The 141291-nt window shown below is 48.2% G+C and overlaps 5 protein-coding genes across 6 annotated transcripts in view; 2 read left to right on the top strand and 3 right to left on the bottom strand.

Moving 5' to 3' along the window:
* The window catches only part of LOC118087252 (NTPase KAP family P-loop domain-containing protein 1-like), a 4700-nt gene extending 2304 nt beyond the window's left edge, over positions 1-2396 (bottom strand). Inside the window, exons 1-4 of the mRNA XM_035119723.3 lie at positions 2304-2396; positions 1512-1594; positions 170-298; positions 1-18 (exon numbers count right to left, since the gene is read on the bottom strand). The exon at positions 1-18 is cut by the window's left edge and continues 2304 nt beyond it. Coding sequence (XP_034975614.3) covers positions 1-18; positions 170-298; positions 1512-1554 — 190 coding nt within the window. The 5' untranslated portion in view covers positions 1555-1594; positions 2304-2396. The remainder of the gene's footprint in view (positions 19-169; positions 299-1511; positions 1595-2303) is intronic.
* Positions 2397-26550: 24154 nt separating this feature from the next.
* On the bottom strand, positions 26551-38208 carry LOC118086179 (NTPase KAP family P-loop domain-containing protein 1-like). Of its 2 annotated transcripts, XM_088672694.1 has the most exons (4): positions 36131-38208; positions 35033-35115; positions 31002-31160; positions 26551-28428 (listed from the first exon to the last, which is right to left on the bottom strand). In XM_088672694.1, exons 2-4 carry the CDS (start codon positions 35073-35075, stop codon positions 26933-26935), a joined length of 1698 nt encoding a protein of 565 aa, XP_088528820.1. In that variant the 5' UTR covers positions 35076-35115; positions 36131-38208; the 3' UTR covers positions 26551-26932. The 2 variants fall into 2 exon arrangements, with proteins under 2 accessions (XP_088528820.1, XP_034973397.3); XM_035117506.3 differs by lacking the exon at positions 36131-38208 and having other exon boundaries at positions 35033-35474.
* Positions 38209-45621: 7413 nt separating this feature from the next.
* On the top strand, positions 45622-83222 carry EHD2 (EH domain containing 2). Its single transcript, XM_035118042.3, has 5 exons — positions 45622-46871; positions 56137-56234; positions 68620-69032; positions 75992-76156; positions 77075-83222. Exons 1-5 carry the CDS (start codon positions 46474-46476, stop codon positions 77609-77611), a joined length of 1611 nt encoding a protein of 536 aa, XP_034973933.1. The 5' UTR covers positions 45622-46473; the 3' UTR covers positions 77612-83222.
* Positions 83223-93548: 10326 nt separating this feature from the next.
* NOP53 (NOP53 ribosome biogenesis factor) lies at positions 93549-116112 on the top strand. The gene is made up of 13 exons (XM_035119867.3): positions 93549-93798; positions 96574-96638; positions 96842-96926; positions 98387-98589; positions 101291-101361; positions 101453-101548; positions 102332-102436; positions 104321-104518; positions 109537-109712; positions 110346-110412; positions 113440-113516; positions 114794-114850; positions 116033-116112. The coding sequence occupies exons 1-13, from the start codon at positions 93557-93559 to the stop codon at positions 116037-116039; spliced, it is 1449 nt and encodes a 482-aa protein (XP_034975758.3). The 5' UTR covers positions 93549-93556; the 3' UTR covers positions 116040-116112.
* A 9335-nt stretch (positions 116113-125447) lies between these two features.
* LOC118087175 (gap junction delta-2 protein-like) lies at positions 125448-140545 on the bottom strand. Its single transcript, XM_035119581.3, has 3 exons — positions 140099-140545; positions 132126-132582; positions 125448-126454 (listed from the first exon to the last, which is right to left on the bottom strand). Exons 1-3 carry the CDS (start codon positions 140167-140169, stop codon positions 126092-126094), a joined length of 891 nt encoding a protein of 296 aa, XP_034975472.2. The 5' UTR covers positions 140170-140545; the 3' UTR covers positions 125448-126091.
* Between the last annotated feature and the right edge of the window lie 746 nt (positions 140546-141291).

Below are 141291 nucleotides of genomic sequence, written 5' to 3'. Positions count from 1 at the left end.
CCTCCGTGGGCATGTGGTCTGTAAAAGAAAACAGAAGCACACCATTTATATTAATCTGTACCCATTATTACTTAATATTGATTTCTCCTGGCCCCAGTTAATTCCACACTCCTCACATCTTGTCTCCTTATCTGGGCTTTCTTTTCTCATGGGAATTGGTGGTACTTACTTTCAATTTCATCTAAGAGTCTTCTTTTGTTTCTTCCCCATGGTGCGTAAAATCCCACTGTCACTGGCGGGTCAATCTCTTGTAGAGTCTTTGCTAGGGCTTTGCAGTAAAGGGCTTGGTGGGTTTCAACTGTGCAATCACAATCCATTTTGCAGGAAAGAAAGCAAAAAGTTACCGTATTATTTTTAAAAATCCAGGTGGATAGTAGCTGCAGTTGGCACCTCCTATTGTAACCACAGGCATGAAATAAAGAGGCATGCCACAGAAGAAGTTAAAGGCAGGCTTGGGTGACAAGGGTTTTGCCTTTCAGCAAGCCCAAATTGTTGCACCCACATGAATGACAAGATTCTGAGAAGTGTGCTGCAGTAGCACAGGCTCAAACCATGTTGGCAAGAGGCAATCCCACCTCATACAACGCCTACCCATCCAATGCACTGAAGCTCAGTGACTAAACCCAAACTGAGTAGTTTTCTACACCCTCTGACTGACCCAAATGACCATGCTGTGGACACCAGTAAGCACTGTGAGATGCACGTCAGGTGGAACCATAACCAATGTGGGCCCTTAGATGGCCTAACATAAGGCCGGAAAGCTCCAGATGTCAAGTCCACCATGGCCTGTATATCCTTGCTGCCCAAACCCAAAGTGCCAGCAGTAGATGCAGCAACAGTGCAAAAGGATTGTGCGCCAAACCAGGTTACATCCATCCCCAGCCATGTCAAGGCAAGATTTTTAACAGCCCCAAACTGCTATTTAATGAGGAGCTTCTCATCATGTTGATGAAACAGTGGATTTGCAGGAGGCAGAAGACTGACTTAATGTCACACTTACCCATGAAACAACAACTGGGCAACAACAGTGAACCACGTTGATTGTGCTATCAAAGCAAAAGTAGCAATCTGAACAAAGGTGATCAGAGATCACCTGCCCCTTATGCTGGGACCACTGCTGAATGAGCTGGGGGTTGAACCTTCAGGGGCCATGGGGAAGATGTAGCACTGACTGGCTTAAGCATGGAACTAAAGCACCCTGACTACAGCCTCATCCCACCACTGCTGTCACAGGTGATTTGTCTTTCCTGCACAAGGCTTCCTCAGAGGCGCACGTACCATAAAGATCTGAAGAAGCCAGGAGGGAGGTGGGATGGGCTTAAATAGCCCCCTGCTCTGCTTAGCTCACTCTGTGCCAACATGCAATAGCACAGTAGTTTGTGGGTAAAGGCATGTCATGGCCCATTCCTTTGTGGCCAGTGAGCCACAAAGGCCCACTGCTACCAGAACCCTGCGGACCGAGCGGCTGAGAGGGGAAAGTGCAGAATACTGATTTAGTAATAATGATGCACCTTCATGGTCTCTCATCAGTGCTTGGTGCTCTGGATCATTCATCTTTGTGGCAAAGCGTCTCAACTTCAGCAGCTGCTCAACTCTGTCAAAAAAGAAATACATAGAATAAATACATTTTTGGGCAGGACACTAGCTTAAAAGAAGGGTAAGTGGTGGTGGGCCGTACTGCTTAAATCACACTAGGATGCTGGCAGTTCCCACCATACCTAGATGTCTTCCCATTCATCTCCAGGCTCAGTTAAAAGGTGCTGGTTAAAGCTAGGATACTTAAGCATTATCTGTACAGCTCAGTGGGTAAGAGCATGGTGCCAAGCTAGCAGGCTTGATCCCTGTACGGGACAGCTACATATTCCTGCTATTGCAGGGGGTTGGACTAGATGATCCTCAAGGTCCCTTCCAACTCTACAATTCTACGATTCTATTATCTCTTTGGCATTTATGATCCTGACTGCCCCCTGTGGGTCAGTGGGTGAGGTGCAGCTGGGAACAAGTAGCACCCTGGTAATGCAGCACCCAGATCAGCCATTCCTAATCTGTGTCCTTCCAGATGTTTTGTAGTACAACTCCCTTTAGCCACAGACAAGATGCTCATGCTGGATAGAAATCCTTGGATATGGTCTGAAGATCCACGAGGCTAAAGCCAAGCTAGACAACGTAGGAATTCTCATGGCTTGGGACTGTGCTGTATTCCCTGATCCATAACATTTATGCATGTGCATAAATCATCTCTAGATAAGTAAGCTAATCCCACCCTCTCTTCTTTTTTTGCCTTTAAAAAGAATGCACCTTACCTGGAAAAAAACCAACACGAGCATGGACTTGTTTGGATCCTTCAGCTGAAGGCTTGCCACAGATTTAGTGGAGCATGAATAACCCCAGACACTGACTCTTGGCTCTGAATCTCGCAGGCTATATATTAAATGGGATGTGGCTAACCGTGACACAATATGAGCAAGGGCTTTCAACATAATGAAAGGAAACTCGGATTACACCAGCTTGCTTGGTTAGAAGTTTGCTTGGCTGTAGTTTCACAGAAAGTAAACAATTATCAGTTCATAAAAAGCCAGTAATTTATTGTTGTCACCATAGGTCTTAATAAAAGTAACCACCACACACAAATGAAAGAGATTTCATAGGATAGTTCATGTAACATTAGTAATATCTTGGGAAGGTGTAGCTTTTCTTCGCACAAGCAAAATAAGCTACTTTTTCAGTAATCACCCTATTATTTGTGGGAAAATCAAGGTATTTGTTTCTTTATTTGCCCAGTGGCAGACCAATGAGAAAGTGACTTGGGGACTTGGATTTTGGTTGCTTGAAAACAGAATAGAAAATGAGGCTTATGTTCAACCTCTTCAAACCTACAAATACAGCACCTCTGAGCAGAGGGAACCTTCCTCAACAGACTACTGCAATGTGCTGTTTGTGGGGCTACCTTTTGAAGACTGTTTGGAAACTGCTGTTAGTGCAGCTAGATTGCTGCTAACTAGCACCTTGCACTGAGAAACTGTTGCCCCCTTGTTCAAGAACTGCACTGGTTTCCCCGAGTGCAGTTCAGAGCTGATGTTTCCCTTCAAAGCTCTACATGGCTTGGGAACCGCCTTGTAGGAATGTCTTCCCCTCGTACTAAACTGCCCTTGTCTTGTGATCCTCTTTGGAGGCCTTCCTCCAGGTGTCCTCACCAACTGAAGGAGGGGTCTGACTCTGACCACAATGGAGAAGAACTAATATGTGGGTGCCACCCCATTTATTGAACACTTTCTCATCTTTGGAGTGTGGCATGAAGGACTCTTGACTTTTAATACAGTACTCAGTTCGGTCTCTGGTTTATACAGCTGCTATTGATTATTCTATTAGCATTTTGTTAATATGTTATTAGTGAATAGGAATTTCACCCTGAATTAGGAGAGTCACTCATCACTTGAATTGACAGGAAGCAGGTGCATGAGTTTATTGCTCATACTAAAATGAAGGAACAAGCTATTGCGCAGCTAACCACACTAGAGGTAGTGATCTTGGCAGCCAGGGAAAGGAACAAATGCATTGTTTTTGTCCTTTATAACTGGTAATCCTTCCTCCTTAGCATTTTCCTCGAGGTGGGGATATGAGTCTTTTCCAAGGAACTCTTAGGTCTGAAAAGATGACACTGACCTCATGAGTTCTACTCTGTCCTCTAAGGAAAGGGTCTGTTTTATTGGCTAAGTGTTAATGATATAATGAGTCAAATTTCACTCATGAAGACTTGGCACAATAATGAAATTCCAATGCTGAGAATGTGTGTGTAAGAATTCCCAGCAGAGCTGTTTAGAGTGGTAAACCGGCTGGTCCAGATTGGTGTGGTATCATTAACAGTCAATAGCCTGCTGGGAGAGACCGGTGAATCACTTTCAGGGTAAAATACCTAAACCCATGCTGAACTTGATGCCACAATGGGTTCAGGTTTATTGAAAGTCTCTGGAGCATCAGGGAATTACAGGTGTGAGCAGGATCCTTGCACAGTGAGGCCGTAGCTACCACATTGAAGAGACAGTGGGGTCTTCCTAGCATCCAGAGGTTTTTGAGAACTACTGTCCACTCTCTAATATTCCTTTCCTCAGCAAGTTGATCAAGAGGATGGTGGCTGCCCAGCCGCAGGTATGCCTGTAGGAAGTTGATTATCTAGCTCCATCCCAGTCTGGTTTCAGACCTGGTTCTGGCAGCAAATCAGTCTTGGTCACTCTGACTGATGACCTCTCTTGGGAGAGAGAGAGAAAGGGAATGCAACCCTGAAGGCACTGTACTGCAATGGTTTCATACCTACCTGCAGGGTCAGTACCAGGAACTAGTACTAGGCGATTGTTGCTTGGCTCCATGGTTTTTGGACTGTGGGGTCCCGCCAGGGTCCATTCTGTCTCCTTGCAATTTAATATCTATATGAAACCATTGGGAGCAGTTGTCTGGGGATTTGGAGTGTGGTGTCAACTGTATGCTGAAGGCAGGCAGCTCTTATCTCCCCATTCCATCAGAAGAAGGCAGGGATGAACTGGATGGGAGCCAGTAAAATGAGGCTGAATCCTGATGAGACGGAAGAGATTTGGGTGAATGGTTCTCCTATCCAGGAACTAGGTACACATCCTGCTCTGCAAAGGATTACACTTCCTTGAAGGGCCAGGTTTGTAAATTGTCTCAGGAGCCCTTAAAGCTAGGAGTGGTTTACATAGAAGTCTTAAAGATTGTCATGAACTGGCTGGATGCAGAGGAGTGGTGAGAGGCACCAGCTGGGGAACGCCCAAGTGAACCCCCAAAGGAAGAAGGCTCAGAGCTTGGGGCGGGGTGACGATTAGAGCGAGAAGAGGGAGCAGGCTGGAAGGAGTACCTGTTGGAACCTGGAGAGGTAACAGGATTTAGTGAGCAGGAAGAGTCTGTGGCAGAGAGCAGTTCTGAAGCAGAGGCTGGAGAGAAGAAGGGACCAAGAGGCAGAGATGAATCAGACTGGGGAAGGAGCAAGGGGGCCTCCCCCCTTGCTGCAACCAGCTCCCCTCCTCCCTGGTCTCCCAAAACCAGAAGAGGTATGAAGAGGGAGGAGCAAAGGCAGACAAGGTGTCAGAGTCTCAGATTGCTTGGGAAGGACCTGAGGGAGCAGGAGACTTACCGTAATTGAGCTGTGGGAAGGCGGTGATCGTCAGCCCTCACAACTGCCTCATTGGGGCAAGATTTACTGGGAAGAATTGCTGTACTCACTGGGCCTGGCCTCCTGAGCTGTTTTGTTTCTTTGAATAAAGAGAGTTAGCTTCACTGACACTGTGTGAGTTAATTGCTGAACTGCTCCTGACAACCACTCTGAGAAGTATCAATAAAATATATGTAATAAAACCATTGAACTAAGCTCCAAGAGAATAAAAAAAAATTGTGGACCGCTGCATCTCCCCACCACTGGCCTACTTAGTGCAAGATGGTTCTTGAGTAGGCCTGTGGGGACAGTGCAAGAGGTGGTAACATCTCAGCTGGACCACTGGGAGCTGATGGGCAGCTCTGCCTTCCCCACTTTTTTTTGCTGTAATTCACCCTGGAAATACTTGCATTGAAGGGTGGCATATAAAGTATAGGAACAAACAACTCCTTCCTATGAAATTCTAATTCTAGTTAAGTCACTGTGGCTGTTCCCTCTGCCTTTCATCCCACCTCACTCCCACATTTGCTGGCACTGGGGTGGTCAGTTGCCCACCCAGCTGCATACTACTCACTCCCTTCGTCACAGGTCTTGTTGGTCTCCAGGAGCAGAGAGGAAGGAGCCAAATGAGGCAGCTGTGGCTCAGGCAAGCTATTACGCATTTTTCTTGACTCATCCTGGCAAAGAACCCTGTAAGGCAGTCTGATAATTATCTACTTATTTCATAACAACAGTAGCGTTTCAGTGTTCAAAGCACTCCGTTTATTGCCTTGGTTCTTCCTTAGGACTGACCAATATCTGTCTATTATTTATTGAATACTGAAATTGTATGGGGTTATGGAAGTTGTGGTACAACATCTGGAGGGCCACAGGTTCTCTATTCCTATTCTAAACCGGATCCCACGTAAGATGGACTGTGTTCTTTAGCTAACAATCATTAGGTGACACTATACAATTTGGCTGCGATTGACTGTTTCACCCTCCATACACCACCTAAATCTAATAACCAGCTTTGGTGATGTAGACATCTGTTCTCCTCTTTACAACTACTTTCTGCCTAAAGGAGACGTGTTTCATTTAAGGCAGGGATGAGGTGCCTGTGGCCCTGTTTTTGAATGACAGCTCCCATCATCCTAGACCATTCATTGTGCTGCCTGTGGACTATTGGGGGTTGGGAGTCTAACAGCATCTGGGGGGGCACAGCTTCCCCAAACCTGGCTTAATACATGAGACCGATCTGGGTAACAGCAAGGCTTAACGTTTTCAAATATGGCGGTCAGCCACTGTTGCTTTTATGCCAGGTATAAGCTGCTACCTGATCTAATCTGCAATCTCTATCTTCAAATTGCGTCTATATCCAGACCTCAAGAGTTCAACATTCAGCCTAGTTGTTTCTGGGGTGGGGGCGGGTGGGTCTGATCCCTTCCAACTCTGCTTTGTGTACCATCAACCCTGATGAAGAGTTTTGCAGAACTCAAAACCTCGCACATCATTTTGCAACATTTTTGACGGTCCCAATTACGTTATTGCTCAACGGCCTAAAAATTTTTTTGGGGGGGGGATGGGTATTAAAGTTTAAAATCTATTGTTTGTTTTTTGTTTTGATTCAGAAAGCAGAGTTCTGGGATATATACAGTCTCTTTGCTAAGGTTGCTACCATCTGATATGAGGCAGATATGGTGGGGGTGGGTACTGATTTGAAACAGTTAACTCTCCGTTTGCGGGGTTGGGGCACTATTTTGAATGATGTAAAGTTTTAAAGGAAATTTATTTTCCTTTAATTTCCTAAGGAAATTTCCTTTAATTTGTTAAGGAAATCAGCCCTGAGTGCTCACTGGAAGAACAGATCCTGAAGCTGAGGCTCCAATACTTTGGTCACCTCATGAGAAGAGAAGACTCCATGGAAAAGACCCTGATGCTGGGAAAGATGGAGGGCACAAGGAGAAGGGGACGACAGAGGACGAGATGGTTGGACAGTGTTCTCGAAGCTACGAACATGAGTTTGACTAAACTGCAGGGGGCAGTGGAAGTCAGGAGTGCCTGGCATGCTCTGGTCCATGGGGTCACAAAGAGTCGGACACGACTGAACAACAACAAAAGTTTTAAATGCTATAAAAAGGGAGAAACGGGTGTGCTTGTACTTACAAGAAACCCACCATAAGAGGCCCACCGATTGTTTGCTTAAACATCAAGGGCACAGTGTGCAATTCACCTCTCCAAGTTCATCGAAATCACTAGGAGGCATGGGGCTCCAGCAGATGATGGCAGTTGTCTCATATTTGTTAAAGAATATGTGCTTCAATTTACAACCCTAATTCAGGTCAACAGCCATTTGACAACCTTTAAGATGGGATAAATGTTGATATTGGGTGAATTGAAAGTGACAGGAGACTCCTGTGTGCATTAGAAAAGGAAGTGCATCCTGGGATGTTTGGGATCTACTACTGGACACGGGTGGCGCTGTGGGTTAAACGAAAGAGCCTAGGCCTTGCTGATCAGAAGGTTGGCGGTTCGAATCTCTGCAACGGGGTGAGCTCCCATTGTTCAGTCCCAGCTTCTGCCAACCCTAGCAGTTCAAAAACATGCAGTGCAAGTAGATAAATAGATACCGCTCCGGCGGGAAGGTAAACGGCGTTTCCGTGTGCTGCTCTGGTTCACCAGAAGCGGTTTAGTCATGCTGGCCACATGACCCAGAAGCTGTATGGCAGCTCCCTCGACCAGTAAAGCGAGATGAGCGCCGCAACACCAGAGTCGTCCGCAACTGGACCTAATGGTCAGGGGTACCTTTACCTTTACCTTTACTGGGCTTAAGGGACGTGGGTGGCGCTGTGGTGTAAACCACTGAGCCTTCACTTGCCGATTGGAAGGTCGGCGGTTCGAATCCCCATGACAGGGTGAGCTCCCATTGCTTGGTCCCAGCTCCTGCCCAACTAGCAGTTTGAAAGCATGTCAAAGTGCAGGTAGATAAATAGGTACTGCTCCGGCGGAAAGGTAAACGGCGTTTCCGTGTGCTGCTCTGGTTTCGCCAGAAGCGGCTTAGTCATGCTGGCCACATGACCCGGAAGCTCTCTGCGGACAAATGCCGGCTCTCTCAGCCAGTAAAGCGAGATGAGTGCCGCAACCCCAGAGTCGTTTGCGACTGGACTTAACTGTCAGGGGTCCTTTACCTTTTACTGAGCTTACAGGTAAACATTTTGAGGAACATGCTTTAGTGGGCACCTGGCGCCACCTACAGCATGGAGAGCATAATGACACATTTTTCTCTCCTGGGCATGCTGTTCACACAAGAATCTATTTTATACTGATTTTCTCCAGTCTGGTGTCGAGGGTGGAAATAGCAGAGAGGGGTCCAAGGAGGCATCTGACCACGCCATGCTTAAAGCACTGCTGTGGAGAGATGATTCACACCCCACACCCCACATAGACTTTGTTAACTAAATGAGTTCATTGTGAAAGAAAATATATACAGAGGCTTTATTTAAACTTTACATAGGGGATAATATGCACCTGCATTTTAAGCATCTTATTGGCCAGCTTTTATTAGCACCATGGCTTGTAATAGCTGGATACTGAAATTTATTTGAAATTTACTGTATTTTCCCCAGTATAAGACGCTCCCATGCAAAAGACGCCCCCATGTATAAGATGCCCCCTACTTTTGGGATAGAAATTTAATGAATAATTGGAATAAATAGAAACACAAATATCAGCCAAACTTTGCAAAGAGGAACCAAGACAATAAAGAAATGCTTTGAACTCTGAAATACTATTACTATTAAAGAATGATGCATAAAGATACATTTTTATTGACACAAGAGTTTTATATAAGCTACTCTGAGGATTGCCTGAAAAGTGTTAATAAAAACCTTAAATAAATCAATGAAAGATAAAAATGAAAGATAAAAATGCAGAATAATAGCAACAATACAATCTCAAGAAACAGATAGCAGCATAACAATAAAAGATAAAATAAGTTAAATATTAAAGTAGACCAGATCTTTCCAAACTGTGTGTCACGACACGTGAGTGTGTTGGCTGCAGTGTGTAGGTGTGTTGTGTGAATGCTCTCCACGTTCCTCCTGGGGCTGGAAAGGGGTTAGTTTAACCCAGGCTTCCCCAAACTAAGACCTACGGGCCGGATGCAGCCTGCAAGGCTCATTTATGCTGCTGCTGCCTGCTCTCACCGGCACGGCACGGCTGCCCACTTCCAGGTCACTGGAGCATAGGAAATAGCTTGTGTGCATGCGCAAGCGTGATTTCCAGCACACTTCCGGGCCGGAGGAGGCCCATGTGCACAAACTATTTCCAGTGCACACGCGACCCGGAAGTGCGCTGGAAATTGCATGTGCGCACACTCCGGCCCACAGTGCAATTGGCACTGGTGGCACTGGCCCTCGGCAAGGTCAGTTTGGGGACCCCTGCTTTAACCTCTAGTTTGCTAGTAAAACTGAACTAATGTGTTGTGAAATGATGCATGTCTAAAAAGCGTGTCATCAAGCTGAAAAGTTCGGAAAGCTCTGAAGTAGACTCCTGGAGGCCGGGAGTCCAAAACCATATAGAGCAGGCATCCCCAAACTGCGGCCCTCCAGATGTTTTGGCCTACAACTCCCATGATCCCTAGCTAACAGGACCAGTGGTTGGGGAAGATGGGAATTGTAGTCCAAAACATCTGGAGGGCCGAAGTTTGGGGATGCCTAATCTAGAGGGCCACAGGTTCAAAGCCTAATGCTTTCAGAAATAGCTATCCACCTCTGCTGCTTTCCTCAAGATCTTAGTTATGACCTAATACCTGACCTAGTCAGCAGTCTCCACCTTCACACCGAGTCTATATGCAGACCTCTAGAAGTCAACATCCAACCTGTTTTTGGGTGGGTTTCTTCTCCCTTCCAATTCTGCTTTGAGTCTGTTCTGTAAGATACAGAGCAAAAGGTGCTTTTGGGAAGAAATGCTAAGAGAGCCGACAGCGTCCTAACTGGCAAACCAGGATTGTTCCAAAGTTGTTAAATGTTTCTACCAAATGGCAAACTAGTATTAGTTGAGGTTACGTTTGCGGTTCGTGGATATTGCTGGTTTTCAGGTAATTTAGTGTTTTGTTCCGGTACTCTTTTGAGTACAGGAAGCCCACAACTTATGCACATTTATTTTGTGTATATTCAGCTTTATGGTGTGGCAAAAAATAAATGAATTAAAAGGCGAGTGGAAAGAGGGCAGGGTTCTGGGGGGAAAATGGCTTTGGTAATCCCACAATACGTGATTTTGGCTTTATTTGTGAACATTGGTAATCCCCTAGTAATTGTGGAGTTACAGTACCCGTATATTCCGGTATATAAGACGACTGGGCATATAAGACGACTCCCAACTTTTCCAGTTAAATATAGAGTTTGGGATATACTGGCCGTATAGGAAATATGACCTGGCGTATAAGACGACCCCCAATTTTTGAGAAGATTTACCTGGGTTAAAAAGTAGTCTTATACGCAGGAATATACAGTAATTATAAATGGCAAAGATAATCAAATCGCTTAGCTCAGCCTAGTGCCATCTAGATACAACTTCCACCAGTCTGTCTAGCACAGCTGAGGAGGACTATCTTGGCTGCTAAGCATATTTGATTTGTTTTCAAATCAAATCAAAAAATTTTATTGCATTAGCCGGTTGGCCATAGCACATAACACATAAAACATTTTTTTTTAAAAAAATCCTAGCATGTGATATAAACATGCGATATAAAACAGAATTTGGTAAAAACTAGGATGCATCATGTGTGTTTTGTCCATTGGAGAATGTTTAGTGAAATCTGCATCTAGAGAAAATTAGCCTGTCGAGAGAGCTCTGAGTTTCAGGGCCTGCAAGATATAGATGGCCACTCCGCGGGTAACCCTGGGGTAAGCGTCCACCAATAGAAATTTCATGCGGTCATCTTCCAAGGTGATAAGCGAAGGAATTAGTATGAGGAGCCTTGGTCTTATTGCGTCGTATAGGGGGCAGTGAAAGAAAAAATGGATAAAATCCTCTATCTTTCCCTTGTTGCACGGGCAGAGTCGGAGATCGGGGGGAGTGTTGGAAAATATACCCTGTAAAAATGCTGTGGGAATGGAATGGAAGCGGGCAAGTGTGAAGGCCCTTCTTTGTGAAGGGTTCATCAGGTCGCTCAAATAGTGAGCCATAGTTCTTACTGCCTTCACTCGAGGATACCACGTGGATAGGTTGGCCACATTAGATAGGGCCAGGTCCAGCGCTTCGTCCCTATCTAGAATCCATTTACGGATTTTATCAGTGTCCCAAGCGATCAGAGCGGAGAAAGCTGGGAGGGAATAACGTTCACAGATGGCCTCCATGCCTTTTGACCAAATGCGGCTGCCAGTAAAGGCTTAGAAAGGCTTGTTTGGCAAGAAGCAAGTTGGGAGCTTCTGCAAGAGATTTATAATAAGTGATTATCCTGATGTGAGCTCTTGCCACAATAGATGGCAGTCCCAGTTCCATTCTTAATTGGGCGGGGATGGTCCCGTTGGGGAGACCCAAGATCTTTCTTACCAGGAGGTTTTGCAGGGTCTCCAGGTATTGGAGTGCTTTCAAATTTCCCCTATCTACTGTACTAGTCTCCCAATAAGTGCAAAATGTTTTCAAACTGTTGGGATTTTGATTTCTTGTTGTGACACTGTTCTCAATGGATGGTGACTTGTTTCTTCCTCTGTTGTTCTGCTGTTCAGGCCCCGTAGCAACTCAAATGGCCTTTTCAAAGAGAAATCCAAACTGACCAGGAAATTTGCCAAATATCTCCCACTTTGCTGTGATCTGGGACCTGGTGGCCAAGAAGTTTCTGAAAAGATCTGGATCTCCATCCAGTTTTTTTAGATCATTCTTAATCTTATCCAGTGCCGTCTCATTGTCACTGTAAATCTCCAGTAATGTTTTGTCATCTCCCTCTGCTTCCCTCCATAGTTGGCTTCCTTCTTTTCTATCTGCTTCCTCCTTCTGGTTTTCCTCAAGCTTTCTTTGCTGTCTGGCATCTTTCTCACATTGCAAGATCCAGCTCAGGCGGCAAGACCAGCAGTTGGAAAGGACAACCCAGTCTATCAGTTCTTCAGTGCTGATTGTTTCCACATATTTCCAAGGAGCCTCCAATTCCAATCCCAAGATGGTCAGGACTGTGTTCACCACCCTCTTCAGTTGTGCAGAATTCCCTGGGATGTATTCGTTATTCATCAAGTGCTTACAGATAATTAACTTTTCGCTACGGCTGGAGTCTTCTAAGCCTACCACTGTGATCCTGGTGTTGTTTTCTTCGCAAGAGCATGCAGGATAATCCACCTTCAGAATCTCATTGACCAGCCTTAATTTGTTCTTGGGAGTCATATGTGGCAGGGAGAAGGGCAAGGACACAATTCGGTCTAAGTACAAGTAGCCATTCGTGTGTTTGTTTTGTCTTTGAATACATTCCACAAGGATGCTTGGATCAGCAGCCAAGATGGAGATAAATGGGGCATCCTTGTTGGAAAGAAGTATGTTTATGGCATCCAGAACATCCACCACTTTGTCCTGAGTGCACCTGTCCAAATTGATGATCTTCAGGACCACCAGGATCATAGAATCATAGAGTTGGAAGAGACCACAAGGGCCATCCAGTCCAACCCCCTGCCAAGCAGGAAACACCATCAAAGCATTCTTGACATATGGCAGTCAAGCCTCTGCTTAAAGACCTCCAAAGAAGGAGACGGACTTTGGACATGCCTGCTTAAGACACCAATAAACACTGAGAGATGCATGTCAGGTCGCGTTCGGAGGATTTATGAGCTGTGACGCACTTTAAATTGGAGCAGCGACCTGAAGCTAAGTTCAGCTATAGGGCAAGGAGATCCATTAATTTACCAAGAGTTCATGGTTGGATGTTTGGGTCTCCTGCCTGAAAAAGCTGTAAATTCTATAAAGATAAATAAATCGTAAATCTTCATGGCTATGAGAGAAAATGAAAGTGATTTGAGCCTTTTAAGATGGCGCTGCTACTCCGTCGCAACAGGGAGCTCCACTAAGAAGATTTATGGGGAGGCTGGACTGATTAACTCACACAGGAGAAAGAACATCTGTGAAACTTCGTTTGACATTTATCTCAGCAGCTGGAACAATCGGATGAAAGTGGAAAACATCTAGGTGACTGTAAGGGGAAGATTTGGAATATTATGAGCTTGGAGGACGATTTGAACTTTAGAAATAAGACGGCAGTGGACAGTTGCGAGGAATTCCCAATTTCTTGAAGCATGGGAACCCAAAAATAAATTATTTAGATGATTTGGCATAACATTCGGTTTGATTGATATATATATGTGTATAATTTGAAATATTGAAATGTGATATAATTGGTTTTAATTGGAAAATTAATAAAAATATTTTAAAAAAAAAAAGAGAGATGCATGTCAGGTGGAACTATAACCAATGACCTAACGTAGGACTGGAAAGCTCCAAATGTCAAGTCCGCCATATATCCTCGCTACCGAAACCCAAATTGCTAGCAGTAGATTCACTGCAAAAAAGAAAGTGTACCAAACCAAACCAGGACACATCCATCCTCAGTAGGGTGATGACTTTTTTACAACCTCATTTCCCTGTATCATAATTTGATGAGCTTTCATTAAAGATTAGATAAAATCTTACTTTCAAAGAAATTTGATTAAAAAAAACCTCACGCACAAAATGATTTAAAAATTTTATTTATCAGTTTTTTGACCATTTTTTAAGTCACTGTAAGCAGATATAAAATTGAACCCAAGCTTTAGAGTCACAGCGTCTATACTGTTACTGCAGCTAAAAAAAGCTTCATTGTGTGTTTGATGACCCTATATAATGTTGTATTATCCTGTAGGTTCTTTTCCCTGCATGTCTGGCAGGGTCTGCTGGGTGAGTTTTGAGGTCCCAAAAAGGGGCTTTTACCTTGTGCAGGTGTGATATTTGTATACCCTATGTTGCTAAGAACACTCCTCATTGTGGAATGTGGTGTTGTGTCCAAATTTGATACAAAATATATATAGAAAAAAACCCAAGATCATGGCCACTGGTCCCATCACCTCCTGGCAAATAGAAGGGGAAGAAATGGAGGCAGTGAGAGATTTTACTTTCTTGGGCTCCTTGATCACTGCAGATGGTGACAGCAGTCACAAAATTAAAAGACGCCAGCTTCTTGGGAGAAAAGCAATGACAAACCTAGACAGCATCTTTAAAAGCAGAGACATCACCTTGCCTACAAAGGTCCGTATAGTTAAAGCTATGGTTTCCCCAGTAGTGATGTATGGAAGTGAGAGCTGGACCATAAAGAAGGCTGATCACCGAAGAATTTATGCTTTTGAATTATGGTGCTGGAGGAGACTCTTGAGAGTCCCATGGACTGCAAGAAGATCAAACCTATCCATTCTGAAGGAAATCAGCCCTGAGTGCTCACTGGAAGGACAGATCGTGAAGCTGAGGTTCCAATACTTTGGCCACCTCATGAGAAGAGAAGAATCCTTGGAAAAGACCTTGATGTTGGGAAAGATGGAGGGCACTAGGAGAAGGGGACGACAGAGGACGAGATGGTTGGACAGTGTTTTCGAAGCTACGAACATGAGTTTGACCAAACTGCGGGAGGCAGTGGAAGACAGGAGTGCCTGGCGTGCTCTGGTCTATGGGGTCACGAAGAGTCGGACACGACTAAACGACTAAACAACAACATATATAGAATTGATAATACAATTTTATGAAATGGTAAAACGGCATGCAAAAATTTTTAAAACGGTTTGTGCGTAACCTTTTTAAATATTTCAGTGGAATATACCTCATTTTAGTCATTAATAGGCAAATGTTCATCCATTTGTGCTACAGGAAATAATTTTTGAGGGAAAAAATATATGAAAAAGTCATCACCCTAATCCCCAGCCATGTGAAATATCTGTAATATCCCCTAACTACTATTTAATGAGGAACTGCCCATCATGGTGACAAAACAGTGGACTGGTAGAAGGCTGACAATGACACATTTACCCATTAAAGCACCTGGGCTGCAACAGTAAACCATGACATTTCTGTTATCAATGGAAGAGAAGCAAACTCAACAAAGGTGATCAAAGAGGGCACTGTTGACCACTTTTGCACAGACAGCATAAAGATCAGAAGATGCCAAGAGCGGAACGGAATGGGCAAATATGGCCCCCTGCCCAGTTCTACCCATTCTGCACCAAAATGCAGTAGGACAATTTGTAGGCAAAGGCACCCATTCCTGGAGTGATTGGAAAGGGCCATCACTGCTAGAGCCCTCTGGGTCTGGCAGCTGAAAGAGAAAGCTGATGCCATAATAATGGCACACCTGGATGGTCCCTCATCAGTGCTTGGTGCTCTGGATCACTCATCTTTGTGGCTGGCGAACAAAAAAATTCATAGAATCATAGAGTTGGAAGAGACCACAAGGGCCATCCAGTCCAACCCCCTGCCAAGCAGGAAACACCATCAAAGCATTCCTTACATATGGCCGTCAAGCCTCTGCTTAAAGACCTCCAAAGAAGGAGACTCCACCACACTCCTCAGCAGCAAATTCCACTGTTGAACAGTTCTTAAAGTCAGAAAGTTCTTCCTAATGTTTAGGTGGAATCTTCTTTCTTGTAGTTTGAATCCATTGCTCCGTGTCTGCTTCTCTGGAGCAGCAGAAAACAACCTTTCTCCCTCCTCTATATGACATCCTTTTATATATTTGAACATGGCAATCTTAACACCCCTTAACCTTCTTTTCTCTAGGCTAAACATACCCAGCTCCCTAAGCCGTTCATCATAAGGCATTGTTTCCAGGCCTTTGACCATTTTGGTTGCCCTCCTCTGGACACGTTCCAGCTTGTCCGTATCCTTCTTGAACTGTGGTGCCCAGAACTGGACACAGTACTCCAGGTGAGGTCTGACCAGAGCAGAATACAGTGGTACTACCGGTATTACTTCCCTTGATCTAGATGCTATACTCCTATTGATGCAGCCCAGAATTGCATTGGCTTTTTTAGCTGCTGCATCACACTGTTGACTCATGTCAAGTTTGTGGTCTACCAAGATTCCTAGATCCTTTTCACATGTATTTCTCTCAAGCCAGGTGTCACCCATTCTATATTTGCGCCTTTCATTTTTTTTTTTGCCCAAGTGTAGTACTTTACACTTCTTCCTGTTAAAATTCATCTTGTTTGTTTTTGCCCAGTTGTCTAATCTGTTAAGGTCATTTTGAAGTGTGATCCTGTCCTCTAGGTATTAGCCACCCCTCCCAATTTGGTGTCATCTGCAAACTTGATCAGGATGCCCTCAAGCCCATCATCCAAGTGAGTGTCTTTGGTTGGGAACTGATTTGCTTGGAAGGCTACTTTGAAGATAGTGTGGAAAGTGGTGGGCTGTACACATGGGGAGCAGCTCGGCTTGCTTGGATATTTTGGATGTAACTTTGATATTTTTGTTATAGTTTTGAAGAAAGTTCTGCAAGTAAAATTTTGAATAATCACTTATGGGTCTGGACAATGCTTCTTTCCAAAAGGAACAGTTTTCATGCATCCAGTTGCTTCAAATTGCGCAATATTAATATTTGCAATGAGAAGTACTTCCTTGATCAGGAGCTGAACATGCCGGCTACAGGAGTCACAATGGGAACTAAAAGAAGAAGAAACAAAATCAACAATGGTGAGATGGGTCCAGGATTTGGGACATAATATCGTAATAGAGCAATGGGAAAAACTTTGGCGAGTAGAAATGAAATTTACGGCCTGCTACAGTTTGCGGGGAAATATTCTCAAAATGATGTACAGATGGCACCAAACCCCGGAAAAGCTGGCTAAAATGTATAAAAATAGATCCCCCATATGTTGGAGATGCGAGAAAGAAAATGGAACGTACATGCATATATGGTGGTCCTGCATAGAGGTTGGTGTATTTTGGAATGACATATATGAAGAATTAAAGAAATTACTAAAATGTACATTCAAGAAAAGACCAGAGACATTTTTACTAAGCATAATTCCAAAGGAAATAGGAAGATCTGAGAAAATATTGCTCAGGTATGGAACAGTTGCAGGCAGAATACTGATAGCAAGAAATTTGAAAAACAAAACAATACCCAATATAATGGACTGGCTGTCTTTAATGGTAGAATACATGCAACTGGCAAAAACAACAGGTAGAATAAGAGGTCAGATGAAACAAGTAGTCAATAGGGAATGGAGAGCATTTAAAGAATATTTGAAAAACAATAACATAAAAGAAACTCCATTGGCAGAACTAGACTGTACCTTGTAAAATAAATTGTTAAATATAGGATTAAAGGATGGAAATATGTAACGTATATACAAACTGTGTGAAAATATTAAGAAAAAAGATAAAATACAGCAAGTTTAATTGGAAGTTTTTTCTTTTAGATTTTGATAAACAGAGTATAATTTCGAAAACTATAGAACAATGTGTTTTTATTACAGGTAGGTAGCCGTGTTGGTCTGAGTCGAAGCAAAATAAAAAAATTCCTTCAGTAGCACGTTAAAGACCAACTAAGTCTATATTTTGGTATGAGCTTTCGTGTGCATGCACACTTCTTCAGATACACAATGTGTTTTTATGTTTGTCTTTAGATTTGTGTTATTATGAGGCAAATTTTATGTAGGTAGATGTGTAATATGTATATATGTAGTGTGTCTGTTGTATAAATTTTAAACAATAAAGATATATTCCCCCCCCCCAAAAGAAAGTAATCAATGTTGAAGAGAATGCAGAAATGGTTAAACTTTCACATATACATAAACATACTTCATCTAGGTGCTGGCAGGGGTGTGGGAACAGAGGCAGCTATAGGCACTTGTGGTGGAAAATTTTGGGGAGCAAGTGTTTAATGAGATAAGAAAAATTACTCAACAGCATATCAGGAAGTCTCCAGAGCTTGCGTTATCAAATCTGTATTTAAATGAGAATCAGGACTTGGTGGATAAATCACAAATGGAATTTCTCTTAGTGGCAACAGTGTGGTTATAATCACGTTCTGGAAGGACTTAAAAGGTGTGAACTTGAATACCTGGCAAAAGGAGCAAAGCACAAAGATACCTTTGCAGGAGAATGACGGAGCTTTATTTCATTTACAAATTCTCTAGAAAACCAAAGACCAGTTCCGAAAGTTTATAAGAGCTCACCACCCACTCAATAAGGACACCTTTTACAAATGCTTAATGTTATAAGTTGTGGTGTATGTATGGGAATGCAAGTATTTTTGGAACTACATTTTTTTTTTTGGAAATACATGAAAATGAAGATGAAATGCCCCAGCATTTAAGAATTGCACTGCTTGTAGCCTGTTCCCAAGTTCAGTTCAGAGCTGGTGTTTACCTTTAAATCTCTACCTCACTTGTGACTTGAGTACTTCTATATCTTCCCCCAACTAAGTGTCCACACCCCATGATGGTCTTGCAAGGCCTTCCTCCAGGTATCTTCTCCAGCTAAGGGAAGGTGGCTACAGTGGTGTAGGATGGGGCCCGCGGGGGGGGGGGGGGTTCCGCCCCAGGTGTCATCGCTGGGTTGTTGTTGTCTTTTTGAAAAATGGCAATGGGTTATATGAGTCGGTGGCATTTTTTACTGCCAGGTTATTTCAGAGAAGCAATCAAAATGAATGCCTAACAGCAACAAACTATATTGCTGGAATCAATCAAGAGCAAAGGCATAGCTGGGGGGTGCGGGGGGGACCCTGAGTGCCACACTGGGGGGGGGGCATCATTTACCGCAGGGCCTGCAGAGTGCCTGAGCCAGCGTCTCTCCTGAGAGTGATGCGGCTTGCATCCACCTACCGCCTCTCCCTCAGCCACCCTACAGCTGGTTGGGGGAGCAGTGGTGAGGCTCGATGCAGTGCGCCCTGCCCCAGCTTGGCCCGCCCAATGGGTGGCTTGCCCCACCCCTGGGCAGAGGGCGCATGCGACGTTCTGGGTGCCTGAGCGGCTAGCTCAGTCACTGGGTGGCTAACTACAATAGAAAAGGTCTTATCTGTTGAATCCTATTCCTCAAAAGACTCGCCCAGTTCTGATGACTCCATCGTTTGAGAGTGGGTTGAAAAGCTTTCAATATATGCTTTAATTTTAGTATTTATTTTTGTATCTGGCTTGTTGTTTAGTCCTTTAGTCGTGTCCGACTCTTCGTGACCCCATGGACCAGAGCACGCCAGGCACTCCTGTCTTCCACAGCCTCCCGCAGTTTGCTCAAACTCATGTTCGTAGCTTCGAGAACACTGTCCAACCATCCAGGGCCGTCTTAAACATATCCGGCGCCGTGGTGCGAAGATCCCTCCGGCGCCCCCCCGCCAAAAAAATTCCCTGAGGCTCTCCTATCTGGGTGCTTCCTTCCTTCTTTCTCCCTTTCCGTCTTCTCTCCCTCTTTCTTTTTCTTTCCTTCTTTATTCCCTTCCTTATTTCCTACTCTTCTTTCTCTCCCCTCTTTCCTTCCTTCCTCTCTCCCTCCCACTCCCTCTTTCCTTCCTTCCTTCCTTCCTTCCTTCCTTCCTTCCTTCCTTCCTTCCTTCCTTCCTTCCTTCCTCCCTCCCTCCCCTCCCCTCCCCTCCCCTCCCCTCCCCTCCCTCTCCCTCTCCTCAGAAACATAGGATGCTGCTTTATACTTCTGGCCCTTAAACCCTGGAACCAGGAGAGCAGCTCCAGTGAGTCAACCTCAGCCAGTCCCTTTGGTGAAGGGTGGTGGCTCACTGGCAGAACATCTGTCCTGCATGCAGAAGGACCCCAGCATCTCCAGGTACCAGTAGCTCTGCAAAGCTCCTGCATGAAACCCTAGCAAGCCTCCACCACCCAGTGCAGTTACCAAAAATCATTTTTCAATAAATTGTACAATAATTGTACATTTGAATATCTACTTGCCATTATTCTGACTATGTTTCTGCTTTCACAGCTAGTTATTACTTACATTATTACAAAAAACAGTAATAATTGAATGCAGTGACAATAATTTATGATAATAAAGAGTGGACACATAGTCCTACAGATACAACTGGCCCTTTGAGGGTGACCAAACTGCTGATGCGGCCCCCGATGAATTTGAGTTTGACACCCCTGATCTAGAAGGACAACTCTGACCTCTGCTGCCTTGCGGGATATCTTTGGGAGAAAAGAAGGCTAAGGTGTAAACTTTACACAAATTCGGAGTTGGGTCTCTGAGAAGGTTGGATGCAGTTGCATAAGAAGGGGGGTGCGGTGGGTTTTGACTGCCCCGGGTGTCATCACTGAGGGGGGTGACTGCGGGGCCTGGCCTGCAGCGCACCAGAACCACACATCTCTCCTGGGGAGTGATGCAGTGGCTCGGGCACTTGCAGACTCTGCTCTGCCCGAAACAGCAATGTGGGGCTTGCGGACTCCGTGGCAGTTCCACACAGTGTGCTCTGCTCCAGCTTGCCCTGCTCCCAGGTGCAAGGCATTTGTGCCGCCCCAGGCACCCAAGGAGCTAGCTACGGTGCTGGTTGGATGGCACCTTGTACGCCTTCTTACTGCAACCCAGCTGGTGCTTTCCTTTCCTTTGGACCCCATCGGTGAGACTGAGAGGGTAGTCTTGTTGTCTGGGCATCCCAGGACTTCCAGACACACTGCCCAGACTTGTGCCCTGGGAAGGTCACTTCAGTGCTGCTAGCGGAGCGGTTTGACTTCACCCAGTGGTGGACCTTGTGGTCTCAAATTCCAGGGGTACCCTACAGGTGAAACTCGGGAAATTAGAATATCGTCGAAAAGTGCATTTATTTCAGTAATGCAACTTATTATTATTTTTTTATTTTTTATTTTTACAAATGCTTTCTTTTGGAAATTCCACAGTAATAAAACAAATAATTACAATAATATAAAAATAAACAAAAATAAATATCGCTATTACATTTCATTAATTACATTCCATTCCATTCCATTTAGAATTGACCCGCCTAATGACAAATAATTACAATTACAACAAATAAAGGCTTGGCATATCTTGCTTTGCATGTCATGCATCTATCTCTTTTATTGGTTTCACCTTTTAAGTTGCATTACTGAAATAAATGCACTTTTCGACGATATTCTAATTTTCCGAGTTTCACCTGTATGTGATGCCAACATTATGTAGGCTTACCTCCACCTTTCTCCTTCCATTCTACATCATAGTTGCAGTGCCCCTTGCAGAGCCTCCAAGGCTCCACGCCCAGTGTGACAAAACCAGCCGCGCTGCCCTAAATCTGCCTCTGCTTCACCCACAGAGGCACACTCCATTGTCTCTCAAGACAGATGGATGCCAACAGCACAAATTAAGGAACATGCTATTGCACAGCATTTGAGAAAGTGATCTTGGCAGCCAGGGACTGTATACACCCTGTATAGTTGGTACTCCTCTCTGGCATAATCCTTCGGGGAGAGGAGTAGGCTTTTCTCAGGAAATCTTACAACTGAAAAGTTGGCACATACCTAACCAATTCCGCCTTGCTTCTAAGGAAAAGCCCTGCCTTCTTGGCAAGGTGTAAATGCTGCTAGTGAGCCCAATAGCTGGTGCTTCACTGGGGCTATTTCAAGAAGCTCAGTGGGTGTGTAGTAGGCAGGAAGATGCAAAGTAGGCAGTTATTGTTTTGAAGTGTCAATATCAGTAGTTCCCAACCTTCTTTTGGCTGTGCCCTACCTAAGCATCTCTGAAATCCTGATCCCCCCACTCCTGGTACAGTATATAATTTAGGAAGCCTAAAAGGCCATGAACTGTTAATAACTCATTCTTGAATCTTCCCGCTTAAAAAGCAAATCCCCCCCGTGGTGTGTGTGCCCCACGTTGGGAACCACAGGTCTATATGAAAGCATTGGTTGTGTAGCAGCCAATGCTTCCATTTCCTTCTGACTTCTGGGATTATTAGAAAATTTTGACCTTTTAATTCTTGATCCAAGTGCAGTTTTTCTCTTGGATAGCTCTGTCGGTAGAGCATAATAATAATAATAAAATAATAATAATAATAATAATATATTATTATTATTATTATTATTATTAATACCCTGCCCATCTGGCTGGGTTTCCCCAGCCACTCTGGGTGGCTTCCAACAGAACAATAAAATAATCGATTAAAGATTAAAAGCCTCCCTAAACAGGGCTGCCTTCAGCATGAGACTCTTAATCTCAGGGTCATGGGATCTAGCCCCACATTGGGCAAAAGATTCCTGCATTGCAGGGGGTTGGACTAGATGACCCTCGTGGTCCCTTCCAGATCTATGATTCTATGATGCTCCACCATTTTGAATCAAGAGGAGTTCTGACAATGAGACGATTTCAATACCTGATAAAAATAATCAAAGTATAATATGCAATGAATCATTGTTGTTGTTGTTGTTGTTGTTGTTGTTGTTGTTGTTGTTGTCGTCGTCGTCGTCGTCGTCATTTAGTTGTGTCTGATTCTTCGTGACCCCATGGACCAGAGCACGCCAGGCACTCCTGTCTTCCACTGCCTCCCACAGTTTGGTCAAACTCATGTTCGTAGCTTCGAGAACACTGTCCAACCATCTCTTCCTCTGTCATCCCCTTCTCCTTGTGCCCTCAATCTTTTCCAACATCAGGGTCTTTTCATTGTTAATAAGAATCAAATAAATAAGTTGGAGAAAGAAGAGAGCCAGCGAAAGGGAGAAACGCAGCAGATGAGCCATGGGAAGGAAATACTTTCAACTTTCACACCTAGAAATGGAAAAGTGCTGCTTTTGCCTGGTGGTGAAATGCTGGTTGGGTGGGGAAAGGGCCACTTCAGGGTCCAGGAGGGAGTCCCCAAGACCCTTGGGTCACTCTTCAAAAGGCTCACCCCTGTGGATATGCCCCACAGTATTCTCTGTAATGGGAGCTGCAGCAGAACCCCTAAGGGAGTTCTTCAAGCAGGGAGGGGAAAGCCATGGCACTCCAGGTGTTCTTGTGACTATAGCCTCCATCATCCCAGGGCACTGGCCACCTTGGTTGGGGCTGATGGGAGGTGAGAGTCAGTCCTCATCTGAAAGGCCACAGCTCCCTCGTCTTTGCCTTGAAGGACTGATATGTTTGTACAGAAGCCTAAGACGACCAAGATCAGAAAACACCAGGGATGTAAAGTTTACACACACAAACACACCGCCCATCACAGGGGGGTATCATTCCAGTTCAGAAAAGGCAAATGGGTGGTAGGAATTCCATTGCTACTGCTACAAAAGTTGGGTGCCTCCCCCTTTCTCTGGCAAGCGGTGGTGAGAGCTCATGGGGTTCCCGGCACTCACCCAGGGCCTGTGTTCCTTTGGAGAACTGAGACACGGCAGAGACTGTTGAAGCTTCAAGAAATATGGTTCATTCATCCATTTACATCTTCAGTCTGCATGCAGGGGGTCCAGATCTTACAGCACGGTCATTTCAAGAGGGGCTTGTAACCCACAGCAGTGCAGCCCTGGAGTCCAAGGCATCTCTTCCAGATAGCCTTCAGCCAGCTTGCCCAAGATGGATCCCAGTTGGTTTTTTTCCTCTCCCCCCTTTTCTTCCCAGGACAGCTTGCTAAGGACTCTCTTTTCCTGTCGTCCCCCATCCAGTTACCTTGGCAACCTTCCAAACCCGTGTCTCTGTTCACAGGGGGGGGGGGAGGGAGGACAGTTCTATTGCATTGCCAATGGCCCTGTATTGTTTCTTGATGGCCCTAGCTTGGCCAGGTTGTTTTTTAAATACCGTAGGCTAGCTCAGTAATTCCTCTGCAGCTTCTATTTCTCCCTTCGCATCCCAAATAGTAAAAAATCCTACCATTTATTAATTCCTGGGGTTTAGGGTGCAAAAAATGGAGCCCTGTTTATACTGAAAATAACTTTCCTGCACCAAATGAAGGAGATGATGAAGCTGGCCTAGAAAATCCTTCCTATAATTTTGAAGGAAAATGTCATAAAGCCACTTTAAATTCTTTAATTGCAATGCTTCAGCCGCCAGCCATTTTTTAGGTAAAGACTGTGCAGCCTTTCACTGCAATCCTAAGCATTTTTACTCAGTACTAGGTCCCACTAAGTTCAATAGAATTTACTCTCTGGTATGTTCCTGATCATTCTCACAGTTTCCATTATCATTATTATATCCCGCAATTTTTCCCTGACAGGGACTCAAGGCAGTTTACAGCTAAAATTTCATTGCATTGCATTCATCTGTGGAAGGTGTTGGTGATCCCTTCCTTCGCACTTTTATTTTTTCTTTACAACAATTCTGTCAGGTAGCTTAGGCTGAGAGGTTGTAATTGGCCCAAGGTGACAGATGTAGATGTGTTTAAGACGTCTATGTGTGTGGCGAGCTCAAACACGGGAGAAGGTTTCTGATTTAGAATAGAATGTCCCTATTTTCTTCGGCAAAATGTTGGAGGGCATGGAACTGTAGTTTGTTAAGGGCACTGGGAATTGTAGCTCTGTTAGGAGTATGGTAAACTAATTTTCCAGGCTTCTCTGGGGAAAGCTATGTGCTTTAAATGGACCGCATGGAAGGTCCTAGATTGGTAAAAATTAGCCTGGAGAATCATGCCAGGGAGCAAAACATTAGGTCAGGCATGGGCAAACTCAGCCCTCCATATGTTTTTGAGACTACAATTCCCATCATATCTGACCACTGGTCCTGTTAGCTAGGGATGATGGGAGCTGTAGTCCCAAAACAGCTGGAGGGCTAAGTTTCCCTATGCCTGCATTAGGTGGTCTTCATTTCCTTCCTGGCTATGCTGTTTTAGGATTTTATTAGGCTGATCATTCTGCAACATTCCCACAGCCCTTCCCAGAAGGAAGTTATGATATGTACCGTACTTTTCCATGTATAAGACTTGGTGTTTTTTACTTTAAAATCAGGTTAAAAATCTGGGGGCATCTTATACACGGATAGTGCATATGCCCATTTTCTAAATTTGGGGTCCCCAAAAGTGGGGGGGGGGCGTCTTATACATGGAAAAATACGGCATATTTATTGGTTGAAGGCAGCTGATAAAACAGCAGGATTACAAAGGAATAGGCAAATGACTCCAAGTAGATGGGAGTTCTTCCCATGGCAATTTTCTTCCAGGCATATGAGTGGGCGTTTCTCGTGAAATCTTACATATGAAAAGCTGCAACTACATAAACAATCCTTACTGGTTTCTAAGGACAATATTTTGGGTGGCAAGGCATACATGCTGTCAGTGAACCTAATATTCCTAACAAAGTGCTTATGTAACTCGAGACACCAGTCTTCATCTCTCTACACCATGTAAACAGTAAGCAACACATTCTGCATTCTCGTGTGTTATGCTCACTTTCAATTTCACCCACATCCTTCTTCAGGTGTGATCCTCTTCTTCAGCCTGGGAACACACTGAAGCTGGGATCGACGGTATGTATACAAAGATTTCAATAATATATGCAGCAAGATCACCTCTCATGCAGCAGTTCAGTTACAAGGGTTCTGTGTATACACAAAAAGGTGCACTCTCAAACTCTTGAAACTACACGCAATCCTGGAGGGGCCCCAGTAGCAAATTTAGTCCACATTAGTTTAAATGTTGGGGTCTAGTATGACTCAAATAGATTAATTTTTTGTTGTATAGTATATATTTCAACAATCCCAAAGTTTGAGAGTTAGTAGCACAGATGTTGTAAAGGTGGAGTGTTGCAGTGAGTTGGCTATATTTTATATCCCTCCCCTCAATGCAAGTATTTCCAGTGTGGCTTACGGTGGAAAAAACGTGGAGGAGAACTACACCATTATTATTATTATTATTATTATTATTATTATTATTATTATTATTATTATTTATTAAATGTGTATACCGTTGTATATATCAAGATCACAGGGCAGTACACAACATAAAAATACAAAATGAAACACAAGATATAGAACACAAAACAAAAGCAAGCCCATAACACCCACACCCACAAACAAACATGTTACTCAGCCAAATACCTGGTAATAGAGAAATATTTTTACTCACGCTTAAAGATATGTAAGGAAGGGACCAAGCGAGCCTCCCTGGGGAGAGCATTGTACAAATGGGGAGCCACCGCATTAAAGGCCCCGTTCTGGTGTTGCTGCCCTCTGGAGGCCTTGCAGAGGAAGCATAGGAAGAAGGGCTTCAGATGATAGCAGGTGGTCCTGTCTCAGGCCCTTAACCAGGTGCATTTTCAAACTACAGTAGCCCCTTGGTTCTCAAACGCTTTGGTACTCAAACAACTTGGAACCCAAACACTCCAGACCCGGAAGTAAACTTTCCGGTTTGCAAACGTTTGTCGGAAGCCAAACATGCTCCATTTTTAGTGTTACGCTTATGATTTGAGTGCCACACTCCCGTTTTGAGTGTCACGCTTCCAGTTTGAGTGCCACACTTCTGTTTTGAGTGTTACGCTGAGGTTTGTCTGTTTTTGCTATTTATTTTGCATTTTTGTTTTGCGGCTTTTTTGTTTTGTTTTTGTGACTGTGTTCAGCTACTGATTGATTGTGTGACAGCAGTACATTGTTTATTGCTTTCATTTTATGGATCAATTAGATAGTAAAATTCTCATTAGATAGTAAAATTCATGTTATATTGCTGTTTTAAGGGTTGTTTTTAAAAAGTCTGGAATAGATTGATCCATTTTGCATTACTTTCTATGGGAAAGCACACCTTGGTTTTGGAACGCTTTGGTTTTGGAACGGACTTCCGGAACGGATTATGTTTGAGAACCAAGGTACCACTGTATTGATAATGAATCCTAAGAATCACTGTCTAGATAATGCAAATAAAATCATTTGGGTGGTCATACATTTCTCCACAAATCTCCACTGGTACTTTTTTCAAAGACTGGTGACTATTTTTGCCTGCTCTTGTTGTCGTTCCTCGCTTTTCCGTATGTTCTTCAGACCTCGGAGCAACTCAAATGGCCTTTTCAAAGAGTAATCCAAATTGAACAGAAGGTTTGCAAAAGATTTGATCTTCTCTGCTGTGAAACTCCTCTCCTTGTTGACCAAGAAGCTTTTGAAAATATCAGGATCTCCATCAAGTTCCAGGAGGCTTTGTATATTATCTTTCCCCTTATAGTCAGCCAATTCTGACTCATGGTCGTTGTAAATTTGCAGTAATGTTTTCTTGTCTTGTGTCCCTTGTTGGTTTCTTCTGCCATTGCCCTGACTCACATTTGGGTTTGCTGCCTGGCTTTCCTCAAGTTTTCTTTGCTGTCGATTATCTTCCTCACACTGCAAAATCCAGCTCAGGCGGCAAGGCCAAGAGTTGGCAAGAACAACCCAGTCTATCACCTCTTTTATTTTTTCTCTATGTATGCCAGCAGTCTCTGGTGTCAGCTTAGAGATGGTCAGGACTGTGTTCAGCACCCTTTTCAGTTGGGCAGAATCCCCTGTGATGTACTTGTAATTCTTCAGCAGATCATGGATTAATATTTTTTCCTCGCTGTTGGCTTCTTCGTCCTTAGGGGTCATCTTTGGCACGGAGAAGGGCAAGGACACAATTCGGTCTAAGTACAAGTAGCCATTCGTGTTTTGCTTTTCTTTCTTAATACAATCCACAAGGATGCTTGGATCGGCAGCCAAGATGGAGATAAATGGGGCATCCTTGTCGGAAAGAAGTATGTTGATCGCATCCAGAACACCTACCACTTTGTCCTGTGTGCACTTGTCCAAATTGGTGATCTTCAGGACCACCCGGATCTCTCGGCCCTCCTGGAACGCCATGAATTGTAGGAACTTTGTGATTATTTTCACTTCTTCCTTCACAAAGTGCATGAAGCCTAGCTTGGCACTGAGAGTCTTTTTGTCCATTTCTGTCAGAAGTTCCTTTTTCAATGTGAAGTAGAAGTTTTTACAAGCAAGTATTAAAGGAGAAATCAATGTAAGACTCCCTGTTATAGCCACGAATCCGAAGATCTCCTGGAACACATCTTCCATTAGGTTCCTGTATGCCGCTAAAAGAATAAGCAAACCCGATACAATGGGAATGACGAGCCCCCTCCTTCCTTTAAAAACAAATTTCCCTTTCTCACTTTTCTCCATAGCTTTGCAGCCAGAGACCCTAAAAAGGCTAAAAAGAAACTTATTATTTCCTTCAATTTCATCAAGCAGCGTAGCAACAAGGCCAGCCCAAATATGGTCACATCCCACATACTCCCAGGCATCAAAATCGATGAAGATGTACTGGATAGAATTGACTTTTTCCGTGCTGTTACTTTTGATGCCTTTGGAACCGGAAACCGGGTAACAAAAAATCATGCGCAAAGCCAGCCAAAGTTGAGAACACATTCTTCCATTTATCCATCCGCACTTCCTTTTACTTTCCCTCTCTGTAACATAAAGGAAGAAGCACAACATTTGTACCAGTACAACATTTGCTGCAGGCCAGAGCACCAGGAGGGCCCTTTTGTGGTCATCCCTTAGGAACATATCAAGCTGCCTTATATTGAATCAGATCATTGGCCTATGTAGCTCAGTATTGTCTACACTGACTGGCAGCAGCTCTCCAGCATTTCAGGCAGAGGACATTCCTAGCCCTACCTGGAGATACCAGGGGTTAAACCTTGCTCTACTACTGACCCATCAGTCCTGCTCAAGGCTAGTCCCATCCAGGCCTTGCTTAATAATAATACAGTAGTGGCAACAACACAGCACAACGTAACAGGCTGTTTTTGACCAATTTGTATGTTATGTTACTTTGTATAAGGATTATGTTACATCATGTTTGTAGTATGCACAGTTTGTTTAATTTAGAGAAAAGCCATGACAAACCTAGACAGCATCTTAAAAAGCAGATACATCACCTTGCCGACACAAAGGTCCGTATAGTTTTCCCAGTAGTGATGTATGGAAGTCAGAGCTGGAACATAAAGAAGGCTGATCGCCGAAGAATTGATGCTTTTGAATTATGGTGCTGGAGGAGACTCTTGAGAGTCCCATGGACTGCAAGAAGATCAAACCTATCCATTCTGAAGGAAATCAGCCCTGAGTGCTCACTGGAAGGACAGATCGTGAAGCTGAGGCTCCAATACTTTGGCCACCTCATGAGAAGTGAAGAATCCTTGAAAAAGACCCTGATGTTGGGAAAGATGGAGGGCACTAGGAGAAGGGGACGACAGAGGACGAGATGGTTGGACAGTGTTCTCGAAGCTACAAACATGAGTTTGACCAAACTGCGGGAGGCAGTGCAAGACAGGAGTGCCTGGCATGCTCTGGTCCATGGGGTCACAAAGAGTCGGACACGACTAAATGACTAAACAACAACAAATGCACGACTGACGAAGCTCAGATGGGTGAAACAAGGTATTGTCCCAGAATCCTTGTTGTGCCATACCTTCAAGTTTTTCATCTGATCTGATATCTACATACAAGTAACGTTAGAATCCTCAAAGCAGCAGATAAGCATACCATATTGTGGTTATTGCTAATAGCCCAATTTAGGAACTGAATGGACTTTATCTCCTGACCATCCATTGGACTTTGATTTCTCTTGATGTGTTGATCTATGGAATTACACTTTGTGAGATATTATATGTTGAATTGTGTTTGAAATAGGAGTTACATAGTCAAAAACAGCCTGTTACGTTGTGTGTGTTGTTACAGGGATTGTTTTTACATAACCTAAGGTTTAGTAGTGTTTTGCATGTGCTTAATACAGTAATAATAGTGTGTGTGCTGGTCAGGGGCAGCAAAATGGGAAGGTGCGCTTGCTGAAGCTTCACTTACTGGGATTGCCTGACTGCAGTTTCTGGGTTCCAGTGGGATCTTGTGAGAGGTCTCGCGGGAACCCAGAGGCCACTCCTACTTCTTGCTTCTCCAGCAGGAGCACCACGCCTTGGAATTCTGCCACTCAAGGTGGCTGCCTCCTGCCTCAGGGGTTGGCTGGCCCTGCTGCTGGCTCACAAGCTGGTTTGGGACGGGAGGAGATCACATTATATTTAATCTGCGCTGTTATATTTTGTCTGTGTTTAGTCTGTGTACGTGTGTGGCCCATAAACAAGGGAGTAGCAGTTAGCATGTTGGACTAAGACCTGGGAGACCAATGTTCAAATTGCAGCTTAACCAGGAAGCTCACTGGGCCAGTCACTGTCGGTCAGCCTAACCTACCTCAGTGGATTGTTGTGAGCATTTTAAAATGGAGAGGGGGGGAAACCACTCTGAGTTTCTTGGAGGGAAAATAGGAGATAAACTCATAAAAAATAACTACAAGTGACTATGCCACTTTTAGAAATTATTTTTGCTTCTGTGTACTAAATACATAAACTAAATAAATAAATGTGGGTGGCGCTGTGGGTTAAACCACTGAGCCTAGGGCTTGCTGATCAGAAGATCGGCGGTTCGAATCCCCGCGATGGGGTGAGCTCCCGTTGCTCGGTCCCAGCTCCTGCCAACCTAGCAGTTCGAAAGCACATCAAAGTGCAAGTAGATAAATACCTCCAGCGGGAAGGTAAACGGCGTTTCCGTGTGCTGCTCTGGTTTGCCAGAAGCGGCTTTGTCATGCTGGCCACATGACCTGGTAGCTGTACGCCGGCTCCCTCGGCCAGTAACGCGAGATGAGTGCTGCAACCCCAGAGTCGGTCATGACTGGACCTATCCCCCCCCCTTACTAAATATTGCATTTACCTGGCACCAAACATTTGACTTCCTGGGTGCCGAATCGTCATAGAGAGGAAAGGGCCCATGTTTTGTGAATTCACAGGAGATTGTTAATGTCCGGGTTATTGGGTCAAAAGAGTCTCGCATTACAAGGGGTTGGTCTAGATGACTCCTGTGGTCCCTTCCAACTGTACAGTTCTATGAGTCTATGATTCTTTGGCGCCACACTCCTTATATCCCGCCTCCTCCCTCTCTGGGCTTTTTTCATGTGGCTTTGATGGTTGTCATGGGAACTGGTGGTACTTACCTTTCATTTCATTTTCAATTTTATCTAAGAGTCGTCTTTTGCTTCGCCCCCACGGCGCATAGAATCCCACCGTCACTGGTACCGTAACATGTCTTAGAGTGTATGCCAGGGCTTTACAGTAAATGGCTTCATCAATTTTGACTGTAGAATCATCTTTTCCTAGAAGAAATAAAGCAAAGTCGTTACTAATTTTAAAAGCAGGTGATGGGTAGCTGTAGGAGCAAAAGGAACCTGAGTGGACACAAACACATCCTATTGTCAGGGCCGGCTCTAAGGCAAGGCTGGGTGGCGCAGGGCACCAGGGCGCCATGCGGCTGCGCCCACCCGCCCGCCGCGGTGGGAAACAGGGGGGGGCACAGGAGTGATCTTTGCACCACGGCGCCCAATATGCTTAAGATGGCCCTGCCTATTGTGACCACAGCCATGAAATAAAGAGGTGGGTAAAACATGGGGCCACATTTATTTAAATTTATGTAAAATAACCCACAGCATGACTGTGCAGGAACCGAGCTGTTAACAAATCAGGTGAGGCCCATCTTGCCATGCAGAAGAGGGTGACTCTGCACCCTTCTATCGGCTCCCAACTTGAGGGTGGTCAGGAAGGCCGTGCAGGCCCACCTTGTCTTGGGACCTCACAGCTCTGAGTGTCATAGGTTAGCCACAAAGGTGATCCTTACCTAGCCAACAGGCACCACAAACCCAGAAGGCAAGTCTTGGCTTTCACCTTAAAGGTGCCTCCAGGTGCTCACCAAAACTGTGCCCTGTGAAATATCCAAAGGTACCCATGGCAGAAGAGGACAAGAAACTATTGCCCAAATCGGACACATGGACTCCATCTGGCCTGTACAGTTCTTCCGTGTGTTATAAAAATTTGTGGTTAGCCCAGTTCCCAATCAAGGACCCTTATTGGTCAGAGAAAAGCAAAACAGGAGGTAACCAGAGGAAGCAAGACTATCTGCTGATCTTTATTGGTCTGTTGCAAGCAGAGTTTCCGCCTCCCTTGCCAGGAGGTGAGGAGGAGCCGGGACCATTGCTGTGTAGCCTCTTTTAAAGGTTCAGAGGGGTTTGTCCAGTGACACTGAAGCATGCATGGAATAATGTTTTTCAACTTGTTTTTCAACCCTTTAATCATGCTACTTTGTGAATAGCTGCAAATATCGCTTCCTGGCCTGTCTGTCACATTCATGATACAGTGGTACCTCGAGTTACAAACACCTCGGGTTACAAACTCCGCTAACCCGGAAGTAGTACCTTGGGTTAAGAAATTTACCTCAGGATGAGAACAGAAATCACGGCCGCAGCAGAAGGCCCCATTAGCTAAAGTTAAACCTCAGGTTAAGAAAAGTTTCAGGTTAAGAATGGACCTCCGGAACGAATTAAGTTCGTAACCAGAGGTACCACTGTACATATTTCCATTCCCCTTTCATATTGTAACTGTCCCTGCCTCCTCCTCCTTCCCGATCCATTCTTTACTGCATACCAAAACTCCCTCCTATTCATATACAAAGGATCTTTTGGCTGGTGGGGGTTAAATTCCCCATAGACAACTCAATGACTTTCCTGTCTGTGTGACTAGCAGAGGTCAATGACAGGCACACACTCCTCTCATGTCCCTTCCCAAGCTTGCTGTTGTGATTTGGTATCTGTTTCATGCAGAAAACATCTCATTGTCAAAGGCAAGAGCCTAAATATTCCTATAACACCAGGAACACCTCACCTTAGGTGGGTGAATGGCATCGTCCTGAAGACCTGCAAGGGCAAGTTGGATTTCCCTTTTTGCCCCTTAAGGCGCTGGCCCAACACTGACAACACCAACATCAAGGCATGCCTGGATGACAGGGGCTTGGCCTTTTAGCAACCTCAAACAGCACACACACACCCTCAACTCTGCCCCCTCTGCCCCCATGCAACATGCAATGCCGTGGCTTGTGGGTAAACTCGTGCCAGGAACTATTCCTGAAATCTGGGCAATAGACATGGAAGCATGGGAACGATTGTGGAATATGGATACTGTATAAAATTTACAGCATGTTACGGTTTAAGAGAAAATTACAGTGGTACCTTGGTTTATGAACACAATTGGTTCCGGAAGTCTGTTCATAAACTGAAGCGTTCATAAACTGAAGTGAACTTTCCCATTGAAAGTAATGGAAAGTGAATGAATCCGTTCCAGATGGGTCCGCGGCGGTCGTAAACCGAAAATTCGTAAACCGAGGTGTTCATAAACCGAGCTTCCACTGTATAGGAAAATGATATATCATTGGTATCTGAGTAAACTAGCAAATCGTGTCCTCCCTCAAAGAGGGCTCGTGTTGTGGTGAGACCTGGAGACTGACCTCCTGGTTGTGGGTGGGACTATTGGATAACCACAACGCCCGATTGGTAGGTCCCTCGTTGCTGGGTGTAATCTGGCCAATGGGGTGCAGTCTAAATTGTCATGGGGCCTATTTAATCCCTTGCACATGACCCAGAGATTCTCTTTCGGCTAGTGCAAACAGAACACTCGCCTACCTCTCCCTATATTTAGGGTCATTTTGCGATTGAGCTTGCTATGCCTTTGTGTGTCGTCTGTCGTTGGGACAGGGGCACGGCAGGAATTTTTCCCACTTGGCTGATTGGCTGTTGCCATTTGGGTTTCGCATGCCCTGTAGCAAATCGTCACAGCTTGTAAGGTTGCGGATAAACACTGGTTCATGTGATAGGGATGGGAGAATGTTCTCGCCATCCCTATGTGAAGGGTATTCCGTTGAAGAAATCCAGGGACTCAACTTGGTTTGGTCAACCCCCAAAAGGGGGTTGGGCCCATGCCTGAGTCCAGGGGAGCATCTGGGGGAGTGAACAGAGTCTGTTCCCAGGCTTTTCACCTACCTCAGGTGTTCACCCTTGGCTGACCTATGATAGAGCTCTGAGTCAGTGCTACCTGCAATGGTGTAGGGAGCTAGTCGAACCAGAGCCTATGCAACCACTCACTTTGCTGTAAGCAATAAAGTTGTGGCCTAAATTCTGCCAAAAACCAAAACTAACATTTGAGTCAAATGTGTCTTTATTTAGGAGGGGAGGTCTCTGGGCCTGAAAAGGCAAAATGTATAAATTTAAATCAAACAAGTGTTGGAAATGTAAAGAGAAAGAAGGTTCTTTTTTACCATATGTGGTGGTCTTGTATTAAGGTTAAAGCTTACTGGGAAATGATATACAATGAATTGAAAAGGAGTTCAAAATAACAACACCCAGAAGCTTTTCTTTTAGGAATTATAGGGACAGAACTACTTAAATTGTAGAGAAATTTATTTATGTATGCTACCACAGCAGCAAGAATGCTACTTAACGAAGCAGAAGTCCCAGCAAAGGAAGAATGGATACAAAAACTTATGGAATACAGTGGTACCTCGGGTTAAGAACTTAATTTGTTCTGGAGGTCCGTTCTTAACCTGAAACTGTTCTTAACCTGAGATACCACTATAGCTAATGAGGCCTCCTGCTGCCGCCGCGCCACCACCGCACAATTTCTGTTCTCATCCTGAAGCAAATTTCTTAACCCAAGGTACTATTCTGGGTTAGCGGAGTCTGTAACCTGAAGCGTCTGTAACCTGAGGTACCACTGTATGCAGAAATGGCGAAACTTATTGGAAGAATAAGAAATCAAGATAACAAACTTTTTATAAAAGAATGGAAATGGTTTATTTAATATTTACAGATAAATTGCAATCAGATAAAAACATTGGCAGGATTATTGTAATAACCTGCAGTTTCAAAAGAGTATATAAAGTAGATAATAAAATGAGCAAATTGAATGAATTTGGATATGCAGAAGTTATTTAAAAACAAATTTAAGGAACCACAGAAAGAGGGGGAAGGAAGTCAAAATTTGAAATGTTTGACTGTATAAACTTGAAAAGTATGAATGAAACCTTTTTTTTTTTAAGGAACTATTCTTGAAATGGCCACAAAGGCCGACTTCTTCCAGAGCTCCATGACCCCAGCAGCCGAGCAGAAAAAAAGCACAAAAAATTGATTTAGTATTAATGGCACACCTGGATGGTCTTCCAGCAGTGGTTGACGCTCCTTGTCACTCATTTTTGTGTCCAAAAGTCTCAACTTCAGCAGCTGCTCAACTCTGTCAAGTAAATACATTGAATGAATAGGCCTCCCTCCTGGGTTGGCCTTCAGTTTGTCCAGAAGGTTGCTTTGAAGATAGACAATGGTGGTCTTTACACATACCCCTTCCCCAAACTGGGCTGCCTACAGGTACCAGCCCGCGTCACTCCCCCCCCCCCCACGCTCCTTTCTGAGTCGGCAGTTGGGGAGTGTGTTGAGCAAATGGTTGTTAATCCCTAGACAGGAGGGAACAATGGGAAGAAGAGAAAATAGAAATGATTCATAGCCTCCCTGCTCCATGTGGGGCTGCCTTCAAGGGTCCTTCCGGACGTGGACATACAATCATAGGATCATCCAGCTTCCACAAAGGAGTTGTTGGCAACGTTATATATATATATATATATATATATATATATATATATATATATATATATGATAAAACAAGGAGGATCTACAAGTTGGCATTCAGAAAAGGCAGAAATACAGCAGGGCAAGAGTTATTCACTGAGAGGAGATAATATTTAACTTCGAATCATAAAACTGTAGAGTTGGAATGGACCACCAGGGGTCATCTAGTCTAACCCCCTGCAATGCAGTAATCTCGCCTAAAGCATCCATGATACAGGGACATCCAACCTCTGCTTAGAAACCTCTCTGTTCCCCTCTCTGCTGTGCTCTGTCTGCTGCACCTTTTCAAAATATATGCTGAGTAAAACCCAAACATCACTTGAGAACTGGAACTTTGAAGTAACTAGTGCAAAGTAAATATGCGCAATCTTCCGTCACACAAAGTAAAAAACATGCTGCTTCGAAGTGAAGGATTTGTGTTGGTTTGAGGTAGGAGTTGCTAAATGATTTGGGTTGCAATCCTAAGAAGAAAATCCTAGTGAATTCTGCAGGACTTCTCAATAAACATGCTTAAGATTTTGCTCTAGTCCCTGAGCCGGAGCATCTATCTAGGTGCATAAGTCACCTCCAGATAAAAATGTTGACCTCCCCTCTTCTTTTAATCCCTTTTAAAAATCACTACTTACCTGGTAAAAAGTCAGCGTGAGCTTAGACTGAAGCTGTCTGGAGCCTTCCAGTGAAAGATATATATCTAAGCAGAGCAGCTATAACACCAGATACCAATTTTTGGCTCAGGTGGTTGCAGAATACCGTATATACTATATGGGGTGTGGCTAAACATGATACGATCTTAGGAATGGCTTTGCATCATAATGTTAGGAAGTTCGGATTACTTTCACCAAGGAGAGAACAGGTCTTGAAGTAAGCTGTTTCCCTATAAAAGTATCTCATACAGCATTAAGGGACCCATGTTGAAGATAATGCAGAAACTGTACTTAACCCCAGTTAAACTTTCACATACCGGTAGGCATAAACATACCTTCATCTAGGTCAGGCATCCCCAAACTCCGGCCCTCCAGATGTTTTGGCCTCCAGATGTTTGGTCCTGTTAGCTAGGGATCATGGGAGTTGTAGGCCAAAACATCTGGAGGGCCGCAGTTTGGGGTTGCCTGATCTAGGTGCTGGCAGGGGTGTGGGAACAAAGGCAGCTATAGGCACAAAAATTACTCAACAGCATATCACGAAATCTCCAGAGCTTGCGTTATCTAATCTGCATTTAAATGAGAATCAGGACTTGGTGGATAAAGCACAAATGGAATTTCTATTAGTGGCAACACGTGTGGTTATAATCACATTCTAGAAGGATGTAAAAGGTGTGAACTTGAATACCTGGCAAGAGGAACAAAGCACAAATATACCTTTGCAGGAGGATGGCGGAGCTTTATTTCATTTATAATTGCTCCAGAAAATCAAAGACCAGCTTGCTGCTCACCCCGTGTTTTACAGATGCATATGGTTATAAATTGTGGTGTATGTATGGGAATGCACGTTTTCATAATGCATTTTTGGAAATACATTATTATTATTATTTTAATACATGAAGATGGAAAGATTGTTGCTAACTGGCACCATGCACAGAGAAGCAATTGCCCCAGTGTTTAAGAATTGCACAGTACCTCTGGTGGAGGACACATTGTGCTCCTGGGGTAGTTTGTCCACTCTTGGCCCCCACCCTGCCCTCAGTTCTCACATTTGACTCCGAAAAGCTGTCAACATTCGATAGTGGCCACACCCTGGGAACCCTCTCGTGTGGGAAGCCATTGGTGAATTAGGAACTTCTTCTGCCGGTGGAGACAGGCTCTGGCAGAGTGGATGTGACCCACAGTGGGTCCAACCGTCAAGAAATGGAGTAAACTCTTCACAAATCTGGCCTGGAGTCCCTGAGACAGTAGGATGGCGCCTTGTGAGCCTCCTTACGGCAACTCCTGCAGCCAAGCTGGTGCCAAACATCTTGCTCTGCTTTCCTTTGGAGCCCATCAGTGAGACTGAGAAAGGGGAGTCTTGTCGTCTGGGCAGCCCAGGACCTCCAGACACACTGCCCAGACTTGTGCCCTGGGGAGGTCACTTCAGTGCTGCTAGCACAGCGGTTTGACTTCACCCAGTGGTGGAACCTTGTGGCCTCAAATTTCAGGGGCACCCTTGTTGTTGTTTAGTCGTTTAGTCGTGTCCGACTCTTCGTGACCCCATGAACCATAGCACGCCAGGCACTCCTGTCTTCCACTGCCTCCCGCAGTTTGGTCAAACTCATGTTCGTAGCTTCGAGAAACTGTCCGGGGCACCCTATGTGATGCCAAAATTAGGCACAGCCCCACCTTTCTCCTTCCATTTTACATCATGGTTGCAGTGGCCGCTTGCAGCGCCTCCAAGGCTCTTGGCAGCCAGGGACTGTTTATGTCCTATATATATGCCCTCTCTGGCTTATTCCACAGGGAGAGGAGTAGGCTTTTCTCAGGAAATCTTACATCTGAAAAGTTACTTCAGTAGCACCTTAAAGACCAACTAAGTTTATATTTTGGTATGAGCTTTCGTGTGCATGCACACTTCTTCAGATACACTAGAAACAGAAGTGTCAGACCCTATATATATACAGAGGGTGGTGGGGGTGGGTGGGAATGGGTGATGGGCTGATGGGAGTGGTAAACCTGTAGATGGCTGTTAATGGCTGCTGATGGCTGCAATTAGTCCTGGGCTGAGGTGCTAAAGAAAGCTTGATCATGCATAATCTAGTGATCTAGTGTATCTGAAGAAGTGCGCATGCACACGAAAGCTCATACCAAAATATAAACTTAGTTGGTCTTTAAGGTGCTACTGAAGGAATTTTTTTATTTTGCTTCGACTCAGACCAACACGGCTACCTACCTGTATCTGAAAAGTTGACACTTACCTAACCAATTCTACTCTGCTTCTAAGGAAAAGCCCCGCCTTCTTCGCAAGGTGTAAATGTTATTAGTGGGCTAAATAACTAGTGTGTCATTGGAGCTATTTCAACAAGCCCACTGAGTGTACAATAGGCAGGAAGGTGCAATGTAGGCAGTTATTGTTTGGAAGTGTCTGTATGAAAGCATAGAACGCGGGTGGCGCTGTGGTCTAAACCACTGAGCCTCTTGGGCTTGCCGATCAGAAGTTTGAATCCCCGTGACAGGGTGAACTCCTGTTGTTCGGTCCCTGCTCCTGCCAACCTAGCAGTTCAAAAGCACGTCAAAGTGCAAGTAGCTAAATAGCTACCCCTCCGGCGGGAAGGTAAACAGCATTTCCGTGCGCTGCTCTGGTTTTGCCAGAAGCAGCTTAGTCATGCTGGCCACATGACCTGGAAAAACTGTCCGCGGACAAACGCCGGCTCCCTCGGCCAGTAAAGCGAGATGAGCGCCGCAACTCCAGAGTCGTCCCGACTGGACCTAATGGTCAGGGGTCCTTTATCTTTACCTTTATATGAAAGCACTGTGTGGCATTCTGTAAGGCATTTGCTCTACCACTGATCCCTTCCCTCTTAAAACAACATGAGTAGAATTTCAAAGGAACACAGGGCGGTGTTTTAAGAGGGTTCAATTGATGTCCCTATTTTCAAAAAGGGGGAAAGAGAGGGCCCAAACAATTACCGCCCAGTCAGCCTGACATCAATACCAGGAAAGATTCTAGAGCAGATCATTAAGCAAACAGTTTGTGAGCACCTAGAAAGGAACACTGTGATCTCTAAAAGTCAGCATGACTTTTTGAAAAATAGGTCATGTCAGACTAATCTGATCTCATTTTTTGACAGAATTACAAGCCTGGTAAATGAAGGGAAGGCTGTGGATATAGCCTATCTTGATTTCAGCAAGGCCTTTGGCAAGGTGCCCCATGATATTCTTGTAAAGAAGCTGGTAAAATGTGGTCTAGACCAGGGGTCCCCAAACTACGGCCCCCGGGCCGGATGCGGCCCAATCGGCCTTCCAATCCGGCCCGCGACGACTCCCGCCGCCCGCTGCCGCCGCCCGCTCTCACGGCGCGCGGCGCAGCGACGATCTAAAAAATCGGCAAAAAATCGCCGAAAATCCTTTGTGCGCATGCGTATGGGCCTCTCCCGACCCGGAAGAGGTCATTTCTGGTGCACTTCCGGGTCGGGGGAGGCCCATACGCATGCGCACAAGCAATTTTTGGCGATTTTTTCCCGCCCGTGTGCGTGTGCGCATGCGCACGGGCGCGCACTCCCCCGCCCTCCGGCCCGCTGCGCGCGCACTCCCCTGCCCTCCGGCCCACCGCGCGGTCGGCGCGGCGGGCACCGGCCCGCCGCGCAGAAAGTCTGGGGACCCCTGGTCTAGACAATGCTACCATTCAGTGGATTTGTAACTGGCTGACTGACCGAACCCAAAGGGTGCTCATCCATGGCTCCTCCTCATCCTGGAGAGTAGTGACTAGTGGGGTGCCACAGGGTTCTGTCTTGGGCCCATTCTTATTCAACATCTTTATCAATGACTTGGATGATGGGCTTGAGGGCATCCTGAGCATGTTTGCAGATGACACCAAATTGGGAGGGGTGGTTAATACCCCAGAGGACAGGATCACACTTCAAAATGACCTTAACAGATTAGACAACTGGGCCAAAGCAAACAAGATGAATTTTAACAGGGAGAAATGTAAAGTACTACACTTGGGCAAAAAAAATGAAAGGCACAAATACAGGATGGGTGACACCTGGCTTGAGAGCAGTGCATGTGAAAAGCATCTAGGAGTCTTGGTAGACCACAAACTTAACATGAGTCAGCAGTGTGATGCAGCAGCTAAAAAAGCCAATGCAATTCTGGGCTGCATCAATAGGAGTATAGCATCTAGATCAAGGGAAGTAATAGTACCACTGTATTCTGCTCTGGTCAGACCTCACCTGGAGTACTGTGTCCAGTTCTGGGCACCACAGTTCAAGAAGGATACTGACAAGCTGGAACATGTCCAGAAGAGGGCAACAGCTTAGGAAGCTGGGTATGTTTAGCCTGGAGAAGAGAAGGTTGAGGGGTAAAACAGTAGGGAAGGTAGAAAAAAATATGAGGTCAAAAAGGTAAAGGGACCCCTGACCATTAGGTCCAGTCGTGACCGACTCTGGGGTTGCGCGCTCATATCACATTATTGGCCAAGGGAGCCGGCGTATAGCTTCCAGGTCATGTGGCCAGCATGACAAAGCCACTTCTGGCAAACCAGAGCAGCACATGGAAACGCCGTTTACCTTCCCGCTGTAGCGGTTCCTATTTATATACTTGCATTTTGACGTGCTTTCGAACTGCTAGGTTGGCAGGAACTGGGACCAAGCAACGGGAGCTCACCCCGTCACAGGGATTCGAACCGCCGACTTCTGATCAGCAAGCCCTAGGCTCAGTGGTTTAACCACAGCGCCACCTGGGTCCCCGAAAAATATATATGATTGAATAAAAATGATGGTGGCACTCGTTATATAGCACTTGAGGTGGAATTTGTTACAAATATGCACCTTTTGCACATTTTCTACAATCTACACAATAAAAAGAATAAAAGAAAATTATGTTTTGAATAAGGCAGACCATTGATTGGACTGAGCATAAGGTAGCTCCTCCTCATTTCTTTTTACGAATACAACGGATTTGGGGGAGGGAGACAGAGTAGGAAAGGAAGGCTAAGAATTAGCCGGTGTCATTTGCTTACTTGCTTTCACATGTGTTTGAAATATGTTTGGCTGGGGGTGGGGGTGGGTGCCAGAAGGTGATCTCGCCTAGGGCGCAAAAAAACCCTAGCACCGGCCCTGGATCCCGGACTGGGCATCTTCTGGAGGGGGCGGGGCTGGCAATGTCAGCCCTGAGGTCCCAACGCTCCTGTGTTGTCCCCATGATTCCATTGAGTAACTCACGTGTTTATTCGCTTCCAACAGGAGGCCTGAAAATTTCTGAGCAGCCTTGGTGCAGACCTCTTTGTTCCAGCTCTTCAGGCCAGCCGGGACAGAAGCTAGCTGGAACTGGAGTTCTTCCTGGCTGAAGCCCTACAGCAAAATGTCCCCGGGCTCAGCAGCACCCAATGGTGCTGGGACACTGAGGAGAGAGAGGAATTGAACTTTAACAAAGGGTTTAGGATGACCAGCAGCTTCTGGGTTCCTAGAAAGGTTTTTAATGTCACCTGGTTTTTGTTGAGTGTATCATTTGAATGGTTTTCTAGGAAACTGATTGTTTATTTTTTTTTTACAATATTCATTGCCCACTCTGAATTGAATATTTTCAATCCCACAGCTTGGGAACAAAGGAATAAAAGTAAACAGGGGAAAAGAGTATTCAAGAACCACCAAATCGTATAGACCACAAATTAACAGCATTGTCACTTTTTTTTCCAGGAAAAGAGATGCTGGCACTCACTGTACAAAGACCCACTGGCCCCACAACCCAGACCCCAGCCACAAAAGCTGAGGGCTGCTTAAGAGCCCAGGGACCACCTTGGCGCAAGGCTCTGACAGGATCCTGTAGCCTCCCTGCCTCCCTGGGAAGCGCTGGTCCGGAGGGCTGCCGGGCTCTGCCCGAGCATGGTGCCTCCCTCCCTAAACCAGGCAAAAGCTTCCTAGGCTTTGGGAAGGAGGTGTGAGGCTCTGATTTGGGGTGGTGGGGTGGTGCCAGTATGGCTTTCTGGCACATTCCACCAGAAAAAAAGCTCTGGTTGTCACAATAGAAACAACAAGCAAAACTACAAGGGAAACATTAAATTTTCCAATTGAACCAAATGCCTATACAGTCGTACCTCGGGTTACGACCACCTCGGGTTGCGAACAATTCGGGTTACGAACTCCGTCAACCCGGAAGTATTTTTTACCGTGCGGGACCGCAGAAGCGGCGCGCACGCTTTGCGCATGCGCAAAATGGCCGTTCGGGTCGCGTTCGGGTTACGAACTTTTCGGGTTACGAACTGCGACCCGGAACGGATCGTGTTCGTAACCCGAGGTATTACTGCATCAAAAACAAATGCAGGACATTCAAACCACGGTCTTAGCTACAATTCCCACCCCCTTTTCACTCATGGCAGCCCCATCTCTCCTCCTTTCACAAAAAGGGCCAGGAAGGGTTCAAAGTCACACACCGAAGCATCATCAGTAGAATATACACATAACAACAAAATTATCTTTCCTGTTAAGATCCTCAACACCCAGTTAAGGAGGGGGAAAGCCTTCTGAAACAGCAATGAGGCGGGGAGGGGGGAGGAATTGTCTTCTGAATTGTACTTTGCATTTGGATTCCTCTGGCTCATAGCTCCTTCAGCTCCTCTTTATTCTCGCAGCAATAGAAGGCATGCAAGGGCCTTCTTAGTGGCAGCACCCAGGCTTTGAACTCCTTGCTTAAGGGAAGCTTTAGGGGTGCCTTTGTAACAAGACTGGATGATAGTTGGAAATTTGGCCTGCATTACTGCAGAAGAAGAACTCCTCTTCTCCAAGGCTGCAGACTGAGACGTTGTCATACTCAAAGTCAATGCTTTGTCCATGAGAAAGAGAGCAAAGAAAGAGGAAAGTCCGAGAGTGGATCTTTTGCAGGGCTAGGTTCCAGGGAGTTCCCCTCTGAGTCCCCCACGTAGGAATGAAGGAATCTCTTGTTTTCACTTTCCCTCCGTTCCTCGTTCCCCCAGTTCTCCACATTTCCTCATCAGGTTGGAGATGTCCCATGTTCACTTACTGCCAGGAGTTTGTCAGATGCTATAGTCTGCACAAAATAAGAAAAGGGTCAACACAGCAAAGCTCTGTACACCTGTACGCGCTGGGAATCAGAGAACCCCGGTTCAAACGGTTGCACATTCCGCCTTTGCTAGCCTAGAACACACGGCCAACATGGCCAGGTTGTAGGAGAGTCAGTGTAGAGGAGTGGTTAGAATGCTAGACTAGGACCCGGGAGACCAGGGTTCAAATCCCCACAAGGCTCACTGGGTTATTTTGGGCCAGTCTGACTCACTCTCAGCCTAACCTGCCTCACAGGATTGTTGTGAGGATACAATGGGGAGAAGGACCTTGAGATTCTTGGAGGAAAAGTGGGGTAGGAATGTCATAAACAGATCAATAAGCTACCAGTTGTAGAAAGTTTACCCAAACAGCCACACCATATTTCTTCTACAGGATTTTGTAATTGGTGTTCACCTCTGCTTGCTTGCACAGCTACATTTAGCTGTGAGTGTGAAGGCCGCTCCCTCCCTTTCCACCTGGCCTAGGGGGCAGGGCCCAGACTCACCAGCCCCACTGAAGAGGCTCCTCATGAGGCCAGAGGAATATCACCCGGCTGTGAGTGTGGGCATCAGGCATCCAGACTGGACCTTCTATGATGATGACCAATCTCACTGCTTTCCTGTGATTAAACCAGTGAATAGGATAGGAATAGTCCAGTTTTAGAGATACAGTGCTTACGTTTATTTTGAATTTTGTTCTGACCTTCTGCCAGTTTTCAACCATCTTTTATTAGTAAAGTTTCCCAATTTGACCATAGAAGGGTGTGTGATGGCAGACATCAGGGTTTTAGAATCCCCACTGCCTAGAAGATGCTTGAAATTCATGCTACTGGAAGTGAGGATCAGAGCTATTCTATTATGCTCTTCTGAGGTCTGAGAGACAGAATCATAGACTGCAGGCTGCTTTACACTCTGAGTAACTTACAAAGGGATCTGCCAGGAAAGCAAGCCAGCTGCTTTAATAAGGCAGTTGCAATGAGAAAGATTGGGGATTGTCTAACCCCTCCACATGTGGGACAAGAAGCTACAGTTAGAACTGGATATAGAACAACTGATTGGTTCAAAATTGGGAAAGGAGTAGCCTACGACAAGGCTGTATATTGTCTCCCAGCTTAATTAACTTATATGCAGAAGTCATCATGCAAAAAGCTGGGCTGGATGAATCCCAAACTGGAATTAAGATTGCCGGAAGAAATATCAACAACCTCAGATATTCAGATGACACACCCTTGATGGCAGAAAGTGAGGAGGAATTAAAGAACTTTTTAATGAGGGTGAAAGAGGAGAGCGCAAAATATGGTCTGAAGTTCAACATCAAAAAAACTAAGATCATGGCCACTGGTCCCATCACCTCCTGGCAAATAGAAGGGGAAGTAATGGAGGCAGTGAGAGATTTTACTTTCTTGGGTTCCATGATCACTGCAGATGGTGACAGCAGTCACGAAATTAAAAGATGCCTGCTTCTTGGGAGAAAAGCGATGACAAACCTAGACAGCATCTTAAAAAGCAGAGACATCACCTTGCTGACAAAGGTCCGTATAGTTTTCCCAGTAGTGATGTAAGGAAGTGAGAGCTGGACCATAAAGAAGGCTGATCGCCGAAGAATTGATGCTTTTGAATTATGGTGCTGGAGGAGACTCTTGAGAGTCCCATGGACTGCAAGAAGATCAGACCTATCCATTCAGATCAGACCTATCAGCCCTGAGTGCTCACTGGAAGGAAAGATCGTGAAGCTGAGGCTCCAATACTTTGGCCACCTCATGAGAAGAGAAGACTCCCTGGAAAAGACCCTGATGCTGGGAAAGATTGAGGGCACAAGGAGAAGGGGACGACAGAGGACAAGAAGGTTGGACAGTGTTCTCGAAGCTACCAACATGAGTTTGACCAAACTGCGGGAGGCAGTGGAAGACAGGAGTGCCTGGTGTGCTCTGGTCCATGGGGTCACGAAGAGTCGGACACGACTAAAAGACTAAAAAACAACACCCTCCACATCAGCCTTGTGCAAGCAAATCAGGATGAATGCTCTATAAGCATGTGGTCTCCCCACAAGAGCTCACAGGCTATCAGGATCCTAACCTGGGACATCCCTCAATGTACCTGAGGGACAGCTCAGTCTGTAGAGCATGAGGCTCTTAATCTCGGGGTCGTGGGTTCGAGCCCCACACTGGGTGTAAGATTCCTGCATTGCAGGGGGTTAGTCTAATTGACGCTTGGGGTCCCCTTCCAACTTTGCCAGCCTATGATATATCCCATCTTGTTCCTCCACCTTTCTTTTGGGCTCGCCCTTCCTTCCTTCCTATACCACACGGTGGCATCAGAGGCCGTCATTTGCCAAGCCTGCATTCTTGCAACTTTGGAGAGGAGCTGGGAATGTGTGTATCTTTTTTTTTTTTGGAGCATTACTTGTTCTCAAGTTCTTGGACATCCCAGGCATCACCCTCCCTTCCGGAATAATTTATGCTAATGTATCCTGCACCCTGTTTCTTGGCAGCTGCTCGTCCCGACAGCTAGCGCCTTCCTCCAAGAGGGAGCCCCCTTCAGAAGCTTCTCAGGATCATAGAAGTGGGGAAGGAAAACCAACATTTTTTAAAAAAACAAACCCTCCCAAACAACCAAAAGGGATTTTCCATCTGAAACTGGCATTCGTGTCTGTGTGTGTGTGTGTCTCCCTTACTCCACCCTTGCCTGCACCGCTGTGTGCTGGCTTACAGCCTCTCTCCACTGCATTTTGGAGAAGAAAGTGACGTCTTCTCTTCGAAAGGCAGAAGAAACACAGCGATCCACACATAGGAGTATTTATTTCTGATCCGGAGTCTTTATATCCAGGGGCAAAGTGCATGCGGTGCTTTTATACCTGAAGCTCGGGTGATCAGTAAGTTTAGAGCTGGAAGAATATCCCCCAGAAGATCTCTTGACTGAGGTGCTTTTGCTTGGGATCTCTTGAACTCCTCAAAGTTCTGGACCAGCCCACCAAAGTCTGATATAGAAGAACTACAGACACCACCCATAGAATCTCGGTTTCATCTCAGCTCCTTGGAAGATTAGAGACCCATTAGCTCCCTGGATTCTCTTTGGGTGCTAGATCCCAACAGCTTTTTGGTCAGGTTCGAGGGCCTTGCCTACTTCTGTCAATCCTGATCTCATTCTTGAAAGGTCTGCAGGCTGTCTGTCGAGACTTCAATCTCCAACGAAAGTCCCCTCCTCTTCCACCGCACCTCCAGCTTCTTCGATTTACAGTCCACTTGCAAGGGACCGGGCTCCGTGCCATTCTCACCGGGCTGCCAAGATGTTCAGCTGGATGAAGAAGAACGAGAAGAAGAACCCCGAAGTGATCCGTACGGTCACCGAGGGCCTGAAGGACCTCTACAAGAGGAAGCTGCTGCCCGTGGAAGAGTACTACCGGTTCCACGACTTCCATTCCCCGTCCCTGGAAGATGCCGACTTTGACAATAAACCCATGGTGCTGGTGGTGGGGCAGTATTCTACCGGCAAGACCACCTTCATCAAATACCTGCTGGAGCAGGACATCCCTGGGAGCCGCATTGGGCCTGAGCCCACCACAGACTCTTTCATTGCCGTCATGCATGGCGAAACAGAGGGCATCATTCCAGGCAACGCTCTCATCGTGGACCCCAAAAAGCCCTTCCGGAAACTCAACCCTTTTGGGAACACCTTTCTCAACCGGTGAGTGCTCCAGATCTATCCCCTCCCCATATTTTCTGGCCTTTGAGTGCATTCTTTGTTGAGGCTAAGCTTAGAAAGGTGTGTTTGTGTTGTACGGCAGTGGGCTCTCCACCCCTTTCAGTCTCAGGACCCAACTTTATTAACTTGAACATGCAACATGACACTGGATTACATTATTGTTATTTACCATATATGACCATTTTCCCTCTCGGTGTTGATCTGATGCAACACCTCTCTCTTATTTACATTTATACAGCCCACTTTTTCTCCGGCAAGCTCAAGATGGCATACATGGTTCAACTGGCGGGGAAATAAGAAACTGAGAGAAGCTGAATTTGACCGTCTTAAATTCAGTTCTCCACATTCCCCCAGCAATTTGCAGGTTTTAATTCTAAAAATATCATCTAGAAGGTTTGCCAATATTTTAGTGCAATTTCCCCCTTAAAATGATGCAGTTTTGTAAAGTTCATTAATGTGCATTTTTACGTACCCTTTCATGTGCACGGTTTGGCTGGAGAAGCAAACCACAGATTTCAAAGGATAACTGTGCTTTAGCTAGCTTAATCGGTTTGAAAAATGCTTCTCTTGTTGAAATGCAAACAAAAGTTTGATTTCTCCCCAGCCCTAAAAGAGGCTGCCTTTCTTTGCATCTGATCGACTTATACCTGCTTTTCTCCTTCTCTTTAAAAAATTGCAGGGCGACAAAAAGAAAATGTTGGCTTTGCCACTTAGTGTGCAGCTCAACCTCAGATCAGCGCATGACCCACTTGCAATTCCCTCAGGACCTGCCCATGGACAACCAGTGGGCTAGAGCAGTGTTTCCCAGATTTGAGTCTCCAGGTATTTTTGGACTACAACTCCCATCATCCCTACCGAGCAGGACCGGTGGTCAGAGATGATGGGAATTGTAGTCCAGAAACAGCTGGAGAGCCAGGTTTGGGTAAAACTGGTCTAGAGGGATGAAGGAAAAGGTTTGCCAGGGTTTAATGCAGGCACGGGGAGCCTGCAGCCCTCCAGGCATTGCTGGACTCCAACTCCCATCCTTCGCAGCCAGAATGGCCAATGGTCAGGGATGATGGGAGTTCTAGTCAAGGCAATCTGTGGAGGGCCATAGGTTCCCCATTACTGGACTAGGTGGAGCCCAAACTACATTCACTGCCATGTGACCTCCTTGTTACTGGGTGAGGGGTGTGTGTGTGTGTGTCTTCAGACGTCATTGGACTTCTTTTTTTTTTTTAATATTTTTATTAATTTTCCAATTAAAACCAATTATATCACATTCAATATTTCAAATTATACACATATATATATCAATCAAACCGAATGTTATGCCAAATCATCTAAAGAATTTTTTATTTGGGTTCCCATGCTTCAAGAAATTGGGAATTCCTCGCAACTGTCCACTGCCGTCTTTTTTCTAAAGTTCAAATCGTCCTCCAAGTTCATAATAATCCAGATCTTCCCCTTACAGTCACATAGATGTTTTCCACTTTCATCCGATTGTTTCCCAGCCGCTGAGATAGATATCAAACAAAGTTTCACAGATGTTCTTTCTCCTGTGTGAGTTAATCAGTCCAGCCTCCCCATAAATCTTCTTAATGGAGCTCCTTGTTGCGTCGAAGCAGCCCGAAGCAGCGCCATCTCAAAAAGCTCAAATCACTTTCGCTTTCTCTCATAGCCATGAAGATTCACGATCATTATAGAATTTACAGCTTTTTCAGGCAGGAGACCCAAACATCAAACCATAAACTCTTGGTAAATTAATGGATCTCCTTGCCCTATAGCTGAACTTAGCTTCAGGTCGCTGCTCCAATTTAAAGTGCGTCACAACTCATAAATCCTCCGAGCGCGTCCAGAACCCCTTCCGCCCGACTAGGGGGAGGCTTTTCTCATCGGCAACTCCACATCTTTAAAAAAAATATGCTCAGTAACAACAGTTATAAAGTTCAACTCACACAGTCTTTTGCTTCTCTTTCACTCCAAACAAGCCAGGACATCGCGTCCGGGAAGGTACGATGCAGCAATATGAAGGGAAAAAAAATAAAAACTCACTTCCCTTATCGCTCCGTCCCCATCAATCCTTCTTCCAGATGCAGTACAATCTTTGACTCCTCTCCTTTCAGCAGCATAAATTTCTCAGCAGTAAACAGCGCTTCTTCCCCTCCTTCTGAAGTATGTCCATAGATTTAAGCCTAATTATCTTCTTTAACCATGGAAATCCCCGCCATGCAGATTAGCGTCCGGGAGTCCTGGCCCTCGTAAGTGCTCAGCCCAAGCTCCCCCCACTCCAAAAACAGTCGGAGTGGGTCAGGGGGCATCGCGGGCCAGCGGCCCCTCTCCGTAACCCCCGGAGAGGGTAGGGGGTTGCAGACGTCATTGGACTTCGTGGAATCATAGAATTGTAGAGCTGGAAGGGACCCTGAGGATTATCTAGTTCGATCCCTGCAATGAAGGAACACACAGCTGTCCCTAGGGGGGCGGGGATCGAACCTGGAACCTTGGCGTTATCAGCACCATGCTCTAACCAACTGAGCTATCCAAGCTGGCAATTCCAGTTCCATCAGCCCAGCATTTCTGTATAGGAGACCTGATGGGTATTTTCAGTTCATGCTGCATTCGGTATGGGAGTAAAATAAGACAATACCTGGCAGCTTCCTATGCTTCTAAACTGGGGGAGGAAGAGGAGATACCCCTCATGCTTTTACGATCCAGATCCAGTCCTAGATACCAGGTGTGTATTGAATTCGCCCCCCTTTCCATTGAGGGGAGGCCCTCAAGCAAATTCCCTCCAAAATAAGATACCAGCCTTTAATTCTATCCAGGACTTTCAGCTTCAGAACCCCACTCTAACCACTAGGAATTTTGGCGTTTCTCAGTTTCTAGTTTTCCAATACAGTGGTACCTCGGTTTATGAACACAATTGGTTCCGGAAGTCTGTTCATAAACTGAAGCGTTCATGAACTGAAGCGAACTTTCCCATTGAAAGTAATGGAAAGTGGATTAATCCGTTCCAGACGGGTCTGCGGATTACTCAACCTGAAGCGTACTTAACCCGGAGCATGGGTATAATTGGTTCCGGAAGTCTGTTCATAAACTGAAGCATTCATAAACTGAAGCGAACTTTCCCATTGAAAGTAATGGAAAGTAAATTAATCCGTTCCAGATGGGTCCACGGCGTTCGTAAGCTGAAAATTCGTAAACCGAGGTGTTCGTAAACTGAGGTTCCACTGTATTAAGCTCAGCTCTCCACTTTTCAACAACAGGTTGTGTTTTATTCTAAATAGTTGTCCTAACAATTCAGCATTTGTGCAACGATCTCCTAATTCACACATGTGCAATTTTGCCCGTTATTCGCATTTTTTGCAAAGCAGTTTTGCCTAACACAATGCACATTATTTTCACTAAGCTATTCTCTTTACCCTAGCATAACCGTTAGTGTACACGTTTGCAACTGGTTTGCAAAACGTGAGTGCCGTGATTTCAAAAGATGGCTGTTTTGGCTTGCATATTGTTTGGGAAAGCAAAAATTAGGTAGGGTTGCCTTTGAATGTGGACTGAACCCAATGGGTCCCCCATTTTATGGGTCCTCCACTAGCCTCTACTTCCTCTTCTCGGGCTCGGCCTGGGACTCGTGATGTTCCTCTCCAGCCCTTGTGGGTAGCATTCCAAATGCTGCCCAGCTGTTTCACAGAATCAGGGTGTAGCAGGGAATACAAAAGGCACCTGTTTCCTCCCAGCCCACTCTTTGCAGGGGTGAAGAGAAGGAGAGAGAGGGAGGCAAAGAAAGGCTGGAGGTCTTTCAGGGGTGGGGAGTGGGGATGCAAGCCCAGATCTCTGGAACAAAGCGCGATTCTCTGTGCCAGGTTGTCCCCGCAACACCCCATGTCCCAACAGCCTGGAAATAAATCAGCCCTCCAGATGTGCTGGCTTTTGGGACAGATGGGAGCTGTTCCCAGCAGATGAGTGCCAGGGAGAAATGGAGAAACACTGGGCCTTATTAGGGTATGCATGTTGAAGAGAAAGACCAAAGGACGTCTTGACTTTTAGCTATACACAGCAGCCCATGGGCTTGCACTAGGATGCTGCAACCTTTTGTCATTTTCGGCTACAAGGCGGGGTTGGACTAGATGATCCTCAGGGTACCTTCCAACTCTTAAAATTCTATGACTGGGGCATACTTGTCAACTGTCCTGTTTTGAGTGAGACGCCCCAGAATTACAAAAGCCATCACAGCTTCAAACTGGATCTCAGAATGTCCCATTTTTTTGTTCTTGTGTTCTGGCGCAAGTCACCTGGCTCCCGCAAGAGCTCGGGACCAAAAACGAACACCCCAATTTTAATCAGTATGATTTTGGAGTATGATGTATGCTGAGGAATGCTAGAGTTGAGTGCATTGTTCCCGACAGAGGCGCCGGGCCTTTTAATAGCGGCAATACAGGCAGAAAAACCACTGGTTTTCCATCGCTGCAGCTCCGAGCTCCACCTGTTGATTTTCTGCATCTTATGTAAGATTTGGACTGTTTCCCCATTTTGTGTGTGTACGTGTGTTTGGGGGGGGGGGTATTCCTAACAAACAGCACAGACTTCTTTAAAACTACTGTTGGCTGTGCTTTGGCGCAGGACAGTGGGAAACTGTGGAATTGGATGTCCCTGGGTATTTTCCGGCAGGTTCTACTTTTAGCATCCTTGTTTATACTGGTTGAGCTGTGCACCTTCCTCCATCCAGGGGTTTGTAAACATGAACTCCTCCCCAGGCACTGAACGCAGTCAGAGTGTCTCAGTTCTTCCTTGGCCCACCCCTGTTCTCTCAGAGGTAGGGGTGGCGGAGGAAAAATTACTTTTCCATATCTCATTTTAATGGAAACTCAGCTAAACCACACTTGCTGAACCAATAGACAAACCGAAACACAATTACTCTTCAAAATTTGCACAAATTTCTAGTGTTTTTTGGGGTCACCTACTGATTTGGGAAGGTGCAAGACGAGAACTAACCCACGCCCCCCCCCCGCTTGGGAGCAAGTTCCACTGGCATCAAGCTTGGTTATTTCTTGAAACACCTTGGGGGGGGCACAAATGGGTGAATATATTCCCCCATTTAAAACAGGGCTGCAAATTTTTGTTGTTTCAACATTTCATGCAGGTTATTTATTGCATGAATTTACAAGTTGCTTATAAAAATGGTGAAGTGGTGTAGAAAGTAGAAAAACACCATGAAAACAGCCGGCGAATTCAGTATAGAAGTTAATTCATATCGATCAGTGACGCAGCCGAGTCACACCGCAGGAAAACCCTTTGTGTTTGGGCTTCAGGTGAGAATGTTAGATTAATCAATCAAAATTTTAGTGGATTGATCTGCGAGGTTTGTAATACTGTGAGGTTTGTTATACTGAGTCAGGGCCAGGCTGAGCCGTTGACAATCCCCATAGTTTCATAGCATCATAAAATTGTAGAGTTGGGCTCCTGAGGGTCATCTAGTCCCACCCCCTGCAATGCAGGAATCTCAACTAAAGCAACCATGACAGATGGCCACCCAGCCTCTATTTCAGGCAGGAGCTTCTCCTAGCACCCTACCAGGAGACAACAGGGATCATGGGCATAGACAGGATTTATGGTGTGTGTGTGTGTGTGTGTGTGTGTGTGTGTGTGTGTGTGTGTGTGTTAGTCAGGATTTATGTTGGGGGCGGGCAGGACACCCACCAGTCATGATCCTCTTCCTTGTCTCTGTCTAGCAGATTCAGAATAAAATATCTCAACAAGAGTTGTTTTAAATCACTTTCTGTCAGAAAAAAACCCTTTCAAAATCCTTCTACAACTTCTACTTTTAGTTAAGTATTTTTGTTTATTTACTTGATTTGAGGAGGTCTCCCCCCCCCCCCCCGGCAACACCCATGACAGGGATTGAACCTGGAACTTTCTGGGTGCAAGGCAGAGGTGCTCTGCCACTGAGCTACCGTCCTCCCACTGCTCTAACACATCAGGTCTTGGTGCTTTAATCAAAGCTTCCTGATATCCACCAACAGCTTTCCCCCGCCGCCCTTTGTTGCTTATGCTAGCGTGGTTTAACCAGGGAGGGCAAGTTTGAATGGATGGAACCAGCGGGGCGAGCCAAAACCCCAGGAGCAAACCAGGCAACCTCCCCGGGTGCCAAAATTCCTGGTGTACGCAGGTATGGAAAGAGGAGGAGGAGGCGGCGGCACAGAGAGAGTTAGTAGTGGCAGTTCAGCAGGCTTTTGGCCAGGGCAGCCCTGACGCTCCAGGGAAGTGTTCACAGCACAACTGAGATCCTTGTGATCTCCATCAGCTGTTGGGTCATGAGCACAACTGGAAACGGGGGCAGTTTTTAAAAGTGACAAGCGCTGAACACGAGAAAACAAGAGCCGCTCCCCTTGGTTCTTGGCTGCTCAGAGCGCTGCTCTTATTGCTTCTTGGCGTACGAGGAGCTAGGGGAGGGGTGGCAACGTTCTTAGGAGCCCGGAGCAGAAGAAAAAACAGGCCGGGAAAAGCTGAGAGGGAAGGGCGCACTCACTTGTTCATTCAGATTGGTATATATTTAACTTTCATAACTCGTCTTCTTCTTGCTTCTTGTTGTTAATCTCGAGTCCAAGGCGGGCTTACTGGGAAAGCAGAACAAACATAGGATGCTGCCTTTTCCAAGGCAAGCCACTGGTTCATCTAGCTCTGAATTGCCTTTGCCAGGGTTTCCCAAACTTGGGCCTCTAGCCGTTTTTGGACTACAACTCCCATCATCCCTAGTTAGCAGGACCAGTGGTCAAGGGTGATGGGAGTTGTAGTCCAAAAACAGCTGGAGGCCCAAGTATGGGAAACCCTGGTCTACACCAAATGTCTAGTCCACATATTTCTCTGATGAAAATAGGGATCTCCTATTCCATAATAATATTTTATTTTATTCATTATTTTATTTTATTTTTTGTAAACAACAACAACAATATTTATTACGGTCCATAGACCCATCAATTCGTTACAAAGCGATACCCAATAAGGACATCCTGCTTTCAGGTTTCAGAAGTATTTTGTTCAAACTTAAAGAGTTGGGATCACTGATTCTTGCAACCACCGATAGAAACTTCGCCACTGCTAATGTTCTAGCATTTCATTCTTTATACCCCACCCATCTGACTGCGTTGCCCCAGCCATTCTGGGCAGCTTCCAACATATAAAAATTAGAATAAAACATTAACCATCTTCCCTATACAGGGCTGCCTTCAGGTGTCTTCTAAGTATAGCGACTTATCTCCTTGGCTCAGGGGGTCACATAACTCCATACCCTCCAACATTTCTCCGATGAAAATAGGGATGCCCTAAGGAAAAGCGGGACATTCTGGGACATAGCTGCCAAGTTATCCCTTTTTTAAGGGATTTTCCCTTATGCTGAATAGGCTTCCTCGCGAGAAAAGGGAAAACTTGGCAGCTATGTTCTGGGATTAAATCAGAAATCGGGACTGCTTCTGTAAATCCGGGGCTGTCCCTGGAAAATAGGGGCACTTAGAGGCATTTGGGTTTTGGTTTTTGCCGCAGAACTTTCCCCGTGAAAACCCGCTCCTTACCGCTGAATCGGAGTAAACTGCAATCCGCATAAAACTCAAATTGCTGTTCGATTCATTGTTAAAAGTGTGGGTTTTGTGGGGAAAGCACTGGGGCAAGGGTGGGGGCCTCGGACATGGAACTTCAAAGCACCGACTTCTGCCTAGAAAGTGCAGGGCAAAAGATAAGGGTGGATAAACCCCAAATGGCATGGCTCTCCGGGATTTCAGACTAGGGGTCTCCCCAGCCTTACCCGGAGATGCTGACAGAGTTTTTTCTCCCTCTTAAAGCATTAATTACTTAAACCAAAAAATATAGTTAAATGTGCCTAAACGCTCAGCAGGCACACGAAACTCACAGGCATTTATGAGGGTGACATGTGCCAACTGAGCAAGCATTTGGTTATCTTTTTGTTCATTTAGATCAGCGGTTCCCAGTTTGCACTGCAGACCCCCTGTTTTTCAAAAGCCAAGCCAAGAACCCCTGCCGGGACCATATAACACCGGTCCTGAAAGACCTACATGGGCTCCCAGTACGTTTCCAAGCACAATTCAAAGTATTGGTGCTGACTTTCAAAGCCCTAAACAGCCTTGGCCCAGTATACCTGAAGGAGCATCTCCACCCCCACTGTCCAGCCTGGACACTGAGGTCCAGCTCTGAGGTTCTTCTTGCAGTTCCCTCACTGCGAGATGTGAGGTTATAAGGAACCAGGCAGAGGGCCTTCTCAGTAGTGGCACCCTCCCTGTGGAATGCCCTCCCGTCAGATGTCAAGGAAATAAACAACTATCTGACTTTTAGAAGACATCTGAAGGCAGCCCTGTTTGGGGAATTTTTTAATGTTTGATGTTTTATCATGTTTTTAATACCCTTTTGGAAGCCAGCCTCTAACATAAAGGTAAAGGTAAAGGGACCCCTGACCATTAGGTCCAGTCGTGACCGACTCTGGGGTTGCGGCGCTCATCTCGCATTATTGGCCAAGGGTGCCGGCGTATAGCTTCCAGGTCATGTGGCCAGCATGACAAAGCCACTTCTGGCAAACCAGAGCAGCACACGGAAACGCCATTTACCTTCCCGCTGTAGCGGTTCCTATTTATCTACTTGCATTTTGACGTGCTTTCGAACTGCTAGGTTGGCAGGAGCTGGGACCGAGCAACGGGAGCTCACCCCGTCACAGGGATTCAAACCGCCGACCTTCTGATCAGCAAGCCCTAGGCTCAGTGGTTTAACCCACAGTGCCACCTGGGTCCCTCTAACATATCCCAGTGCAAAACTGGGGCACGTGTCTTCTGGTCTGCATTCATGTGCAAGTCATGTGACCCAAAAATGGGATGTTCTGGACAGTTGATGGTTACGTGCCACGGGCACCCTGGGTGGGTTATGTGGACTGCCCAGGGGTCCGTAGACCACCAATGGGGAGCCACTTATTTAGATAATTGTTATGATTTAGATCAGGCATCCCCAAACTGCGGCCCCCCAGATGTTTTGGCCTACAACTCCCACGATCCCTAACTAACAGGACCAGTGGTTGGGGAAGATGGGAATTGTAGTCCAAAACATCTGGAGGGCCGAAGTTTGGGGATGCCTGATTTAGATCATTAACATTTCTCTTTTTGGGGGGGATCTCTGTAAGTCAGGAAATCTCTCTAAGCCTCCTTTCTTGCTGCTCTTGTCTACACAAGCCCCTCACCTTGGCCTCTGGCCTTCTCTTTTTCTGCCCCCATAGGTTCATGTGTGCCCACTTGCCAAACCAGGTTCTGGAGAGCATCAGCCTTATCGACACCCCAGGGATCCTTTCTGGTGCTAAGCAGCGTGTGTGCCGAGGTAAGGCCATCCCGCAGGGGGGCAGGATTGAGGGCAAGGATGCTGAGCTGCTCAGGCTAATCCTGCCCCACTGTGTGGGCTTTCCCCCACTCTCTTTTGGTGCTCATTTATTTTGTTCCGACAAGCTGGAAGGTGTGCAGAGGAGGGCAACCGAGATGATCAAGGGTCTGGAAACCAAGCCTGATGAGGAACGGTTGAGGGAGCTGGGTATGTTTAGCCTGGGAAAGAGGAGAGAGGAGAGGAGATGTGATAGCCGTCTTCAAAGATCTCAAGGGCTGCTGCACAGAAGAGGGAGCAAGCTTGTTTTTCTCCTGTTCTGGAGGGTAGGACTCGTACCCATGGCTTCAAGTTACAAGAAAGGAGATTCCAGCTAAACATCAGGAAGACGTTTCTGACAGTAAGAGCAGTTCGACAGTGGAACGGACTCCCTCGGGAAGTTGTGGGCTCTCCTTCCTTGGAGAGTTTTTAACCAGAGGTTGGATGGCCATCTGTCATGGATGCTTTAGCCGAGATTCCTGCCTTGCAGGGGGTTGGGTTGGATGACCCTCGGGGTCCCTTCCAACTCTACGATTCTATTAATCAATTCAAGGATCTCTCCTCTGCCTTTCAGGGCACACTGCCCTCACAGAGTTGTTTACATAAAGTAGGAAAACACACAAATAGAACAATTTCGAGAAATTCATCTGTTTTTCAGCAGGAGTGGAGAACCTCAGGCCTGGGGGGTGAAGGTGGCCCTCCAAGTCTCTCTGTGTGGCCCCTGCTGCTCTCTCCAGGCCTCAGGCCTCACCAGCCCCACTTTGTGCCTTCCTCCTGCTTGCTGGGGCTGATGGGATTTGTAGTCCAAGACTTCTGGAGGACACCAGCTGAAGGAAGGCTGTCCAAGGTTGTGCCTCTGCATGACTCTGGCCACATCTCTCGCCACGGGGTGCCTCAGTTTCCCCTCTTGAGCCTGCGCCCTATACTGCAGAGCCTCATGCCGGCAGCTGAAGGTTCCTTGGCTATGTCCCCAGTTGCAGCTGGTTGTGACAGATCCCTGGGTGTTGCCCTGGCCCCTGGCCAGACCAGCTCTGCCATGTTCCTGCCTGCAAGGTCTGGGGCTGGTCAACGTTGATTCCAGGCCTATTTCAAAGGAAACAAAAGCACGTAGCGTATTCATTTCAAAACAAAGGAAGCAGCTGGACAGAGAGGGGAGAAGTTGAGTTAGGAGGTGGCAGGGGGGGAGACTGAAGGACTTGGACTAAGGTTGCCAATTGCCCCCCACCCTCCCCACGGAGGGGGGGGGGGAATTTGGAGTCCAACAGCATTTGGGAGAGCAGAGGATCGCAAGCCCTGATGTAGCTATTTAAAAGCGTTCTGGGGAATTCAAAATATTGCACACTACGTATGGCCTTATCCACACTTCTGCTCCTGCTGCAATTGCTAGGCACGGGTCTCGGATTTATAGGCACAGATCCAAGCAATTTTTCTTGGTCCCACTGCTTTCCCTAGGAAATCCCTCTGTTTACCGCTGAATCGGGACAAGCGTCAATCAGGTTGTGGAACAATATTTGTTCCGATTCAGCAGTAAACAGTAGGTTTCCCCAGGGACAAAAAAAAAAACAGCAACATCCCTACAAATCGCAGAGCCGTGCCTAGAAACTGTGGCAAAAGGGAAATGTGAATGAACCATTTTTTGTTAGAGTTGCCCTAATAAAGATATTTACCGAATGCAGATTTTGTATTTTTATGGGCCAACACAGTGACCTTAACTGTTGACCCCCTCCAGTGACTTTAAAGCACATTCCCCTCCCCACAAAGAATTCAGGCAACTGTAGTTTGTTAAGGGTGCTGGGAACTGTAGTGCCATTAGGGGTAAACTACAGTTCCCAGGAATTTTTTTAGGGGGGTGCTTTAGATATATGGTGTGTACACAGCCTCTGACACCAGCAGTATGTGCAGGAGTGGAACAGGTGAAGAAGAGAAGCCTTTTATGATTGCGAATGGAGGTTGTTTTTGTTTTATGAACGATGTTTTATTCTGTTTTTAGATTTGGGAGGTTTTTTTAAAGTTGTCTCATTGCCCTTTCATTGCCATTGTGCAGATTTCATTCGCACTTCTTCGTGTGCCGCCCATAGCTGCCAAGTTCTCCCTTTTTTTAAGGGAAATTCCCTTATGCTGAATAGGCTTCCTCGCAAGAAAAGGGAAAACTTGGCAGCTATGGTGCCGCCCTGGAATCTTTTGAGGAAGGGCAGTCAAATAATTTATTGTAAGCAAATAAAGTTTCCACTAGGCTTTATCACCACTAGAGAGGACAAGGTTTTTCCTGCTACATTTCTGCATGTCAGGCTTCTGTCAACACGAGCAGGGCCAAGGGAGGGGGACAGAGTTCACAACACAACCATATGACACACACACACACACACACACACACACACACACACAACCTGATTGTGTGAACGGAAGATGAGAGTCAAGAGGTAATGTGAAGTCAGGTCCACAGTGTTTGCTGCTTGTGTCAAAGGACAAGATGGCATCCTCTCATGTTAGACTCGTTGGAATCAATGAATACGACTAACTTAGGTGCCTTAATTTCAATGGATCTACTCTGAGTAAAAGCTAGTTGGACACCAGACCATTATTCAGCATTCACAGGCCCCTCCAAGTGTCGCTATCTTCCAAGGACAGCCCCAGATTTACAGAAGCCAGTCCCAGTTTCTGATTTGATCCCAAAACACCCCACTTTTCCTTAGGGCATCCCTATTTTCACCAGAGAAACGTTGGAGGGTATGGAGTTATGCGACCCCCGAGCCAAACATATAAGTAACTATACAACCTTTAGAAGACATCTGAAGACAGCCCTGTATAGGGAAGGTTTTTTGTTTTTTTTCAAGTTCAAAGTTTTATTATATTTTTATATATGTTAGAAGCCACTCAAAGTGCCTGGGGCATCCCAGTGAGACGGGTGGGGTATGAATAAGAAAATTATTGATTGAGGAGGACATCCCTATTTATATTGGAGAAATGTTAGAGGGCATATTTTCGTTTGTATACTTTGCTTGATATGCAACCTCTTGGTTTGTTTGCTTTTTCGCATTCCCGGCCGGGTGGCAAAACGAGGCTGTTTTTTAGAGTCCATGACTGGCCCCCGTATTTGGTTGATAAACTCTGTTTGGCTTTGTCTGCAAGGCTGCTGTCAAGAGGTCCAGAGAGTGGGGGCTTTGCAGAAGAGGCGGTAGGGTGCATCTCAGGACCCGCTAGGCAAATTGTGTTGGTCGCACAGGCTAAACACACACACACACACACACACACACACGGATTACAAAATGCAAGGAAACATTTAGCAGATGTAGGAAGGAATCGGTTACAAAGGCAGCTATTGAGCGGGAACAGAATGTGCCAGAGAGAGAAGATAAAGCCGTTCTAAGATGTGCTATCCTCATTCCAAGGTGTGTCGAGGGGGCTCTTGAGTTCAGATGTGAGCATGCACCAGGGGAGATGGGGAAAGGGGGGGTGCCAAAAAATGTCTGAAGGGTGTATGGAGGACACACGTCACGGGAGACGTCCTATAAGGAAAACGCAGGACATTCTGGGACTGAATCAGAAATTGGGACGGCTTCTGTAAATCCGGGACTGTCTCTGGAAAATTGGGACACTTGGAGGAGCCTGGAGTGCTGGATAAACAGTGTCCCTGGAGGAGCTGCTGTTTCACAGGGGTTTTTTGTTGGTTGTTAGGGATGAACAGAAGAGAAAGCTGCAAGAAGCCTTTGCTTGCGGGGATAATTGAGTGGGCCTTGCTCCCAGCTCCTTTCGTACACAACTGGGGCAGACATATTCACCGCAAAGTCCCCCCAAGAGGATAGGGTGGGGAGAGCCCGTTCATGCTTTTCCTGTGACGCTCACATTCCTGTACTCGTCTCCCCTTGGGACTTTTGCCTTCCACTGCGTGGGATGGGTCAGCTCAGGGCGGCTTTTCATTCCCACCGAGAGGCAGGCCTCTCTCAAGCTCTCTCCCTCTCCCAATATTTCTTTGGTTGCCGGGGCACCCCCGGGAGAACCCTGTACAGAGATAGCACAGGTTTGCTGCATTCTTTCCACATTTTATACAGTACATGAAAGTATGTGGGGAATCTGGATAGACCCCGCCTCGGCAAACAGGGCGAAGTGGAAACTGGGAAAGGCTGTGCGCCCTGGACAAATGGCCTTGTTTATTTGGGAGGGTTAGCCAAGAATCTGCGTTCCTGTGGACGAGGCACTCCTCTGACCCCTGTAGCATGGTGTACAGTTGTGAGCTTTCTCCTACAACCGGGTGTTAGTCCAACATCCCTGGGCGAGGCTTTTCCAACCTGGTGCCCTCCAGATGGTTTGGACTACAACTCCCATCAGCCTCTAGACTGGGGGGTGGGTTCCCCAACTCCCCCCCACCTCAGACTACTTGAAAATGGCAGAGCATTTAATGGTTTTTCTATTGCATTTCTATTGCTTCTTTTATTATACGGTATTCTGTTTTCTAGTATTAGAATCTGCATTGAATGGTAGAGTGCAATGAAATGCAATATGAGAAACAAAAGAAGCAATTTAAACAAATTGCAGTTAAAAATGTGGAGGTGGCTGTGAACCACCTGGATGAAACCCACCAACCACAGTCTTTGATCCTTTGCACTAGGCTAGGTGTCGTGTTCTAGAGGGCTTTGCAACCACTGGATTTTGACGGCAAAGCTTGATCCTAGGTGCCAGCCCCTCCAACAAACCTAGGCCTCCGAGTGCATCCATCTGACCCCCTCATTCATTCATTTTTATAGTCATTTATTTGACCCCGCTCGTGAGCCAGAAAGGCTTACAATCATGGGGAGTAAGACTGCCCCTGCCACTCAGGCTTGCTGTCTGAAAAGACATGACACAAAAGGAAAGGGGATAGGGAGGGAAAAGGGGGGAAAAACCCTCCAGCATTAGTTAAGAGTTCTAATGTGTCTTCTTTCTAGCAATGAAGGGTGAAGTAAGTTTTCTACAGCAGCTGCTTCTCAGGCCAATGGTTATTCTCCCCGACCCCTTGCCATGAAGCCCCCTCAATGGCGCCTTGGTCAATGAATGGCGCCAGGGTGCGCAGCCCCGAATTCCAGAGAGTGCTAAACTTAGAGGCACATAGCGGCGCCACTGGCCTGTGGCCCTCAGAAAGTTGTCCCAGGAGGGCATACGGCCTTCTGCCCCTGCCGTGGGCCATTATGACTTTGCAGGCCCGAAGCCTGGGTGAGGCCTAGCTGGCGCAGAAGCCTGCCTCCCTGACCGGGGCCCCGGAGGGACTTTTACGAGAGTTTGTAATACAAATGGGAGCGGGAGAGAAGCCTCTGCCAGTCGTGTGTCTGTGGGAAAGAGCATCCCTTGCGCCATGGCAACGGAGCGCACAGATGATTCACTTGCGAAACGCTGAGGAATGTCTCCTGCGTGCCAAGGACGGAGGAGGAAGGGCACATTTCCAGGGCAGCACAAAGCGTGCACATGTGTAGATACAAAGGTAGTAGTAACTAGGAAACTGGGTGGGCCGAGCAAGCGCTGGGATTAGCCTGGCATGCAAACCAAAATGCACGGGGAGCCCTCTGTTGCAAGGCCTTCTTCTTCCCCGGCTCCCCTCGTCCTCCGGCTGGTGTGCTGCCTCTGCTGACCACTCTCGGGTTTCGTTGTGTTTTTATATTTGCAGCAGAACGAGGTGGTGGAACGGACATTGCAATGCAAATTATACAGAAACCGAAGAAGTAATAAGAAATTAAAAGCCATGCAATGGGAACAGCGGGCAGAAAAATCATTAAGTGCTTCCAAACGGCCCTTTGCAGCAGCCGTTCACCAACTTGGTGCCCTGGAGGTGCCCTGCGCTACAATTGCCAGCAGCTTCATCAGCCAGCATGCTGGGGCTGATGGGAATTGTAGTCCGAAACATCTGCAGGGCACAAACATGTTATAGACAGGACGGAACAACACCACAAGTTCCATTTGATAATTAAATGTTTGCATTCAAAGGCAGCTCCACTTCAAATTTGGTTGGCGGAACGGCTTAGTTTGAAACGGAGCTGCCTTTGAGTGCAAACCTTTGGTTCCCAAATGGCACAAGAGGTGGTACAAGAGTGCTTCTGAGCATGAGTGGAGTACACCTCCCTTGCTAGTGAATTTGTGTAAGTTTAGGATTGCCAAGCAGGGCTTCTGAGCTAGAAAGCAGGCCTTCCTCGAGCCCCAACAACCCCCTCCTTTATGTTTGCTCTTGGGGGGTGGGGAATCCCATCGGCCAGTAGCTGTCCCGACATCATCTAGCGGCCTAACTCAAGGTACCACTAAATTGGATGCACAGTCCCCCAGCCATGTATGGTATGACATTCTGCAAAGCTCAGCAAACCTCCAGCTGGGGGGGACCTCAGAAACTGCAACTCCCTAAAGCACCAAAATGCATGAGGTCCCTGGGTTGCTTGCAGCTTACAACTTACACAGGCCTAGATTTCACCACAATAAAAGCATGGGCCTCTTGTTCTCTGCCTTCAGACATGAGGAGCTGTTAGTATTTTTTAAATCTCCCCCCCCCTTTAAAAAAAAACAATTGCGAATCAGGACAGATTTCTCCCCCAACGGATGGTAAAAGTTTCTCCTTCCGTGCTATGGTTTTGCCAGCCTGGGCCTGTCTAGATCCCGCCCTGCTCCTTGGCTTCCTTCTCCTGCACACAGCCAGGGATCCATGGGATTCCTGAGCAGAGAGGAAATCCTCGCAGCGAGTCGGCACAGGCCGGAGTCAGCCGCCTGCCCTTCAAAGTGAATTATGGCGGGGATACGCCGCTGCCAGGCTTCACTCAAAAGCTCCAAAAGGCAACCATCTGGCTTTGGAAACACACCTGTGGGCTTCATTATCTTCCTAATATTCAAAGATTCCTTTTTGTCTGGCACCAAGCTGCAGGCTGCGCACGCCCTGCACACTTAAAGCACATTTAATGTGCATGGCTTTCCCCCAAATAACCCTGGGAGCTGTAGTTCACCCCTTGCAGAGCCGCTATTCCCAGCACCCTTAGCGAACTACAGTTCCCAGGAGCCTTTGGGGGAAGTCACGTGCTTGAAATGCATGGTGTGTTTGCGCAGCCAAAATAATGGTAAGGCAGTCTTTGCTGCAGGTTGGGGGTGCCCTCCTACTCATTCTGCTAACTGGGGGCCCTGGACTTCTTCCTCTGCTGCCTAATATCTGGCTCTCCCTGCACCACCATCACTAACAACAACAACAATTTATTTATATGCCACCCATCTGATTGGGTTACCCCAGCCACTCTGGGCAGCTTCCAACAAATTAAAACACAGTATCAGTGATTGCACAAACCAAAGAAAAATGCCTTGGAAGAGCAGGGCTGCCGTGTTCCTCCCTATCTTTGTATAAAAGTGTGCAGGGTTCCCCCTCCTCTGCTCCTTCTCTTTTACACGGCAAAACAACCATCCCTCTCTCTAGCCAACCCAGCACATTCCACACTCCCTCTTTTGCTGGAAACCCTTCCCTGTTCAGTTCAGAATTTGCTTGGAATTTCTTAAGCATCTTGGTGAAGGGAAACTCACCTTTCCCCTGCTAATTTGGCAATCTAATCCACATTAGTTTTAGCAAGCCGTTTGCTGGCCCATGCACCAATGTTAACTGGGTTTCCCCATCGGGGTTTGGATTTGTTCATTAGCAAAACCCAGGGAGACATGACGCCACAATGCAAAACCACGAGCTTCCAATTATAACCGACGCAAATCGATTGGTTTATCCGCACAGCGGTGCTTTGTTTCATCATGCACAAGCTAGCTTCTACTGAGTCAGTATTTCCTAGCATGGCTCTCCAGGATTTTATGAAAGGGACATTGCCAGCCCTTACCTAGAGAGGCAGTAGGTTGAACCAGAGGCGTTCTGCATGAAAAACGGATGTTCCGCATCTGAGCTATGACTGATGCGCTTTGGCCCATTGTGGCTCCTTTGCAGGCTGCTGAAATTTGTTGCTGTTGGCGATTCCACAGTCCTGGCAGGGTCCAGATTAGCATTATAGTATCAAGAGTTCATCCCAGCAGGTAATGTCCCAGCAGATAATGTCAGTGCCTAAAAGGAGCCTGCTGGATCAGGCCAATGGCCCACATCCTGCTTTCACAGTGGCCAGCCAGAGGTCTGTCGAAAGCCCCAAACCAGGACCTGAGCACAACAATACTCTTCCTCACCTGCGACTTGCAGCAAATGATCTTGAATGGTGCCGCACAAATGCACCTTACAGCATTGCCTTTTAGGAACTATAGGGCGCTCCTTCCCTTCTCCCAAAACAATGAGCCTGCAAACAAAAGATCTGGATGGAGGGCACTGGGCAGTGAGAAAACAATGGAAAGAGCTGACACATATTGAAAAGATATTTGCCAAGTCAAAAGCTGGTTGGTTACATGGTCCGGTCACATAATCTTACAGTGAACAACGAGAATATCACCCAGAGCAGTGACGCTCAGTCTGGCCGCACACACGGAGAATCTTGTACCATCTCAGTTGGAGAAGACCTCAGGGGTGTTCTAAATACACCTGTTGTTGCGAATCGGACAACATATTCGTTGCATTTATACAGTATCCTGCTTATTTCTCCAAGAAGCTAAAGGTGGCCTAGGTGGTTCTCCCTCTCCTTATTTAACCCCCACAGGCCTGTGAAGTAAGGGAGGCTGAGAGGAAGCGGCTGCCCAAGGTCACCCTGCGAGCTTCATAGCAGAGTGGGAAGTTGAACCCTAGTTTTCCCAGGTCCTAGTCCAGCACTCTAACCTCTGCACCATACTGCCATTTCAAACCAGGCCATTCTGAACTTTGGCAGCACCTCTGCTTGAAACTAGCTGGCTATGCCGTAAGCTGCTGGGGCACTGCCCGCCAGTCAATGGTGCATTGAGTGACCCTGAAATCTCCAACTTTCCTGTAAAGGTAAAGGTACCCCTGACGGTTAGATCCAGTTGCGCACGACTCTGGGGTTGCGCGCTCATCTTGCTCTATAGGCTGAGGGAGCCGGAATTTGTCCACAGACAGCTTCCGGGTCATGTGGTCAGCATGACCAAGCCGTTTCTGGCGAACCAGAGGAATGCAAATAGCCTCACAGGAGTCATGCATGAGAATTCTTGTGCATCTGGCCGCATTGGGTGTGTCTATCTGGTCAGATTCCATTGTGTCAGTTACATTTTGCAGGAAAGACTTAGAAACATTTATTTTCACACCACCTCCTCTGCTTTACTAAATAAACCAGGGAAGGGTGGAAATTCCTTCTCCAGGGAGATACATTCACTCCTTGAACACCCACTGTTCTCTTGGGCCAGATCTTTCTCTGCCAGCCACAGGCTGCTCATCAATTGGGTCTGGATCCAGCCAGAGCCCTTGGAGCCTGCTATCACCCAGAGGGCAGGCACTGGCATGGGCTGCCTGTCTGGAAAGTTGGCCCCTTATCACTGGCTGAATGGTGTGCTAATAAACCAGAAGGAGAAGGAAAGAAACCTGCAGAAAAGCGGCACTTTGTAAACTCACAGTTTGCAGACACACACACACTCTCTCTATATATATATATATGTGCAAGAAGGGAGAATTTATTTGGCTTGTAAAATTCACCGGAAATGCAGTAGCTGACAAGGGCAACAAGGGCCCATTAGCCATGACTGTCAATTTCCTGCCTGGACTCCCATGCTGCAGTAGTTAATTCCTTAAATACAGGGGCAGCCCCCCCCCCCAAGCCCAGCACAGCCTGGCTCTAGCTGCTCAGTAGTGAGGCAAAATGCACTCTGCACACACTCAGGGGCACTTTCACCTTTTGTTATTGTAACACATATTCCAGGTGGTTGAGCTGTGATGTTCAAAAAGGGACCCTGCACCTCCGCCAGAGCTCACACAGGCTTAAACCCTGTCCCGTCATCCTTTCCAGGCCTGCCCTGGGGGCAAACCAGGGAGCAGAGAATGGTTCCTTTGTCTTGACCTTCTGTATCTCTGTCTTGTGACACCAATCCGGAGCAGCGTATCCCAGATCCTTCCACTTGGGCAATGCATGAGCCATCGTTCGGGTGACCTCTGGCAACCCCTTTTCCCGCTGGTGCTTCTCTAAGATAAGGCTGCGCGGCCGGCCACCCCTCCCTCTTTTATTTAGATCTCCCATCTTTATTATTTTTCTTTAATCGGTCAGAACAATGAGGGCTCATTGCTCAGACTTTCCTATGGAACGGCTCGGTTTCCTTTTTTGGTGCTGTGGAACAAGCCCTTCTGAACTTCGGCTGCCAAGAGGCGGGTGAGAGAGACTGAGAGGGGTGGCTCTGATCCAACAGCTACGAAAGCTGCAGAGCTTGTTTAGATTTGGCAGGGATGGAGAAGAGGGAGGGGGCTGGGGAGAGTCAAGTACAGAGGCGGGGGGGGGGCAGACTGCTTTTGCTGGACAGGAAGAGGGGCAGCCAGGTTGCTGGGAGCAGGGGACATGACCGAGGGGTATATAATTGGGCACAGATAGAAAGTGGATGGAGAAAAGGTTTTCTCCCTCTCTCATGACCTTTGAATTCATGGACATTCAGAGAAATGTAAAGAAGAAGTTTCAACAAAAGAGGAGTGGACTGTAAAACGATTGGACTATATGGAGATGGCGAAATGGACGGCAAAAATAAGAGACCAAGAATAATAGCCACTCAGGGCGGCTAACAACAAACATTACTCGTCAAAAAATGGAAAGAAGCAGAAGTCCCAGCAAAGGAAGATTGGTTTCAAAAACTTACGGAATATGCAGAAATGACGAAACTTACCAGAAGAATAAGAAATCAAGATAACAAACTTTCTATAAAAGAATGGAGATGGTTGATTGAATATTTACAGATAAATTGTAAACGGATAAGAACATTGGCAGGATTATTGTAATAACCTGCAGTTTGATAAGAGTATATATTTAAAGCAGACAAATGAGCAAATTAAGTTAATTTGGATATGCAGAAGATACTAAAAATAAATTTAAGGAACCGCAGAAATAGGGGGAAGGAAGTCGGGTTTCGAAATGTTAAAATGATTGTAAAATCAGTGAAATGTATAAACCTGAAAAGCATAAATAAAATTTTAAAAATTTAAATGGCAGCAACCCCCCTCAAGCTGCTTCTTTCCCTGAAAGTGAGCTAAGATGCTGCTTTGCAGGGTGTGTGTGTGTGTGCAAAATAATCTCTCATTTGTGGGAATGTTCAGGGATGCAGGAGAGGATATATTGTTTGATTACTGTACTGTATATTCTTTCCTACTTGTGTTAACAAGTTCTACAATTTAGCAGAGTAACACTCCCCTTTTTAAACTTGCACAGCGGATACGTTTGCTCAGGCTTGCTAAAGCCTCTAAAATAAGTTACCTGGTAATCTCCCCTTTAGATAAAGCTAAAAGGGACCCCTGACCTTTAGGTCCAGTCGTGACCGACTCTGGGGTTGCAGCGCTCATCTCGCGTTATTGGCTGAGGGAGCCGGCGTACAGCTTCCAGGTCTTGTGGCCAGCATGACAAAGCCGCTTCTGGCGAACCAGAGCAGCGCACCAAAACGCCGTTTACCTTCCCGCTTGGAGTGGTACCTTTTTATCTACTTGCACTTTGACGTGCTTTCGAACTGCTAGGTTGGCAGGAGCTGGGACCGAGCAACCCCTTCAGTCCCTCATAAAAGAAATAGACACAACACAGTCTTCTATAGAAGTATAAAAAGAGTTTACTCACTCCTTCTGTTCACAGATGGATCCCAGAAGGCAGGTTTAAGTTACAAAAGTAATATACCTGGAATCTATCCCATAAAGAAATAGTCCCTTTGTCCTCTGTTGCATAGCTGCCAAGTCTCCCGTATTCCCCGGGAAACCCCCGTTTTTCCAGCCGTTCCCAGTTGGAAAAACGGATTTTTTTTTTGTTTTCCCCCAGTTTACTTACCGGCTGTGGGAGGCTCCTTCTGCGCATGTCTGGAGTCTCTGGACATGCGCAGAAGCGATTTCTGGTGGCCATTTTGGAACTGGGTGGAGCATGCTCAGAAGCGACTTCCGGTGCTGCTCTACCCAGTTCCAAAATGGCGGCAGCGCTACTTCCGGTCTGCCGATCCCTTATTTTTCCGGCAGGAACTTGGCAGGTATGCTCTGTTGGCTGGAAGCCAAGAGAGCATCTTCGGCTAAGCAGATGTTGCTTCTTCGACGAATGTAGTCAGAGAGAGATGGCGGCTATTCCTATGCGATTGTTACCTGCACAGGTGAAGTCACGCCCACCTCTGGTCACATGTAGAGGAAGTCTGTCCCAGCCTAGGAGGAAACAGGAAGTTCCAACTGGCTGGTCCAGACATCCCCTTTGTTTGTCCACTCTAGGGATGTTGTACTTGACTGCTCTGTGTTTCACATCCCACATTATTCCACAAGGCTCTCTCTTCTCCTCCGCAGGCTACGACTTCCCGGCAGTGTTGCAGTGGTTTGCTGAGCGCGTGGACCTCATCATCCTCCTCTTTGACGCCCACAAGCTGGAGATCTCAGACGAGTTCTCGGAGGCCATCCGGGCCCTCAAGGGCAACGAGGACAAGATCCGGGTGGTCCTGAACAAGGCCGACATGGTGGAGACGCAGCAGCTGATGCGGGTCTATGGCGCCCTCATGTGGTCGCTGGGCAAAGTGTTCAACACGCCCGAGGTGCTGCGTGTCTACATCGGGTCCTTCTGGTCGGAGCCCCTGATGATCTCCGATAACCGACGGCTCTTTGAGCTCGAGGAGCAGGACTTGTTCACGGACATCCAGAACCTGCCCCGGAATTCTGCCCTGAGGAAGCTTAACGATTTGGTCAAGAGAGCCCGTCTGGTCAGGGTGAGTACTTGGGTGGCCACAAAGTAGACAGGGAAGGATAAGAATTCCCTTGGACAACAAGGAGATGTTCAGTAGATCGGGGCTGGGAAAACCCGTGGCCCTCCAGATGTTCTTGGACTCCAGCTCCCATCAGCCAGCAGTCATCAAAGGTGATGGGAGCTGTAATATGACAACATCTGAAGGCACACATGTTCCCCACCCCCTGCGGCAGGTAAGGCATTGCGATGGGTTATGAGAAAGGAGGTTCTGACTAGACATCAAGAAGAGCTGTCATAGCCCTGTCCGTGTCCTGTTGCTGATCAAGAAGGGGATAGGAGTCTCCAAGGAACACTTGCCTGAGAGCAGAATCCACATATGAAGTCAGGGGACCCAGAGGTCAGGGAATCCAGATGACCACAAAGACAAGGGTCCAGTCTAGAGGTCAGGGAGTCCAGATGATCACAGAGACAAGGGTCTAGATCAGGCACCCCCAAACTTCGGCCCTCCAGATGTTTTGGACTACAATTCCCATCTTCCCCGACCACTGGTCCTCTTAGCTAGGGATCATGGGAGTTGTAGGCCAAAACATCTAGAGGGCCGCAGTTTGGGGATGGCTGGTCTAGATGGAGAGCAGGAAACAGCAAGGCAGGGCCAGGAACCACAAGCATTGTTTCTGCTGCTGAGAGCTCTGCTTAAGAAGGCTGAAGCCAGCTGGTTCTCATCAGTGCCTTCTCCTGTTCTTGAAGGCTGATCAGTTGCAGGTGGCATCATTCCGCCTTCTTCTCCTTCAGGCTGCTGTTCAGCAGGTGAAGCTGACTCCTGACCCATGACAAGAATTTTCAGCCAGTAAGAAGTGTTAGGACAGTGGAACGGACTCCCTTGGAAGGTGGTGGACTCTCCTTCCTTGAAGGTTTTTAAGCAGAGGTTGGATGGCCACCTGTCATGGATGCTTTAGTTGAGATTCCTTCATTGTAGGGGTTTAGAACAGATGAACCTCTGGGTTCCTTCCAACTCTATGATTCTATGACCCAGTAGTTGGTCAATGACAATAAGCTGTTGGTCGACAACAGTAAGATAATGTTCTGTTCTGATGGTTCCCAAACTGCCCTCGTCCCCCAGTGTGCTTGAAAATCGCTGAGAGCCTTGGCCATGGGTAGGCAAACTAAGGCCCAGGGGCCGGATCAATCCAGCCCACGGATGGTCCGGGAATCAGTGTGTTTTTACATGAGTAGAATGTGTCCTTTTATTTCAAATGCATTATTTGTGGGGCATAGGAATTCGTTCATTCCTCCCCCAAAAATATAGTCCTGCCCCCCACAAGGTCTGAGGGACAGTGGACCAGGCCCCCTGCTGAAAATGTTTGCTGCCTCCTGGTCTTGGCGGACACTTATTAATTTGCCTGCTTTTTGTAGCACTTGTCATGCACTGCACTACCGTAGATGTTGTATGATTTTTACTTGTATTTTTACAGGCCCACTCCAGACCACCTGAATGATGCTCACAGGCCACTGGTGGTCCACGGACCCCAGTTTGAGATGCCCTGTGGACCAGTTCCATTAGGAGGAAGGGAAGTGCAGCCTCTGCCCTTTTCAGGGGCGCTCCATTGCAGCCGTGAATGCTCTGTTGCAAAACATCCTTGGCTGGCGGTGGAACATTCCCTTGCAATGGAATTGGAGGGCAAATAGGCACCGCGTCTTGAGAGAGACGGCTTCGCTGGGTTGTGAAAGGCAAATGATCCCAAAGGGAGATCTGTCGCAGGCAGGGAGCTTCTCCAACAGGAGAATATGGCATTCACTCCCTCAAGCAGAGATGTCCCATTGCAATGGGGGTAGTTGCAGCAACGGAGCTGGGGTAGGAATTCTGTTGTAGTCACCCATAGGATACAGTGGCTTTGAAATGGGACTGGAAAGGAGAACAGGAATTGCGCACTGAGAGAATGTCATGTTACAAGAGACCGTGATATGGGTGTGTTGTGTGAATGAATGACACAAGGGAGGTTATTCTTCCACTGAGGTGGGGATTGAAGGAAGAGCAGGTATTATCCCATTTGAACAGCCGTGTGTGTGTGTGTGTGTGTGTGTGTGTGTGTGTGTGTGTGAGAGAGAGAGAGAGAGAGAGAGAGAGAGAGAGAGAGAGAGAGAGAGAGAGAGAGAGAATATTAATGACTGCATAACTGTTGGCCAATGGGGTAATTTCCCATCACAACCACGGATAGGTGGAGACAGCAAGCATTATTGAATGGAAGGATATTCCAGCGTTGCAGACCTGTTTGTGAATGAAGGAAGGGTTTGGCTGATGCTCCACACAGTGAGAAAATATGGGGTTTAAATGGGGTTGTGGGGTGAGGACATACAATGGCAGGCTTTACCCATCAGGCTAATGTGCCAGATTCATTCCTGAACTTCTCTTCACCCATACTGAGGATGGACTCCCATGCTGTGGTTCATCCTACTATTGCCCTCCTTCAGCTGCCTCCAACTACACTGCTTTTCCTTTTCAAAATGATTGACCTTAAGTAATAGGATCACACAGACCCTACTTGCAGAGGGGCCCTTCCACTATACCACCCCCATTCCCCTTTTTTCTCTGTCGCAGGAGACCGCAGCTTGTCCCGACGCCCAGTTTTTAATTGCTGCTTTTCCTGTTCTCCAGAGCAATTGGGAAGGGACTTCATTGCGCCTCCCCCTCCGAACAATGGCCCCGTCCCCGCAGAGGAAGCTCGTATTGTGCTTCAGGGTACAATGTGTTTATGGGCTCGGCCACCCCTTTCCTATTTCCCAACGCTTCCCTCTGTGTTTTGCTCTGGTTTTCTCGTTAAGCACGTTCCTGGTGAGGTGGCATCTTCCGCCTTCTTAATTAGATGAATGACGCCGCCTCGTTTCTCTCCTCTCAGGCCTGTTGCTCTGGGTACGCAGAGTAGCGGAGATGGGTAGAGGAGCCTGGTCTCGCCCAAATATCTGTCCTAGCCATAGATCAAATCCTGGCTCCCACATCTCACAAATAACAGCATTAGCTATTTTTGACCCATCAGAAAGACAGTCTTTTAGCGAGCCAGGCATGAGTCTGAGGTCCTGGAGGCTGCTCCATGAGGGTGGGAGGAGGGCACCGTCCTACAAACCTCAGCCTGCCCTCAGCCAGCCTCACACCTCTCTGCCCTCTTGCTTTTGACCAATCCAGAGAGTAGCACAGCCTGTCACCCTCTCCCTCCTCAGTTTCCATAGAAATCGGCAGAGAAGATGGGGACCAATCTAGAATCAGCTGCTTCTGCCTGTCACTGGCACTGACTCCAGCTGCTGTTGGCATCCCTGCCTTCCGCCCTACCGTTGCCAAGATAGAGAGGGAAGGGGCAACCCACCTTTTCTGGTTTGGTTCCTATCCCCACCCAGTTTTGGACACAGCCTAACCCACTGCACATTCTGTCGCCATCCACTGCCGGCATTCAGTCGCCTTTGAAAGGAAACAGCAGCAGCAGCAGCAAACCACTATTGTAAGGATGGTGAGGTGGTGGATGTTGGATTACAACTCCCATCAGCCCCAGCCAAGATGGTAAGCTGCAGTCCAAAATAACTGCAGGACGCCTGGTTGGGGAAGGCTGATTCCTGCACTGCAGGGTGTTGGACTAGATGATCCTTGGGGGTCCCTTCCAACTCTACAGTTCTATGATTCTATGTTTCTGTGATATATGGGAAGCACATTGAATGCCTGAAGGCTCTGTATGGAGCTGGTAAGTGCCCCTACCAAATTACTTAATTTTCAACTGGTTGACAGTCCTAACATTCATATTATAATAATAACTTACACAGTTCTGTGTGGGATCCTCATCTGACAGCATCACCACGTCTTAAAAACAATGGTTTGTGTGAAGATTTGGAGGGACGAGAGGGCACATAATCACATGGATAATTGGCTGCTTGCTGGCCTTAAACAGCCTCCCCAAATCTGCCACCTATAGTGGTCTGCCTTGCCTTGTCCAATGACAGGGCCGGCCCAGGCTTCAGTTCCTCAATGTTCCCCTCTGTCGGCATACATAGCTGACTTAGGTCATGTCTGCACTGTGCATTTAAAGTGCTCTTATAGCACTTCAAACAGTCATGGCTTCCTCCAGCGAATCCCAGGAACCATCGTTTGTTAAGGGTACTGGGAATTATAGTTCTGAGTGGCTAAACTACAGTTCCCAGGATCCTTTGAGGGAAGCCTGATGCTTTGGATGTATAGTGTGGCTGATGTGACTTAGAAATATGGGAAGCTGCCGCATTGATTTGCTCTTAGAAAACACTGCACAGATTAATTCTAGGCAATCTGTTCCAGCAGCAAGGAGGCATCACTCCTTCTGCCAGCTCTCTCTCCCCCCCTCTCTCTCTCACACACAGAGATTTGCAGATTCTTTACAAGGTTCTTCAGTCACCCAGAAAACGAGCCAGCAGTTACCCAAAAGTTCAGGAAGCTTCTGTTTTCGCCCCCAGATTTCTCAGCCTTATCTTTTCCTGTCACCTGTAAGGATGGGTTTGTATTACAAGGGCCCTCCAGTGGCAATTTCCTCCTGGCTTTGGAAAAAGAAAATAACACAAACCCACCAAAAAAAACAGCTGGGTGGCTGTACAAGGAAGGACGCCAAGGCCTCTGCAGTAAATTTTTCTCCAGTGTCAGGCACACCAACCCTGGAGTTGAGGACTGAGGACACGTCCACACAGCCCTCATTTCGGGATGGGGGTTGTCATGTGCTGGCAAATTCAGGCTCCACGATTGAAGCTGATTTGGGCTCCTGAGCAGCAAACCTTCCCACTAAAAATTGGACTTTTGGTAAGGAGGGAAGCGTGGGGTGATAGTGCTTGCTTTGACCCAACGTACTCACCGTGCCTTTAAAGCACACAGGACTCTCCCCCCCCCCCAAAAAAAAGAATTCTGGGAAGTGTAGTTTATTAAGGGTGCTGAGTAGGGCCCGGTATCCTTTGCGGGAGAGAGAGCCAACTTTGCGGTGCGTCTGCAGCTATTAAAATCCCTTCCCCGCAAACTAATCAGGATGAATGCTCAGTCAAAAGATCGAAGGCTGAAGTAGCATTGAAATGGGATGACGTTTTAACTGCCCTCTCACACCACTGTGAGCACAAATCATCAAAGATGCACAATTAGAAAGGACCCTCACTTTATCCATTTCTGATCAGAGGCCCAGGACAGGATTTACAACCTGGCTCCTGGCTCCCTCTCTGCGGACGTTTCCTCTGCTCATCTCTCTCCTACAACCCCTGCATCCTGTCTTGCCTGGGCTTCTGAGCCTCTCTCACGCCCCAGACGTCAGCCGCTTCAGCTTGGCTGCCACCTCAAGGGTTGATGAGCCGAGCCAACGACAACGTGGAGATTTCCTAATTCTCCAGACAATGAGCTGGGCTGCTTTGCACAGGAAAGTCCTGGGCCATAAATCCAGCCGGTGGCTGGGGAGACGACCCCAGCACGGCCGAGAGGGGTGGCACCCAAGTGGTTGGAATCCGTCTGTTAGCCAGGAGTCCAGAGGAGAGGCTGCAAACCCTGCTTTAGGCTGCTCTCGAATGTTAGAATCTTCTTCTTCAGTGCTGCATCACTCCAGTCCTGGAAGGAACACAGTCAGTTTTTATGTGCACCAAGTTGGGGAAGCCGGTGACGCTTTTGCTGGAAGCCTGAAGCTAGCATTCCAAAGTGGTCGGTGACTTCTACCCTCTCAAGCTTCCTGGCCCTTTTTGGCTCTGTAAAAACACCTTTTCCTGGAAAGAACACCCTGCCTAGCACAAGTCCAGGATATCTGCTTCAGCACATCTTTCTATCCCCACCTACTGCCTTGACTTCTTTCTGCACCCTCTTCCTGTTCTCTTCCTTCGGCACCGAAATGCTCTGCCTGAATTCACTTAACCTTTTGCTTGTCTCCATGCTCCCCACTTGGAGGGCCTGAGGACATTCCGTGACATCACAACAGCTCAGCCACTCAGGGCCAGTCCTACCTTTCGTCAGAGTAAGGTGGCAGATGCTGGTGTGTGTGTGTGTGTGTGTGTGTGTGTGCAGCTAAACAATGTTGGAGGACAGTCACTAGGTGTATGCCACAAAGCCTGCCCTGCTTGCCCTAAGCAAGCCTGCAACCCTCAAGTGCGGCGGCGGACAGGTTCCTGTTATCGGTGCTGAAGGAACGCCCCCCCCCCCCGCTAGCTTTTGAGCATTGAATAGGAGGCAGTGTTATCTTGTCCTTAGCCTCAGGTGGCAAAAAAGCTTGGGCCAGCTTGCAACCAGTGGTGAGCAAAGAACGGGGGGTGAGGGAGTGTTTCTTTTTTCTTTTGGAAAAAAGTATATTGAAGTTTTCACATTACAATAGGGGAGGAAAACCCAAACTACCGTAATCTACAGGAAATAAGAAAGATACTGAAGAAAAAACAGAAAAAAGCTACAAAGATACAAGATATATATCTTAAATTTCATCCTGAAGATTAGTCAGAGCAGACCCATCAAAATAGGCACAGCTCCAATTAATTGTGATGGGCGGTATTCAATACATCTATTATTATTATTATTATTATTATTATTATTATTATTTACTTATATCCTGCCCATCTGACTGGGTTGCCTCAGCCACTCTGGGCAGTTTCCAACACAATGTAAAAACACAGCCAAACATTAGATATTAAAAAATTTCCTGATAAAGGCTGCCTTCAGGTGTCTCCAGAAAGTTGTGTGGCTGTTTATCTCCTCGACATCTGGTGAGAGGGCGTTCCACAGGGTGGGTGCCATTACCAAGAAGGCCCTCTGCCTGGTTCTCTGTAACTTCACTTCTCACAGTGGGGGAACCGCCGGAAGGCCCTCGGAGCTGGACTTCAGTGTCCAGGCTGAATGATGGGGTTGGAGACACTCCTTCGGGTATACAGGGCCGAGTCCTTTGAATGCGTGGTGTGAATGTGGCCTGACAGAAACACATGCTGCTCTTAAGAGCCAATCTTCGTAACCTGCTGCTTCGGTCCACCCAGGTGCATGCTCACATCATCAGCCACCTGAAGAGAGAGATGCCGTCTGTCTTTGGCAAGGACAACAAGAAGAAAGCGCTGATTGCCAAGCTGCCCGTCATCTTCGCCAAGATCCAACTTGAGCATCACATCTCGCCGGGCGATTTCCCCGACTGCGACAAGATGCAGGTGAGGGCAGTTTCCTTGTCTCCCATCGCACTCATCTGAAGCAGCCATGATAGGCAAAACAACAAAAGCTTCCCTGTACTAGATCGCATCTCCTTTACTTTTTTGCCATGGCCCTCACCTCAGGATCAGGGGTAGGGAATCTGTGTCCCTTCCAATGTTGCTGGTGGTGTGCAGGCAGAATGCTCACCTAGTGTCATGGGCTGCTTGGATGCAGAGAAGGGGTGGGAGGCACCAGCTGGGGAACCCCCCCAGGGGAAGAAGGCTCAGAGCCAGGGGATGAGTGGTGGGATGACAATGAGTGGCCAGAGGGAGAAGACAGGGAAGAGGAGGTGTCAGAAGCTGAAAAGGTAACAGGGTTTAGTGAGCGGGAAGAGGATGTGGCAGAGAGCAGTCCAGAATCAGAGGCAGAAGCAGAGGCTGGAGAGGAGGGAGGTCAAGAGGCAGAGATGAGTCAGGCTGCTGAAGAAGCCAGGGGGTCTCCCCCTCCTTCTGCAACAAGCTCCCCTCTCTCCTGGTCTCCCAGAACCAGAAGAGGCATGAAGAGGGCAGAGGAGAAGTTAGCTTCATGCAGGCACAGTCTCAGATTGCTTGGGGAAAGCCCTGGAGAGGAGGGGACTTAGGCAGCTGTGAGAAGGCCTTCACTCTCAGCAACTGCTTCATGTGGGCAAGACCTACTGGAGATGAGTTGCTTTGCTCATTAGGCCTAGCACTCCTGTGCAGATCCTGTTTTTGCTAATAGTTAACTCCGACTTGCTCAGTGTGATTTACTGCTGGCTTGCTCCTGTCACCCAGCTTCAGGGGTTCAGCATCACTTAATGTATATAGAATATAGCATTGTATTTCAGTTCAGACAGGCAGGAGTGCCACAGGGCTAGTCCCATAAGCTATGTCACTTCCTCCTCTCCCAATTCTTTCTAGGAGATGCTCATGGTGCACGACTTCACCAAATTCCACGGGCTGAAGCCGCGCATGGTGGATGCTCTGGACGAACTGCTGACACTGGACATTGCCAAGCTGATGCCCCTTCTGCGCCAGGAGGAGGTGGAGGTCCCCGAGCAGATTGTGCACGGCGGTGCCTTCGAAGGCACCCGCAACGGCCCCTTCATCGAAGGGGCGACTGAGGGAGCCTACGAGGGCATGGACGACGACGAGTGGGTTGTGACCAAGGACAAGCCCAAATATGACGAGATCTTCTACAACCTGTCCCCTATGGATGGCAAGCTGAGCGGCACCAAAGCCAAAAACTGGATGGTCGGCACCAAGCTGCCCAACTCAGTCCTCGGCAAGATCTGGAAGCTCAGTGACGTCGACCGCGACGGCATGCTGGATGACGAGGAGTTTGCTCTTGCCAGCCACCTCATTGAGGTCAAGCTGGAGGGCCATGGCCTGCCCTCCGACCTGCCCCGCCACCTTGTGCCGCCCTCCAAGCGTCGGCAGAAGGGGTCGGCAGAGTAAGGAATCTCCCCAAGCTGGCCTCCATCCCTACGCCAGGCTTGAACTGCTCCAGTAGGCCCTGGTTTGGCGCCGGCTTTCCGTTTTCCGCCCATATCTGGCTCAAAGCCCTTGTGAAGGCCTCGTTCTTGCACAGCATGGCAGGTCCTGTTTCCTGCTCCCTCCTTCAAGCCAGTCACCACTTCTGCCTTCTTCTTTGTCCCTACCGGACAGGCTTCAGTTCCTCACGTAGGCCTTAATTCTCCAAGCATCGTTTCAACTACTTCAGCTGGGCTCACGGTCCAGGTTTCCACTTCCTTCTCCCAGGCCTAGTTGGGCCAGTGCGTTGGTCTTCACTCGTGCCGTACTTTCCTTTCGCAAAAAAAGGGTTCCCTGCGGCAATGCTGCAATAGTTATCTCACGCTTGAGCTACCTGCTTCCACAGCACCAGCCTCAGACTGTTCTGTTGCTGCTCGCAAATGAAGAGAACCTTGACCCAAGAATCTTGACCTTTTTTTCACTGGGTCTTGGCCTTGTTGCCAGCTCAGACTCCAATGTGTGCCCTTTTCATTCCTCTGGCTCCATTAGAAACCTTCTCTACGTTGAACCTCCTTAGCTGGACACCTCAAGACTGCTCGGGTACATTATTCTGGCCGGGCCTTATGGACAGCGACTGTCAAAGGTTTCCTGGGTGGCATTTTGCTGCCGGCATTACTCCATCAGTCAGGGTGGGGGGGCGACGTGAGGCAGGAGTGAAGGAAGACCAGCAAGGAAAAGGACAGAAACATCAGTCCACACTCAAGTCCACGTGCAAAACTGACCAGGAAGCCTTTAAAGAAATCAGGAAGAGAGTATCCATTGACCCACCCTGGCCTACTGCCATCAGTAGGCTTGGTTCAACTACAGTGTCCTCTTTTTAGAGCAAGCTTTGCAGAATGAATGCGCGCCTAGCAACCCTTACATGCCAGAGTACAGGACCCTCTAGGGAAGGGCTATAGCTCAGTGGTAAGGAATCTGCTTTGCATGCAGAAGGTCCCAGGTTCGATCCCCGGCATTTCCAGGTGAGGCTAAAGAAATGGATTGGGCTTGTCATTTCACAGATAGTGTTGGTGGCAGAAGAGAGCTTTGCCTGGGGTTTTTTTTCCATCCTTGCAAGTGAAAATTATGCCTTGGGTGTTTGTTGGCTTGGGAAAGCAAAGTAGAAACCATGGGCTAGATAGATAAACCAAGTTAAACGAACTCCCTTATTTTCCATTGGAGGGATGCCCCTCACAGCGAGAGCCTGCCTGGAATGTGCAAAACCCCTCAGGGAAAACAAGGAGAGTTGGGCCAGCAGGAAACCAGCAAATATTGGAAGTGCCCCCTGGCACTTCTCAAGAGAATGCTTGAGGTGGCAGCGTTTCAAATCCAGCCTTTGAGATGGCCCCCTTTGCAGACCAGGGAAGCAAAAGCGTCTTCCACCTGGAGACGGGATTAAGAGCGCTTGCCTCAGTGAAACAGGCATTTCCCCCAACCACCCCACTTTCTGGGAAGACACTTGCAGAAGCAAGAGCTTATTGGCGAGTGCCTTCCCAAGTGTTATGGGGTGTATTGGGGATATGGGGTGGAAGCTCCTACACAGGAACAAAAGAGGTGGCGAAGGCCACCAACCTGGGTGGCTTTAAAAGAGGAGTAGACAAATTCATGGGTGAAAACGCTGTCTATCCCCCTCAGCCATTATAGCCGTTGCTACCTCCCCTCTCATAGGCAGTGTGCATTCAAATACCACTTGCTAGGAATTGCAAGGGGGGGGGGAGTGCTGTTGCAATCTGGTCCTGCTTTTCAGGCTTCCCAAATTGGCATCCAGTTGGCCACTGTGAACCCAAGATGGCCCACTGATCTGATCCAGCAGGATTCTTCTGATCCTCTTAGCAAGCTCTGCTTTAGCCCACATTTGCTGCGTTCGAGCCAGAGCCGGCCCTACCAGTAGGCAAGAGGCAAAAACCTGGCCTTCATGTTCACAGGCCAGATTTCGGGTGGGTACCACTGAAAGGCGTCGTCATTTGCTTCGTTTGTCGTTAAGCTTTTCATCATCCCTGAGGCAGGCTGCCGCTCTGTTTTCTCAGCCTCAGAAAACCAAATGGCTTGGAGCCTTCTCTGGGCTCAAGTAGGGTCGTTCCCTACGGAGGCCTGCGACACGGTGAGGAAGTTTGCTGCCGTCCCATCCACTCCCCAAAAGCCTCTGCTGGCTTTTGAGAAAACACACCTCAATTGCTTTAGCTGCCTGTTTGTGCTGACTACTAAAATAGCTTCCATTCCTAGGCCTGAATACTGCCACACCCCAAGCCCTCCTGGGATTTAGCTTCCTCCAAACATCATGCTTTTTCTACTGGCCAAAGGCCAGGTAGAGGCCTGGGTTTACCTCACAGCCAAGAAGATCTCCATCCATTGGCAAGGGTGAGGTGGTTGAGAAAGTTGAATAAGGGCTGGTGTCCAGATGGGCAGTCTATGGCTTGAGGCTTGCATTGGACTAAGGCAGCCGAAGTTGGGAATCGGGGAGCAATCTGCTTCAGCTTGCACTTAAAGATGAACTAACCTAATCCGCACGCCCCAAAACAATATGCAAACCAAAAACGCAGCCACCCTTTGAAATTTGCACTTTTCTGTTATCCAGCTAAATAAAAAGATGAACGTGTTAGCCGAGAGGCTGCATAGAAATGCATATATTACTGAAAATAACCACAAGGCATATTATTTATATCTGGGGAAGTTGCTTGCAAAACAACTGCGCTGGCTTGGCCTGATGGGAGTTGTAGTCCAAAACATCTAGAGGGCACCAGGTTGGCGATGGCTGCAATTACGCAATTAACATAGCACGGGGTTTTTGTGTTGCAATTTCGAGAGGGCTGTCTGAGTTACCCATCTGTTGCACCAAAAGCAAAGACAGAATATTGCACCACAACTTAAAGACCAACTAATGTTGTTATGGCACAAGCCTTTCTGGAATCATGAATTTGTGAGTCTCTAAGGTGCCACAAGGCTCCAGCCCCAACCTTTATCATGCTCCCCTCCAGCAAACTTCCCCACCACCAGCAGCTGCTTTTTATGTAACGAAAACCATGCACATTAATTGCTTTCATGCAATAAACTTCGCTGTCTTGTTTGGTCGTCAGTCCATGCATTAGCAGTGCCAAAGTTTTGCCTTTTTATTATCCTAACACTGTGCCTTAGGCTCACCATCTTACATCATAGCTGCATTTCTACCCAAGCTGCAGCCTGGATCTCTTCTGCAACTGATAGAAAGCCTGCCCTTTGGTGCTAGCTCTGATCCGAGGGCCCTCTTTCGTAATTCTGTCCAGACCTCACCCCCGTGCCATGCACCTCTGCAAGCCTTTCCCCTTGCTGAGAAGACCAAAGTAGTGTTCTGCCCACACTTGATGCTTCCAAGATGCTCCTTTTGACCTGGGAGCATGTCATAATGACCCCGTCTAGAACATTGTAGATCTGCTTTGGATTGTTGGGGTTTATACTATCTTGGCTTCCCTGCAAAGGACACTGCGGGTTGTCAATCGCTTAAGGTGCTGAGAATGATCTCCTTGAAGATCCTGTCGCAGACCTACAGTTCCAAGGGGGAGAGGAAGTGGCAGGTAAACCAGTTCAAGCCTGTCGTGTAGACATGGCCTCTGTGTCTCAATCAGTAGGACTAAAACCGGAGAACCAGCCATAGAGACAAGTAGGGGGTACATGGTTCCCCATCCTCTTTCTTAGGTGCAGCTAACTCCACTATGGTTCTCCAGAGGACTGTGAAGCACTCCCTGGCAGGGCTGTGCATGTTCCATGTTCAAAATTCAAGATTTGCACATTCAGTCTTTGGAATATATTGCGCCACACACTGAAGAGCTTACGCCATGGGTGACCAACCTTTCAATGTGATATCATCTTTACAACTATTACAGGAATTGTAAAGGATGCTTGTCCCTTTAAACCTGTAGACCTTCAAGCTGGACCTCCTGCCCCCCCCCCCGGTGGTGTAGATGTTCTGGTGTTGAAAGGTTGTCCCCCCTTGACCTAAACATTGGCTGTCAGCTGTCTGTGAGTCCCCTCAAGTATCGTGGCTGAGCTGCTGTTATGTCACAGAATGTGCGTGATCATTAGTGGTTAGAGGGGGCTATTTACAATTTACGTGGTTCTTTTGAGAGAGATGTCTGGTTCTGTGGAAAGAGTTGTGGGAATGAGGTTCAGAAGAGATGTCGATTCCACATATCGCTTCAACATATCAAGTCTTCTCTGCAAGTTTCTAATGATGTATATTTGCACATATATGCTTCCATACTTTTCCTCCTGCTAATTGATTTCCCCCCCTCCCTCCCAAATCATTGGAGTTCAAAAGAAGAAAGTTAGCGGAATGTGAAAGAACTCTAGGAGGCGAAGAAACTCGGAGAACTTTCCAACCATTTATCTAAATTCATGAGGTCTAGCAACTTGCTTTAAAACAAGTATGTACACCAAAGAATCGCGAGGTTCTCAAATGTGTAGCTCTTTGTTGGGCAGCAGATCCTTTGCTGGCATGTCATCCTTTGGGCTGGGTGGGACACAAACAACATTCCTTTCATTCATTGCATTACTTTGTCAACAAACTTTTGCCAGTAGTCGTGAAGTTCAAATCTGCTTCCCGGCCTCTCCAGCTGTGTTTTCGCAGTAGCACTTTTTCTTGTCAAGTTTGCTCTCATGTGAGCACTGTGTGTAGGGAATAACTGTCACTTTTATTCCATCTGCATTGCTTCATGTATACCGGTACCTGCTGGGCTCAGATCCCTCCCTCTTTCACTGCATTTCAGCTGCACACTCGAGATTGTTTGCCCGCTCCATTCAGCCTTATTGTTACTATTGCAAAAGCCATGTGCTTATTATTTCACATCAAAACAGCAGCATTTATCTGCCTACTTTGCTTGCTGTTTGCTTTAGGAGTGACTAGTCGCTGACTTTGGATAATTCTAAATTGGGTGAAACAGACAGGGAGCAGAGAGCGTGTAACCGACATTCAGGTGGCCTGGTTCTGGTGGAAGCTGTGTGGCACTTACAAGACCAAACAGGTCCCTAGAGTGTGCTTAGAAAACCCCTTGGCCCACTGGTGCAGCTGTAGGTTCCCCATCCTGTAGGCAGGGCCCTCACCCCTTTATTCTTAAAATGCCAACATCTGCAACCAAAGACTCCAAACTCTGCACCCAGAATAGATGATGAAAGCCACCTATACAAAATATGAATATCCTTATGCGTGTGCATATACTGTTTCGCCCAGTTCATTCTGCTTCCAAACTGTTCCCAGCAGCCCTGCATTTGCAAGGTCATTCCCAATCACCTTACTGCAGAGGCAAGGGCTGATCTGCATCCCAGGACTTTGCACCAGCAGAGCTGCCCTGGGCTATAAAGGGAAGACAGCTCCACATCAAACCTCAGGATCAAGGCCAGAAGTTTGATTCCATTTTTTTGGGGGGGGGGATCTAAGGAACCAACTGTCTTCACTGAGACCTCCCTGCTGGTCTTGATGCCCTTCCTTGGGAGACCCAGGTGTGCAGAGGACCCCCTGCTGCTTCTGCAATGTGCCTTTGTCACTGTAACAGCATTTCAGCCTAAATAAAACAAGTTATATTTACCAGCCGGAGTTTGGCCTACTTTTCCCGGGATCTTGGTGCTGTGTGCCTGTGTGTGTCTAGCATAGGGCTTACAGGCCCGGCTCATAATAGACCCCCGGTGGCGCAGGGCACCATGACGCCGGCCCGCCAGGAGGGCGCCGCGAGCTGCGCCCGCCCGCTGGCCGGCTGGTCCGCCGGTCCGCTGCGCAGCTGCGCCCACCTGCCCACCGCGCTGGGAAACGGGGCGCGCCAGAGATCGCGCTGTGTCTGCCCGCCCACCCGCCACGCAGCAGCGCCGCACCCACCCGCCCACCGCGTTGGGAAACGGGGCGGAAGGGCGCCGGAGAGATCCGGCGCACCATGGCGACAGGGGCGCTTAAGACGGCGCTGAGGGCTTATATGTATTCCCTCACATTGGTGTGATAGTTTAGCAGTGTGGTATTCATTTTTTTACGTTTGTATGCTACGGTGCGGCAGCTGTGGCCTGGGGAGAGTCTCAGGAGCCTTATTATTATTATTATTATTATTATTATTATTATTATTATTAACCATTTACACCCCGCCCATCTGGCCGGGTTTCCCCAGCCACTCTGGGCGGCTCCCAACAGAATATTAAAATCACGATAAAACATCAGACATTAAAAGCTTCCCTAATCAGGACTGCCTTCAGATACCTTCTAAAAGTCAGATAGTTGTTTATTTCTTTGACATCTGGTGGGAGGGCGTTCCACAGGGTGGGCGCCACTACTGAGAAGGCCCTCTCTCTGCCTGGTTCCCTGTAACCTCACTTCTCGCAGGAGGGAACCACCAGAAGGCCCTCGGCTCTGGACCTCAGTGTCTGGGCTGAACGATGAGGGTGGAGACGCTCCTTCAGGTATACTGGGCTGAGGCCATTTAGGGCTTTAAAGGTCAGCACCAACACTTTGAATTGTGCTTGGAAACGTACTGGGAGCCAATGTAGATCTTTCAAGACCGGTGTTTTGTGGTCTCGGCGGCCGCTCCCAGTCACCAGTCTAGCTGCCACATTCTGGATTAGTTGTAGTTTCCAGGTCACTTTCAAAGGTAGCCCCATGTAGAGTGCATTGCAGTAATCCAAGCGGGAGATAACCAGAGCATGCACCACTCTGGCGAGACAGTCCGCGGGCAGGTAGGGTCTCAGCCTGCGTACCAGATGGAGCTGGTAGACAGCTGCCCTGGACACAGAACTGACCTGTGCCTCCATGGACAGCTGTGAGTCCAAAATGACTCCCAGGCTGTGCACATGGTCCCTTAGGGGCACAGTTACCCCATTTAGGACCAGGGAGTCCCCCACACCTGCCCGCCCCCTGCCCCCCAAAATGGCACTTCTGTCTTGTCAGGATCCAACCTCAATCTGTTAGCCTCCATCCACCCATCCTCCAACCGCCTCCAGGCACTCACACAGGACCTTCACCGCCTTCACTGGTTCTGATTTAAAAGAGAGGTAGAGCTGGGTATCATCTGCATACTAATGAACACCCAGCCCAAACCCTGACGATCTCTCCCAGCGGCTTCATATAGATGTTAAAAAGCATGGTGGAGAAGACGGAACCCTGAGCAGAGGCAAAGGGGGCTGCTGAAATTTGAGAACTCCAAGTCCGCCACTGTTTCCCCAAAGAACCCTGGGAACTGTAGCGGAGCCCTCCCGGAGCTACAGTTCCCATCAACCTTTAACAAGCTCCCTTGAAGGAGCATCATGTCTTTCTTCTACAGCTGCACCATTATCTTCCTTGAGAGAAACCAGAGATCTGCAGGACTTGTCCAGTACAAATGCCCTGCTTAACTAAATTTCCGCTTAACGAAAGGATTTTTCGAGCGGAGCTTGCCTCGCTAGATGAATGCGTTTTACGAAAAATTCGTCTAGCGAACCGCGGTTTCCCATAGGAATGCATTGAAATTCAATTAATGCGTTCCTATGGGCCAAAAAAATAGTCAAAAAAAATTCAGTGCTTTCCTATGGGATTTGCTAGACGAATTTTTCGCTATAAGAAAAGACCCGTGGAATGAATTAATTTCGCCTAGCGAGGCACCACTGTACAAAGCCTTGGGGGGAAGAAATTTTGGAGACCCACGTAGCATTTCCCCCCTCCATTTGGCAGGGCATGGCAAGTGTCCCCAGCCCGTGAGTCACCCGCTGGGCCCCGGCCAGAACACTCCTCGCCAGGCCAAAGGAAACTTTCACATTCCTCTCCCCGCTGCCAAAAAGAACAGGCGGTACCGAGCTGCTCAGTACATGGAGATTCCACAGTGGGGGTAGTGCTGGGGCAAAGCCCCTGCCCGACTAAGGAGGGCAGAGTGGGTGCAGTTTGCTAATTTAAGACTAGCAGCCCATCGTATTGAACAGGGGCAGCTCTGCAGATAACAGTTTGCATGATTTTATTGACTTAATAACCTCATAACCCATAGCTCAGGGGCCCTCCTGCTCATTCTGCTGAGTGGGGCTCTGGATAGGTGCCCTAAAATCCTGCCCTGATGCCTCCACAAACCCAAGACGGCCCCTCCAGATTGCAGTGCTACCAGGCCAGCATTTGCAAGCTCAGTGACTAGCCAGTGTCTCCCACCTGGCAGCCACTTCTTCCCTATGTCCAATGGGAGGACCGGGACCGAGGGCCAGCACACACATTGGCTGTGCACATACCATAAATTTAAAACGCACACAAGAAAAGAACATCAGGAACGGGGGCTTGTTAAGGGTGCTGGGTATTGAAATTCTGTGGTGGGCAAACTACGGTTCCCATGATTCTTTGTGGGTGTGCTTTAAATGTGCCTTACATATACCGTATGGTGTGCATGCAAGCATTATGGGAGCGCTGCAAGTGGCATGATTTAATCACCAGCGCTCCTTTGGATTGGGGTGTGGACATGGTTCACAGCAAGATTTAAAGGCTCTAGCAGATATTAAATACAGTGGTACCTCGACTTACGAATTTAATCCTTTCCGAACGGACCTTCGTAAGTTGAAAAATTCGTAATGTCGAAGACAATGGGGGGGGATTTTAAAAATTCGTAAGTTGAAAAAATCCTATCTAAACCGCATCCAAAATGGTGGATGGAACTCTGTTTGTAACTCGAAACATTTTTAAGTCGAGTCATTCGTAAGTCGAGGTACCACTGTATTTTAAATACATGAAAAACAAGCCTAGTGTTATGTTTAAGAGATATTATACACACACAACACACACAACACACACACACACACACACACACCAGCCCTGCAAATCAGTCTGCAAAAATAAGGAGCCTTCACGAATTTCTGCAACCCATCTGCTCTCACATTATTAATCATTTGTGGCCCACCCACCCCCAGAACCACCACCTTCTCTGCCTGATTGCTTGGAAGTGATCATTATTCACCATAGGCGACCAGGCCAGAGGGTATTTATACTAACATGGATTTGAATCTCCATATGACCAAAAAGCATGCAGGAAAATAGGGGACGGGGCGTAATCCACCATTCAGGTTTGTAATATATTTCTACTATTTATGTACCAGTCAGCTAACAAACAAACTCAAGTTCCTAAGAAGGTTTACAGATAGTGGAACAGTTTTAACTGTGTAGCTTCCCCAGAACAACAGTGTGATCTAAACCACTGAGCCTCTTGGGCTTGCCAATCGGAAGATCGGTGGTTCGAATCCCCACGACGGGATGAGCTTCCGATGCTCTGCTCTAGCTTCTGTCTACCTAGCAGTTCGAAAGCACGCCAGTGCAAGTAGATAAATAGGTACCGCTGCAGCAGGAAGGTAAACGGCATTTCCGTGCGCTCTGGTTTCCGTTATGGTGTCCCATTGCGCCAGAAGCAGTTTAGTCATGCTGGCTACATGACCCAGAAACCTGTCTGTGGACAAACACTGGCTCCCTCGGCCTGAAAGTGAGATGAGCGCCGCAACCCCATAGTCGCTTTTGACTAGACTTAACCGTCCAGAGGTCCTTTACCTTTTTACTTATACTGTAATCAATATAAAACATTTTATGGTTCCACCACATTCAGAACAGTAAAAAGGGAAATGAACCCTAAAACCCGAAACAACTATCAGCTGATTCCAGCTAATTTCCAAAGATCAGCTGCAATAGAATCATAGAATCATAGAGTTGGAAGAGACCACAATGGCCGTCCAGTCAACCCCCCCTGCCAAGCAGGAAACACCATCAAAGCATTCTGCTTAAAGCCTCTGCTTAAAGACCTCCAAAGAAGGAGACTACACCACACTCCTTGGCAGCAAATTCCACTGCCAAACAGCTCTTACTGTCAGGAAGTTCTTCCTAATGTTTAGGTGGAATCTTCTTTCTTGTAGCTTGAATCCATTGCTCCGTGTCCGCTTCTCTGGAGCAGCAGAAAACAACCTTTCTCCCTCCTCTATATGACATCCTTTTATCTATTTGAACATGGCTATCATATCAAAAATGTGTTTTACAGCTTCTGTGCATAGAGCGTTTCGTAGAAAGAACTCGGGATTCCTGGATCTGGACCCTCAATTGAATCCAATCAAGTGAGTGTGGATTCAGTGAAATCAATTGTTACCTAACCCCAATTCAGTGGTTGTCTTTCGACCTGCTTAGGAAAATATTTTTGCAGCACAGCATTTGGTCCCCCTTAATAAAGGATTTCCCTTCTTTCCTGCGTTGTTTCTTAAACCCTGCTGTCTCCTGCTTCCCTGACTGCGTTTCCAAGTCACTGCTTTTGATTTTGGAACAGAAGTGGAGACACAGAGCGAGCGGCTCCCAACCCTTGCTCTGGGTTCTACCCACGCATAGAAAAGGGGTGCGAACAAGGTCGGGGCTGAGACCCAGAGCATTTCAGGGGTCAGTGGAAAACAGATGGTGGGGCAGGAACGGGGTGGGGGTGGGGAAAGAATGAGTCAGAATTAAAAAGGTGAGTCAGAAAATTGTGGAGGAAGCCAAGCACATTTGTGTGCGCGCTTCTATGGAAAGTGTGTGGCCGAGCGAGAGAAGGGGACACAGGGAATGCCAGCTTCTGCACTTCTAGCAGAAATAATACGGCAGAACCCGGGAATGAGGAACATATTCCAGCCTGGGGGCCGCATTCTCTTCAGAGTGACCTTGCGGGAGCCACATTGCAATGGTGGGCGGGGCCAGAGGCAAAGTGTCAGAGCTACAGGAGCACAACAACCTTTGCAAGGTGAGCTAGTTTCTGCACACACTTGGCAAGAAGCACTACCAGCATTCAAGGACTCATTCCAGCCAGATTTTGTAAAGGTACTTGAAGAGGGGGGCTGTGGAAAGCTGTGGGGCAGGAGAGAGTGTGGCCTGCAGAAGAGAGGCCCGGGCATCTTCATTCCAGTTTTAATTTGCATACCGCCTTTTTACATTACTATACGGAAGGCCGTTTACAGAACAAAAATATACAATTTTCTGCATTTAGCTCTTGGGCCTCCTGGGCCCCAGGTAGTAACCCACCCTGCATTGGGATCTCTCTTCAAAATTTCTTACGCCCTAGGTATAAGCAGTTATAGAATCTGTTATAAGAACTCTAAGGTCCCAAATATAAAATAAACGTTCATAAATGTACAAGGCAAACACATACATAAGTATGTGTCTTAAATAGTAGGGGGGGGGCAATATTGAAGCCATTTTGACTCTCCCAAACCATTTTGACTCTCCCAAATTGACCTCACACATTTCTCTGCAAGGAGGAAGGAAATGGGAAAGCCTCCCCATTGTCTTTTGCTTACCTGTCTTAAGGGTATCTGAAGAAGTGTGCATGCACACGAAAGCTCATACCAAAATATAAACTTAGTTGGTCTTTAAGGTGCTACTGAAGGAATTTTTGTATTTTGCTTCGACTCAGACCAACACTGTCTACCTACCTGTAACTGTCTTAAGGGTGTATTTGTGCATGAATAGGGTGAGCCTGTGACCTGGTTTCAGGAATTAAAAGTATTTACCATCACAAAAGAATGCCCAGGCTGCCCAGGTAAAGCAATCAGTGACCATTAACCAGTGCTTTTTTTTTTTTCTTAAAAAAATGTTTAGGGGTACTCTCATTTTCCTACTCATATTTAAATACTGCCCCTCAATGTGGCCAAACATAGATTCACAAAATGTTTAGGGGTATGCGTACCCCTGCATACCCCCAGAAGAAGAAAAAAAGCACCGCCATTAACAAATATCCTGGCAAACAGGATTTCTGCTGTAGCTCATCCTCTTCTGTGATGTATGTATGATGTGTTGCGGTGGTTTTGAGCTACAGGGTGGGCAATTTCAAAAGTCTATATCAGGCACCCCCAAACTCGACCCTCCAGATGTTTTGGGACTACAATTCCCATCACCCCTGACCACTGATATTGTTAGCTAGGGGTGATGGGAGTCGTAGTCCCAAAACATCTGGAGGGCCGAGTTTGGGGGTGCCTGGTCTATACAAAGGGCTTGTGCACCATTGTTCTGGGTTCCTCCTCCCTCCTGCGTGTGGCAGTGAGCACCCTGTTGCAATAGTTGAATAAAGATCAGGCTTACTAGCTTCTCAATATTCTCTGGTTGGCCTCTGCTATTTTCTCCTTCCGATAGGGAACCCACTTAAGGACTCTATACGGGCTCTTGGATACCCCATAAGGGGAAAGGAGCAGATTTCTTTCTATGACAAATCATAGAATCGTAGAATTGGACGGGACACCGAGAGTCATCTAGTCCAACCCCCTGCAATGCAGGGATCTCACCCACAGCACTCACTGGATGGGCTCGAACCACAAACCTTCTGGTTAACAGTCAGATGCACTGAGTAATTGGATGCCCCCCCCAATTCCTCCATGAAACAGCAGGAAAGAACTGTAAACTCATATACTGACCCAAATGTTGTCATTTTATTCCAGAGGTCAGCAACCTTTTTCAGCCGTGGGTTGGTCCACCATCCCTCAGACCATGTGGTGGGCCAGACTATATTTTTTTTTGGGGGGGGGAAATGAACGAATTCCTATGTCCCACAAATAACCCAGAGATGCATTTTAAATAAAAGGACACAGTCTACTCATGTAAAAACATGCTGATTCCTGGAGCGTCCGCGGGCTGGATTAAGAAGGCAATTGGGCCACATCTGGCCCACAGGCCTTAGGTTGCCTACCCCTGCTTTACTCCCACATTCTTTCCTGGAATTAAAAAAAAAACATGGAGATGAGCGCTAAAGATGCACTACGGTATATATTGCATCAGTTTTCTGGGAGCAGCTCTTGAGTCGTGTGAAAGCTCAGAAATTAGGAGTTAGGGAAACATTGGGGAATAAACTGCCGTGTGAATAAAGCCAGGGTAATTTTTAATTTTTTTTTTGCTTTCCAGTTCCCCAAACACTAGGAACCTCCTGACAGCGTTTAGGGTAAGTTGCAGTTTGAGAGAAGAGTGCTGGACTTTTACAGTGGCTTTGGGATCTTGTATTTATTTATACGCTGAGCAGACTTGCGGAAGGGTGCAGGAAAAAGCACACACACCTGCTGTGCAAATCTCAAAGCGACATCAGGACTCTATAAAATTTGCCAACGAAACACATCATCTCCCAAGGAACCTCTACTTTTTGCAGGATTTGTGAGACCACTGATTGGTTCAAAATTGGGAAAGGAGTACGACAAGGTTGTATATTGTCTCCCTGCTTATTTAATTTATATGCAGAATTCATCATGCGAAAGGCTGGACTAGATGAATCCCAAGCAGGAATTAAGATTGCTGGAAGAAATATCAACAACCTCAGATATGCAGATGACACAACCTTGATGGCAGAAAGCGAGGAGGAATTAAAGAACCTTTTAATGAGGGTGAAAGAGGAGAGCGCTAAATATGGTCTGAAGCTCAACATCAAAAAAACCAAGATCATGGCCACTGGTCCCATCACCTCCTGGCAAATACTGTAGAAGGGGAAGAAATGGAGGCAGTGAGAGATTTTACTTTCTTGGGCTCCTTGATCACAGCAGTCACGAAATTAAAAGACGCCTGCTTCTTGGGAGAAAAGCAATGACAAACCTAGACAGCATCTTAAAAAGCAGAGACATCACCTTGCCGACAAAGGTCCGTATAGTTAAAGCTATGGTTTTCCCAGTAGTGATGTATGGAAGTGAGAGCTGGACCATAAAGAAGGCTGATCGCCGAAGAATTGACGCTTTTGAATTATGGTGCTGGAGGAGACTCTTGAGAGTCCCATGGACTGCAAGAAGATCAAACCTATCCATTCTTAAGGAAATCAGCCCTGAGTGCTCCCTGGAAGGACAGATCGTGAAGCTGAGGCTCCAGTACTTTGGCCACCTCATGAGAAGAGAAGAATCCTTGGAAAAGACCCTGATGTTGGGAAAGATTGAGGGCACTAGGAGAAGGGGACGTCAGAGGACAAGATGGTTGGACAGTGTTTCGAAGCTACAAACATGAGTTTGACCAAACTGCGGGAGGCAGTGCAAGACAGGAGTGCCTGGCGTGCTATGGTCCATGGGGTCATGAAGAGTCGGACACGACTAAACGACTAAACAACAACAGTGAGACCACACACTGGAAGATATGTATGTATCGATTATCGAGGAGCACACTGAAATAAAACAGGGATAATACAGCCACGTATGAGTCTGCACAGAAGATATGCTAAGTCTTATCCCTCAGTGCAGCAAGATACTGTATAGAGAAGTCCCTCCAGTGAAGTCTCCAAACTTTCAATCCCAAACTGTTAGTCAGGCAGTCAACGCAACTGGTCTCTGCAATTATGATAGAGCACAATTATGTTCCAGATAAAGAAAGGCCTCAGGAAACTTGCACCATATTGCAAAAAAAAAAAAAAAATCTGTCTGGAGTCTCCTTCCCTCTCTGGACCAGTAAGGGGTGATGAGTCAGATTGCAATAATCCATACATTATGGTATCGCAAGTCCAAGTAATCTCTTCCATTTCTGCAAAATGCACACATCTGGTTGTCCGCTGTAACTAGTTGCAGCTTTCACGTGTTTCCCATTCCGTGCAAAACAGATAGCACAAATTATGAGGGGTGTGTGGGGTTTGTAGGGGTGGCTGGCATTACGTTTAATGCCCCCTTCCCCCCCCCCCGACGCCACGGGGATTACTTTTGATTTAAGCAGCAGTGGGGAGCCTGTATCTTCCAACTGGCGGATGGTGCGGCATGAATACCGAGGGGAAACATCCGCCAGCCCTCAAACTGCTGTGAAAACAGTTAGCAGTGTTGGAAAAACACACTCACCACCCTGGCCTTTGCCAGCCACACCCAGCACCCGGCCCCTCCAGAGCCCAGATGGACTGGGACAAGCTTGTCCCCTAGTGGCTGCATGCAAAACTGACAATGCACATACATATGTGTGCATAGTACTTGGATTTATCATATACCTCAGGAGTAGGGAACTGTAGAATCATAGACTTGAAGTTGGAAGGGTCACGAGGGTCATCTAGTCAAGCCCCAGCCCCACATTTTCTCCTCGCCCCAAAGAAAGAACAACCCTATATTTATCCAAAAACATAAAATACCAACCCTCCTTCCGCTTCCCCATTGTCTGCAGCCACTGAGAGCCCTCTCCTCCTCCGTGAATTTGTTCAGTCCTCTTTGAAAGCCAACCAAGTTGGTGGCCATCACTGTCTCCTGTGGCAGGGAGTTCCACTGTTCCAACATTCAGATTCAATGGATGTCCAGGAAGCTCTAGCGTTATGAGAGAGGGAATAAAACTCTCCTCCACCCACTTTCTCCACCCCGTGCCTAACTCCATGCACTTCTAATCATGCCATTTCTTACCCGCCATCTCTCTCTAAACACAAATCCCAAATGCCGCGTCGCTTTCCTCCGCGGGAAAGGGCAAGCCCCCCTCCCCATCTCAAGTAACTCAGCGACCTCCCCGCTCTGCCTGCATACATTCCCTGAGTCCACTGGGGGTAATAAATAATTAGATGATACTGTAACTCCTATTGCTTAATGACGGCTACTGGTATATCTCATTCAGTAGAACACGACACTCTTCTATCTCAGGGTTGTGGGTTCGAGTTCTGCTTTGGGCAAAAGATTCCTGCGTTAGAATCATAGAAGAGTGGGAAGGGATGCGAGGGTCATCTAGTTCACACACACACGCAACCCGCCATGCAAGGGGTTGGGTGACCCCCGTGGCTCCTTACAACTCTACAATTCAATGATGGTGATGATGATAATAATAATAATAATGGGAGGACGACGCCTTTAAATTTAATACCGGAAGTTGACCTCACCTGTCCCTCTCCACTCCCCGCCCTCTCTCTTGCTATCGCGGGCGCCTCTCCCAAAATGGCCGCCAGCGCCGGAAGTTACCTGTTCTCACTTCCTGTTTCACGCAGAAGGAAGCGACGCCGGCGCCCTGCGCACTCGACTCGCTCTTTCTCGTGGCCCAAGATGGCGGCGGCGGCGGCGACTGCGACTGCTCTTGGTGCTGCTACTCCTCCTACCGATGCGGCCTTCCTGGGCTTCGGCCCCAACTCGCGCGACCCGGGCCGGCTCCCTTCGCGGCGGGCGGGGGGCCTGGGCGCCAGGAACCGCAAGAAGGGCTGGAAGCGGTGGCGAGGGCCGGAAGCCAAGCTCGGCCGGGAACTGGGAGACTGGCTGCAGGAGAAGGCGGCCGAGCTGAGGCAGTTGGGGTGAGCCTGGGCCCGAATCTCCTCCCCGGGGGGGGTGCGGTCGAAGCGTGGAACCTCCAGGTTCGGGGGCAGCCTATATCATACCCCAGGAGGGCTGGGGAGGCCCTCACCATACCCGGCGGGTGCGAGCCTGGTTTGCCTCTGGCCATGACCCAGCAGGGCTCCTATTGGAATGGGCTGACAGCCCCTTGCTGGGTCAGGACCCAAAGGGGACAGCCAGATAGATTCCCACAAGCTCTTCTTCATTGTTGATCCCTCATAGCCGAGTAAGATTGTCTCCCATAAACACGGTTTTAACAGTGAGTCCGTAAGTGATTGTGGAGGCAAATTCTGGATCTACATGACCTTCCACAGTGGGGACATTGGTTTCCGGGCGGGAGTTGATCACGATGAGGGTTTGCCACGCATGCCTTCCTCTTAGCTCGCTTCTCCCTTTCGTCCTGTGTTCGAGTGTCTTCAAAGCCCACGACACCTTCGGTAAAGGCTGTTCTCCAATTGGAGCACTCACAGGCCAGTGTTTCCCAGTTGTCAGTTTTTATACTACATTTTTTAAAGATTTGCCTTGAGGCAGTCTCTAAATCTCTTTTGTTGACCACCAAGAAAATTCCGAACTTAGAAATGGAAAGCAATAATGCTGGTGGAACCCTCCCCACTGGTGATTCCCAGCTTTTGGTATTGGGGGCTCAATGGAGAGATAACTTGGTTGTCATGGCCACTGATAGCCTTGTGCTGCGTGAGTTTCCAGCACTTTTTTTTTACAGCCATGTAGCTTGTTGCTGATACAGTGGTACCTCTACTTACGAATAACTCTACTTACGAATGTTTCTACTTACGAACGTAGCTCTGTCCGCCATCTTGGATGCGGTTTAGATAGGATTTTTTCTACTTACAAATTTTTAGATAGGGTTGCTTCAACTTACGATTTTTTTTCTCCCAATGCATTCCTATGGGATTCGACTTACAATTTTTTTTGACTTACAAATGTGAATTCGGAACACATTAAATTTGTAAGTAGAGGTACCATAGGAAAAATAGGGGTGGTTGCTGCTCAACTACCCAAGGGACTGAGTTCCCGAAGTCCATGATAGGTCAGATGGAGGCAGGATGCAATGAAAGCAAGACAGATATGTTTCTTTTTCTGTTGCAACAGAGTTCCCTCCTCTCTTAGGAAGGAGACAAGAGAGACCCAGAACATCTCTTTTAAGGGTTTCCATTTTGGCATGGAAAAGGACATCCTCCTCCTCTACAAATAGCCAGAAATTACATCACGCATCGTTCTAGACACAGTTTACACAAAACATTAGCATTTGATAAGACAATAGGGATGCCCGTCACACATCCCTCAGTGCAAAGCATCCGGGCAAGCAAGCAATGACAATACAAAGGAGGTTCATATATATAGGAGAGGAATCCCTTCAGGAACTTCCCCTGATTTCTGTCTGCCTAAGTGTTCTCAGGCAAGGGGGATTAAGGAGGCAGAGGAAAGATTTAGAGCCTTCAGGAGAGCCAAGTTGGCTTTTGGAATGCTTTCCTATACAATTTTAGACATGTGGTTTATATACTGTTTACCTTGTGCAATTATCAACATTCTATCTTTGAGACCTTAGAATTCCTATAACGGTGCCCATCTGTCCGTCTTGTGAAAGTGAATTCTGCTGATTAGCTTTTTAAAAAAATTGGTTTTATATACTGCCTTTTATCATGAGATCTCAGCTATGTGTTGTGTGATGCAGTTCTTCGCTGGTCCTGAATCTCACACCTTCATGGGAGTGACCCCATAGGGTTCTAGTATTACAAGAGGTAGCAGAAACAACCTCTCTATCCGCATTTCCCATGTGTGGTTTCATGCACCTTTCTTGTGCATGAAAGGAGAGGTTGAAGATAAAATAAGCAGAAAGGGGTGCTGAAGGACCGATAGTTCTGGGAGGAGTGAGTTGCAGAAGTGTGGGGAGATCATTACTAGGGAGTACACGATGATGCACCCACAGTTATGGGGCACTGGTGTGCAGCAGACATTATGGGCTGGGGTAGAACCCAGGCCCCCTCCAGGAGGCCAAACCTGTGGGAGAAAATGTTTTGTTGGCACAGATAGCCAGTGTGGGTGCAGATCTTGAGGGCATTGTGGAGTGGCCTGAGATTTGGATAATAATTAATAACTTGGATTTGGATAATAATAAATAATTATTTATTGTTGCATTATTTATATGCCACCTGAGGAGCTCAGGGTAATGTACGTGGTTCTCCCCCCCCCCCCCAAAATATTTTATACTCACAACAACCTTATGAGGTAGGTTAGAATGAGAGATGGTGACTGGCCCAAGGTTACCCATTGGTCTTCATGACATGAGTGGAGATTCAAACCTTGACCTCCTAGGTCCTAGTCCAGGGGTCGGCAACGTTTTTTGAGGCCTGCCCGGTCCACTCCCCAGCAGACCTCTTGGTGGACTGGAGCATGTGAGTCTGTGCATGCGCACACACTATTTCCGGCGCTCTTTCGACCTGGAAGTCAGTTCCCACGGCGAGAAAAAAATGGCACTGCGGGAAAAAAGCACGGCGGAACAGCCGTGTGCCAGTTCCAGGAAGCTCATGGGCCAGAACCGGCCCATGGGCCTTAGATTGCTGACCTCTGTCCTAGTACATCACTAAACACTATGCCACACTGGCTCTCAGTGTTGTTGCGATGCAGGAGCAGAACGGTAGCTGTTGGCTGGATATCTGGGGCCTGGAGAATAGTCCTGCTGTAGTGGTCCAAATTTATTTTTCCCTTCTCTCCAGAGGACCTGTGTCAGAGAAACCCAACGAAACCCTCTTCTTCGTAGACACTGGCGTTCAAGAAAAAGGTAAGAGGCTGCAATGAACAAGAAGAGTCAACTTGGGTCATGAATACCAGAGAAATTGGAGCCTGGATCAAAGTGTTCCCATTGCGTGCAGAATAAGCCGCCACCTGGAGTGGGACTCACGACTCCTGCTCGCAACTTACTTCATAATGCTGTTTGTTGGTTGTGCCTCTCTGATGAATCCTTGGCTTGGTTTTTCCTTCCAGGACGAAAACAGAAGTGTGGCAAAGAGAAACCATTGAAGATCGACTTGATCCTGCAGCTGGATTCCAAAGTGCCTCCACCTAAAGAGTAAGTCGTCTTCTGGGTTGTGCAGAACAAACTGTAGGAAACCCCATTGCCTGACTGGTGCTCTTGATATCCCCCATCTTAGCCCCGAGCCTTTGAGCTTTAGGGAGACAATTAGAGGCAAGAGAGGAACGGTGCGGCTAGGTAGGATAAGTTGTAAGTTTCGGACCCCCAGCACTAACTTGCATCACATCTAGCAGACTGCCCTTCGCACGGTCTCTTTACGCAACTTGGTTCACTGAACTACTTTGGAGCCTTTTTCTTAATCTACATATGACCATACTGCAGGTAATCCTCCAGGAGACTCTGGAAATAGAAATTCACAGTAATAATTTCCATCCATTCTGTTGCCTGTCAGATTCTCAGGGAGGTGTGAGTGTTTCTCTCCTACTTTTTGACCTTTTCAGTATTGGGAATTTTTCAGTATTTCACCTCCCCACAAAGTTTAGTTCAGCCACTCTTTCATCATATTACTTAGACTCTTTAGGATGCACTCCTTACAGCTCTGTGGCTTCCTTTCCAGCTGGTCAATGTCCTCCTTCAAACTACCATTATCTTTAGGTAGCTTGCCTCCCCAAAATCCCTTGGGCTTTAGAGGAGGAGGCCCTGTTCTTGCTGCCATGAGATTAAAGTGCTGCTGCTACAGTATCAGGAAGTAAAGTGAGGGAGCAACTGGAGAGTTTTTTGAATTGCTATGTCCACGATAGATCACTGTCTAACGCTTCAACATCTCATAGAAAAATACAAATCAGGAGGGCTGGCCTCACTATACCACGCCTTCGTAGATCTAAAAGCAGCCTTCGACACAGTCCCTAGAACTAGACTTTGGGACTGTAAAGGTAAAGGGACCCCTAACCGTTAGGTCCAGTTGCGGACGACACTGGGGTTTCGGCAGTCATCTCTCTTTACTGGCCGAGGGAGCCAGCATACAGCTTCCGGGTCATGTGGCCAGCATGTCTAAGCCACTTCTGGCAAACCAGAGCAGCGCATGGAAACGCCGTTTACCTACCCACTGTAGCGGTACCTATTTATCTACTTGCACTTTGACGTGCTTTCGAACTGCTAGGTGGGCAGGAGCTGGGACCGAGCAACTGGAGCTCACCCTGTCGCAGGGATTCGAACCGCTGACCTTCTGATCAGCAAGCCCTCGGCCTTCTGCATTTTAAAACTTAAAATCTGATGTTGTATATTGTTTTAAATGTTTGTTTGTTGTATATTGTTTTAAAAAAAATTTTGCTTTTGGGATTGTAGTTCCATTTGTGTTTCACAAGTCTCTGACTAATAAATTTCATGTCATGAGTTGCTATGTATGATTCAGTAGGGGAAAGGGCGGGATAAGAAGCTGCCTTGTGCAGTATCAGACAGTATTTATCCATTTATCTCGGAATTGTCAGCAGCGGTTGGCAGCGGCAGCGGCTAGCAGCGGTCCTGCTTGACCAAAAACTTGTCTTTATTCTCCTTAGCATCCTCGCCCACCAGGTTCCCAATGGCAAGAAGCTAAAGAGGAAGCAGCGGCTTTGGGAGAAGTTGACTGAGAAAGGGGTGGTGCCACGGAAAGAGCGCCTCCTTCAGGAGAGGTTGCAGAAGCCCCCAGCAGTGAAAGCTGCAGAAACAGACAGTGGCATCAATCCTTCCAGGGCGTTCTATGACATGTGGTCAGACTCAAGTAAGTCGAGGAGGCAGTCGGGTGCAATAATTCTATCCCTAGCTCTAGAAAGAGGGAGGAGTCTTCTGAGTTACAGTTGGTGGATGGGACTTGAGAGTTTCACTGCTGCTATCCCACCCCCCTTTTATAAACAGGTGTGGTGGAGTAGTGATTACATCCTTTTGGAAAGTCCGGCAGGTGAGCATAGCCTCATGCTTTGGTTATAAGTCAGCAGTTAGCAAGCCAGTTTTCATGGAATGTTGGGCCTGAATGGGGTTCCAGGACTCATGAAGGGTAAAAGGTAAAAAGGTAAATAACCCCTGGGCGGTTAACTCCAGTCAAGGCGACTATGGAGTTGCAGCGCTCATCTCGCTTCAAGCCGAAGGAGCCGGCGTTTGTCCACAGGCAGCTTTCTGGGTCATGTGGCCAGCATGACTAAACCGCTTCTGGCGCAATGGGACACGGTGACGGAAACCAGAGCGCACGGAAACGCTATTTACCTTCCTGGTGCAGCGGTACTTATTTATCTACTTGCACTGGTGCGCTTTTGAAGTGCTTTGTTGGCAGAAACTGGGGCAGAGCAACGAGAGCTCACCCCATCACGTGGATTTGAACCACCAAGCTTCCGATTGTCAAGCCCAAGAAGCTCGGTGGTTTAGACCACAGCACCACCCATATCCTGAAGGTCATTCTATGTGGCCCAGCATCTCACGTAAAACATCACCTAAACTACAGGCCACTTCCTTTGCGTGCAGCATTTACATGTATCTGGAGGGAAGCTCTAGTGGCATGTGATGGTGTTGGTGTCCAGCTAATTCAATAGGATGTTGGTGTGTGTGGAACCCTATATGATGCAGGCTACTTTCGCCCCCCAGCATCTAAAATACATTTGCCCTAGAGATGAAGGACAAAGTTGTGTCACCCTTCCACATATCTAGTGGTCCCTTGTTGCATTCCTATAGCTGACGGGGGCTGAGAACACCCCAGAGTAGTTGCTTTTCCTGCAAACAGTTGAGAGTCATGCAAGGAATGGTTGGTGCATTTTGCAGCAGGTTGTTCTCTCACCTGTAGCTCCTTGCTCTGCTAGTCATGTTTTCTGTGGCTCATCTTTCCTGCTCCGTCTCTCCGCTTCATGCCTTGAGGTGCCATGAATGAGCATGGGTGAAACCTTCTCCAGGAACCTAGCCACCTGATCTATGACACTTCTTGAACCCAGCTTCACTTTTCAACAGTTCTGGGATGTCCCCCCCCCTGCTTTACTTTAAAAACACAACTGCCCCATCCTGGCTGTCCTCTCGAGACTTTGTGACCTGGTTGTTGGTGGAAGGAAGTTATGTTTTGTGGGTAGAATGTGTCTTGTTTGCAAGGACTGAACAGAAGCTTAAAGGCAGTGGTTTGAAATGTCATCTCATGCTTGGTGTGATGCAGGCGAGGTGCCACCTGCTGTGCCATCCATTCACTTCTTACCTGAACAGGTTGATGTAGTGTGGAATATTTACCTGTTACCTAGATGGCCATCCTTTGTGGTGGTGGTCGTGTGTGTGTGAGAGAGAAGTTTGTGTCTCTTGGGTACACAGGCTGTTCATTCCCTTCTCCTCAACATGTGGTTGAATCTCTATCTCTAGTAGACGTACCTGTGTAATCACACGCGTGTATCGGCTTCCTGGTTTTGTCTTTATCTCCTCCGCCTTTTCTACGTTACAAGATGTGTACCTGTTCCAGCTTTTAATCTCTTCAGTTGGGAGGGGAAGGAAGTCGGTGTGGCCCCCGGATTCTATCTAGGTCATGGCCCAGTGTCATGCTAGCTTTCTCCAGGAGAGGTCAGCACTCATACAGCGACATGCTGAAAAGGATCTTTTTCAGGAACCCAGGGAAATATTTTAGGGGTAGAATCTCTGCTGTGTCTCCCCCCCCCCCCCCAAAAAAATCCTGACTGTTTTTAAGAATTTTTGATATCTTAAAAGTTATGAGGGCTTCCGGTAGTTAGAGGAGAGATGCTGAGAGTTATTTGGCTGGGAAGAGGCGGGGAGACAAAGAGAGCACAAGCTGGTCTCTGGGACTCTCTTCTGTGACCCGGAGACTGAAAAGGGCAGCCCGATGGCAGAGGGAAGCATCTGCTGGGTTGGCTCCCTAAGCAGACGTACCCAGTTGGCCAGACTGGCCCTGTGGGATTTCCCCTTGCAGGGAATCCCTCCCACATCCTCTGCATGTTGCTTCCAGCAGGAGTTGCCTGGCTCAGCGAACAAGGTGGTGGGCGGTGATTGGCATTTCTCTCCATCCCAGCTGACACTCATTCAAGCAGGTTTCAGCAGCTACAGTCATCCCTCGCTCCCCCTCCCTTTTTCTCCCCTACCTTCAGGTGCCTGTTGTGTTTATCCTTCCCAGCTGCTGCTTCCGCCTTCTCCTCCCTGAACCCCCCACCCCCCATCTGCTTGGGGTTAAAGGTTCAGGGCTAATCTAAGTACTTCAGAGCACAAAATGACCTCCCTCCAGGCCACTGTCCAGTTCCCGTGGGTGGCTGGAACGTGACTGCCCGCCCACACTCTCCGGCTAGGGTGGCAACTGTTGCCAAAACAGAGCTTGTGTGCTGATGGGGGGAGAATTGAGTGTCTGTAGCCCCTGAGACCGCATCTCACACCTCGTTCAGAAGCAGAAGCTCAGGCTCTTGCTGGCCTTGTGACACGGCTTTCTTTCTCCTCCCCTCCCTTTTTTGTCTTCCCAGATCCACTGGACAAAGCCCTGGCTGGGAAGGATTCCTGGTTCCTGGAGCAGACCAAAAAACAGCCCGTGAAGGTACACGGAGGCCTTGGCTTTTGAGCAGGGGGGGTTGCGTGGGGAGCCGGGGGCTGCTTCAGCCTCTCTTTTTTCTGTTATCTCTCCTTAGCGCCCAGAGCGTCTGCAGAAGGCTCGATCTCAGTTGCCAGCCGTGGAGGTCATTCCCCCAGGAGGGTCATACAACCCCAGTTTCGAAGCCCACCAGGTATCTACAAGCCTTTCCACCTGTGGGGATGCGGCTGCGGCACTGCTAGGGATTGGGAAAGGAGCCATGGTTACTGGGATGGGGCACAGGCAATGGAGGGGCCAAGGGAACACATCACACTTTTTTGAAGTGGGGGTGGGGTACCATTTTCAATTCAAGGGCCACATTTCCTCACCAGCAAGCTTCCAGGGGCCATTGCCAGTGGCGGGTGGGACTAGGGTCAGATTTGTACAGCGCAGAAGTTGTGACTCTCAGCTATGTGCAGCAGGCTAGATTCAGTTAGAGGTGTCTAGGCACATACACACACATTGTTTTTTATCTGTTTTATTATATTGATATACCACCTTCACCTTTCAAGAAGCTTGAGGTGGGTTAGGCTAAGAGGTGGTGACTGACTCCAAGGTCACCCAGCATTAGCTTCATGGCTGAGTAGAGGATTCGAACCCTGGCCTCTCCCAGGTCTGAGTCCTAACACTAACCTTTATGCCACACTGGCTCAGCCAGCCCGGCAGCCAAGCAAATGAGTGATATTACCGTTTTATAAAGCATTGCAGCCAGGAAACAGCACTCAGGGAGGGTGTGGAGCAGGGCTGGTGAGGGACATAGCTTGAGAAGGATCCTGAGGGCCAGACAGAGAGGGCTGAAGGGCCACATTTGGGCCTGACTTGGAAGAGAGTTTTCTGGGATGAGTGAAGCAGTCCCTTATGCATCACAGCGGAGGTCCCACGAGGGATCGCTATGCCTGTTCCTCCGCTGCTCATGCCGCTCCCTCCCCCATTGCAGGCCCTCCTCCTCCAAGCCCACGAAGCCGAGCTGAAGAAGCAGAAGGCAGCAGAGAGATTGGAGCGTCAGCTGAAGTTCCCCACAGTGGATGAAGCCCCCACCGAGGTGAGCGTTCGACCCTGCAGAAGGGAGTTCCACTGCTGAGGCTGTTGGAGAATTGACCTGCGCCCTTGCTGGCATTCTGACCTTGTTCTTGGGAGGCAGAGGGGACGACGACGGACAAAAACAATAGCAGGAGGAACAGAGGTGCTACCATTGGACCAGAGGATTGTACCGTATCAAGTGAAGACTTGGTCAGGATATCCTGGGGCAGGCTTCCCCAACCTGGTGACCTCCAGATGTTAGACATGGACTCCAGTCAACCCCAGACTATTGGTTAGGGATTATGGGAATTGGAGTCCCAACAGTGACATTCTGGAAGTTGCCAGGTTGGGGGGAAGGCTGTCCTGGTTTTTTTCTCGGCTCTCAAGGAAGCAGCAGTGTGTCTTGTTTGTGGAAAGAGTGCAGAGGCCGTGTCTTGGATAGAGTCAGTCAAGCTCTCCTGACTGTTACATTCTTCTAAGTCAAGAGCACATCATTATGCCATCCTTTCCATGTTTGCCAGGGGTGACGGACACTAAAGCTGCAAAGGCCCATAAAATGACAATGGCTCATCTAGGCCGGGGCTTTTCAAGCTTTCAGTCTCAAGGAAAACTCTTCCCACATTTTTATTCCAGCTAAGTTGCATCTGTGCATTACAGGAGGAGATTCTTGGGCTTGGTAGAGGGAGGAGTTTTCAGGGCAAGCAGCACCTGCAGCTGCCCAACGTGGAAGGAGAGTTTGTAAAAGCTGACAGAAGCTGCCTTTTCATGGATGCTTACCTGCGGCTGTTGTTGTAAACACATTGACAGTTCAGGTGCTGCATGACAAGATCACAATTTGTCACTTCCTGGCTTTTTAGTGCTTTTTAGTAGGTGTGATCCTGGAGGGGTTGGGCTGTGGTGTCGCAGCCTGGCAGCAAGAAATCATTGTGCTTATGTAGGTGAAAATTTGCCACTCGGTGGCTCTCAGCCCCTCCTCGCCGAATCCTCTTTTGCTGAGGACCAGGAAAGGGTAACGTGGCCGCTTTGCCTGTGGTTAGCACCCCTCTCCCACTAGAAGCGAGCCAGTTTCCTCACTTGGCCCGAGGAGAGTGTATATTTAGCCTCCTAATAGGCCTTAACCCTATAGCGCTGTATCAGTTTAAAGGGATGTGCCGGCCTCTGAGAAGCTGTAAATAATCCTGCCCAGAGGTGCCAGGACCTGGCACTGAGCAGCAGCAGCAGCCTCCCACCAAACAGCAAAAGCACCCACGCCTAGGGAAGGAGCCAAGAACCAGCCTAAGGCTTGGAAGAGCCATGCAAGATCCTGTGTCCTGGGTCTTTCTGTATGTCGAATTTAAATGCAGCTGAGGGCTTTTTTAAGTGTTACAACAACAACAACAATTGTTAGTTGTCCTTCCATTTACAGAGGCCCTATTGGCCTCCAGTAGAAGTCAGCCATATAGCATCGCTAGGCCCTTGCAATGGAACACTCTTCCAGCAAAGATTTTGCTCTCTTTTTGACCTTTAGGTATCTTGTCACGAGACCTGTTCATGTCAGCAGGCCTTTTATAGCTGTTTGGTTTTAATTTTTTTAAATGATTACCTGCCTTGTTCTTTATTTGGTGTTTCAGTGTCGGACACTGATATTTTATGATATGGCTTATACTTCTATAAGGCTCTGCTGGCCCCTTTCAAATATATCAATGTGCAGGCAGAAGGTATCATGCAAAGTGAAATGGGAAAGAGCTTTTTGCCTTTGCAGCAGCCTGCTTCTCCCTAAGAGAGTTGGCACATCTTTTGAGGAATATTAATCGAATGCTACCGGCCGTTGAGAGACGATGCAGCCCAGGCAGGGTGTGCGATGTTTCTCTCTGTTTCTCTATCCTCAACCCATTCCTAATGATGCAGCTTACCTCCGCGCTTGCAGGAGACGGTGTTCCAGGAGCAGTGCGAGGGCCTCTTGGAGGAGGAGTCGGACGGCGAAGGGAGCCAGGAGAGCCCATCGGAACCTCAGGAGGGAGAGTCGCAGGCGGACGCTGCTCCTCCACCTCGTCTGCCCCGAGCAGTGGCAAGAGAAAAGAAAACAGAGCGGCAGCGGAAGAAGGAGAAGGAGGCCAAGCGGAAGGTGGGTTTGCCCTCGGTCTAGTGCAAAACTTGCACACAGCCCCAGATTTGTAGTTGCGCCTGAGCCCCTCCCTTATATCCTAGAACCATAGAGTTGTAGACTTGGAAGGTTTCCTAGAGTCCTCTGGTCCAACCACCCACCACGCAAGAATTTCAGCTAAAGAATTCTATACAGATGGTCATCCAACCTCTGTTTAAAAACAGAGGTTCCCCCTTACGTTCTGAGGTAGTCCTTTCTGCTGTGGAACTGGTCTTACCCTCTTCCTGATGTTTAGTCAGGAATCTCCCTTCGTGTCGTTTGAATCTATTGCTTTGGGTCCTACCCCCTGGGGCAGCAGGAAACAAGCTTGCTCTACCTTCCATGTGGCTGCCCCTCGGTTACAGTCGTACCTTGGAAGTCGAACAGAACCATTCGACTTCCAAAAGGTTCGGAAACCAAGGCTCTGCTTCCGGTGGGCTGCAGGAAGCTCCTGCAACCAATCAGAAGCCCCATCGGACATTCGGCTTCCAAAAGAGCATTCGCAAACCAGGACAGTCCCTTCCGGGTTTGCAGCATTCAGGAGTCAAAACGTTCGAGAAATTGTTGTTGTTTAGTCGTTTAGTCGTGTCCGACTCTTCGTGACCCCATGGACCATAGCACGCCAGGCACTCCTGTCTTCCACTGCCTCCCGCAGTTTGGTCAAACTCATGTTCGTAGCTTCGAGAACACTGTCCAACCATCTCGTCCTCTGTCGTCCTCTTCTCCTAGTGCCCTCCATCTTTCCCAACATCAAGGTCTTTTCCAAGGATTCTTCTCTTCTCATGAGGTGGCCAAAGTATTGGAGCCTCAGCTTCACGATCTGTCCTTCCAGTGAGCACTCAGGGCTGATTTCCTTAAGAATGGATAGGTTTGATCTTCTTGCAGTCCATGGGACTCTCAAGAGTCTCCTCCAGCACCATAATTCAAAAGTATCAATTCTTCGGCGATCAGCCTTCTTTATGGTCCAGCTCTCACTTCCATACATCACTACTGGGAAAACCATAGCTTTAACTATACGGACCTTTGTAGGCAAGGTGATGTCTCTGCTTTTTAAGATGCTGTCTAGGTTTGTCATTGCTTTTCTCCCAAGAAGCAGGCGTCTTTTAATTTCGTGACTGCTGTCACCATCTGCAGTGATCAAGGAGCCCAAGAAAGTAAAATCTCTCATTGCCTCCATTTCTTCCCCTTCTATTTGCCAGGAGGTGATGGGACCAGTGGCCATGATCTTGGTTTTTTTGATGTTGAGCTTCAGACCATATTTTGCGCTCTCCTCTTTCACCCTCATTAAAAGGTTCTTTAATTCCTCCTCACTTTCTGCCATCAAGGTTGTGTCATCTGCATATCTGAGGTTGTTGATATTTCTTCCGGCAATCTTAATTCCGGCTTGGGATTCATCTAGTCCAGCCTTTCGCATGATGAATTCTGCATATAAGTTAAATAAGCAGGGAGACAATATACAACCTTGTCGTACTCCTTTCCCAATTTTGAACCAATCAGTTGTTCCATGTCCAGTTCTAACTGTAGCTTCTTGTCCCACATAGAGATTTCTCAGGAGACAGATGAGGTGATCAGGCACTCCCATTTCTTTAAGAACTTGCCATAGTTTGCTGTGGTCGACACAGTCAAAGGCTTTTGCATAGTCAATGAAGCAGAAGTAGACGTTTTTCTGGAACTCTCTAGCTTTCTTCGAAATCCAGTTTGCACTTCTGGGAGTTCTCGGTCCACATACTGCCTAAGCCTGCCTTGTAGAATTTTAAGCATAACCTTGCTAGCGTGTGAAATGAGCGCAATTGTGCGATAGTTCGAGCATTCTTTGGCACTGCCCTTCTTTGGAATTGGGATGTAGACTGATCTTCTCCAATCCTCTGGCCATTGCTGAGTTTTCCAAACTTGCTGGCATATTGGGTGTAGCACCTTAACAGCATCATCTTTTAAAATTTTAAATAGTTCAGCTGGAATATCATCACTTCCACTGGCCTTGTTATTAGCAATGCTTTCTAAGGCTCATTTGACTTCACTCTCCAAGATGTCTGGCTCAAGGTCAGCAACCACACTACCTGAGGTATACGAGACCTCCATATCTTTCTGGTATAATTCCTCTGTGTATTCTTGCCACCTCTTCTTGAAGTCTTCTGCTTCTGTTAGGTCCTTACCACTTTTGTCCTTTATTATGGTAATCTTTGTACGAAATGTTCCTTTCATATCTCCAATTTTCTTGAACAGATCTCTGGTTTTCCCCATTCTATTGTTTTCCTCTATTTCTTTGCATTGCTCATTTAAGAAGACCCTCTTGTCTCTCCTTGCTATTTTTTGGAAATCTGCATTCAGTTTCCTGTATCTTTCCCTATCTCCCTTGCATTTTGCTTGCCTCCTCTCCTTCGCTATTTGTAAGGCCTCGTTGGACAGCCATTTTGCTTTCTTGCATTTCCTTTTCCTTGGGATGGTTTTTGTTGCTGTCTCCTGTATAATGTTACGAGCCTCCATCCATAGTTCTTCAGGCATTCTGTCCACCAAATCTAAATCCTTAAACCTGTTCCTCACTTCCACTGTGTATTCATAAGGGATTTGATTTAGATTGTATCTTACTGGCCCAGTGGTTTTTCCTACTTTCTTCAGTTTAAGCTGGAATTTTGCTATAAGAAGCTGATGATCTGAGTTACAGTCAGCTCCAGGTCTTGTTTTTGCTGACTGTATAGAGCTTCTCCATCTTTGGCTGCAGAGAATATAATCAATCTGATTTCGATGCTGCCCATTTGGTGATATCCATGTGTAGAGAAGTAGGCTGTTCAAAAACCCAAGGTATGGCTGTATTTGAAGGTGACCTGTCATGTCAGCTCTCAGTTAGTGTTAGGCTAAACCAGGCATCTCCAAACTGCGGCCCTCCAGATGTTTTGGCCTACAACTCCCATGATCCCTAGCTAACAGGACCAGTGGTCAGGGATGATGGGAATTGTAGTCCAAAACATCTGGAGGGCCGAAGTTTGGGGATGCCTGGGCTAAACACATCTGACTCCCTCACAGCTGTTCTTCATAAGGCTTGGTTTCAAGTTTGCAGTCAATACCCGGTTCTTTGCACCTTCCATCTTGAATCAAGTTCAGCCAAGGATTCAGGCGTGTTGTTTTTCTAAAGCGGGGGCCCTCCAGGGGATGATTGGACTCCCAGCTCCCCATTAGCCCAAGGCAGTGTGGACAATGGTAAGAGGGGATGTAGCCCCAACAGAAGGCCAAGGTTCCCCTGTCCCTGTTGTGGAACATGCCTTGAAAAATGGGTTCGTCGGTTGAAAAACTAAAAAATTGCATATGTAGAATATCAAGTGGGGGAGGGGGATTCTAGTTGTGATTCCCCCCTCCCCCCAAAAATTATGCACATGGGTCTTTGTGTGATGTTTTCTTGGTCATATCTGGGTCCTTTGGGGCCATGGGTTGATTTGCACCAGGACTTTGGCCTGGGACTCCCTTTCAATACTGTGGTGGATCGAAGGAGGGTGCACCTTTTTCCCTCATATTCACAAGAATAAATGCTTTATTCTCAATGTTCGTTATTAAAGAAATTAACACTTCTTTGTAAGACCTTGCCGAAAGACTGGTATTTGCCTTCCCCAGCTCCTACGTGGGACTGAAAAGATAAGGTTGCCTTTGGTCAACCGCTATTCTCAGACTCTGCATGCCATATATTTAAAACACACATGTGACCTTCTGCAAAGGATCCTGGGAGCTGAGCCATGTGCAGAGGCGGTATTTGAACTGGGGGCACCTTCCCTCACAGCTCAGACTCTCTTCAACATCATGCTACAATAACTGGTGTTGGTGTTGTTACTATTACTATTACTATTATTTTTATTTTTATTCTGTCCTTCATCTGAGGATCACAGGGTGGTTTACAATATAAAAACAAAAATACATAGCACAGCAACAAGCAGTAACAATAACACACACACCCCAGTTTAGAAGGCCACAGATAGTTTAATTAGCCAAAGGCTAAATACAGCTGAGTTAGTGCCTCTGAGATGTGGGCGTGGGCTGTTTCTCTATTCTCGTCTCTGGAAGTGAAGCTCGCTATAAGCACAGCCACAAAACGGGCTCATGGTTGCATGGGGCATGGCAGGTTCCCACAAGGCCTCTGGTGAACAGGGCTGTCCATGTGCACTTTGACCCTGCTGGAGCACAGAAAACCTACAAAATAGCTAGAGGATTCGGCTTCCTCAGTACCTCCCTTTCCTGTAAAATTAAACACTACATTTCTAGCCCCGATGGTTATGTGCTTGAAAGAATCTTGACATTTCTTTACTGAAGTCTCTGGTTGCTGGCTTGGTAAAAAGCAGGGGGATTTCCTCCCATGCATAACTGCTTCCTCCTCTTAAGCTGCAAAAAATAAAAAATAATAAGAGTGTACTCAGAGGAACCAAACCTCCATAGCACATATAGACTGTATGATCCAGCTTTTCCTCGGGGCAATGTTTAGTGCAAAATGATAGTTGTTCTAGTGCAGGGATGCACAGACCAGTTGCCCTGTGAGTGCGTAAAATGCCCATTTGTTTCTGTGTGTGTTTCTACACACGCCCGTACTCCTTCCTGTGCAGGCACCTAAGCCCCTGCTACGGCCGTGCTCCCTGAGCTGCCCTTGAGAAGCCGTGGCAATCGGGGCTGCCTTCTGGGCCACCTGCCAGAGCGAGCCTGATTATCCTCTCCACCGATGATGCTGCGGCTCGCGAACACGCGGCCATCTGGCCGAGCCTGGCGCCTGCCATCTGCTCCCTGCAGGAGCTATGCGGGAGCAGGGAGGACGCCAGCTCTCGGGGACGACCACCTCTCTGCTGAGAGAGAGATCCAGCGATCCTGTGCTGGCAAGAGGGAAGGGGTTTGCCCTCTGCTACAGAGCACACCGTGGACAGCAAGGGGCAAAAGCGAGGAGGGAAGCCATTCTCTCCAGAGCTGCTGCCTCATCTTCTCTCTCTCTCTCTCTCTCTCTCTCTCTCTTCTTTCCCCCCCTCTGCACACAGAAAGTCCGGCAAGCACTCGAGAAGGCGGCCCGGCTCCGGCGGCAGGAAGTGTTCCAGCTGCGCACGATCCGGCTGCAGGTGAAGCGGAGGGAGGCGGAGCTGATTCGCCGGAAACGAGAGCGGGAGGCCAAGCGCAAGGCAGAAGAAAACAAGCCCAAGAGGCTGGGCAAGCTCAAGTAAGAGCCTGTTGAGGGGGACGCAAGGCTGGGAGGAGGAGCTTGGCTAAGAGACGCCACTGATAATGTCCCCATTCTCCCTACCCCTGCCAGGAAAGGAGCTCCGAAGGAGAAGGCCCAGTACCTGTCTCACGCTTCTCAGCAGTGCTAGAAATTCAAGATATATTAGCTAGGTGCCAAATGGCTCCTTAAACCAAGGTTTAAGGAATGTCTTGTTGCCATTTTTGGGCAGGGCTGCAAGCCTTAATTTTCAAATTAACTGCGATCAATTCTCAGTTAAACGCCTGGCCAGTTCAGAGGACCACCTTGAGCTCGGTTGAGAGCTTTGAGAACTTTCAAGAAGAGGTGTCACTTGATCCAGGGACAGTCCACATATATATTGGCCCATTCCGACCTCTCTTTCTGTACGGTGACTGCCCCTGCTCAGAAAAAGTGTTTTCATATCCTGAAATTCGTCCTGAGTGTGCAGATAAAGTGTAACGGATAGAATTCCACATGATGGGGCATTAGTGTGTGAAAATGGGCGTCTTCGCTTGGTCGTAAACAGCCACTAGCCAGGTGCAGAATGTGCCTGGCTAATTTTGAACACTGCTTCTCAGCAGCCCCCTTTTGTTTCCCCCTCTTGCGTGGCAGGTATGAGGATCCTGACCTGGATGTGCAGCTGAGCACTGAGCTGGCAGAGTCCCTGAGAACGTTGAAGGTGAGCATTTGCAGGACAGGCAAGAGGCTGTATTCAGCTTCCCCATCAAGCGTTCAGAGTTCCCTTGGTCCCATTGCTGCCCCCCTCCATTTCTCTGCCGCCTCTTTGTTCTCTCTGCGCCGGCTTCTTGGGGTTGGCACAACCCTCGCTGTCTGCTTTCAAGCCAGCCCTTTTCAGAACGCAGCTTTCTAATTAGGCCGCCCACTGCGAAGATGGACAGCCCAGCCTTTCTGGCGTTGGGAGGGGCTGCTGAGCAGAGTTAAGAGAGCCCCTTTGGAGTTGAGGGGTGGTCCGTTCCTCTCCAGGGGCCTCTGCGCTGTGGCCCCCACCTGCCCGCCCATGCCTGCATTCTTCCTTCCCTTGGTGTCCGATGATGAGACCCATCCTTGCGCTCGGAGAATTTGCAGCAGTGCTTGCTGGGAATGTGAAGTTCCCCAGGGGCTCCCTGGCCCTGCCGAGCAGGTAAGGACTGGGGAGCTGAGGCGCCCAAGGAAGAGTCTCCTTCTCTCTCTTCCCCGCCCCCCACCACTTCCCAATTTAGAAGAGTTCCCCCATGGGTACTGCACGACCAACAGATTTAGATAACGGCCTCTCTAAAGGTGTCCTCTCTTCAGAGTTGCTTACTGCCAGCGTTTGTGCCCCTTCTCTGGACCAGCTTGGGTCAGGGAGACCCACAAATTCATTCCGGGATGTTGAGCTCTCAAACTCATCTCCCCCACACAATTTGGACCACTGCCCCCTTGCTTCCACAAACGCATCCCCAGTGGCCCCTATAAAAAAGGGATTTTTGCAGCATAGCGGTTTGCGCAGCCTACTAAGGAGTTGCAGGCATGGAATTGTCGAGTTGGAAAGGGGCCCCAAGGATCATCCAGCCCAACCCCCTGCAATGCAGGGGTCTCAACTAAGTCATACACCACAGGTGCCATCTAACCTCTGCTCAAACAAAAGAATAAAAACAGTATCAATTAATTGTGCATTTATTCAAAATCCAGTTAGAACAATTTAGTTTAATTATTTCTGCAAAATTGGTGAACTTGATCCTGTGGTGCCATTTTTTCCAAAGTCACTTATACCTCCTGCCGCCGCCCCCCTTGCCCCTTAGTGCCCCCCCCCAGGGCCCTCTAAGGGGACACCTGCTCTGGATAGTGCTGACTTCCTCTTCCTGTTGGGTGTGACCTTCACCTTCCTGCATCAGCTGACTAACATGGAGGGAGGAGGTGCTGCGTGGACATCACAGGATGTTCTTCAGCATCAAAATGAACACGATAGATGGGTCTTTCTGCATTTGACTATCTGAGATGCCACAGAGGGATTTCATGTCAGTAGAGAGGCTGGGCTTCTGGCCTATAGCCGTGCACGGTAGCAGAGTATTCCAGAGGTCTGTGGTGTGAAGAATTAACTTCCTTTCTTGCCTTTGTTGCCTCTTAGTCGTGGGGAGCACATGTTGGGAGGTCTGTGCTCCTGGGCCCCCCACCCAACCCCTTCGGAGGGCTTGTCTGCATGCCCCTATTTCACAGTGTCCATTCAGCATCCCTGCAATTGGCAAGCTAGTTTGGGATTGCAGCTTCTCCAGTTCCAGCCAATGAGCTTCGAGGCTGAGAAGGCTTTGGAGGTGGGCCTTCCCCCCCCCCCCTTGCCGAATGTGCTGTTCCCTCCCTCCCAGCTCCTCACACCTCCCCCCTCACAGGCAAAACTCCCGGAGCTCATGCAAAACACCTCCATCCTAGGGAGCAGGAAGGCACCTAATGAGTGTACTTGAGGAGTTGATGTGCGAAGAGTTGCGCTCCCGACACCTGCAGTGTCTCTGCTGGAGGTGTTGGTGCAAAGAGGGGAGGGCTTCATACAGCTGTTTCCCCCCTTTTTTTCTTCGCTGCAAGGAACACTGCTGAGACTCAACTTTCTGGTGCAAAAGGGAAACTCTCCAGCTGACACTGCTGTGGGAAACGGTTATGATTTCCAAGAGACCTGGTGTGGGGAATCTCTGGCTCTCCGGATAATACACCAGGGCCAACTCTGAGCCCCAGCGATCAGGGCTGGGGAAGATGGGAGTTTGAGCCCAAGAACATCTGTAGAGCTGCAGATGCCTCCCCAGAACCAGTCTCTGTGTTTGACTGTTACGGGCAAACTTGAATGTTTGTGGATTCAGGTTTTTTTAATCCCCAACTGTGTGTTTAATTTTGGGTTGCATGTAAGAGAAGGTGGGGTATTTTGTTCAAGGCAAACAAACCTTCATGGTTTTGACGTTGGCGGTGGATTTTGGGGGGAATAGGTGTTCTGAACCACAGGCCCAATGCGAATGGTTGGGTGCAGGGATACCAAAGACGTCAAAAACATGAGTGATCTGTTCTAGTGCTTTGTTAAAGAAAGGTGCAGACTTAGAGCAAATTGGCCTGCTAGTTCTCCTAGCCTTTGCAAAGGCAGGACAGATACCACAGCAGGGAGACAGCTTGTCTGTGCGCAAGCAAACATTCACACATTCTTTATACACAAAGCAGCAAACGTCATTCTGGCCCGGACTTCCCATCGCTTAACCTGCCCAGATGGCTGCATAGGTGGCAAATACCCAAGCATTACCCCCTTTCTGGTCTCAGAGCCCAGCACCCCAAGCCCATAGATAAGGATAGCATCAGAGCAAGTGAATATAAACATATATGAGCTCATTGCTGCAAAAACTACCAATTCATTGTGGGGGTAACTTGACTACCAAGATGGCGCTTGCAGAGCTTCCGGAACAATTTGCCTTTGGTTCAGCATGTGAGGGCATCCAGGCACAGTTACTTCTCTTCACCTTCTCCCCCTTCTCTGACAACCTGGATGTTGTGCCTTGAGAACCAGTGAATCCAGGTGTTGGCTGAATTTCCCCGAAGAGTAGAGTAACCTGATCAAGTCTGCATGGCACATAAATGGGTACTTGGCTAGGAAGGCTCTCCTGCCACAAGAAGCCAGACTCTCAGGGTACCACAGGTCTCTTTGTGCTTAATATAAACGCAGACCTTTCACAAGTTCTGTTTCTGCTTCCTCCTCCAGCCTGAAGGCAGTATCCTGAAGGACCGGTTCAAGAGCCTACAAAAACGCAACCTCCTAGAGCCCAGGGAACGTGCAAAGTGAGTGGGATGGCAGCGCTGGCAGGCGGCGTTCCTTTTCTAAATGGCAACCAGGGTGACTTCACCGTTAACACAAGGAGCCCACTTGATTTATGTTTCTTAACTAGTCTCTGGCTGGTGGAAGGCACACCAGGGTCAGCAACTCCTGCAGAGAGATGGCGGTCAGCCTCCTCTGGTTGGCTCTTTAGGCCACAGGAAGTCTTTCACTGGAAATACTTGCTGGGCAGCCATCGGTCCAGGGATGCTGTGGTCACATCCTGCATTGCACATCCAGCATGGAGCTGGGGGGGAGGAAACGAGATGACCTTCCAACTCTGTAATCCTGAGTCTCTTGTTTCTTTCTCCAAGCGGTTTAGAAGTTCTCTGATGCCACAGTGGCATGCCCAGATTCAGGTATTAATGCAGTAAATTACCCCCGGGGGTGGGTAACTCCCTATACCTGTTGCTGGCTGTGGCCTGTTTAAACTATGGGATATCGTGGGATTATCCACACTTGCTTAAACCTCTGATAAGATTTGCACGTTCCAGAGAGGAAGCTGAGATTTCAGTGAGTTGAGAGAATTGGCAAGGTCAGGGGGGTCTCCTCTTGCTCCTCTCATTCATGCAATATAAGCAGCAGCAGGATAATGCTTGTGTCTGTCTCTTCCTCCATAGAACTGTGCCCCCCACCACTAGCAAAGATTCTTTCTTATTCATTCAATTTATACACTGGTCTATACCTGGAGGTCTCGGGGCCATTATGTCATTGTAAAAACCCTGGGTGGATGTGGAATGGCCTTTCCCAACTCCATGTCCACCAGCTCGGCTGTGCTGGCTTGTGGCTGATGTGGGGGGTTGTAATCCAAAACATTGGCAGGCAACCACTTGCAGAGGGGGCAGGTGAGGCTGATGTGTGTCCAGCACTTGGATTTCTGTGTGTGAAGTGGCAAATCAGAGAGCCTTTGATTCCGCTTCACAGCAGCTCAGAACACCGTCTTGTTGTTTGATGGTGTTGCTTCACATCTTTAAGCGGTGAATCACAAAGTGCAATAGTCGCAGCACTCCTGAGGACTTTGGGGGGAAACGTAATCTCTAAGCCTTGGTGCGGGAGGGAGGGAGGGAGGGAGAGAGAGAAACCTTTCAAGGGAAGTGGTGTGTGGCCTTTGCAGAGGAGATGTCTCTGCAGCCATGGCGGCTTGCCTCCCAGGTTGCTGTGCTTGGCTCTGGGCTGGTGTATTTAGCAGTTCCTCTCATTGAGGACTGTAAAGTCCCTAAACCTCTTGTGTCTTCCTTGCCAGGTTCAAGAGGAAATACCGCGTGAAGTACGTCGAAAAGCGCGCCTTCCGGGAGATAACGTAAGTGGTGGCAGCGTTTTGCCCGATAGTGACAGGCTAATCAGTTGCTCTTGCCCCCTGCCCCTCTAATCTTGCTCCACCGTCCTTTTATTTATTACTTAGACAGAAATGCACAGTCTGCCCAGCTCATATGCATCGTTACTCAGGTTGATAACAGTTAAAATTGCAGCAGCAGCAGCAGCAGCAGCATCACACAGCCCAGACAGGCATACTGAATAGAAACACCGTCTTCAGATAAAAACATCATCTGGCCAAGGCGAAAACATGCCAGAATAATAACAGCAAGAAGAAAGTGCCTTTGCTAACTGGGGCAAGGCAGCCAAAGTATATATTTTTTAAGATGGGTGCAGGGACTCCTTTGCAAGTATAAAGCAAAGCAGTTGGCACATAAGAGGGAGATGTGCCCTTGTGTGCTAGCTTTCTCTTTGTGTAGAATCATTTCCATATGGGGATGTTCATGAGTGGCACCCCCACCTCTAGCTGTGGGATGGTTCGGTCCATTCTGCAGCTGCTGCCACCATCTCCTTCCTGCCTCATACTGTGGCCCTGCCTCAGGTTTAGTCTGCTAGCCATGGGAGAGGAGGCCTGAGGGTGCCAGGGTGAAGATGCAAGGAATCCTTAACAGGCATTTGAGTCTATTTGGGGGATCAGGCTGTTCTTCTGGGGGTGGGGCAGGGGGCTCCATCTCCTAGAAGCCCTTGGATCTCTGGCTAGATTGATAGTGGAGTCCTTTCTAGGAGGCAGGTTGCACAATGCTTCCGGTGGTCTATGGTTAGGGCCAAGCTGATCTTCCCCTCACTGCTGTGTTCTTCCTGCTTTTGCCCAACTAAACAATCTTGGTAACTCCATGCACCCCCTATGTGTGCCTCCCCCCTAGAATCCTGGGAACTGTGGTGTGCTACAGGTGCTGGCAATTGTAGCTCTGTGTGGGCAAACTACAGTTCCCATAATTTTGGGCCGCGGAAAGGATGTGCTTCAAGTGCATGGTGTGTAAACAGCCCAAAGCAAGTCTCAACTTTACTTGTTTCTTGCCCTTTAGCCTTTCTCTCGGACCCAATTCAGCTGGTTTTAGCATCTCCCAGCTAGGCCCCTCTCTGCCTCCCAAGCTTACCTCTCCTGGTTTCGCTTCTGACTCCCCCAAATTCATTACTGTTCTCTCTTCTCTCCCTCCCCATTCTGCAGGTTATAGAACACGAATTACGCCAGAGCATCCCAGCAACTCACCGTTTCCCCAATCGTTCATTAAAATTCCATAAACCACACTCAGATTGCACCTATTCTCTCTCTTTCTTTCTCTCCTCCCCGCCCACCCCATTTGTCTTGAGTGTGCAGACACAGGATGTCACCCTTATTGACTCATTGTGGGAGCCCAATCAGTCACCTTAAGTCCGTTACTGGCTCACAAACGGGCAACCCTTCCTACACCTGTACGCTTTCTGCTCTTAAAGAAAGGGAACCTTTGCCCTGCAAAAAGTTCCTCTGCATCCCATTTTCATCAGGCACTTCCAACAGCCACATGCTAACTTTGCATAACTTGCTTGGGTCTGCTTTTTGCCCAGTTTTGCAAGAGGAGGCAAGTGGACACTTGCCACTCGCACCGCAAGTCCTACTCGGCTGTTGCCCCCTTTTTCCTGGTATCCGAAGTTTTCACAAAACACTGCGCACAGCAGGGACCCCTCAGTGGCTGCCAAACTTCAGAAATGCAGGTGATTGAAGCGGTATATAAATACAAACTTCAGCAGCTGCACAAAGTCCTTTGTGGGCTTATTTGAGTCATGTTTGCTGAGCAGACCCATTGAAATCAATTAAGTTATTTAAGCCTGGTGATATTCGGTGTGCCCACTGAGTATCCCTATTTTTGGGTATCACCCTTTGTATTTAGAACTGGGGAGCGGCAATGGGCATGTCCATCACTACCTCTGTCAGTCAGATCTCTGTCCCTCCTTTCCTTGAGCCTGCTTGAGGTGGCCAACTAAGCTTTGAAATCTCTGCAGTTACACTCGGCCAATAGGAAACGAGGAGCTGGCTCCACCCTCCGCTGCTACCACTGATGGGTACCAGTCCGGGGGGGGGGGCAAGCCAAGGCTCATCTCAACCAGCTGCCTTTAGAGCCTCTCCTCTGCCACCAACCTTGTTTTGGGAGTTTTATCTTGATGCTGAAGCCCCTAAATCTCCTGCTGTGCTGTGTGATGTTCTGTCACTGGTTCCCACTTAACTTCATTCCGGCGGCATCCTTTTCAAACGCTGCTAAAACTGTCGGCCCGTGCATCACCTGGAGGAAAGAAGATTAAAAACACCCCCACTTCCTACGAGAAGAAGCTCTCGAGGATTTGTCTGGTTGGGCTCTCATTACCTCCGGAGCTCTCCTCCACGCTCTGCATCCTTTGTTGATCTCTCTTCCCCACCTGCTGCCAGGATGCCGACAGCTTGCAGGTGGGGGAGAGTCCTCCGAGGCTGGTTTCTCTCTACTGAGTGATTTGACGCCAATCTGTATCGATGTTGCAGGAATATGGGTCACCTGTGTGCCTTTGGGGAAGGTAGCAGCCTGTCCGGTTCAGTTCTTTGCCGGCAGAGGTGGCTTGGAGTGCACCTTAGTTGTCTAAACCGGCTGTCGCCGTGGGGTCTGGCTTTTTTGTGTGTGTTTGAGAGAGAGCACACCACTGGCATTTCATGCACCTGGCTGAACAACATCTGGCTCCTTTTTGTCTCCGCTCGGCCCAATAGCCTCTCTCTCTTCCCATGGGCCTTTCTTCCAGGCCTTGCATCTCCCTCTCCCTTTTAACTAAAGGCAGTGTTGCTCCCCACCCCCCGCTCCCTTCTCCGAGTGCACCTGTGACCTAGTTTGACACTAATGCCATTGCGCACCGCCTGTGACCCACTGCCCTGCAGTGATCACCTGTGCCCGCACACCTGCTATTCCTGTTAGCTGCCAGTTCCCAGCTCCTCAGCGCTGTGTGCCGCGTCTTGCACAGGTTATCAGGATGGCAAAGTGGAAAAGGCCAAAATGGGGGAAGGGATGATGAGTAGCACCACTCACTGCTGTAGTGTTCCTTCACTGCGCATGTGAGATTCGCATTTGTTGTGAAAGGCCAGTCTTCCTGTGAGGTGAAGTGCACCTCTCCCCCCCGCCCCCCGAAGTGAAATGGAAGCTGCACTTCACTCAGCCAACATGAAAAGCAAACTGGTCTTAAGCATGTAAAGTTCAGACCGATTTCCAGGAAAACAGATCAGACCAGTGACCCACCATAGAACACAAGGGTCACCTCTCCAACCCCCTGCAATGCCGGAATCTGCCCAGCGTGCGACTCAAACCCAAGACATTTAGATTACGAGTCTCATGCTCTGCTCTTACCCAGCATTCTTTTCTCACAGTGGCCAGCTGGAAGCCTATGGGTGCGTGCCAACGGGGTGGGGTGAGGTGGGGAGCCTGAAAGTGACCTGAGTGTAATAGGACTCCCCTGTGGTTTTCAGTATCTGATATTCAAGTAGGACATAACCACCAGAGTTGGTAGCCATTGATAGCTTCATTCTCCATTGCCACTGCAATGTCCACTGTTTTAACCATGTGCTGTGCAAAAGTACTGAGAGCCTGTTCTGGAGGGCAAGAGAATTATGAATGGGCGGATCCAGTCACACCAGGTGCAGGCATACAGCAGAAGGTGCTTCCTAGTGGAGGGTGTTGGAAAGGAGGCATCAGAACAGGGCATCATTCAGAGCTGCAGCAGAAAGATCCTCCGTGCGTATTTTTGGTTCACGTTAGTCTCAGGCCATACAGTTTAGGAATCGTAGTCTTGAGCGAAAACATGATGGAGGAGGCTTCTCTGCTGAGAGCTGGCACCAAATTTATTGGCTTTGAGGCAGTGGCAACGGTGCAATAAAAAGTAGGATCGTTCCCTCTACAGAAAGCGGGAGTGTTTGCTGTTTCCTGATGACAGGCGCCAAGAGGCTACTTGGGCAGTTTCAAAATACGGGAAGGTGTTCCTTGCTTAAAACTACAATAATGCTGTAATGTCAGCCATTGTTCTCCCTGCATATTCCACAGAGAGGAGAGAGAGTGTAAATAAAGCAAATTTGAGCCACCACTGGCATGCCTTCCGGTGCCTGGTTCAGAGCTGCCTCCTTGCACAGGTGATCTTGCCTTTGGCATAGCACCTGCCCACCGACAGCTTTGCAAGGTAACCTTGCTGACAGCCTTGAGGAACAAGCAGCAGAAATTTGAGGGAGGGAGAAGAGCCATACAGGACAGCAGGGAGGAAACAGTTCCTCCAGAGGTTGGGCTGCACCTTCCGCCATCCCCGACCCTTGTCCCTTGTATCTCGTTACTTGGATGGACGTTAGGTTTTCAGTTGTTTTGAACAACTGATTTCCTGCTGAGTAGCCCCAAGAGACTCTCAAAGCGGCTTACAAAATACTTGCGCGGTAGCAAACACGTTCGAGTATAGGAGCAGGAACAGAAACAGAAATAACACAGCGTCCACGTGGTGCCAGGATTATCCCGGTGGCATTTGCTCTCCCCACCCCCTTGGTCTTCCCTGCTTAGGATCTTTGAGACAGCCAAGAACCCATTGAGCCCACAGTGGAGGCATATTTGATTCAGGGAAGGTCTGTAGCTTGGAAGAGCTGGGAATGTGTCTCGTTTCAAACCATGGAGAGATTCTACCAGTAAACTGCACTAAGCTAGGTGCCCTGACTCTGTGCAAGGCAGCTTCCATATTTGGCGCAGGACTTCTCCCTGCGATAAGAGCATCCGAGGAGCCTTGGCTGGATCCAGCCAGTATTCCATTTAGCTCAGCACACTGACTTGCCCCGAGTGGTACATGCTCTGTAGTTATCTCCCGCTTACATTACTGCAATGTGCTCTACGTTGAGCTACCTTTAAAGGTGACTCGGAAACTACAACTAATCCAGAATGCGGCAGCTAGACTGGTGACTGGGAGCGGCTGCCGAGAACACATAACACCTGAAAGACCTACATTGGCTCCCAGTATGTTTCCGAGCACAATTCAAAATCTTGGTGCTGACCTTTAAAGCCCTAAATGGCTTCAAAGGCCCAGTATACCTGAAGGAGCGTCTCCACCCCCATCATTCTGCCTGGACACTAAGGTCCAGCGCCGAGGGCCTTCTGGCGGTTCCCTCACTGCGAGAAGCAAAGCTTTAGGGAACCAGGCAGAGGGCCTTCTCGGTAGTGGCACCCACCCTGTGGAACGCCCTCCAATCAGATGTCAAGGAAAGAAGCAACTACCCGACATTTAGAAGACATCTGAAGGCAGCCCTGTTTAGGGAAGTTTTTAATGTCTGGTAACAGTTCGAAAGCACATCAAAGTGCAAGTAGATAAATAGGGACCGCTCCGGCGGGAAGGTAAACGGCGTTTCCGTGTGCTGCTCTGGTTCGCCAGAAGCAGCTTTGTCATGCTGGCCACATGACCCGGAAGCTGTCTGCGGACAAACGCTGGCTCCCTCGGCCTATAGAGCGAGATGAGCGCCACAACCCCAGAGTCGGACACGACTGGACCTGATGGTCAGGGGCCCCTTTACCTTTACCTTATACTGTGCGTTATTTTATCCTGTTGGAAGCCGCCCAGAAAGGCTGTGGCAACCCAGTCAGATCGACTAGGTACAAGTAACAAATTATCATCATCATCCGAACGCAACAGCCCTCTCCCCCAATTTCAGCTTCCCGCAACCGACATTCTGATGCATATTGTCAGCAGTGGTGGAGGCAGAATTCAACCATCATGGCTAGTAGCCATTGCAGTCCTAGCGGCGCAGCAGTAAAACTGCTAGCACATTTGCAAAGCTAAGCACGGTCTGGTATGGTTTCAAATTGGAGGGGGTTGGAACCTTGTGTTGAGATTCGTGCATTGCAGGGGGTTCGACTAGAGGACGCTTGGGGGTCCCTTCCAACTCTGCGATAGCCTTGCCCTCTACCTGTTTAGGGAGAGCGTTCAGCGGTGGTAAGAGTGCCTCTGCCGCCGTACAGAGCGCTTCCTCTGTCAACCTAGCCGCAGCCTCACCCAGCTGGGGATTACAATGCAGGGTTTCTAGGTCAGACCATGTTATATCGGGCGGAAATTTCTTCGGAGGGATCCAGCCTCCGCTTGGAAGGAAGGGAGGATTTCAGTGTCCTCTTCCCCAGATGTCTGCAAGGCTGGTAACAAGCTGTTCTTCCCACCCCTCCCTCCCTCCCCTCCCTCGTGTGGAGCAACGAAAGCTCTGTGAAGGAGGCAGGTGTTGCAGGAGAAAGGAGGGGAAGGCAAGTCAGGAGGGGGGGGGAGTGTATGCTAGGATCCTGTGTTTCTCCCCCCCCCCACACACACATACACACACACACATCTAATCCCTCTCACTGCAATGGCTGTCCCCCCCCCCCAGGTCCCTGGAGAACGTGCTGCATGTTCAAGGCTCAGCAGCACATTAACTGGCTGCCATACATAATTCACACCGGATTGCCACAAAGCCAGCCTCCCTCCCTCCCTCCCTGTTCCCAGCTAGCATCTGGGAATAAAAATAGCAACAAAGCCTGGCTAAGAATAGCATCCATCCAACCCCACCCAGCTCCTGTGCCCCAGGAGTGGGGAAATGGCAGTACATGGGAGTGGGGTACCAATGCGTCCTTCTCCCGTCCCAGCACCACTTTTCCCAGGTCAAGGATGGGGTAGCCCTCTCTTGTCTTCCCCAAGGCTTTTCGCCCTGATGGCTGTGCTCTGTCTCCGCAGTTGGGAGGCAGCGACGCTTCTGAACGCCAATTGCAGGGAAATGCAGGAGGGGCTGGAAAGCTCAGGTTTCCAACACACATCTGGTTGGGCGCTGGGCGAGATGGGCCGCTAGGCATATCCAATGGACTCGTCTTATGTGAGGGATGATGGGAGTTGTAGTCAAGCAGATCTCTAGATGGCTGCAAGTTCTCCATCATTGAGCTAGGTCAGGGTTTCCCAAACTTGGGTCTCCTGTTGTTGGACTACAACTCCCATCATCCCTAGCTAGCAGGACCAGCGGTCAGGGGTGATGGGAATTGTAGTCCAAAAGCAGCTAGAGACCAAAATTTGGGAAGCCCTGAACTAGGTGGAAACCATACCACAAGTACAGCTTGTAGGTTCTCCTGAGTCCAATAGGTTCCTGGGGTGCAAAACCTGTGTCTAGACTCTGCCAATTCAGGCTTGGTGCGGGGAGGGCTCCCATAATGGAACAATCTTCCATATAAATAGGCATACCCCTGCATATAGAAAGCTTGTATGCCATGGAGAAAGTTGACCTAGAACTCTTCCAGACATGCTAGTTGCCTGTGTGCAGGGATTTCTATTTTGGTATGGGGGATCGCTAGCTTCACCCTGAAGCAATTCAACCCGGTCATTTTTTAACTACTGAAAACTAGGCTTAAGGGTGACCAGCTGTGGTAGCAGATGGTTTTCATGTACCCTTAGTAGCTGGGTAGAAAAATTTGGAGGGTGCACCATAGCTGTGGATGTTGGTTCTAGGGATGGTGAGGTGGAATCAAAACTTAGCATGTTTGCTAAGACTCTGGAGCACTGCATTTATGTCGGGACTAGGATGCATTCTTGAGATAAGATGCTCATTGTGATCAAGCCACTCTTTCGATGATACAGATTTAGCAGGAACGCTAAGGTAGCACTGTCTAGATTTCCCAGCGATTTTCCGCTTTAGGATTAAATAAGATGCATTATTCGCAGTATTTAAGTGCAAGCCAAAAGCGAAAATGTGAAAGCAGGTCCCACGTTAGGTGGGTTAGAGGAAGAGTTTTGACCAGTTGAAAACCACCAGCGAAGGAGAAGTGTCTGCAGCTGGCATTGCCTTTCCACGGGGCTTCAAGATACAGCCTCTTCCTCTCTTTTCTGCAAACATTAAGATGGTTGGGGAGACATGCTACCCAGAGCCAGAGCCTGTGGCCCACCCAACATCCTTGGCTGGGCCACAGGTTCTTGCATCCTCCCTGCTTCATCAAAAGTGACCCTGGTGGTCCCAGCTCTCATCTTCCTCGCTCCCCATCGTTTGTGGAACGGGATAGAAGAAGAGTTTGGATTTGATATCCCGCTTTATCACTACCCGAAGGAGTCTCAAAGTGGCTAACAATCTCCTTTCCCCTCCTCCCCCACAACAGACACCCTGTGAGGTGGGTGGGGCTGAGAGACTTCATAGAAGTGTGACTAGCCCAAGGTCACCCAGCAGCTGCATGTGGAGGAGCGAGGAAGTGAACCCGGTTCACCACATTACGAGTCTGCCGCTCTTAACCACTACACCACACTGGCTCTCATGAGATTCTTAATCTGATGTTCATGGGTTTGAGCCCCACGTTAGGCAAAAAGATTCCTGCATTGCAGGCGGTTGGACTCTTATCCACTACACCACACTGGGATACAAAAGTGCTGGGCTCCCCAATGGGAGCCAGCTTCCTAACCAGCTCTGTTCTTGTGCCTTGCGCAGCAGCAGCCTGACAAAGAGAAATTAAATCCAGCTTCAAGCGATGCTTCCTCTCCATCAGCCTTTGATTTCCGCACACAAGGTGGCTGTTTACAGGCCCAGGGCTGCTTTAAAAAGTTGGCATCCCTCTGTCCTCTTCACACCTGTCGTCTTCCCCTTTCTCTAACCAGGGAACCACTTTGTCCTCCTCTTTTACCTTCCTAGTGAGTGGGAGGAGGATCGGCAGCAAAGCAGGGATGACTCGTTGGCAGCTGTTAGAGCCCTGCCAGGCACAGGGCACTATTAATAGAGATATACATATGAATGAGATCTCACCTCATCCCCAGTGCAAATGAGCAGGCAAGGGGCAGGGAGAAGGCAAGGCGTCTGCTCCTTTGGCCACCTCCATTCAACTCAGTCGAAAGCCTGCCCAGACGGTGGCCAGAGGCAAGAGAGGGCCAGGGCTGCCCTGGCAAATGCGCAGGAGAGGCAATTCCTGAAGCCCTGTGATGCTCTGCTCCCACGCCAATCCCCCCTCCCCGGCTGCAGGGACCCTCTTTCTCTCTGTCCCCCCCCCTCTCGTGAATGCTTTGGTGATTTGCTTAGGGAGCACCGACTTGCGAGGACTCTCTTGTGACCTTACCTAAGGTTAGTCCTGCCAGCAATGTCCTGACCACTGGAGAGAGCAGGCGAGAGAAAAGAACAGCTGGAAGAGATCTGAATGTCAGCTGGGGGGGGGGCAAATACAGCAAAGGAACAACTGGTCAGATGTGTGTGTTTTTTCCTTCAAAAGCCGAGCAGATTCCCTGCTCCAGGTTGGGATTAAAGTGGAGGGGGGAGGGCAGAAGGCTGGGAAAGATGCTCTATTATATATAACCACCTCAGAGGGAAGGACACTAGTTCAGTGCTTTGCAGGAGAAGATCCCAGAGGCATTCTTCAGCAACCCCAGGTAGAGACTCCCTGCGTGAAACCCTGGCGTCCGTGCTGGCAATGCTGAGTGAGGTGCCCTGACTCTCTGTCTCCACAGCGGAGAGGGAGCTTAAGGAGCAAAGGGCAAACGTGGGTTGTGCCTGAGAGCCACCCCCAATTTCAATGCTGTGCCCCACCTTGGGCAGACGGAGACATCCAGTTCTCCACTCTAGTAAGCTCCTTCTCTCTCTCTCTTTTTTGCCTGAACTCCTTTGCTCATCTGGTTGGGACACCAAAGAGGCTTAGATGGGGTTTAGGCTCTCTAAGTGCACCGCAGGGGGCAGAGGGGGGTCTGGGCGGAGGGGCTGCACAAGAGCCGCTTAGGGGATGGGGACAACGGGAGACCGGCGGTAGGAGGGACGGGGATTAGTAAACGAGAAGGAGACTGCGTCCGGTTCCGTCTTCCCCCTTGCTCTTGGGAAGCAGGAAGGGGAGTCAGGAAACACAACATCCGTCCTCCCCATAGCCTGTGGGGCAGGAAGGGACTCTGGTTCTCCCCGATCACCTCGCAGGCCTCTTTTGCACTACGAGATCTTGGGCCTTCGCTCAGGCTAAGCCAGATGGTGCCCAGTTAACCCCCTTCTCCGCTTTAGACCTATTAGAGAGCAGATTAAGGGATGAGAGGCTGCTGCCAACTGGGCTGGGAGGGGTCTGTGTAAATGTGCGGGGAAGGAGAGGGGGGAGCCTCGCTTTGCTCTGCGTCTTGGGCCCAGGCAGTCAGAGACACACACACCCCCACGCTGCTGCCGTCCACAGCAGGATGGCCTTGGGAAAGATGCACCAGAGGAAGAAGGAACAGAGGCTGGAGAGGTGCCCACAGTCAGAGTGATGGAGGCAGGAGTTGGCAGTGGCTAGGACGAGGCGCCTGCTGCTGTTTTGAGCAGGCTTTTTCCAACTCCATTTTAACAGCAGCCTGACCTGCAGAAATCAAGCCAGTGCAAATTCATTTCTCGTGGAGAGACAGCAGAGGGAAACTTGCATCTACTTTGCTTCCACATGCCCAAGTGCTCTTGAAAGCCCGGAAGAAAGTCAGTTGAAAAACAAACAAAACTGCGCCCCCCCACAAGCCTCGCCTGGGACAGAATGTGATCTGGTCTTCTCCCCATACCCTTGGGATTTATAGAGCACGCACAGACATCAACCTGACCCATCCATCCCCCCAACACCATCGCCACCAATTCCCCCAGCACCAACAGAGAGGCTGCCAGGAAAAACAATGAAGAAAATGGGGTTCTTTTTATTGCATACCTTATCTTTTTATATAAAATCACATTTGCTCGTTCACTATTTACATCACGGCAGATGAGAGAGAGAGAGCCGGTCGTGCATGAGGGGAAAGCCCCTCGCCCCTCTCTCTTGTCTTTCTCTTGTTGCTTCCTTTTAAAAATACACGCACGCAAGCAACGTTTCCCCCCCCCCAAGCCTCCCCACCCACCGCCGATTCATGCGTTTTCATCACCTGTCCGTAAAAAGGAGTCGTAGGCACAAGTTTCCACAAACCGCACCGTTTTGCTTGCACCATTAGTTAAGTGTAGAGAAGAGAAAATAATTCGATGGGAGCCAGCGCTAGGAGGAAGGGGAAGCAAGCCTCTTCCTCCATTTCCCTCCCCCTTGCTCCTGCCCCATGGCTCCTGAGGGGCTGGGTTTCCCTAATCAGCCCTTAAAGTGAACATGAGGCCCCGTCCTCTGAAAGCGAGGAGGGTGTTTTTGTTTTTGAAAGCACCCACAGAATATTGCATGGTTAACCTGGGAGGTATTGCGGTCAGCTCAGCAGATGGCGTTCTCCTTGCTGCGTGGGCGATGTCAGACCCACCGAGGCCCCGATCCCCGCCCCAACCAAACAGGATCGGGAGCGCTCAGACGTAGGCGGACTCACTCGACTGCGTCCGTCCGAGCGTAGGCACTTGGGCCAGCGAGGAGAGGTCCTTCTTTCGCACCTCGCAGATGGATTTCCGCCTGGCCTGCACCCCTCGGATGGCGGTCTTGATCTTGCGCCAGCCGAGGTGGTTGAGCTCGGCCAGGTTGAGGAGGACGCAGATCCCGCTCACGGCGAACATGAAGACGAGGAAGACGGTCTTCTCCGTGGGCCGCGACACGTAGCACTCCACCTCCTTGACGCATGGGTAGCGGTCGCACTCGAAAATGGCCGGCACGTTGAAGCCGTACAAGAAGTACTGTCCTGCCAGGAAGCCAATCTCCAAGGCATTGCGGAAAACCACCTAAAGCAGTGGGGGAGAAAAGGTCAGGGGTTGGCAGAGTGCGGCCTCTACCTCCAGCTGCTACTGAACTACAACTCCCATCATCCCTCACCACTGACTGCCCTGGCAGAGGCTGATGGGAACTGGAGGCCCAGCAATATCCAGGAAGCCACAGATTCCCTTTCCTCTATAGGCCCTCATTTTTTATTTGTAAATAATGACTCAGTGGCTGATATTTGCTGGATGCAAATCAGCATGCTGAGAGAGGTGTGCAGGGGGGGTCGAAGCGGACAGAGTAAGGAACCTCCAAACTTCCCCTGCTGACCTTTCCTGCGATCTCAGCTTTCACTCCCTGTCTCCTCCTGGTCCTCTTGGGAGGGACCGGCCTTTGGATCTGTATGTGCTGAGAGCCAAGGTAGTTAGCTAGAACTGGAGAACCCTTCCCTACCCGAATATTCACTTCTTCCTGAGTTTTCCATACCAAGTGTCTCTGTTTGTGAGAGCGACAAGGCAAGGCTGCTCCCCCAGCAAGGACCCACAAGGGCTTGGCTTCCAGCTGTGTGCTAACTTTGCATCATCAATCAGCAATATTGTTCCTCAATTGCTACCAGGGCCCCATTGTTTGGCTTATTACTTTTTAAAAAACTTTTTTGCACTCATCTGCTGCCTTATGTTTGGTGGAAGGCGTTAGCTCCTTTGTTCAAACTACAGTCAATAAAGAGTGAGAGACGACTTGGTTCTAATGCGGACGACTTGGTTCTAATGTTAGAGGACCCGCAGGACAGCATTAAAGAAGCTCTAAAAGAAATAAAGGAATTCGGTACGCTTGCCGGCTTTAGGCTGAACACTGGAAAAACTAAAATGTTGGTCAAAAATTTAAGTAAACAGGAGATAGTGGAACTACAGAACGAATATGGCATAATGGCAGTCAAAAAAATAAAATATCTAGGGATATGGATATCACCCAAAAATATCAACTTATTTAACGACAACTACGAAACAACTTGGAAGGATATAGAAAAGGACTTAGAAAAATGGAAAAACCTAAATTTGTCATTATGTGGCCGAATAGCCACAATAAAGATGAATTTACTCCCGAGGATGCTTTTCCTTTTCCAAACACTCCCGGTAGTTAAAGGGACAGGCTGCCTCGATCAATGGAGGAGAAAGATTTCAAGATTTGTATGGCAGGGAAAGCCCCCAAGGATAAAGCACAAATTGTTAATAGACAAAAAAGAACGGGGTGGCTTTGCCCTGCCAGACTTAAAAACATATTATGAGGCTGCCTGTCTAGTCTGGGCTAGGGAATGGATGGCCTTAAAAGATGTTGACTTACTAGACCTGGAAGGCTTCAAGAACAGGTTCGGGTGGCACTCGTACCTGTGGTACAATAAGGTAAAAGTGCACAAAGGATTTTTATCACACGTATTCATAAAGCCCATCTATGAAGTATGGGAAAGGTATAGAAACTTACTAGAAAGAAAGACCCCTCTGTGGTTATCACCAACTGAAGCCTTGACAGTCAAGAAAAAAAATATGGAAACTAATTGGTTAACATATGGTGACATAATAATAAGATCAGAGGAAGGCTGGAAAATCAGATCATATGATCAATTAAAACCTAAAATGACCAGCTGGTTACAGTACTACCAGGTCGCGGACTTATTCAAGGAAGATAATAGGAGGAACGGTTTTGAAAGGGAGAAATCTAAATTTCAAGTAGAAATTGTGGAAGGAAACAAAAAGATGTTGTCACATATGTACGAATTTATTCTCGAATGGAACACCAAGGATGAAGAGACAAAAGACGTCATGATCAAATGGGCAAGGGACATCGGTCACAACATAGAAATTGATCTCTGGTTAAAATTATGGAATTCTAATATTAAGTTCACCGCGTGTACGATACTAAAAGAAAACATTATGAAACTTATGTACCGTTGGTATCTGACCCCAGTTAAGCTAGCGAGAATTTATAAGAAACAGGACAGGAAATGCTGGAAGTGCGGGGAGGAGGTTGGAGAAATATATCACATGTGGTGGCAATGCAAAATAATCAAACCCTTTTGGGAGGCGATTTATAATGAATTAAAAAAAATGTTAAAATACACATTCCCAAAGAAACCTGAATTATGTTTGTTAGGCTTAATTGGGAAGGAAATAAGAAAAGAAGATGTAAGAATATTTATGTATGCCACCACAGCAGCCAGGGTGCTCCTAGCCCAGAAATGGAAATCCACTATGGTACCATCAATAGTGGACTGGAAAGAGAAAATGGTAGAATATATAGAGCTAGCTAAACTGACTGGAAGAGTAAGGGACCAAAAAGATCAGAAAACCGAGAAAGAATGGGAAAAATTTACGGAATATCTTAAAACATACTGCGAAACACCAATTGTATCTTTTGTGACTTCATGATACCTGCATCTGTAAATAATGGAGATTACATAGGAGATGATAAGATGTAAGAACACTAACAAGATTCTGTTTTATATGAGCGCAAGTTGTAAAAACATGATTAATAAAACCAAAGATGGGAGAAAGGGGAAGCCGTGTTCGGCAGAACAAATGTAAAATAGGTTGTAACTAAAGGAGATATCCCTAAAAAGATATAATCAGGGATATACTTTTTAATTTAAGTTGTGATTATGTAAGAATATTTGATTATGTTTATTTATGAAGAAACAATAAAAATTATGGTAAAAAAAAAAAAATAAAGAGTGAGAGACAGAACGAGGGAGGGAGAAAAAGCAAGTCAGGCACGGTGGGACGTTGGGTGGCTGCGAGCTGAAAGGGAAGTGACTCAGAAGCCTACACCAGAGAGCAGATCTTCCCACGCTGCTTCCCCCAAAAGTTCAGGCAAACCCTAGTCCAAAGAGGATTAAGCCCAACAGCTCCATGCAAGGGAGAGCATTCAAGGGCACACTTTGGCCCAATTGAAACTTAGGAGGCCTGAACCGCATACAGGTGTCACCAGGTGGAATCGGTACACCTAGGGTCCCAGGCTCGGTTTTGAACAGTCTGCTGGATGATGGGAGTTGTAGCCCAACAGCAACTGGAGATCTGATTTTGAGAAACAGAGCCCTAGAGGGCACAGAGCAGGGTTGGGGGCCAAGGGCTCTAAAATGAAAAAAGATGCCCTTTTAAGCCCAGCAGCAGAATTTGGGTTATTGAATGGGCCAGCAGCTTCAGCTGGAACTGACCTTGGTCCTGCAGCTCCAGATCCTGCAGCGTTCCTGTTTTCTGCTTCTAACTTTGACTTGGTCTTCTCTGTTGCCTGCTTTCAATATATCTGCCCGGCTGTGTGCAGTGGGGGACCCTCTCTGCACACACCTGCCCCAAATCCAAAGGACGCCCGACCCAGCTCCAGCTCCAAATCAATGTGGGGCGGGGCTAATATTTACTTTAAAAACCAGTTTCTCAAACTTGGGTGCCCTCCTGTTTTCGAACTACAGTTCCCATCATCCTTGACCTCTGGTCCTACTAGCTAGGGATTCTGGGAATTATAGTCCAAAAACAGTGGGAGACCCAAGTTTGAGAAACGCTGGTATTTAAAAGACAGGAGGGGGAACTGCATCACCTTTCTTATTATTTTTATTTATTTATTTAAACCCCGCCCATCTGGCTGAGTTTCCCCAGCCACTCTGGGCGGCTCCCAATTGAGTGTTAAAAACAATACAGCATTAAATATTAAAAACCTCCCTAAACGGCTGTCTTCAGATGTCTTTTAAAAACAGGATAGCTGCTTATTTCCTTGACATCTGGTGGGAGGGCGTTCCACAGGGAGGGCGCCACCACTGAGAAGGCCCTCTGTCTGGTTCCCTGTAACCTCACTTCTCGCAATGAGGGAATCGCCAGAAGGCCCTCTGCGCTGGATCTCAGTGTCCAGGCCGAACGATGGGGGTGGAGACCCTTCTTCAGGTATACTGGGCCGAGGCCACTAAATGACAATCCCAGTTTGAAAAGTTGGTATTGCCGCATCAAGTTCATCATTTGTTGAGTTGGTTAATTAGACTAAATCGTTTCAATAGGATTCTGAATAAATGTACAACTGAGCTTTGCCTTTTTGAATTTCATTGCGTTATTGTCTTCCTTAGCGAGTTGTGCAAACCGCCGTCATGCTTTTTACAGGGCAGGGAGATGAGGTTATGGAGATGAGGTTATGGAACCAAGCGGGTGGCAGCCCCCCCCCCAACAAAAAAAGCTTGGGAACCACTTCACTGGTACGTTCCCTGCCAGGCACCCCACCCCCTGGCAGCCCAACCCACAAAAATTTGGGGCTGCTTCCACCCAACTGGGCTGCAGGCTGAATCCGCACCCTAGCCAAAATCAGCCTGAATCATGTGGTGTGAGTGCCTGCTCTTAGCCCTATCCTTACTGCTAACCAGACCCCCTCACCCCATCCCAGAGAATCCAAACTGGTCATTGACAGGCCCCACCAGAGCCGGACAGCATGGGAGCTGTCTGGGGCACTGGAAAGACACATGGGTGAAGTGTCAGAGGTGGCTGGATTTCTCCAGGTGGTGCTGCCACAGCCTGAAGCCTCAGCGCCACTCCTGCCTGCTGCCAACGCTGCCTCTCTTCTATGCTCGTTCTCGCCCCGCGCGTCTATAAATAAAACAGATGGTCACCGTGTTGCCGCCAGACCCTCGTGCCCTTTTCTCTCGCGTAGGCTGCTGGGAAGGAAGATCGGGACGACGCTTAGAGTCAGGGCTGCACATTCTCTCCACTTAGGAAAAGGATCTGCATTCTGCAACCCAAATGCCGAAGTTGCCCTCTCTTCTTGTTCCGTTTGCATGAGGCTATATATATTTCTACCGTTTCCAAGGAAGGGGGAAACCCCTTTGTCCCCCAATCCCTGGCTCACCCTTGGACAATTAGAAATCCTGCTCGTCACACCCAGCCAGATGGGCGGGGTATCAATATTACAATTATTAAATTACTATTATCTTCCACCTAAAATTGGAGACAGGCAGTTTGCCCACATGCCTCAAAGCCTGTCTTCTCATAGAATTGTAGAGCTGCTAGGAAGGAACCCCCCCCGGGTCATCTAGTCCCACCCCCTGGAATGCAGGAATCATAGCTAAATAATCCCCAATGGATGGCCACCAGCCTCTGTTTAGAAACCTACGCGAAGCTGAGTCCGCCACCTTCTGAGGGCGTCCGTTCCACTGTCAAACGGCTCTAACAGTTCTACCATCAGGAAGTACTTCTTCATGTGGAGCAGAGTTGAACTATGGAACTCACTGCCACCAGAGGCAGCGATCGCCACCAGCCCGGATGGCTCCAAAAGAGGACCAGACAAATTAATGGAGGAGAGAGGGGGCTACCAGTAGCCACCAGTTCTGCCCCCTCACGCTGATGTTGGGGGCCGTCTCTGCCATTGCGCTAGACTGGCACAGGGGGCATGGGGTAGGCTCACGCGGCGCACACAATTCTGCCTGCCATCTAAGGGGATAGACTGCTGGGTGGGGCGCATTTTGCCAGATTGTGCAAGGCCATGCTGAAACAACCTGGAATAGCATTGGCCTCACTTGCCACCGCACCACGCAACGGGCTCATGCAAGGCTCCTCCCTGCAACCTCTTGGCCTTTTCTCGAGTTGTTGAGTTAGTCCCCGCACCCCACCCCATCTTAGGGAGGGGTTGGGCGTGCAGCAAGCAAAGGGGGGCCCCTCTAGCGCCCTGACTGACCTGGATGATGTAGAAGCGGGAGATGCCTTCCTGTCGCTTGACCTTGGAGCTCTTGGGGGGCCGCATGGGGGCGCTGGGGATCTCCTTCACCTCCAGACAGTCGGGTTCCTCCTTGGAGGAGCCGTCTGGGTTCTGCACCAGGATGCCGTTGACGTTCTTCACCTTCCTGCCGTCCTTCTCCAGCAGTGGGTAGAGGAAGGAGTAGCGGCGGTCCCTCTGCTTGGCCGACTGGTGCACGGAGTAGGTGATGAAGCAGAGGCTGGGCGTGCAGACCAGGATGATCTGGAACACCCAGTAGCGGATGTGCGAGATGGGGAAGGCCTTGTCGTAGCAGGCCTGGTTGCACCCGGGCTGCAGGGTGTTGCACATGAACATCGTCTGCTCGTCCTCGTAAACCGTCTCTCCCACGATGGCCACAATCAGGATGCGGAAGATCACCACCACTGTCAGCAGGATCCTGGCGGGACGGCAGGAGAGGAGAGCAGAGCAGAGGGAGATATTAAAGGAGACTGGGGGTGGCCACTGTGACCATATAACACAGGTCCTGAAATATCTACATCGGCTCCCAGTTTCCAAGCACATTTCAAAGTCTTGGTGCTGACCTTTAAACCCCTAAACAGCCTCAACGGCCCAGTATACCTGAAGGAGCGTCTCCACCCCCATCATTCTGCCCGGACACTGAGGTCCAGTGCTAAGGGCCTTTAAGCAGTTCCCTCGCTGTGAGAAGTGAAGCTACAGGGAACCAGGCAGAGGGCCTTCTCAGTAGTGGCGCCCGCCTTGTGGAATGCCCTCCCGTCAGATGTCAAGGAAATAAACAACTATCTGACTTTTAGAAGACACACACACAAATTTTTTTGAAGGAGAGCCTCTGGGATTGTAGCTGTATAAGTGCCACACATCTCAAGAACATGGCACCCCCCCCCCAACACAGTCTTACCTTGGATCCAGAACACCTTTTGGCTCCCAGCAAACATTTTGGCTCCCAAATGCCGCAAATCCAGAAGTCAGTGTTCTGGTTTGCAAAGGTTCTTTGGAACCCGAACGTCCAGTGGGGCTTCCAATTGGCTGCAGGAGTTCCTGCAGCCAATCGGAAGCTGTGTTTTGGTTTCTGAACGTTTTGGAAGTTGAACGGACTGGATTCTGTTTGACTTCTGAGGTACCACTGCATAGATAGATACAGACAGATAGATAGATAGTGGGAGCTATGGTTTAACCCTCACAGGGCTATAATTCCCAGCACCCTTTAACAAACTACATTTCTCAGAATTCTTTAGGGAAAGTCTTAAATTTATGGAGCCAGGGAGTTGGGGGCTTCCTCGGAGGACCTCTTGGGAAACAGCCGAGATGCCGGATGAAAGCAAAAGGGCTTCCAAGAGCGCCATTCCACTGCAAGTTAAGAGGAATCGCCAGTGTGGTGTAGTGGTTAAGAGTGGTAGACTCGTAATCTGGTGAACCGGGTTCGCTTCCCCGCTCCTCCACATGCAGCTGCTGGGTGACCTTGGGCTAGTCATACTTCTCTGAAGTCTCTCAGCCCCACTCACCTCACAGAGTGTTTGTTGTGGGGGAGGAGGGGAAAGGAGAATGTTGGCCGCTTTGAGACTCCTTAGGGTAGTGATAAAGCGGGATATCAAAACCAGACTCCTCCTCCTCTTCTTTCTCCGCAAATGAATTCAGATTTCATTGCATGGGCAGAGAAAACTGAAAGCAACATTGCAGGTGAAGCCTGATACCCATTTACCTGAGAGCCAGTGGGGCTTAACTTTTGAGTGGACGTATATAGGACTGCACTGTCAGGTATGCACGCAGTAGAGACAGTTTGGGAGAGTATATACCCAGGAGAGCTTCAAGGGCACGAGGGAGACTTGGGTTTCTGCAGCGACGCAAAATCTAGCAAGTGAGTCCATTTGCGCACTTCAGGGGAGGGGAGGAGGGGGAGAACAGAAGTTGCTTTTCGCCAACTCCGCAATTCCCGTCGGAGCTGCAATATCGAGGAGGGGGAGAAGGGAGGGTGAAATTAAACCTAAGGACAGGATGCAGAGTTTTGCCAAGAGCACTGGTAAGGAAGATGAATGAGAAAACACCGGCATTTGGCACAAAGAATGATCGGAGCGCAAAAACAAAATGCAGAGAGGGCGATTACATTCTGAAAGGGTAGGAAGATGGATCAGAGACTATTTGGGCAGCCCAGGTAGCTGGATTTTGTGGCTCTCAGTCAGGCAGGAGCAGAGCGATGCTCACAGTTCAGACCGCCTGTCCAGAGGATCGTGAGAAAAGTAGAACTGGAAGGGATAGCAATATGCTTTCCAGTTTCCTGGCCCAAAAGGCAAGAGGGAAACCAACAGATAATACGGCATCAACATGAAAGAGTGCTATGCAAAGCATATGAAGGGGGGTCCCTGCACCAAGGAGTTTGCAATTTAGAATGCAACACAGGATAATTCTCCCCCCCCCCAGAAAGGAGATTCTGAACATCAGGAAAAACTTTCTGATGATAAGAGCTGTTGGACAGCGGAGCGGTCTCCCTCGGGAGGTTGGGGACTCTCCTTCCTTGGAGGTTTTAAAGCAGAGGTTGGATGGCCATCTGCCATGGATGCTTTAGCTGAGATTCATGCATTGCGGCGGATAATAATAATAATAATAATAATAATAATAATAATAATTTATTTATACCCCTCCCATCTGGCTGGGTTTCCCCAGCCACTTTGGGCGGCTTCCAACAAAATATTAAAATACAGTCCATCAAACATTAAAAGCTTCCCTTGGACTAGATGACCCTCGTGGCCCCTTCCAACGCCACAATTCTATGATTCACAGGTCCGTACCCTTTTCTTTGGATCTTGCGGTTCCACTGCTAGGCAAAGCTAAGTTGCTGCAACCTTGGTGTCAGGGTGAAGTGCAGTTACAGTGGTACCTCTGGTTACGGACTTAATTCATTCCAGAGGTCCGTTCTTAACCTGAAACCGTTCTTAACCTGAGGTACCACTTTAGCTAATGGGGGCTGCCGCCACCGCCGCACGATTTCTGTTCTCATCCTGAGGTAAAGTTCTTAACCCGAGGTACTACTTCCAGGTTAGCATAGTCTGTAACCCAAAGTGTTTGTAACCTGAGGTGTTTGTAACCCGAGGTACCACTGTACATCCATTGAAAAGTCTGCATTCTCCCATTTACAAAATCTATATAAAACACACAAATAAAATGTGACAACACAGGTTTCATCCATCCATCCATCCATTCATTCAAACAAACATTTGTCCTACTGGGTTTCAGGGTGGTGTACATTCCATCTGTATTGTTGCTTGGTGAGAGACCACCTGATTTGGATACAGAAGGTCCCAGGTTCATTCTCCAGATAGGAGAAGACTCTGGCCTGAAAGCCTGGAGAGCAACTGCCAGTCAGTGTAGACAATATTGAGCGAGATGGGCCCAGTGGCCTGACTCAGTCTAAGGCAGCTTTCAATGTTCCTATGTAACAACAGTCAAGCACAATAATTAGCAATAAGACTAAGCCTTGGACCGTTTAAAATGCCTGGGCGAACCTTGCAATGTAGGCACTAGGCAAGCCTCCTTTGGGAGGCCTTTGTATCCCGTTCAGCTGCATTCGCAAGAACAGCACTGTTCCTGTCTGATATTTACATCCGAGGAAGGGTTCTGCCCCAGAAGCTATTTCCTGTGCCGTCATGCCTCTGAGCACATGCAAAGTGTCTCTGTCTCAAGACCGGGTAGTTCTATCAATTCTTGTCTGTTTACCAAAACCAGCAGTATGACTTGCAGGCAGGATGGAGGCCCTATGTCTCTCCCTCTCTTCTTTCAGAAATGGTGCACCCCTGCTTCTAAGATTTAAGCCTTGGGTAATTTGTGTCTCCTCCAAGAATGGGGAGGGGAGATCTTCATAGACTAGGAATGGAAATGGCAGGGGATGCACAAATGTTGAGGTGCATAGCCTAGGCTCTCAAGGTCAAAACACATTTAAGGGCACAGAATTCCGTGTTTGTTTCCCTTTTCCATCTATCTACTCCTATTTCTAGTTTTCATTTCGCACTGGGAATTTGTTGTGTGGGCTGGATCCTGCGTGTGCGTCTGAGTCCTGGCTCTTGTGTGCTAACAATATGACGTTTTGATTGAAAGTCCTCTTGGTCTGAACTGAGGAAGGAAAGGGGGGGAACTCAGTTTGGGGCACACCCAGCCACATCTTTTTTTGGGGGGATCATTTAGCCTTCTCAGCTTGCATATCTTATAAAGGCAAAGTCTGGCAGGAGTAGCAGTTTGCTAAAATGCCCCCTTACACACACACACACACACACACACGAGAGAGAGAGAGAGAGAGAGAGAGAGAGAGAGAGAGAGAGAGAGAGAGAGAGCGCCAAGAGAGAATGAGTTTGATGGGCCAGGGTTCTCACAGATAACCATTATATTATTGGTTTTTTTCCACCCACCTGGTACCCTCGAGATGTTTTGGACTACAACTCCCATCAGCCCCAGCCGGTGCCAGAAGCTGTAGTCCAAAATATCTGGATGGTACCAGGTCCACGAGGGCAGCTAAAATGATCAAAAAGCAAACCTTGGTCAAGCCCTGCTCACGGTTAGCACATGGTGCTGATAGCGCCAAGGTCACAGGTTCGATCCCCGTAAGGGACAGCTGCATATTCCTGCATTGCAGAGGGTTGGGCTAGATAATCCTTCAGGGTCCCTTCTGACCCTGTGATGCTATGATTCATCACTCACAACAAAAATATTTGCAAAGGAAGCTGCTGAGCGACGACGTATTAAAAAAGTTCAAATGGATTTGTTTGAGAGTTAAGGTTTTCTTTCCCACTAGTGTTGAGTGAGCTCAGCAAAGCGAGAAAGACGGCGTTGTCACCACTGACCACTGTTGCGAACAGAGGTTCATGGCGCCCGCCTTGTGTTTATTTGGGCTTTGCACAGAAAGATCACAGGCAGTATACCTCGTATTTAGCGACCTTTTGACCCAGCCATTGACATTTCTTCCCCTTCTCCTCCATATATGTATTATAGACCGCTTTTTCAGAAAGATGGGTTGGCAGGCACCACTTCAAGATGGGAAGAGGCTGGGTGATGCAGGCTGTTAGGAGGAAGGCTTCATTCCACAGGGGGAAAGCAGAAGATGTGAAGGGACAAAAAGCATCAGGACATCAAATCTTGGGGTATGTGAGGAATGAAGAGAGCACACAGGAGGGCAAAAGGGAGACAAGAAAATTTAAAGCCCAAAGACACCAAAAGCAGAAGTTTAAACTGAATAGGTGGTTGAAGGGACTTTATCTAGGACATCCCAGTGGCCTCTTCTGCATCATCTTGGGTTGGTTGCCCTTGGAGACAGGATGCTGAGATGGATGGACCACTTATCTGAGCCAGTCTCCTGGGTGCTGAAGAAAGGATGTGTTGCCCTTTCTTCTTTCACCTCCCTGCTTATGCTTCATCTCAGCACCAAGCTGTCCAAGCCCTTCCCACCTACCCCCCCACCTCTTAATTCCCATTAATTACATCCTCCATCCACCCACACAGTCCCAACTGCTCACCTGCCAGGCTCTCTCTTCCCCACCTCTCATTCTTTCTTTGTTTCTGCTACATTTATATCCCCCACCTTTTTCCTCCAAGGAGCTCAGGGTGGTGTACATACATGCTTCTCCCCCTCCTCATCCTCCTCTAATCCTCACAACAACCCTGTGAGGTAGGTTAGGCTGAAAGGCAGCGACTGGCTCCCAAGGTCACACCCAGTGAGCTTTGTGCGAGTGGGGATTCAAACCCTGGTCTCCCAGGTCAAAGTCCAGCACTCTAACCATGATACCACACTGGCTCTCAGTGTGTAGCCTTTGCTTACAAAGACACTTGAGTGGACTGAGCTTCTGTCCATGATGCCCTCCCCAAACCATGGGCTGCCTCTCTTGTGAGATGATCCCTGTGCTATTACCACCTGTGTTTCTCCAAAAATAAGACACCGTCTTATATTTATTTTTCCTCAAAAAAAACCCCCCACTATGGCTTATTTTCAGGGGGTGTCTTATTTTTTTCTTCCTCCTGCTGCAGCCGGCATTGCTGCTGCGCCTATCACTATGTCTTATTTTCGGGGTATGGCTTATATTCCTTGAATGCTTAAAAATCCTGCTATGTCTTATTTTATGGCTACATCTTATTTTTGGCACTCCCATTGCCACCCCAACCCCGCATAAGAAGGGAGACGAAGGGTGATGGAGAGAGGATCAAATAAGACAGCAGTGGAGGGAAGTGGTCAGATTAGGGAGATACAGTGGCTTCATGAGGCCACCCCAAATATCCCTTAAAACAGAGGTGGGCACCCTTTGGCCCTCCAGCCCACCTAGCAGGCGTGACCGGGGGGGGGGTGTCGTGTAGTCCTGCAGGATCTGGCAGGCCCCCGGAGTTATTGGAAGGAGGCGATTTCCAGCCTGCCAGAAACCTGTTGTCTCTTTGTTCTTTCACACACGCTTTCTTTTCATTTGTCTTTTTTTCGTTTTTTGGCCAGTCCTCTCCTCATTTACAGACTCTGTGTATTGTTTGGTTTCTCAAGAGATAAACCTATCTGAGGTTTAGCCCTCTGATGGAGCATCCTAGATGTGGCTGGGAAGCGGGTTCGTTGCAGCTGCTTCGCTGCGGGTCGCAAACACTCTGCACATGCCCATTTACCTTTTGCCCGCCTTTCTGTCCATCCCCACGTACACCTCTGTGGGTCTATAGTTCCAGTCACACCTGCCTCTCCCACCCCTCTTTCTGCTGAATCTCCCGCTGCTGTCGAAACTTATAGATTGCAGTCTCCTTGGAGCAGGGACCTTTCTGCTGTGTCACATTACGTCTCGAGCAATGCCATGTCTCGGGTCCAACCACCCTTGGTTCAAGTTGAAAGAACCCCCCTGCCCATAATTTTCCTCCTTGGCTGAAAGGGATAAGGCTTCCAGATTTGGCAAACCCCATTCCCATCTGTAGGAACTTCCCCTCTTCTGCTCCCCCATCGCAGACCGCCAATCTGGCTGGCTGGGTGATTCTGCTTTAGATCGTATGTTTGGCATAAGCTTTCCAATACTGTACAGAGGGGTGCAGAGGGAAAGAATATATGCACCTCTGGAAAAGGGCTGTAGCTCAAGGGTTGGACGCCTGTTTGGCATGCAGAAGGTCGTAGGTTCAATCCCCCCGGCATCTCCGTGCGTGAAACCTTGGAGAGCCCCTGCCCAAAGTGTGTAGGCAATATTGAACTAGATGGACCCGACTCGGTGCATAGTTCTTTCTGACTTTAATACACATATGGCCCACCCTGCATCTGAGAGAAGCAACGATTAAGTCTGGGGGAACTCTGTGCGAAGCCTTTCCGGCGCTGCAGGGTTCTTCGGCGACCCGACGGTGGGGAATCCCTGCGCCACTTGCCCCCGGGAGGACCGCGCGCTGGAAGGGAAGGGGACCCGGCGGCGAGGAAGCGCAGAGAGCCTCCTTCCGGCTCCGGCAAGCCGCACCAGCTCTCCGGGGGGCAACCTGACGCGGCGCTTCTACCCTCCGCGCAAAAACGCACCAGCCGGACTCTCGCCAAGACAAGGACTCCTGAAAAAGGTCTTCCCAGACCAGATCCCTTCCTCGGAGAGAACGAACCGGGGACGGCAGGCCCAGTTGGGCACCCAGGGAGGCGAAGCAGCAGCAGCTGTGGCCAACGGCGCCAGTTCAACCCCTACAGCTTCTGTTATTGCCCCGAGGCCCCTACAATGGCCAGCCGCCCCTGCCGGACATGCCCCCTACCTTGGCTCTGCAGAAGCCCACACCTGAGACCCTCCCTCTGGGACTCAGGCGTCTGGGCTCCCACCCCTAACCGAGCCACCTTCCCAACTTTACGCGCGGGGCAGATCCTGCCGGGTCGTCCGTTCTTCCCTTCGCCCCTGCCCAGCACTCTCTCTCTCTCTCCTTGCCCCGTCGCTCTCGCCAAGCGGCTAGTCCTGTTGGCGGCTCGCCCTCTCTCTCACCTGCCTATCATGGTGGAATGCTGTTGCACCGCAGCCTCCAGCAGCCTTTCCAAAATGGTCCACTCTCCCATCGCTCCGGGCTGCACGGGTCTCCCCGCATCCGAGGGCTCCGCCGAGGGATGGTCGCCGCCGCCGCCGCCGCTACCGCCCGCCTAGTCCGCCGAGTCCTGCCCGCGATCGCCCTGCTCACAGCCGGCCCGCCGCCGTCGCCATCAGCTGCGCGCAGCGGCGCCCCGCCCGGCGCAGGAGGAGCGGGCTGCGGGGGCATCCGGAGCAGCAGGGCGACGAGGAGGACGCGGAGAGCAAGAGGAGGAAGAGGCCGCCGTCGCCACCGTCTCCCCCGGTGCCCTGCTGCTGCTCATGCTGCCACCGAGGACCGGGGGAGCCTCTCTCTCCCTCTCTGCGGCGCGCCGCGCTCGGCTCCGTCTCCTGCCGCCACCTGGGCGCGCGTGTCAAGGGCGGAGAGGCGGATTAAGCGCCAGGCAGGCGCGCGGGAGGGAGGCAGGCAGGGACGAGGGCGCGCGGGAGGGGAGGGGTGGTGGTGGATGGTGTGCACCCCCACCACCACCAGGGAGGGGGAAGAAACTGCCCACCGCGAGGGCTGCGCAAGCAGCAAGTCCCTGGTGAGGTCGGAGCAGGAAGAGGAAGATGACTCTGCGGGGAGGCGACGCCTCGATCTTGCTGCGCCGCAACAGCTGGTGGGGGTGGACAGCCCCGGCTCGGGGAAGACCACGCCGGACACGGGCGCGCGCTGGGGTGGCCTGGCGCCAAGCTGCCGCTCCAGGGGGTCCGGGGAAGGGCGAGCTGGTTAGTGGGGTGGGGGTGGGGGTCTCGGGCAGGCTGCTGGGGCGGGACCTCGTGGGTGGATCCGATTTGCAGAGGGGGGAGCAGGAGGTGGGTCCTCCGGCTGCAGCCTGGGTTCCCCAGCCGGTGTAACTCATGGAGCAAGAGAATTGTGAATACTGCGAATCTAGTAAGTAGGGATAGCTCTCTCACGAGCTGCATATGCGCGCGCGCAGGCGATAGGGTAACCACATCCAACTTATGCGTTTGTTACGCACGGTGTAATTTCGAATTTCTCACTGTTCCTACTGCTGTTGCAACTCCATGGCCGTCCATGGCCCGTGCAGGGGGGCGGGGGGGGCAACTGCTCCCGTGAATGAACCACGGTTGTATTTTTGAGGTTGCAACCC

Source organism: Zootoca vivipara, chromosome 6 (genome assembly GCF_965207765.1).
Source record: "Zootoca vivipara chromosome 6, rZooViv2.hap1.1, whole genome shotgun sequence".
NCBI classification, from domain to species: Eukaryota; Metazoa; Chordata; class Lepidosauria; order Squamata; family Lacertidae; genus Zootoca; species Zootoca vivipara.
Note: the sequence above shows the minus strand (reverse complement) of the source record. Positions and strands in the feature narration are given on the sequence as shown.

Excerpts from the sequence above, each read along its gene's own strand:
- LOC118086179 (XM_035117506.3), bottom strand. The coding sequence starts at position 35,132 with ATGTATTTACTTGACAGAGTTGAGCAGCTGCTGAAGTTGAGACTTTTG. Across the intron at positions 31,161-35,032 it reads ACTGCTGGAAGACCATCCAG|GAAAAGATGATTCTACAGTC; the intron begins GTGTGCCATTAA and ends TATTTCTTCTAG. Across the intron at positions 28,429-31,001 it reads AATTGAAAATGAAATGAAAG|AGAGGGAAAGTAAAAGGAAG; the intron begins GTAAGTACCACC and ends TTTATGTTACAG.
- LOC118087175 (XM_035119581.3), bottom strand. The coding sequence starts at position 140,169 with ATGGGAGAGTGGACCATTTTGGAAAGGCTGCTGGAGGCTGCGGTGCAA. Across the intron at positions 132,583-140,098 it reads CATTCCACCATGATAGGCAG|GATCCTGCTGACAGTGGTGG; the intron begins GTGAGAGAGAGG and ends CCGTCCCGCCAG. Across the intron at positions 126,455-132,125 it reads CCCGCTTCTACATCATCCAG|GTGGTTTTCCGCAATGCCTT; the intron begins GTCAGTCAGGGC and ends CCACTGCTTTAG.
- NOP53 (XM_035119867.3), top strand. The coding sequence starts at position 93,557 with ATGGCGGCGGCGGCGGCGACTGCGACTGCTCTTGGTGCTGCTACTCCT. Across the intron at positions 96,639-96,841 it reads CACTGGCGTTCAAGAAAAAG|GACGAAAACAGAAGTGTGGC; the intron begins GTAAGAGGCTGC and ends TTTTCCTTCCAG. Across the intron at positions 113,517-114,793 it reads GAGCCCAGGGAACGTGCAAA|GTTCAAGAGGAAATACCGCG; the intron begins GTGAGTGGGATG and ends CTTCCTTGCCAG.
- EHD2 (XM_035118042.3), top strand. The coding sequence starts at position 46,474 with ATGTTCAGCTGGATGAAGAAGAACGAGAAGAAGAACCCCGAAGTGATC. Across the intron at positions 69,033-75,991 it reads AGAGAGCCCGTCTGGTCAGG|GTGCATGCTCACATCATCAG; the intron begins GTGAGTACTTGG and ends CGGTCCACCCAG. Across the intron at positions 76,157-77,074 it reads CCGACTGCGACAAGATGCAG|GAGATGCTCATGGTGCACGA; the intron begins GTGAGGGCAGTT and ends AATTCTTTCTAG.